We start from the raw sequence: 140756 nt of genomic DNA, 5'->3' as shown, positions 1-140756 counted from the left end.
TTTATTAATTAAAATAATATTTTTATTTTAGCAAATAATAATAGAAATATAGACACAAATTAAATTTATTGAATAGAATAAAAGGGGAAAAAACAGCATGCAATGATGCACATATTAGAAATAAATATTACTTGAAAATAATATTATATTTTTTTAATTTTCAAAAAATAAAGTTTATCTAAACAAAAAATAAAAAAATTATAAATGAATTATAAATACTTTTTAAAATTTAAATACATAACCAAAAAAAATAATTATCATTTAAAAAAATATCTTTAAACAAAATGAAAGATAGAATTAGACCAAGTTAAAAAATCGTTTCTAACTTTTATATTAAAAAAGTTGGAAAACAACTTAAAAGATCCACTATCTGTTTTTTCATGGGGAAAAAATTAAAAAAAAAGGCCTCGAGTTTTTTTCTAATTTTACATGATTTACAGAGCGTATGTGCTCGAGAGAAAGTAGTGGAGAGGAGAACAATGGAAAGGAAATCAAGTCACTTTCATTTACTTGGAAGCTAAAACTGGGAACAGAAAAGAAGGGGAAAGAGGAAAAAAATAAATCTTTGATTTTTCTTTTTGACAAGCAAAAGCTCTCTCCGACCAAACTTGACAACATTTTATTTATAATAACATGTAAAAAAGATGTTTTCCTTTATTTTTCATCAACATATCCTAGCAAGTTGCTTTTCTTTTTTCTTTTCCTCAGTTTAGATTTTTTAAATATCATCGTATTCCCTGACATCTTCTAGCTACCGTTCAAAAGGTAGAGAAAAGAATAAAGGGAGAGCATATTTTTTACTCTTTCTACTCTCGGAAGCCATGGAAACAAAACAGTGACACCAGGTTCTCTTTATTCTTTGTTTTTTTTTTAAAAAAAGTTGGACGTGACTGGACACTAGCTCAAGCAATGGAATTTCAAGAACTAAAGATATTGCCGAAAGGCATCTGGTTTAAATACCTTGCACCTTTTGGTTTCACCAGTAGCATTCAGTTCCAATTCACCAATGAGTCTGTACTTGAATAGCAGCACTCGAGACATACAGCAACGTTGAAATAGCAAGATCTATTTCTAATCTGAAACAAGAATATCCTTCTCCATGGATGGGTTTGATCACTAAAAAAGAAAAATGTACTCTCTTCATGAAAGAAATAAAAAAAATTGAAGTTAGAAATTCTCTCTGCAAGAAACTACTCAATTGGGCAGGATAAATATGAAGCAAAAGAAATTCTCTTATTTTGTTTTTACCAGAACAATGACTGATATGTTTTGAAGCCTGCTCTATCTTACATCTGGTTTAGATGCTCTGTATTGCTAGTTGCACGTTAATATCACAGGGCTCGAGAACCCAGCCCGAGGCCTCAGACGAGTCAAAAGGCTCGAAACACCTCTCCTTTATTGCGTATATCTTTTCCATGTTTCACTGTAGAGCTAGCAGGAAAACAGGTCACACCCGTGCCCGGGACTCACATGTGCTCCCTCACCTAAATAATGCAGCTCTGTGGTCCCTCGCAGCACCATCATCCCCACAAGACGTAAATTCATGCACTGTTTCATGGAGAAAAGGAATCACACATTAACACATCACTGTCTCGTATCATGAACTTGAGTATGGGGACGACACGTACGTAGGCATGAAGACATCGACACAACCAAGCAAATTATAATCACATCCAACCAGCCAAGCCACCATAATCACTAAAGCAGTCGTATAAAACGACTGAACAGTCATGGATTTTCACATTCAAATTACAATACCATTACAGACAACTGTAGACACTGAGAAAAACAATACTTAGATAGGTGAAATGGTGCCCCTACATGAAGTTGCCCTCACTCGTGCACGTTACACATCATAAAAAGATAACCCAGCAAAACATGAAACTTTGATAAAAATACAAAAAGGAAAGAAAGTGAGAGATGGGTCCCAAGACGACGCCCAAGAAGCGTGCGTACAACCTTTCTTTCTGGGGGACCCCCTCTAGAACTAGTCTTCACATTCACACAGGAGAGATGCTCTCTCTAGCCCTAGTACACAGCTTAATGATTCACCCTCTCCTTTAATGAGACATATTACGCTGCACTTCCATTCCTCTTTCTAGAGACCACAGAAAAATTCTCATGGTCCAAAGCTTGCTGATTTGCATCTCGAATGATTAAACGTTGAACAATGAACATTGAACGCAAGAGAAGTACTGCAATCTTTACTTCCTCTGCCAGTTTCCATCTCTTTAGCTGGGAGATGCTTGTCATGTTCAAATCAACGCCGACATCAATTTTTACCTGACTTATTCTGCACACACCACTAGTAATAACAAATTAATAGCAGAACTGATAGCACCTGGCAGTAATGCCCAGCATTACAGCCAACAATACTGATACTCATGGAGCATCAAGTCCTAAAGCTTTGGCTTTGAACTTCAACGACTTCAAGTACTGAATAGCTTCTTCAAGAACGATAACTGCATCCTTGCCCTTTCCACCTGGAATCAGGTTCTGTAGAATGCTCACTGTCTCACGAATTCTCTCTTTTCTCATCCTCTTGTTTACTGATTCTGAACCCATTTCCTCTGACATCAAATTCGTGCCATTGTCACACCTCGATTCTGCATCATCCTCGTACTCAAAATCTCTAGTGGGTTTTACAGACCTGGCAGTATCCATGAGTGATGGACCATCACTATAACCTCCATCAAACAATTTTCTCTTTTTATTTGAACCATCAGAACTCGCAACCTCTTCTGTGCTTCCATCAAACCAATCTCGCTTGTCGTGAGTTGTCATTGTATTAGGTGAATGACCCGTGCTAGTAACTTCTTCATCCTCGGTGTAGTCACTATCATCATCTGAGTAAAGCAAGGCATTCAGTTCTTCAATGTCCTCGTGCACATCAGTTTGCATTTCGATCCCATCATCTTCAACAAATTCATCGGTTGAGATTGGCCCTAAATGAAAACTTCGATTTTCTTTAGCCCCGGTCACTTCCTTGTTCAAATCAAAAGCAATTGTCGGTTTTGGGATCCAAGACTTCAAGCACTGGGCTGGAGTCCCAATTCCAGAACTAAAGATCAAAGTTGTTTGATCGCCTGACTGGTCAAAAACAAGGAATCTTTTCTGAGCGCGACCAGAGTCTGATTGGGGCACGATGTCCTTAATTTCACGAGGGGCAGTGGGAAGTTTCTCTTTGAGAACAGTGTCCAAAAGAGGCCTTTTCTCTTTAAGAACAGAATTAAAAGGAGGCATGAAGGCCTGTCGGAAGCGGGGCAAACCATAAAACCACCCACGCGGTTCATTTTCCTGACCAACCTGCGAGCGCAGAAGCTCAGCAAATGGATATTCGGGCAGACCATTTGTAGAAATCATGTTAACATTAGGGTCCATTAGCAAAGGAGGATTATTTTGCTGCCCAGAGGAAAATGAGGCACCCAAGTAATTCGTATTGGGTGATTGCCAATTAAATTGCTGTTGAGGAAACAAAGGTCCCCAATCTTCTCCCATTCAACCAAAACAATCACCTGTCACATTAAAAACGATTTCACACATTGTAAGAAATCTTGGGAGAGTTCACAACTGCGTTAACGCAATCAGACACAGCAAAACATACCAGAAAAAAGGATTTCTGCAGTAGTGGAAGTGACTGTTCACTTGCTTCTTCGTTCAGTAATAACGAAAAAAATAAAACAATCCAGCTTTAGCTTGAAAACGAAAGGGAAAAGTAAATCTACGTTACAGGTTTAAGCAAATGACGGAAATATTCAGCCTGAAATACAATAAAGAAAAAAATTAGTAGACTAAAAGCATAGCAAAAACCTGCATCCGTTATCAACTACAAAAGAGAAGACCAAGGAATCTAAAACATGAATAAAAAAACAGAGAGCGGAGAATAAGCCAGAGAATGGCACAAACAAGTACACAAATAAGTGGGAATCTAATTCCTCAAGGAAAAAAAAATCGAACCAAAAAAAGTTCAATTACACTGACCTGGCAATCCTGGAGAGGTTGAAAGCATGCTATAACTCTAACAATAATGGTGGCACACCCAGCAATCCCATTTTCGTGTTTCAATGCCCGAAAATTTGTTTGGCTCGCTGCTTGGCACACCATAACTACTTCCCAGCCCTTCAATTAATTGATAACAGAGATTCCGGAGAACAACAAACAAAGTACTTGGAATCCGTAGAGCAAGACAATATCAATTGAACAACAGAAAACTAGATTAATTGTCGACAAAGGGAAACCTAATACAAGAAACTGGAGGGACAAGCACGGCTAAGAAATAAATAAAAAAAAGTAATCAGGTTTTTCACCAAGGAAACAAAAAAAGAGAAAGGAAGCAGAGAGAAAAAGGAATATTTGGTACTATTCAGCTAATCTGGCGAACGTAACAGGGAACGACGACGAAGAAAGTGGATCCCATCGAGATTAGACGAGTGACAAGACGAAAAGGCTTAAGAATCGATGCTACTGAACGAAATTTACAGGATCACTTTACAATACAGGTTCAATGAGATAACTTTCCGATACACATCAATAGAAAGACTCAGAAACCACCGCATACTGTTTCTCTCCCAGAAATACCGCCACGGTTGTTCCTTCACCAATACCAATTCTACAAACCTGCAAAAGGATTTCCATGTCAGAAACCTAAATTCATAATGATTTACACAGTGGTTGTAGATCAGATATTTTATCTCTAACAACCTCGTGAAAGGTTGTGTGTAATAAATTGGAAATCCAGCATGATAGGATGAACTTCAATATTTTCTAATTTTATTTTCCTGAGATTTCTCAGCAAACCAAACCAACTGAACTGAAAAATGCATAGCTAGGAAAAACTAACTTCCTCGATCAAAGCTGCAGGCAAGAACAGTAAATCCAAGAAGGAACAGATTCGCAAATCAGAAACTAACATGAGGATCTCACTTTCTCCAGTAACTAGAACCCAACAGTTAGCATGGCACAGTCCATTTCTAGCCAGACAATTTGCAGATAAGTTAACACAGTCCCGTTTAGAAAACTGATGATTTTGTGCGAGCGATCAAATAATATCAAACCCCCAAAACAGCGAATTGGTAAAGAACTTACAGAGAAAAATAAGCACTTTAAGCTGCTCAATTCTTCAACTTGAAACTCAGATCGAAAACTGCAGGCCGCACAGCAATGAATGAAGGCTTTGTTTTTCAGAGAGAGACAGAGAGAGAGAGTAGTCAAAGTGGAAATATTGAGAACGGACGGGAGGAGTGATTATATAGAAAACAAATTGACGGAATTGTCCCTGTGAGTGGGAATAATAAAAGTAATAACACTACACAATAAACACAACAAAAAAGAAAAGCGAGTTTTCATTTTCATACGTGCGTGCGTGCGTGAGGAGTGCACGCAAGGTATTAGTGTACAATCATGATGCACCGTAAGATTACTCTTCCCCTCTCTCTCTCCTGCGGGGCGGAGTATCATGACGTTTGGTTGTGTCCGGCCACAACTACAGACCATGGTTTTTTACTCCTTACTTTGGGGTGCTTTAAGTGTTTAAATATTGTTATTTAATTATTATTTTTTATAAATATATTAAAATTATTTTTTTTATTTTTAAAAAATTATTTTTATACTAACACGTCAAAATAATTCAAAAATATAAAAAAATATTTTTAAACAAAAATTATTTTTTATTTTAAAAAAAAAATAATTGTCTAAAATACAATTTAAAACGATTTTTTCAACTTGAACAATGAATGATGTGTTTTAGAGGTCGCTTGACATCGTGGTCAAAATATTATTTATTTAAATTTTTAAAAAAGAATTGTTTAAAAATATATTTTTTTTATGTTTTTTTTTATATATTGATATTAAAAATAATTTTTTAAAAAATATTATTTTAATATATTTTGAAAAGAATTTTGAAAAAACAATTAGCTAAATAAGCCATTAAAATTACTGTATTTCCCAAAATATCCATGCTGTGAAAATGGTTTTTTTCTTTTAATGAATAAAAGTGGTTTATTTGCTTCAATTTTTATGTGAATAGGTATTTTTGGTCATTGTTTTAGGATGTTTTTGTCGTTGGGTTTGGTGAACCCTATTTCCTTCTTCTTCTTTTTTTTAACACTATCTATTTTGGTGAAGGAGGACAATTTTACTCCGAGATGTATAATCACTAAATTATATTTTAATTGACATAACGATTCTTATTTATTATTAAAAAATGTTTTTTTAAAATAAATTCGAAAGTCTCCTTCGTAGCAAAGAATGAATTTTAAAACTTGTGGGTTGTGAAGACCAATAGAGAGCCCAGCATGTGATCAGGTAATTACAAAACAGAATGCATCCATGCATCTTCGGTGCTTGACCATTCAAACCATGATCATGGCAAGATGATAAAGGGTCCCACTCATCAGCATTTGCCATTGGGTGCATCATATTTAAACTCACACTCCACCTGACAGTATAAGCTCTGGTTATTATCCATCAATTGCCTTCGCTTTATATTAGAGCGAGGGTAAAATCGCCAATGGACTATATGGGGAGCGGCCCCTCCATAAAGTACAATAATACTTTTCATTGATGTGATGTGATATATGGATGTGCCGGTGCCATCAAAATGGCCATCCATGGATGGGCCCAGCCATTGCAGTACTATAATCGATTGAATTTCTCATTTCCAGGGCCAAGTTATTATTACCATTCCCCGTTTTTTTCACTTTGTGCGTGTCGGAGGGAGCCATTCGCCATTTCTTTCACTTTGTGCGTGTCGGAGAGAGCCGCTCCTCTTGTTTCTGTCCGCCGGGCAATAAATATTATTTTTTAAGTATTTTTTTATTTAAAAATATATTAAAATAATATTTATTTATTTTTAAAATTTTAATTTTAGCATTACCAAATTAAAACATTAAAACATTAAAAAAATTAAATTTCGATGAAAAGCAGCTTTTACCACAACTTAAACATGTTTTAATGTTTTTTATTTGAAAAAAAATATCAAATTAATAGTTTTTTGGTGTTTTTTATGGTTTTGATATGTATTTATTTTTTTTATAAAAATATTTTAGACAATAACACCACAATACTAAACAGACAATTTAAATTCAAATATCTTAGGCCGTATATAACAACATTTTTTAAGGATTTGTTATGTTTTCCTTTGACTAAAACTTCTTTGACGTGCTACTCTTGATTCTATACTAGTTTGTTACCAAGTCCATTAACTATTAAAATAACTGGATGGAAAAATTAAAATCATGACATTAAATTTTAAAGTTTTCTGTTTAATTTTTAAAATTTAAAATCAAATCTATAAAAATAATCAAGCGGGGAAAAGATTATTAAAACTGAGGATATTTAATTCACGTCAGTAGTTTTATATACAAAACATGGATGAAATCTTGAAGAAAAAAAGAGAACGGATTTTAAATATGCTAAGGCATAGGGGTATCAAGACTGAAATAAAAAATATAAAAAAACTAATCTTGAAATTCCACAGAAGTTTCATCAATTTAACATTTTCGTAATAATAAAAGAGAGGTTACAACAAAAACCTTCAAACGGAGGAGGGTACCGGTGCTAGTTATAGCATATAGCTTTATAGGCACTGACAACTAATTTTGTGATATCTATCCAGTGCCACTCTTACAGCAAGGACAGATGTACAGTATAATTCCCACACGACGTACAGTCTAACCGGTTCTCTAATCCGAGAAGAGAAAATTAACATAAGAAACCACGAACATGTCCCCTTCCTTGTCTGTCTGACCATGGTAGGGAAAAAAAGGAGAAAGAGAAAAGGAGAGTCCACTCTGCCGAGCAGGGTATGGTACTACCACCCACAGAATAATATATATATATATATATATATAAAGATACCCCCATGATTTAATCACCTGAAGAAGATCTTATGAACAGGTAAGAAGATCCATCGCCGGAATAATATATAAAACTCGAGAATAAACAATGGATAATAACATGTATACCCTCATGCCCTCTTGTTTGGAGTGGAGGGAACAATAACCATGCTTAATCAAGTTCCTCTACCCCCTCCCAATCCCATCGGGTCGACCCTTTTGGAGGCACTAAGCGAGCCACCTGCTTCGTATGCAAATACAAGATGAGATGTAAAGCTGAGGATTCCTCCCCACGTCTTGTGTTTTATACCTTTATTTAATCATCGTATACGTGCTGATCCCTTTTTATCATCACTCTCGTTTAATCACCGAATTAATAATTTAAAGATTTTAAATGCTGTTGCTTTCTTGAATGCAATGTCGGATTATCCAACAAGCATCCAGCAACGGCACGGGAATGATGGATTGACCACTTGCAACCACTTAAAAAAAAAAGGTCCTTCGTACATGGGTTTGTTCTGATGCAAGCTCAAGCCTAGTAGCACCCACCGAGAAGATAAAATGGATGATTCTGTGTAAAGCACCATCACATAGCATTCTCCATCAGGGTTGCACATTCACTTCCCAGTGGATCGTTGATATTCTAGGAAGATCTGGATCAATGACGAGGATAATAACCCCCTCCTCCACCTTTTCTTTTCTTTTCGAGTTTTAACAATCCATTTACCCCCACAATTCACGACAACTGGGCGTGTCTGCACTGCTCGATCAAAGGTTGTGGAGGCATATAATTCATCATTTGCATTAACAGTGTGGTACACGACACGTAGATCCAATAAAAATTGAAGTTGCTTCGTGATCTACTTAGAACATTAGAGTAAAAACCAGTGGCTATCATCTAGGCAAATCAACAATATTTTCAGTGTTTTTCTGCGGCTAAAATTAGTTTATTGGGCACAGAGAACATCTACTGATCATAAGAAAACAGAGGGGGAGTATTGAGGGAGCCGATCGGGTGCATGAAGATGAGAGCCACCTATCAGCAGGCTAGCATTGACTGGCATTAATTTACAGTGCGGTCATTAACATATAATTTGATTTATGGTGGGGGGACTAGCGTGGGGCATGGAGCTATGGAGCCATCTGGTTGTGGATTCTCCAACAAGAACATCCACGCTTGGAAAGCTAAAAAACAATACCCTCTCCACCACTCCAGCCCGCACTAAAAAGATAAAACACGTTGTGCTTTTAACAATTCCCACCAACCAATACACAAAGGAGAACCAGTTGGAGGGAATATCCATGCCCCCATCTCTCAAAATATTATATGCCTGGCACCACCCACTATCTTAGACTTTTATCCCACTCTACTTTATACTTGTTGCCGTATTTTACCAAAAAGAAATGGCCCCTTAGAAAGCGTCAACCCTCTCTCTAACTTATTTTAAGGTGGCGTTTGGGAGTTAAGTTCGGTGGCTAGAGATTGGGTGAATTGAGGGAGCTGGTGGGGTTTGAAAATTGTTCGAAATTCCATCATCAACCACGTGAAATGGGCACGCTTTTGGTGACAATGGCAAGGTCCAAACATAACGGGCAGGTTTCAAGTGTTTTATGCTGATGTTCGTGGAGAACTTAAGGTTTTGATATATATATTAAGGTTAATGATCTAGTTTTAAGATATGCACACGTATATATCTTTGCTTTGATGGGGCACCACAATACAATGCGATGGAACATGATTTAGATGTGGTTGTTGGACATTCATATCCCTCCGGTGACAAGAACATAGAGACCTTAGCATCGCAATCTTGTAGATGTGATGTTGAAGTTAACTTGCCACCTTCTCTTCTCTTCAGAAACTGCAATATTGGCAAAAAGAAATCCTCTTTTCGTAGCGGAATGATATGGTGTTTGACATCCTTGAATTGGAGAATGGCTTTAATCATTCCATCCCAACGTAGTTGGATTGAATTACCAAACATTAGCAGGGCATTAATTAGTTAGCAAGTCAACCCCCACCCACACACTCGCTGCAACCACCGGCCCAGAACACTGGCAGCAGCACTTGCAGTCGAACCTACTTGACATGGAAGCCACTTCTGGCCATAGCGCATCACGCCAAGTGCCCGGTTCGAACAATTGAATGTCCGTGATAGCTGTTTTCTCGTCCCTTTTTCTGACATGCAGTATGGCCCAACAAATATTGAATAATATTTTTCACACGAGGATTTGGTCTTATAATTTGAGTAATTATAACAAATTCCATGTTATTTTAGTGGAGAACACATTATTCTGGGCTCTGATTACAGTTGAGTTATAATGAGGTGCACAGAGCATCCGATTCCAAGTAATTATAAGGGCATTAGTAACCCTGAAATTAGCTCTCTGCTTCGACATTACTCGTCTCAATTTATTAAGTTCAAAAGGGGAATAAGAGAAATAATTAGCAGGGCTTATAGTTCAACTTTCCTTTTCCCAATCGATTGAAGTCTTCCATTATAGACTTTGATTGCAATTTTCTTTTTGCTTAACCTGGATTTAGAAGTCAAGATTATCCACCTCTAACAGTGATGTAATTATCATGTTGACTAGAGAACTACCATGCTATGAAACTAATCCCCATTTCACGTAAGAATAATGAGTTCGTGCTTAGTGCTCTGTTTCGTCATTAATTTGTTGTTTGGGTGACAAGTTGGACTTGTGGTCAAGAAGCACTAGAGGCATCCATCAACTTGCCATATTATAATAGCTATAAATTATTGTGTTGGTTCAACAAACGGTTGTCTCTGTCATCCACGATAAAAACTTGAATACAGAACAAATCAGATGAGGTTTTCATGCCTTGCCTTCACCCAATCTGGGTTGATCACCTGGATCATGGAGCGTTTTTATGAACTGTTTAGTCTTTCCTCAAGAAAATGAAACCGCATGGACACAGTTTTGAGTTGGCATACACTGAGTTCGCATCCATATATTATGAGTATCTGCTTTCTCAGGCTTTTTTTAATGCTAGTTTTCAAGCTCTCATTAATCAACTTCAATGGCGTCTTTTAGCTTTTGTTCAAAACTCTCAACATCTGGAGAATCAAAACTAAAAGTATAGTGTGTTTTCGGTGGCTTGAAAATCATGCAAAAATTCTCTGTTTTCTGTATCGTATCATCAGAGACAACCTCAATTTATGTACTTATACAAGAGGGTGTTGGAGCCGTACTTTTTTTAAAATTGTTTTTTATATTTAATTTTTGAATTTTTATTATTACAGATTATTTTTATATATATTTAGATATTTTGTTTTTGACTGTTTTCTCAAAAATAATTTTTTTAAAAAAATGATATTATTTTAATATATTTTAAATAAATAATATTTAAAAAAAAATCTGAATTGGATAAAACGGACTCACTAGTCGCTTATGCTTACATTCGCAAACCCAGAAACAAATCAAGCATTTTCACGAGGATAGCAGTCACCTATCCTTTGATTTTCACAGTATCGCGCTGCTCATTGACTCCGTGAGGGAGAGATTAACCACGGACGGAGATACAATACCATCCAGGAGAGGGTCAAATAAGTAATTTCAACAACACAATAATTAAATCAGTTAAATGTAATTGCCCAACCCTCCAAATTAAAGAATTCCAAAATACTTGCAGGTATACGGGAATAATGGTAAAAAGCTGAAGGAGTTGAAAAAAAAAAACAGAGAAAGAAGAAGAAGAAAGAAAATCTTGCAAATCCGACCACCGAATCCCCGGATACAGTGGGAAACAGCAGTCTTTATGCTAAAAAGTGTTACACGCGACATACAACTTTTAATTAACACGCCGTCTTATCTTTGACACACCATTCACTAATGACACTCATGTACCCTGCTTCTCCTGTGCACCTCCTCCTCGCGTGGTCTAGACCACTCGATCAAGAGTCACAGAGCACGTGGCGGAATCTGGGTGGTCATGCCTGGTGATAAAAAAAAAAAAAAAACAAATGATGAGCGGGAAAAGAGGCAAGGGACTGCTAATATTACAACTACGCATCGCATCGCCGTTGGGATCTTATAGAGCGCATGCATTTGCGCACGCTTGGGCTGGCTCGTGCTTCAATATAAGAGAGAGAGACTGCTAATCTGTGGTCAAAGGATAGTTAAATGGGCTACCTGCACGCGAGGTCTTGGTGGCACCAGGGCGTATGGTGACATATCTGAGTTCTTAAGAGATTAGATGGGGAAAGCCTTGGATACATAACATGTGGCACTTGACAGTGAGTATAGTTCCAACGGGCCCACCACAGCGGTTATTGCGGACGCGTAGCCGCCAGCGGCGTGCTCTCAGTCGTCCTTTAAATGTGAGTTCTTTATTTCTATTTTCTAAACTTTTCTTCTATTATTTTTATTACTTTTTGACTGTATCCTTGGTTTTGGACTAGGTGCTCGTCTTTTCGTGTATTTGCATTTTTGGATAGCTTTTTATTCCTTCCTCCGTCCTTCAAGTTAGGTCTTATTCGATTAATTGATTTTTTTTGTCTGGGGATCACAAAGCAGGTCACCAAACTAGAGAATTAACCACAGCATATGATGAATTGCCTCCTTCTTCTTCTTCTGTTTTTTCTCTCTATGATGGTACTAGCAGTAGCACAAGCCTTGTAGGCTTTTGAGCTTGATTTGCAACCACTTTCCTCGCTCGCAATTCTAACCTCACGTGCAAATATCAAAGCACTCACATCAAAACGGAGATAATTCATCCTACCAAACTTGCAGTTGTTTTGCTGATGCCAAGGCACCAGTACCATGATCTCTCCCGTCTTTGACGTTGGATTTGTTTTCGTTTGTCGCTAGCCTCATACTTTACTATGAATTTCCCGTCTAGGTATTCTAATCCCCAGCGATGCAACCGTGTTAAGACAAAAATTACATTCACACTTGAAAAGTCGCAATCTTGGTAACAGTAATGCAGCCCCCATTACGGATAAATTGCCGAATTTGCACCAAAATATAATTAACTATTCAAATAACAAAGGGTTAAAATGTTTCGGTGAAATAGTAATAATTTGAGGATATTTTTATTAAAAAACAAGATGTTTGGTATATGTAGTGTTTCTAAACTACGACAATTAATATCGTATTTCACAACCACGATAACAATAAGATATTTTGTTTCTAAACCGCAACATTATTGAAATGTCGTGATTCGCAACTGTTTTGAGAAATAACCGAACACACACGCGAAAATAAATATAAAATAATTCAATAATATAATATTCAAGTAATCCTAAAATATATAAACATAACTCGTTTATTAGTCCATGTTTTTTACTGACTAATTCTGCTCATCAATAGCACGACCAGATCCAACTCATGCTCCTTCCTAGGTGGTCACGTCCTCTACCATGACATCATTAAGGGTTGGCCTTTCTCCAAATGTTTCAAGTCTGGTGTGATACACATTTAACCACTTAGACGCTACAGTATGAACTTTGTTTTCTTCATCATCACTGCAAAGATAAGATGAGACCTCTCGACCCTCCAGTGATAAAAAATCAATCTAATATTAATAAAACATTAATGTTAAACTAAAAGATTAATGCATAAAATTTAATGGTTAATAAATATTAATTATAAAAAGACTTTATGACTTACATGATGTTGAATTCTCTAGGCATGTTGCTCGTACTGCATATATCCAAATAGAAAAAAAAATTTAGGATTTAAAGTAATGATTTGTCATGTTATACTCATGTACTAAATCACACACTCCTTGTCAGTAATCATATAATGCGTCTCTGTAAAAGTCCCATTCCTTCATGTATCTTATTGTGATACATAAGCACCATGCCAACCTAGCTAGTTGTAATTATCATTTTTACCCTCATGAGTAATGGCATGCAAAGTATCACTCGTATTGATATTGACTATAATGTGTTGTTTATAATTCAATTGTCACATTACTCATTCCATAAAATGTAACTCGATCTTCTCAAGACATATTAATGGTACTACTGTTGTCTATATATCCATCTCGCTGGTGCAGACAAGTGGAGTAACGACTAATCTTTCTTTCAAGTAAGACATCTAAATAACTTGCAAATTACAAGTGAAATAAATATAAAAAACAAAGATTCGATGCAATTAATTATTTTATTTAATAGATAATTCAAAAAATACTTAGATAATATGTTGGCTATTAAGCTCATTCCGATAAAATACTAGCATGTGTGCTGAATTATTTTTAAAAACTCACCCAGCACACCACCGGCATTAAAAACATGTTAGTTTAATGGCATTGTTTAAAGTTTTAATAACACAAAATAAATATATGTAATTGCAAAAATAACATTGCAATACTTGCATCCTAGTTGGAGATGAAATGGAATCCATGTAGTTCAAAATGTTATATCTAGCAATTTCAATATCTACAGCTTGCTCATATGGAGATGTTTTCATGTACATAATTGTTATTAAATAAAAATATTTTATTTAATTTTATTATGCGTGGCAACATTCAAATCTAAACATCAATTAGGATTTTTCAATCCGTACCAATAGAAGTAGCAAACATCTCAAAAAATATTAAAGACCATGATAAATTCATTTTTTTGGCTGATTTAAAGGTAAAATCTAATTGTTTAATGAGTTTTTGGGAGAGATGTGAGGGCGGCGATGGTTTTTTCCATGAAAGAGAGACAACATTGTGTGTTTGACTTGTATCAATTTTAATTATTATCGCACTTGTGAATATGTGAAATATGATATTGAGACCTTGTTTGTTTGTTGAAAAGTAGTTTTTTTTTTTAAAGTGAATTCTGAAAAAGTAAATTATTTTCCGATGTTTGGTGGTGTAATGGAAAATAAGTTGAAAACTATTTTACAATGTTTTGGTTATGTCATGGAAAATGAGCTAGAAAATAACTTGTTAATGTTTTATGTTTTTTCAAGTTTTTTAATGAGGAGCAAATTTTACAAATTAAAAAGTTGAATGAAAATGAGATTGAAATAAAACAAAATTTAATAAATTATCTCAAATAAAATAAATAATAATCAAATAATAGAGATTAAATTTAAAAAATTAAAAGAAGAAGAAATTTAAAGAATAATAATTAACATTTCATAAATTATTTAAAATAAAATAACTAATAATTAAAAGAACGAAGACCTAAATTTGATAGATAAAAACTTTCAATTAAAAAAATGTCAAGGAAAAAACAAATAATAATTATAAAAATAAAGACCGAAATTATATAAAAATTAAATTATAAGGGATGAATTTGAAAAAAAAATATTAAAATAAAAAAATATAGCAATTAAAAATTTTGACAATCAAATTTGATATAATCAACAAATAATATAACTTTCCTAATTTTTTCATAACTTTCAAAAAGTATTTTTTTTATTTTCCATCCAAAATAAAAAAAATACTTTTATGAAAATTTATCCAAATTTTTCTTTGATCACAAAAATATTTTCAATTGATTGAAAATTGTTTTCTAATAATAAATAAATTTTTTTAAAAATTAAAAAATAATTTTCCAAAACAAACAAATCTTCACGGATGTTGCTGGTTTGAAACTCGACAAAATTAAAGTATGATATTTAAATTTCAAACAGTGTTATTTCTCCGGATTTTAAATATTATTTTTGTTTTCAATGTTGTCGTTTTCAGATAAAATTGCGCGTGGGGTCAATCTGTCCATATCTGGAATGTAAGTACCAAAAGTACCTCTTCAGCAGCCTACTCCGGCAGTAGCAAGTGAAGGTCTAAGCCGTGATGGATTAGATTCCCATCAAATCGTCAACCATGCGGTACATGGCTTTGGCACGGGGACCACTGATATGGTCAGTACTTCTTTTATTACAGTTTCTGACGTGTGAAACGACGACGTCAAGCAAAACTCTCTGGCATCTGAGCTCAGTACATCCCAGGCCCATCTGTGAAAGCTTGTGAACCCGTGGCTGGCAACGCTTCATTGGCATCCCTTAAGAACAGGTCATAAGCTTGGTTTGTCTGGTTTTATGAATTTGTTTTTGCCTTAAAAACGTGTTTTGTGATTTTTTGAAATTATCTTGCTTGAAATTAATTTTTTTTAGTTGTTTTGGATTTTTCTGATGTGAAAAATATTTTTTTTAAAATAAAACAACATTATTTTCATATATTCTTTTAAAAAAGTACTTGAAAAGGTAATTACTGTTGTACTCTAAGTAGTACCGAAAGGTTGCATGCGAGCCTAGATAATTACATGCGTGCCACGCAGGCACTCTCAACTGGTGGTGGTTCTAAATGGATTTGAGGTATAAATTGGGCTTTAGCTGAAGGCTCGCACGCTGTTACATCACTCTGGTCTATTAAACACAACATAGCATAGCTTTCGGTTCTAACCTTTTACCTTTAACTTTCGGATCCTGAGGGCAGAAGAACCAAAAGAAGACTATAGAATTTTTTAGCTTTTCTTCATTGATTTTGCTATTTGAATGGGAGAGCAAAATGAAAAGGTAAAAATGACTTCTCAAAGAAAAATTATTCCTACATATTTACCAAAAGAACCAAAATATTAAAATAAATTATTAAAATATTTATTTTTTCACCAATTAAACTTTTCTTAAAAAAACTAAAAGTATTAATACTAAATAAATTTAAAAACAAATGGGTTGTTAAAATATTTTTTTCATTGAAATAAACACACAAAAAATATTTATACTATTTAAGAAGCCATATTATTAATTTAACTTTTTTTAATAGCTTTTGCTTATATCCAGCATATCTAGGGTTTCATGTCCTTGATTCATTAACTGTAACAAAAAATATATATATATTTTTTCATCAATTAAAGTCCTGTATAATTTTATGTTTTTAAAAAAATATTATTATTTTATTTAAAATTAATATTTTTTTGGTGTTTTTAAATTATTTTAATGTGTTAATGTTAAAAATAATTTTAAAAATAAAAAAATATATTATTTTGATGTATTTTTAAATAAAAAATATTTTAAAAAATAATTACAATTATACTTAAAAAAAAATAAAACTCCCTCGTATACCGCAGGATCACGTTTTTCTCATTCCGAAACTAGATTGTAAAATTATAATGATCTATTACTTATTTCTTAAAAAATCTTAAAAAATCTTCAAGGCACAGAGCACCATCGAGTTTATAAGAAATTTGATGATTGACTCGTCTTATTATTATTATTATTTTGAAAAAGAGCAGAATTCTTGATTACATATACTTTTTCCATCCCACTTGGTTCAAAAGAATAAATTATGAAAGAAAAAGAAAAGTACAGAAAAGACTAGCTCGTAAAGAGGGTGATTGGACTGTAAGTTATAACCACTACTCGTGCACGGTAGCAATTGGCAGTGACCGGGGAAATAAAACGGAGATATCAATTTTTATTTTTAGTATTTTAAAATTATTTTAATATAATAATATTAAAAATTAATTTTTAAAAAATAAAATAATAATATTAATATATATTTTAATATAAAAAATTATTTAAAAAATAACAATAACCACGTTACCAAATAAGTTAATCTGTTCCAAGAATCGGATTCACTGCTTCGAAAGAAGGAAGCTAGTGGACTGGCTGTGATAATGTGGTCCAGTTCGGCCGATCTAGCCCACTCGACCACTACCATCCCTTCAACTAAAAGCAGCGAGGCACAGGCTATAATTTGACCACGCCGTCTTTGCTTTGAAATAAAGTTAGGGATACCAACGAATATCTATTAATATTGTCTATTAGTTTCCTTACCCTAGCGGGATAATTTTTAAAATTATTTTTTATTTATTTGTTATAATTAAATTAGATTTTTTTTTAGAATAAACTAATTTATATTCTAAATAAACATATTTTTTATTAGATGATTTTTTTATTGATATATATTTTTGTTATTTTTATTTTCAGAAAAAAATACGTATCTCTTCGAAACTCTACTCTATTGTTTATCTATTTTTACAAAAATATATCATTTATGAGAATTATTTTTTCTTAAACAAAACTTATTATAATATGAAAAATAAAATTAAATAAAAAATCATGCTTAGTGATTTGCACATGATAAAAGAAAAAATAAAATAATAATTAATTTAAAAAATTGATGTATAAATTTACAATAAAAAATAGATTTTTTATTCTCTAATATTCATAGCATATTGTTTTATATAAACTTTGTATATTAAGTTTGTGCATAATAATTCACAAAGTAATTAAAAATATTAATTTTGTTTGAGAATTGTAGCAAAAGTGGCTAGTATTTTAAATATTATTTTATTCGTAATAAATTGAACTAGAAAAATAATAATTCAAGGGTAGCATAAAAAGTGGTCAAGCCTCATGAAAAGTGGTCAAGCCTAGACCTGGGAGGATTGGCCTGCCCGCATGACCCTAAAAAGGAAGTCGTCCAGATTTCGTAGCCCTTAAAAAATAAAATAGATAAAATGTCATCATCTTGTTTAAATTTCAAATATTTTTGGTGATCAGAAAGTCACATTTCTTTGGTTGTAAAAATTATTGGGAAAAAAAACCTAACAACACAAGTACACATATTTTAACCACAAAACATCTTAAAATCAATCCACAAACAAAAAACATATTGGTTTGAATATGTATTCTTAAGCTTTGATTTATTTATTTTTTTTGCACGATGGAAGTTTCAGACTGCTTCCATAGAACTCGACCTTTTAAGACGAATTCATACTTTTTTTTAATCCCAAAATTGTTGCCAATCGAACCTTTTCTATTCTTTTTTTGTGTGTTAATTTTCTCTCTTCTTGCCCAACACATAAGAACTAAACACATAACCAGACAAAATTTAAGATCTAAACATAAAAATCTAAAAAAATAAAGATTGAATAATGAAAAAAATTAAAACTTTAAGGACCAAATTGTAATTTTCCATGCCCCTCAGATAGTAAGAAATAAATGCCTTTTTTTTGTCTTAATTTTGTTCGGTTGTTCTTTCAAATTTTAATGAATAAAAAATTATTTTTATATATAAAATTGATGTTTAGTTCATAGATCAAATAGCCATAGAGACATCACATATATGATAGAATGTAAATAAAAGCGAATTATAACACAAAAATCAATTCGACACATCAAGTGCAATGATGAATCAGCAAAGAAATAATGTTCAATGATGAAAAAATAGTTACATAGTGAATAAAGTAATCAGTAGTATTTTCAGACAAAATCCACCATTAAAGTAATATGTGTTTTTTAGGTAATATTTACAAAGTGTTTTTTGTTTATAAATACTTTGAAATAGTATTTTATTATTATTTTTTAAATTTTATTTTTGACATCAACATATCAAAAACAATAAAAAAAACACAAAAAATAATTAAAAAAAAACTTATTTTTTTGAAAAGCACAGCATGACCACATAGACAAACAAGATCTTAATATTTTTGCTCATTTGATATGCATGATGATCGAAACATGATAGTGAAAATTAGATACATAGCCCGTGGCATACCTAGTTTTTTCAATGTTGAAAAGATATCAAAACAATACAAATATTTTTTTAAAAAGGGGAAAAAAAATCAAGATTCTAGCCATTGATTTCAAAAAATTTAACAAACTCAATTAATTTAATAATATGACTATGAAATAAAATATTAATATAATTAGTTGCTTGTCCATATCAAAGTTTATTATATTATTGAACCGACCTCTACCCAATAAACCAGAGCTAAGGCCAGTTTAAAAAGTAACATAACGATGAAGGGCGAATGATTAGAATATTTGATGACTTCCACTGTTTAAACATCTCGAGATTCCTGTAATGGTCTTTGCCGTCTGAATTATCTCAACAGACATGGATTTCACCAGGTTTTGCATGTTGAGTTAGCTATCTAAGCTGGTATGGCAGGTTGTTTGCAGTTGTAGGATAAATATGAAATACCTAATCAATGGAGTCTGCCAAAAACAAATAAATCCAGTCCAGTCGAACTCATGAGCCAATTATTTAAATCACATAAGAAACAATCGTTAGGTATTATAATTTAATTTTATGTTTATGTTTAGTTTAACTAAGATGTGATCTGCATGATTAAAGAAGAATTTTTACTTAATTTTTAAATTTATCACCGAAAACTTACTATTAAATAAACAACTTAAGAAATATGGATGCAAGTCATGCTATGCTGAGCTAATGCACCAGCGTGTGGCTTAAGCCCAGAGTCTTAGGACCTCTTCCCTTTAAAAAAATTGATGCTTTATCTATCCAGTCAACTTTTTATTACAAGAAAGCCTTCTGATATTTCAACGTGTGATTGGAGTACAGGGTTTATAAAAATAAGCCAACGAAGGATTTTTTTTATATTATCTTTTCAATCATTCATAATTTTATTTAAATAAATTAATGTTCCATTTGAAGTGTTTTTTGAATAATAATTTGCAATAAAATTTTAATTTAAAAAATGAGTCGACGGTCGAATTTAACCATGTTTTGAAAATAAATTATAACAATAACATAGTTTCCTATATTTAAGTGCTAAATCTTTTTTTTTTAAGTAAATACATTAATGATCTCTCTGAGAGATTTTGTTCTCTCAGTTCATTGCCGGTTTGTTTTTAAAAAACTGACATGTTTTATTAATTGTGCATAGTGATAGTTAAGAATTTAAATTACTGAATTATAATATGGATCTTGAGTTTTGGGCCGTGTTAACATTTTATCCTTATAATGTATCGCAAGGCTCAATGTATGGCCTTTTTTTTTTTTTTATCTGTTACAGGCTAGAGGCGACAACTCTTGCTGGAAAACTCGGCTCAAAACGATATCAAGACTCACGCCAGCCCACTAATTAGGTTAATATGATTGTGGATTGTCATATTCAATTTATTCTTTATCTAGACCTCATCTTGATACTGGTCAAGGAGACGTTTCTCATAATAATATGTTTATTATCCCTTACATGCAATGTATTGATTGTGAGAGTATGATAATAGTTATTTTTATTTAAAAATATATTATTTTTCTTTTAAAACATAAAAAAATGAGGTTATTATCTTCATTCATAACTATTATAATTATTATGATCGAGGCACTTACTCGTGTAGAAAGTCCATTTTTATTTGATTATATATCCTTTCGTACATTAATATTTAATATGTATAAGTCAATGTGTTTATAATTACTAACAATTTACCATAAATTAAATTATTATTAAATTTATGTAGTGTTGCATTACAAGGTCTTGTAGACTTTGTTTTTAATAAAGCTATAATGTCTCTTCCGTTGGTTCCCTCTAATCTTCGTAGGTATGAGATAGCTATGAATAGGTGGAGTGTGTAAAATATATCTGGTATATGAAGACATAATATTTTATTTATTGAGAAAATTTAATAATTAGTAAAATATTAATTTATCACTTGAGTAAGTTAATCAAAAAATAAATTATAACCCTAAATAATTTATAATTAAATAAATTAAATAATTTATTTTATTATCAATTTAATAATTGATTGATCTAAAGTATACCATCTAATATCATGCCATGTTCCTTTGAATATTAGAAAAGACATGCGTGGTTTGACTAATTTTTTAGTAAGCAGTTTTTCAATGCAATTATTATTCTTTTTATAAAAAATATTTTGATTTTAAATATTATATTATATATGTGTTTGCTCTATCAATTCATATATATCATTCAACATCATAATTATTGATTATTTGAATAGGATTTGAATTTTTTTAAAATTTTATTCTATCTTCCGCAGGGGTTTTACAATTAACAATACTCTAAAAAGGTATGGAGGAGTTGCCATGCAAATCACTTTGTGGAAACCCTCACAAAATACTATGGACTTGTTTTTCATGGTATTTTTTTTTTATTATAATAGTTTTTTTTTTTGGCTCTTATAAGACCAAATTATAGGTTAATTTAAATTAAATACGTCAAGAAAGGGTGTTATTAAAAGATAGGGTCCAGGTGAAAAAAAAAAGACTAAATATATGATTTTTTGAACTTTGGGATAAATATTCACTGTAAATCTTATACTTTTAAAATTATAAATATTGTGTTCCTCTAGTTTTTACAATTCAAAAAAAGGTCAATTTCAGTTTAAAATATATTATATTTTTTTTTAAATTCTGTTTTGAAAAGAGGAGATAAAAATTTACTTATATTGAGTTTATACAAGTTGGGTTGGGCTGAGCGGGTTTAAAAAATCCCAACCCACACTTGATCTGTAATGTCCATTTATTATGTTTTTTGACTCGTTATTATCTTTAATGTTTATATTATTCAATCTTAATTTATTGTTCGAGTAAGATAATACAAATATTACATATAAATTGGTTTTTTTAAACAACCCCTAATACATGCTTCGTAACAATATAGGAAATAAGTGTAGCATAAATATGAATTAATTACCTTATCAATAAAGTTTGCAGAAGCTTTTATCTAGATGAAGTCGAACCACAAGAATCATGGGCTACAGAGAAAATAACATGTTTTTCACAACTTCAATGCCAGAGCGTTTTCTTTGAAGTAGAGAGATTAATGATCTTTCCGATAGAATTTGTTTCGTCGGTAGAGTTACAGTTCTCTGTCATTTTATCCATATCAGTTGTCAAAAATATAAATTTCTGAATAATAATATAGATTTTTGGTTCCGAGTTCGTTCTCTTATAGACGATCCAAATCTCAACCCAAGTTCAACAGCAGCACTCCTCCGTTGGACAACAAAACAGCCTTTCATGTGTTAGGTGGAGAGAGAGAGAGAGAGAGAGAGAGAGAGAGAGAGAGAGCTTTGTTCATAAGATATTTGAACTTTTACAGATTATTTCGAACAGTCCCTTATGAAAAATATTGATTTCGAGGCATCGGCATTTTACAGTTTTGAGACTCGTGTTTTCTGTTTTGACTTGTTTGTCCATCTTCTGTGCACTTTTCGAGGATCCTCCATTACTTCGATGCAAGGATTTTTAATGGGAGTGGCCATGCTTTTAGTGTCAGTTTGGAAACATCAGCTCAGAAACCCACTCAACACTGAAGTACGAATACAGGGGTAGGAATATTTCCATGTCAAATTTCAAAACTAGCGGCATTACACAATCGCTCTCCTGTCACCGTAACATTTTATCAAATGTGCATTGTTTCTGTCGAGAAAAGATGACCTTTTTGCTTAGTTGGAAACAGGAATTGTTGTTGGAAAAATTTATTTTTTAATTGAAGTATTTAAGCAATAAAAAATCTTTATTTTACATTGAAAAATATAAATTTTTTGTTGTTTACATAAAATATATGTATTAATGGGCTTTTAATCTCATATTAGAAAAATAAAATTTTTTTTCTAGTAGTTATATAATAAATTTTGACATAAAAATACTTACCTATAAAAAATAAAATTACTCATGCTTATAAGGCTGAGTTAAATAAGTAAAATCTTTGATTTTTCTCTCTGCGTGAGACAACGCTTACTGACAGGTCATTAGAGTCTTACTAAGCCAATTACAGTCCCTGAGTTTTGCCTAGTTTAAACCTGGCTAAGATCTCAGTTCATCCGGGTCAATAATTTAATGTTTTCTTATAATTGTTATTTTATATTTAAAAGTTTTCTTTATTATTTTTTATCCCGATGTATTTTAGGTTATAATCATAAAACAATAGGTATTATTTGAATCAACAACTGCATTTGTTTCAAGCTAATTTGAGCTAGTATTGTCAAATTTGATTTTGTCAATCAAATTCAAATTGAACCGGTGCAAATCGAGGTGCCAGTTACTTGATTTGCCATCTCTGCTGTTCCTCTAATTATAATTATTAATCAATGAAGCCGCTCGTCAATTTTCAACCAGGAAAAAAAAATCAAATTTCAACAAGGGGGCTGTGCAACTCGATTCCAGAACTCTCCCTCAGTGCACTCCTCATTGAAGTGATATTTTATTTGTCAATCTTATTCTTATCGCTCTTATAATAGCAGTACTGGTATGGTTGTTTCATTTTTTCTCCATTCCTCTGAAATTGGGAAAAATCCCGACAATTGACTATCATCACTGTTCTCTGGTCTTCTGTGCATGTTTTTTCTCAAGAATATGGTTGTGATTGGAAAGGGGAAAATGTCTCCTCCATCCCTGTTTGATCGGGACATTACTAAAGCATACACATTTCATAAATTTTCTTGGATATGGGCCAAACTAGTTTATGACAGGAAAGATGGTTTGAAAAGTTTGACAATTTCTCACAGTGAGAGATTTGGATTTTCCTTTCCTGAGCCTTGGTCGGAAAAAAGGGGCGATCCTTCAAGAATTCGACTGGAAAACACGAGAGCTCAGACACCGCTGTAGCTAATAACCAAAAGAGTAAAAAATAAGACAATCAGTATTTTCCCAAGTACTTTATTAAGTGTAAGAAAATTGTCGCCATCGTTTTCTCTTGTCATATATTTGGAACACACAACGTCCCATGTGATTGGTCATTGGTGGTTTGGTTTTTCAAACTGGTTAGAAATGTCCGTATGTCAGGAATAATCCCCAGAAGCCCTTTATTAGGTGATGATGTGGCGCATTTTCTGGTTTACATTTTTGTGGCCTTGGCAGCGAGTGCTCGGGGGTCAAATCGCAGGTGCCTGCCTGCCTCCACTATTTTCCTGTTCCTTCGTTCGGCTCTTTCTTCTCCTTTTTCAGTCAAAAGCGACTTACCAACCCAAACCAAAACTCATGGGTATCCATTAACCGGCCACAGAGATGACCATACGACAAAGCGTGCCCACCCACACTCGTCACTGAGGCTTTTCATCATCCCTACAATGAAACCTATAAACGGATGGATGACGCTTGCTCAGTTACTGGATCAAGATAACATTTAACACAGTTTGATCCACCCCTCCGAAACGGACGGTGGCTGTGTAATCATTGCTGTATTGCAACCCTGAAGCATCTCACCATTGATGAATGCTGTTTTTCTATTACAAAAAACCGACAATGCTCAAGGTCAAACAGAGGTATGGTGCTGGTAACAGACCCAGGGTGCTCGATTAGCTCAGAGAGCGATGAAATAAAACAACCCAGAGAAAACAGGGAAATCCATATTTTATAAGTTATCTTACATTTGAAAAAAACTCAAAACAAAAACACTATATACTTTATATCAGTTCATATTGATTGTTCTGTACCATATTTCTCTTTGTTCTTCCAATCCTCGATAAAAAGCAAAAATGATTGAACAAACTGGGAATGAATATCCATCTGAATTTTCTGCAAATACTACGATATTATCTCTTCTCTCTCTCTTTTTTTCATTTTTAAATTTTCTTTTAACCAAGGAACCAAACCCGGGGACAAACTGTATCTAAAAAATACTCTTTTTTTTTTTTTAATCTTTTCTACTCCTCGTCTATAGCCGTTAGGAAGTCTAATTTAACAGCAGTGACTGTCCTTTTCATGCCAAGTGCGTGCCGCAGCTCGATCCCACTCTGCATCCATCCTCTAATCATGACCCAACTTATTGAACTCCATTTATAAAAGCTTTTTTCAGATTTTTTTTGTTCTTTTCAACTCCATCCCTCTCTACCATCATCTCTTTCTGCCTTCCTTTCGTTGGATTTAGGGGGATTTTCTTTGGCAACACCTTCATAGCACACCAAAAACTCCTATGTAACAAAATCAAATAGAAGCTAGGTAAAAGAATCCGACTTTCATTTTGTAACTACGCCTCGCAAGGTTTGTCTAGCTTCCTCCTTTTAGCATCCGGGGTACTGTGTGAAGAATTTGCACATGGCTCAACAGTTGTGTGGTTACTGCTATAGCTCAAGCATGCAGCATCCAGCACCCCAATGGGGCTTTGGGGCACTGATAGGAGTGAAGCACTTGTGCCCTTAACAGATCCTCCAAACAACGACAAATCATTAATCAGTTGAAGACACTTCAGCACACTCTCCTGCCCAAAAAAAATAAATACAAAAGAACATATTCAATGGTTCATGTATTTAACATGTCTCAGGTGATCGCACATGTAAGTAATCAAACTCAAAATGATATAACCAAAAAGAGTCATCATTTATGTCCCTTTATTGTTTTGGACCACAAGGCACCAACTTTACCTTTTGTACAGGTTGGGTGAGTACAGAAATTGCTTGCTCAGCGTCCACTGTTTTGGTTTCCCCCACAACAGCTATTGCCACAGCTGCTGCAATCTCAGAAGGCCTAAATTCCAAGAAGTAAATCCCTGCATTGAATTCCCACCCACCAAAAACATCAGACACCCCATCTCAAATATCTCCCTCATAAAGTTTTTCCAACTGCAAGGAGAAATTATTTTAGATAGTACATTGCCAATGTGTGCATAAGAGTGAGAAAGGGACCTCTAATTGTGCTCAGTATGAGATGGATTGATTGCAAGATTAGAGACTTAGGTGGGGGGGTCTGATCATTATTGATCTTGCTAAGGAAATAGTCTATGAAGGAGAAAGGAGTAATTGCTTGCATTCTCCAACTCAATGTGCTCAATACAAGAAGCTCCATCCTTTGTATAGTTCTTGCTTCAAATACAAATCTTGATTCGCCCACCTATCAAATATCAGGATCCTTCAATTTATTAGATGAACTTCACAGGTAATGCAAACGGAAATTCTGATGGATCTATACCTGTAGATCTATAGATAGTGGAACTTCAGTCTCCTCCATTTTGGCCGCAAGAGATAAACATGCCACAGCTAGTAACTGCATCATCCAAGCTTTACCCTTCTGCGGATTACACACAGCAGGATTAAACTAAATGAAATCAAAATGGAATTAGGCGCAGCACACCAGTAAAAACATAAAGGATCGTAAGAGAGATGCCAAACAACAATGCCATGATTGCTTGATTTCAACTTACAGGTAATTCATAGGCAGAGAGAAATCTATCCAAATAGTTTATTGATAGATATGCACAAAGTGGTCCAAAACCAAAGTGGGCATGAACCTGTTGAGCAACAAGACCATTAGTATTGATCATCAACAAAAGCACAATTGAGGAATCGAGATAATAGAACAGAACACAAAAGATCCTAACAGCTCATAAACAACGATCAGCATTAGTGCGAGGCTCTAATCAAATGAAAGGAAAAGGAAAAGGAAAAGGAAAAAATAAATGCACCAAAAATCTTCCAGGAAAAATAGAGAAGACCACATAGAAATGCAATTAACAAATTAGCACCGGCCCCAAAAAAAGGTAGAAAAGAAGGGAACCCACCAGACCCACTTCAGATTAACTAGATGGAGATGAAAAAAGAACACCAAACAAAAAGAAAAAAACGCAAACTATTTCATCAAAAGCCTCGAAGTACTCACAACATCGATATCAAAGAGTTACTCAGCACAATCAACACTAGAAAAATAGCTTTTCATCGATCAAAATATACAGCAAATACAAATCTATCTCCAGACATCCAGCACAGATATCACTATAATCATCACGATATACCAATCCGAAAATGATAGGAAGTCATATACACTATACGGTGAAAAAAAATCCCCTTTTGGATAACCAAATCTCATATTTTGAAAACCAGTCAAGAAAAATATAAACAATCCCATATAATCGCCATTTTTGAACATCAAACTATGGTGAAAAAATAAAGAAAATAGAAAAGAACCCGCCTTTGCAATCCAATCAACAGCCTCTTTTCTAGCACCCATGTCCAGGTCCCCATTTCTCAGTCTCTTCAAGTAATCACCATTAGGCAAATGCTGACACTCCTTTTCAACCATCAAAACCAAACACTCATCACTCTGCAACGGCAACCACCCGCCATCTCCACCACTGTTTTGATTACAGATTTGATGATTCCCATGATGCCACGTGGCCACAAACTCCTCCACGGTAGCATCATAGTGATCGTTATCATCGAAGATGCTATTATTATCTTCCGCGCATAGAAGGTTTGAAACTGCACAATCAAAACTTGGTGCCATATTTAATAATACCTCTCCGAAAAATCACTCCTTTTCTCTTTTGTATATCTAGGCAATACAGTTCATTAAGCAGCAAGCGTGTCAAAGCAAGGATTTTTTTGTGTGTGTAGAGATTTTAGATGTGTTTTAGAACAAAGAACAGATTTTTATATCAAAGAATTGAAGAACAAAGAATAGTCTTTTACAAAAGAAGGTGAAAACAAAACCTATATAGGTGAAGTGTTTCTCTCTGTGTATCTGTTTATCAGTCTCTCACCCAGTATCTATCGAAGTTGGGGGCTGAAAAGACCGCTACTCCAAGCAGGGGTTTATGAAGGGAGAATGAGCTGCTCTTTTTAGGGTAAAAGGCAGGTAGAGAGAGGAGGGTGGGGGGCAATATAGGCATGAGAATCACAGAGAAGTGGAATAGTACGAGCAAGATATAACACAGCACAAGGGCATTTACAAGATTTTGTAGGGATTTATTGCCTGTCCAAGGACAGTTCTTTACTTCTTTAACACCTACCACCCCATTGATGGCACAGTAGAGAATAGGTTGAAACTAAGATTGGGTATATTTTTATTTATTACACCTTTTGTGCCCTTAATGGTAACTTACATATATATATATATATATATGTTAAAAAAAAACTAAATGACATAAGTGATTTATCATCCTAAACACAAGTTTCAATTTACCAGAGCAATGTAAATATGTTTTTGCCCTTTATAAAAATAAACGCATTTGGCCAGTCATCCAGGTAGATTTGTCTTTTCTAAATAATACATTATTCATTGTAAAATTAATTAGAAATAAATTAATTAAAATATCTTTTTTAAAATAGTAAAATAACTATTTCACCCTTAAACATTAAAAAAAAAATCAAGCTTTTGGTGAGGGCCTCTTTGGTCTTTTCAAAAATAAAAATACTATAAAGTTACGCTCATGCACTTTGAAGAGAAAATAATGAACATGCATATATGGACTTCTTTATCTTTTTAATTTATTAATACATTGAGATGTCGAGATTAACTTTTGAATATGAAAAAAGAAAATTTGTTTCAAGGGTGTTTTAATAATTTTTTTTCTAGTTTATTTTTTCAATTTGGTTATGGGTTGTTTGGTAATTTTCAATTATTAAATATTATTTATAAAAAAATTGCAGACATATAACATACTTGACACCATTCAAGTAGTATGTAAGGACTCGTCTAATTACCAAAATCTTGCTTCTATGGTGGTATTGAGAGCGACAAATTATTTTTTTTTTAGCAGTGTGGTGCATGTTCAGATAAGATTTGATTGAGTTGTGGTGAGTTTTTTTTTCTCATCTCTTTTCTCTATCATACTCTTGAAATTCACATCTAACTTTTCAAAAAACAATCGTGTCATCCAGTTTGTAGTTTTATTGATTTTGGCTCTCCTTATTTTGATTACAATTTATTTGGTTTTTGATACTTTTTAAAGTTTAAAGTTTAGCTTTTTATTATTATTTTGTCTGTAGGCATTTTATTCAATTTGATTTTTTTTTTTATCTAATTTGGTCCCTTTACTTTTGATTGCCCTATTCCTATGTTTTAAAATTTTCTTGTTTTTTTTTCAATTTCATTCATTACCCTTTAATTGCATTTATTATTGTAATTCATTTTTTGTCCTCATTCTTTTGATTGCTATATTTATATTCATATTTTTTTTTCTTGATTTGTTTTTAATCACTTGACATTTAATTTCATTTGATTTTTATCAATTTTAGTTCTTATTCTTTTGATTACTTTACAATTTATTTTCACTTTTCTTTATGTTGGTTATTTCGGTTTTGTATCTCGAGTTATATTTAGAAAATTTAACTATGAATTTGTTGGATTATCACCGTCTAAATATTATTTTTAACATTAAAAAATATTTGACGACGCGAGTAATCCATCTAGTTCATATAATCTCTAATTATGGTAGAGTTTTTTCTCATTTATCTTAAAATCCTCCCAAGGATCCAAATACCAAATAAGTGACACTAGTATTGTAGTTGCTCTCTCTCAATCTCCTTGCAAAATATTGTAATTTGTGCTAGTGTTTGGGAGTTTTTTTTTAAAGCTAATATATATATATATATATATATTATTTTGATATTTTAATATTAAAAATAAATTTAAAAAAATAAAAACATATTATTTCAATATATTTCCAATAAAAAAATAGTCAATTAATATTACAATATAAAACATTACCCAAGAATGATGCGTTTTAATTGTGAATGGAGTTGGAAGAGGAATCACGTGTTTTGATTTTGTTGAATTTAGTTCGGAAATAGATTAAGACAGTCCACTGACCTGTAAGATATCATCTCCTACAATTAAGCGAAAAAAAAAAAGGTTACGTGGCTCGATTCGATGGAAATTGCATGATTGGTTGTTGCTTATGGAGTATTGGACTTTTTTTTCCATATATTTACACGTTGCCATCGACCATCGAAACGTTGAGGAATTGACCGATACAGTAGAAGCCATCTCTGGCAAGGCATTTTACAAGTTACCTCGGCGACTAAATTTGGCTGCCTAAAAGGTAGAAAGCCGTATATAATTTGCCTCCATTTTGTCAAAGTTTCCATGAATACCACCGCCATGCCATGATGGATCAAAGTAATAAATCGGTAGTGGTATTTGATGAACATCGCACCGCTTACTTTCTTCAGCAGGGCCACACCGATAAATAAATCCTACTATATATATATATACCATGGTCATGATTATGCGATTCTGTAACTATCAGTTTACCAAAAAGAACCTTTGTGGTTTATTTTTTATGATCTTTCCGAGAGCATTCCTCGGTCGAGACTGATGCGAGTTTGGAGAGTCTAGAACAATAATTAGAAAGAATGTGCGAAGAGCAACAAATTTTTCATGGATTTTCGACCGTTCTTCCTCCTCTTCTCTCACTGTTTATATATATATAAAAGGGATTTCAGACCATGCTCGCAGATAAAAAGGAGAGGGATCGGCTAGTCAGAAATTATGCTTGTCCAGTCGTGATAAAAAATAGTTATAGTTATCTATTTTTTATTTTATTTTTCTTCGAGTAGATGTACTCATGTATAGGCTTGTTTTCTATTAATTTGACATGGTGTGATTTTAAAATAAGATTAGCAGAAGCAGTGTTTAATAAGTGGATCGATGTAGTTTTAAAATACAATAATAATTTTACTTAATAAAACAACAAGTTTCTTGATAAATTGATTTTTTTTATTTTTAATACACAACACCATTATACTGTAGGCAAAGTACAGCTAGCATAGTAATACTAAAAAAAACTCTTTTAGAAACTCTTGCAACTTTTGAAGTTATTTTTCTATATATATACGATTTTCACACTTCATTTTAGGACGCATATGTGATATAACTCAATGATGAGCAACGTTCAACCATGATGATATCAAAATATACCTAAAGACTTCTCTTGATCGATAGATCAGCGATCCGATGAAATTATAATGGAGACTCACTAAATCTCAGTGTTCATTCTCGTAATATACCATGTTTTATGACGATCACTCAACTAAAAAAGAGAGTATATAAAGGTTGCGAAACCCACTTTTGAAAAGGAAAAGATAATGCATGAAATCATTAGAATTATGGATAAATAACAGGTTTCATTAATATTGTTATTGTTTAAGCACTGGTCATCTTTCATCGCACGCACAGGATTCCTTGTTCTTGCAGCAGTGGTTGAAAAATCTGTACGAAATTGAATCATGATCAAAGCGTTTTATTTCATTTCAGCTCGCTTGGAGCTTCAAATGCACATCAAGCTCGGACAGGGGAATGCTCGTTGGATCATGACGTGTTCATTATCCGGGTTAATATATTACCAGTAAAGAATGCAGAGTCTTTAATTAATTATGTTGTTTTATTTTGGATGGATGGATGGATTCATTGAATTTTTTCAATAGCGGGGGAACGATGGAGTCTTGTTATTCACTGAGAGGAAATTTCCCTCGTAACTGATCACTAATTTCAGGCAACGAGGAGAATCTAAAATTTCCAATGAGAAAGAAGGGTTCAAGGCATGCGTTGCATTTTAGCGACACCTGTACCCAAATGTCCCAGCCCCTCTCATCGAAAAAGCTAGAATTCAATGATGAATTTAGAAAATTTTCTCAAAATCATCCAAAATCTATGGTGTGGGAATTAAAGGGTGGTCTTTTACTGGCCAAAGAATCACAAAAAGAGCTGTCCTTTAGCTTTTTTTTTTTCCACCTTTAGGAGCGTCTCCTTTAGTTTTTGTAAACGTAAAAATCTTAAAAAGTACAAGTTGTCTCCAACATCCAGTAATGACTGCTCGATCGATTTGGATGGCATGGTTAATCAGGAAGATAAACAAGTTTTATCAAGGGCAATTAGAGGATTTTAAATGTGATTATGAAGCTAAGTACATTCACTACAAGTCTTTAACAAAACCATCATTAACTTTACTAGGGAATGGTGCAAGAACGAGTTTGAATCACCGTTATTGCAAGTCAAGATCAACTTTAGGGTCATACAAGCAGCAAGATTTCCAAACAGTTGGTCCAATGGTTTCATTTTCTTCACTAGATGCCCCTCGACTAGGTTCTGCTGGCTGAGTCCATTGTCTACCAATTTTGTTCTGCCATAGCCCGGAGAATTTGGGGTCAATTTCGCTTTTCTCTAGGTGTACTATAAAATCTTTATCCTTCTACTAGAGAATGATGGCTTGCTGGCCACGTTTAAGAGCTAGGGTATTTGGTGAAGGTATTGTATCGAAAACCTGCAGTATATATATATATTTATTACTGATAGATCATAACCCCATTGCAACAACAGGTGCTTGATCAAGTAGTAGAAATGGGGGCTGATCCTCCCTACGGATCTAATAAAATGCGCAAGACGCGATACAGTAAAGTCCGGTAAAGATTAACAGTAGATGATAAGGGCAAGCTAGGGTGTTAGCTTAGGATCCTTGATATTGCTTTCATGGACATGTGCTTAAAAATGGGTCTCTAAAGAGGCTTTAAGGACACAAATTTCTAACCCTTTTCTCGCTTATCACTTCTTTGAAATGCTCTTTTTCTTTACTTTGAATTTTACCTTTTCTTCGTGTTTTTCCACTTTCGCAGTTTTCACTCTAAAAAATCCTGTCAACTTAAAAAAATGAGACACTTTCTCCTCATATGGCTCGTGTCAGTTCTGTGCTAATATCGAAGACTCTGTTCCATTAGAAAATGAGAGCTGAGAGGCACGAGCGAGGCCCCCCACTGCTCCCATAACAATCCACATCTCTGGTCTAAAGAGAGTCTTCTCTCGCCGTTTGAGATCCGAGCTTAACAGAGTGTCATCCACATTTTCACACCCACTACCCCAATATTTTAACCTATCCATTGATCTATTTTCTCCTTTATTTTTACTGCTACAAACCCAATGTCAGGTCATACGATCATGACCAGGATTAACCCAATATTCTGCATTTGACTGAATCTCTTTGCCACTGCACTGCCTCACACACAAGGCAGAAGGGGAGAAAAGAAAGAAAAAAAAAACCTTTTTCTTTAACAATACATCACGTAATGCAGGATTCCCATTCCTCATTTTGTTATCTGGTTACGTGAATATATATAGTGCCATCTTATTAATCTTTTTTTTCTTCTTGTGTCTGATGGGGCATTCCCTTCGATACATGCTTCTGCTTGCTCTCATGGAGATCCACACAGTTGTTAGAAAATTTCACATAGTGTTGAAAATATATAATATATAACAAGTAAAACAGGTTTCATCTTGTTCTTTGCATCATTGAGGAAATCTTCGAAAATACTTGGATAAGCTCTTTCTCTCTCTTCTTCTTTTTTTCCAATGTATGAGAACTGCCATTAATAAAAAAGAACAAGGTAGTAGAAGTTCAGTACCCTACACATACCCTGCTACACATGCAATTACATATAAAAAAAAACTCAAAAAACAATAATGATTAGCAGATTTAGTAAAGTTACAAAAATCATTGCCATTAATTTCTACCATTTCTACTTAGTGTAGCACAAATAATCCTAGCTACTCGTGATTCTATCATTTTTTTCTCTAGCCTTCAAAATGTATACATAATTTTATCACTCTATCATAGATAATTCAGTGGCGGTGGGCTAGTAGGGCCTGCCCCTGAAAAAAAAAAAAATAATAATACTCCCCTCCATAAATCCAACGAAGTTTTGAATTTTAGTGCTAAAAAACTAGTGAAATTAATTAGATTCCCCCTAAAAAAAAAAAATACTGTTACCCCTCCTGAAACTCTAGTTTAATTAAAAAATAATAAGAAATCAAATAATACATAAATAAACTCGTGTACCATCATAAATTTTTGAATAACTTTAAGAATTTTGATATAAGTTGATCTAGCATAAGAGATTAGTTCTTAATTCTTTTACTTCTATATTTTATTGAAAAATATTCAATATACATCTTAAATTAAAGCTTATGTTATGGGCTTTTATTAATTTAAGAAAAAAAAAATTATAATAAATCTATGTCAAGAAATTGTGATTCAAAGTTTTTAGTTGAGAAGCTTTTCTGATATTTTTTTTCAATTTGGTATCAATATTTTATATATTAGGTTTTCTAATCAATTAATTTAATTTTTTTACCCACACCTATATCCGACCGCTTTTAAGGAGATTAGTTTACCAAAATTGCTTCCCATAGTTGTATACGACATGTATTTATATTTATTTTAATACCGTGAAACAATTAAGATAATCATCTAGAAATTATGAAATGAGGTAGAAGAAAAGCACATATCAAACCTTTATAAAACTAATTAGTATGAAAAATAAGAAATTCAGCTTATGATACTACATACTTCTGATCCTCCTCCACAGGGAAAATCAAGAGAAAACAAAAAATTAATCCAAAAACCCAACTTCAAGTGATGCAAGATCTCATTAAGGCATTTGTAATGAAAATAGAGTGGATCCTCCTTGAAAATCAAGTCAGAAGAAAAAGATAACCACGTAACTGTTAAATAATAGGAGCAGCTAAGATAATTTGACAATGAAAACTGGTGAAGAATCGTAAATCAACTTATCTAATTGCATATATATGTTGAAAACAGTACTGAACGCACAAAGTATTTAATCTTTCTTCTCTTGTTGATTAATACGTAGTACATATAAATTATAAATACTAGCTTAATAAGGATTTTAATTAACTAGTTAAATAAAAATTCTAAACACATATAATTTTTTATTTAGGAAATTTCTCCTAACTTAATTAGAAATTCTTCTTCTACCTCAACAATCATTCTCTTAAATTGATATTCGTAAACATTCAATTTAGTATTGAGGAATTCTCATAGTTTTCTGAGCTTCTTCAACTTATGATCATCTTCTTCTATATTATAATTTACGAGGGATATACAGGTTGGCAACTTCATAAGGATATATTTTTTAATTTGATAATATATGAATTACTTACCACACTAAACTTCATTACTTCATTACTAATTACCGCACTAAATTTTATTTCTCTAACTAAGTTTTCTCCAAGCAAATGAGAATCTATTTTTACATGCGGGTAAATAATGAATTTATTTTGGCATTTATTTTACCTTGTCCGCCCCTAGTTGATCAATCTTTATTCCCTGCTTAGAAGACTCTTTATTTGCTGCCAATTTGCTTGCTCCTGCTTTTCACGTTGAATTGTTGCTGGAATTTCAGCTTTTGCATTGGGAGAAGGCTGCTCTTCTTGTTGCTATGAAAAGGTATGATTTGTTGCCATGTGTGTGTTTTTGTTGATTCGTTTGTGCTCTCCTTTTTCTTTCAAGCTTCGATGCCAATTCTTGAAAGTACTAAACACAAAGTATTTAACCTTTTTTTTTTTTATTGATTGATATTCAAAACGCAAAATTTCTAAATACATGGCTTTTTATATTTATATGAAGTTTATAAGCTTAAACTATCTTATTTTAGCAAGAATCCTAAATATAAGCTCAATAAGAATTATAATTAACTAGTTAAATAAAGATTCTAAATAAAAATCATTTTTATCTAGGAAAAGATTTCCTAACTGGATTATGAATCTTCTTTTACCTCAACAATATCATCATTATATAGTTTACCGAACAGGTCACCACACATAAATTTTAATTACAATTATATTACCAAATATTTCTCTTCAAATAGTTTGCTTCTTAATTAAAAAGGCTACAACTTCTAGATAATTTTTAAAAAATAACCAAAAAGTAGAAAGGGAAAAATCAATAAAAATCTTAAGATAATTAAAAAATTAAAAAATAAAGAGAAAATAATAAAACTAGTGTAAATAGCATCTTCTATAACTAATTTGGATGCTTTTTGAATCTTCATTGCTTACAACACATTTGAGCGTTCATTTGACGATCGAGTTGACAATTTAAAGCTTTTTTTATCAAGACTAATTATTATATCTTTCATGTTATTTTTTTAACTATATCTTATCTCATCGGGTCATAAATATCCTTGCAAAGTAATCCACGAAGCACAATTATATCAGATTTACAATCTACCGTTCAACACCACCTATATCAGTTTCACAAGATTGAAAAAGTTTATCCCCGAGCTGAAACCATTTATTCACCCATGTTGTCGTCGTCGTCGTTGTTTACCATTAAATGCAATGTTAACCTCCTTGTACTCCACTGTCCTTTAACATGTTGATCCACGTTGAATGGTGATACTGGTAGATATAAAATGGTTTTGATGTGGCCAAGTGTTCCATGTTTACGTGCGTGTGAATCAATATTTCTAAATTCCACAGAGTATACTCAAGGCGTTGCTAGACCTAAATAAAGCAGTGCTAGGCGTGACCGACCCTCTTGACAGATGGTTTCATACTGCCCTATTAAACAAACTTGAAAAAGTTCTTGAGTTGCACCAAATCAATATATTAACACCTATCTACACTTCAACACCAAGAAAGAAGAGAGTTTACTGGTAAAACAAAACTGCGTATCCAGAGATTTAAAGAAATCTCGGTATATTAAAAAGACTTAAAAGAGACTCCCTGCATTGAGTTTGTAGCAATTGGTCATCTAGGCATGTGCACCTCCTTGCAACACCGTGGTCCGCCATCAAAAGCATCCCGAACATCCGCCGTATCTCCTGTGTCTACACTATCAAACACCACCCCTCCATAAAAGAGAAAAAGAAATCCCACGTGGAGTGCTATCGGGTCCACACGCCCCCGTCTTTTGGTGCCTCCTGTGTTATTTTAATCTCGTGTTGTCTGCGATGCTGACTGGTCCCCTCGTTAGGGATTAACATTCGAATATAGTACATGCGATAAGACCATGGATCGGCTTGAGCTGGCAGAGTCACCTATCTTGGCTTGAGCTATGTCTTTATCAAAGCTCCCAGTGTCTTTAAAAAAACACATTTTGGTTATACTTTTGGGATTCTGCAAGTTAGAGCCAGGGACCAGATGCTTGGGCATGAGGAAGTAAGAGGGAAGCAGTTCTATAATCCAAGTTATAAGCCACTCTTGTCTCTATTACATTGCTAATTAATTAATTAATTAATTATCAACTTGAATTCATGATTAATTACTCAGTCAAAGGCACTCATACACATATACTGCAAAATGCCAAGTGGGAAAACGTCATGACAACCAACCTGGCATGAAGGTTTTGTCCTAAATGGACCAATTAATGGCATCGCATAACTATAGATCAAATCCCTCTGGTTCGGTAAGCATGCCTTGCGGTTGTCTGTTGCTACTGGACACCACCTCTTTTGCTTGGTACACCCTACCCTGTTCTGTTTAGCTACTTGTTCAAATTCGTTTTTATATAGAATTAATTAGATATTTGATATGTGATATAATTTTTTTAAAAAATAAATGTATATATTTTTTTCAATATATTTTTAGTCATACAAAATTTCACAATAAAAACTCAAAAAATTTATACATGCATCTAACTAAATAAATTGATAATTATTCATGTTTGTAAATGTAAAAAAAAATAATAATTAATAACAAATAAAGACTGACTGAAAAAATAAAAAAATAAATATAGATTAAGATATTTAATCTTACAATAAGAGAATGTAACCAATTGTTTAATAACTTTATTTATTTAAATAATTTTTTTTATGTAATTAAACAATAATTTGTGTCAATATAACACAAAAGAAATCGTTAACGATAACCAAAGACTAAACTCAAAAAATAAAAGAGATAGATATAAATTAAAAAAATTGATTACACAACATTAGTCATGTACCTAATTATATCTAATAATTTGGTATCTTAGAATTGATTGTTCAGGTATTGCTAACGTATTTTAAAAAAAAATGGACTTTAACCAAGAATTCAAAATTAGTTGCATGCTAGACTATATTTTTATCTACTATTGAAACGAAAATATTTTGGATTTACTTGGGATTAATTTAGGATTGACATGTGAAAGTTGCGGAGGGATAATCTTACAAAAAATAAATTAGAAAGCTCAACATTTAATTAATTTAATGTTGAAGTATGAAATCGGTAAAAAAAACAACTCTTAACTAAAAAAAATCAAATGAACTCAAGTAGAAAAACCAAACTTGCCACACGTAACATTAGATTCAATAGAATTTTTTTTTTTTTATCCCAAAGATTAAGATTATTCTTTATTTAATTATATGTCAACAAAGCGCATGAAAAAATAAATTATGAAATATTTTTTTTAAGGAAAAAGAAAACCGAGATAAGGGCACGTGATCGGGAAAGCAAAAGCAAATCATTAATAATAAATAATGAAATTGTATTTTTTTTTTAAATTTGAGAGACAAAAAATACATTAAAAAATGATAAATCTATATACCATTTAATTATAATTTAGTCCTTATGACTTTTCATATCAAATTAACCTATTCTCTTAAATATTGAAAATAAGTAATTAGTTACTTGGCTAGTGCCCACTGTATTCAAATTAGAACTATTTTGTTCTAAACAATTAAACTCATTTCGCATCTTCCCCACTTCCACAAACTTCTTTTTATTTTTCTATTTTTTTAAAAAAATGAAATGGATGAAAAATATTAAACTATAAATAAATTTAAAAATGATTAAATATATAGTTTATGAAATCACAAGGACTAATAAATTGGTTTTGCTAAACTACGGTAGCCCTAGTTGATTATTTTGAACTTCTTTCTCAAAATACTCTACCTATTGAAAGCCCATAACAGTTCTGGGAGCCCAAACTGGAGCTTGGTCTGCAATGAATCCTAGATCCACTTTCTGTTCATGTCTCCAAATGAAAGAAACTTAATGGGCCAAGCCCATCCATCTAGAGAAAAATCTGTTGCTTTCTACTGGACTCGAGCCCCTGCCTCCTTCTTCCACCTCCGCCATGCCCTCACCTCTCCAAACGGAGTTCGCGCAGCCACTCTCCCATCTCGGCCCCCCCATGACACAAACAGGCTAGTGTTTCTCTTCTCTCATTGTTTTCACGAAGATTTAGCTATTTAACTTCACGCACTTAATTTTTTTTTTCCTTTATGCGGATTCCTGTTGATGACAATTTGCTAGCTCCTTAGTTATAGCTGAATCAATCTTGAGGATAATGGTAACCTTAACTGTGTTTTTTGTCTTGTCTTCGACGTAATCATTGTTGTAATTTATGTTTAAACTCTTAGATTGCTATAATAACTTGTACTGAATGATGATTTTGTATGGAATAAGTGATTAAAATTGGCTTCAAAATGGTTTTGCTTTTCTTGTATATATTAAGAAAAGCTAACATGGGTCGTATTTTTTCAGATTATGAAGTGTTATAAAAAGGGGAAGCAATAGTTTTGATGAATTCTGTGAAAGTTGTTATTTGCCACAAGCATCGCTCTTTCTCCTCGCTTCCATGGATCTCTCCTCTTCATTTTTTAACACCTAAATTGGACCCCCCACCCAAAACCCTTCTGGAACCACGAAGGAAACCCAAATTTATTTCTCACGAGACTGCCATAAACTTGATCAAACATGAGCGGGATCCTCAACATGCCTTGGAAATATTTAACTTGGTAGTGGAGCAGAAGGGTTTTAATCACAATCATGCTACCTATTCAACTATAATTGATAAGCTTGCTCGAGCTAAGAAGTTTCAGGCTGTTGATGCTCTTCTTCGGCAAATGATGTATGAAACTTGCAAGTTTCATGAGAGTTTATTCCTTAATCTGATGAAGTATTTTGCCAAGTCATCTGAGTTTGAAAGAGTGGTCGAGATGTTTAATAAAATCCAGCCAATTGTTCGTGAAAAGCCATCGCTTAAAGCCATCAGCACATGTCTGAATCTTCTGGTTGAATCAAAGCAGGTTGATTTGTTGCGGGGTTTTTTATTGGATTTGAAGAAGGATAGCATGCTGAAGCCAAATACCTGCATTTTCAACATCTTTATTAAGTATCACTGTAAAAGTGGTGATCTTGAATCTGCTTTTGCAGTGGTGAAGGAGATGAAGAAGTCTAGCATTTCTTATCCTAATTTAATTACCTACTCAACTCTGATGAATGGTCTCTGCGAGAGTGGAAGGTTAAAAGAAGCAATTGAATTGTTCGAGGAGATGGTGTCGAAGGATCAAATCTTGCCTGATGCCCTTACTTATAATGTTCTAATCAATGGTTTTTCCTGTTGGGGAAAAGTTGACCGGGCAAAGAAGATAATGGAGTTTATGAAGAGTAATGGATGTAGCCCAAATGTATTTAATTACTCAGCCCTCATGAGTGGATTTTGCAAAGAGGGAAGGTTAGAGGAGGCCATGGATGCTTTTGAAGAGATGAAGAGCTTTGGTTTGAAACAAGATACAGTTGGATACACGACATTGATAAATTACTTTTGTAGGTTTGGTAGAATTGATGAAGCCATGGCTTTGCTCGAAGAGATGAAAGAAACAAAGTGCAAAGCTGACATTGTAACTGTTAACGTGTTACTTAGAGGATTTTGTGGAGAAGGTAGGACCGAGGAGGCTCTTGGGATGCTTAACAGACTTTCCAGCGAAGGTATTTATCTAAACAAAGCGAGTTACAGGATTGTATTGAATTCCTTGTGCCAGAAAGGTGACTTGGACAAGGCTCTTGAGCTTTTGGGTTTGACACTTAGCAGAGGCTTTGTACCCCATCATGCAACTTCAAACGAGTTGTTAGTTGGCCTTTGTAAAGCTGGAATGGCAGATGATGCAGTTGTGGCGTTGTATGGATTGGCGAAGATGGGATTCAAACCAGAGCAAGATTCCTGGGCTCTTTTAGTTGAATTTGTATGCAGAGAGAGAAAGCTGTTACTTGCATTTGAACTTCTAGATGAGTTAACAGCAAATGAATGTGAAGATTTTGTACCTTTGTGAATTTGATGAAATTATCACCATCTATTCTTCGATATCTGTATGAAATATACCAAACATATCTGCAGCTTGACCAAGATTGAAGCATCCATGGTGACAAATGGAAGCAACCCCTTCTCTTCAAATTCCCACAGAATTCTCAGCTCTTGTTTCTTCAAAAGATTGCCTTTACCCCCACAAGTTTCACTATTCCCACGACAGGCAAGTCTTTCCTCGGATGCATCTCCAGAATTTCTCCTTGTCTTAACGATTCTGAACGACATGCCACTCAAGCAAGATTGTCTTTGTTACGCATTGTCGTTCCTTCATAACTAAAACAAGACCCCATCGACCGTTAGATTATATCAAACTGTTCCTAATGCATAACGTGGCCGAATCAGATAGTTCTGGAATGAAAACTTTCCTCCTCAGACGGTGAGAGTATCAAACTAAACTCGAGATCAAGAAATGAATAATATTGTACTCTTTGACAGGAATATAAGTAGCAATGGCTTCCTCTGTCTTTTCAAGAGCTACATCAATCCTCCCTTCAACAACAATACGACGGCGTTTGCCTATAGTCGGGGCGTTTTGCATGATAAGCTTAGGCCTCTCTAATCTATGCCCAACTGCTCTCTCTTCTTCTTCTCTCAAAACGGGTAGCGCTCAATCTCTCCCCTTTATTCCTCTCTTAAGGTAAATAAAAAGCCTTAAAATCTCTTCTTCTTTTGTGCCTTGATTATATAATTACCTTGTAGTTTAATTAGTTCCATTCAAACGTTTGGATTAGATCAAAGTTTGGCAGCAGCCAAGCAGCAGCAACACAAGCTACGAACATCAGAATGGAAGGGAATTCCGACACCGTACCAAGTATTGTTGTTTATGTTACTGTCCCTAATAGAGAAGCAGGTTTGTGTCTTTTTCTTTGTTTCGTTTCTCTTATTTATTTGTTATTCTGTCTATTATTTGTTTTTTCCCCCTCTTAAAGGATTAATTAGATGCTCAATTCTGATTTTAATCAAGCATTATCCTCCTCATTACTTGAAAAATAATTAAGCAATTGTTGCCCGCAGAATTAGAGAAGCTCTGCTTATTGATAACATATATATATATATATTCTCTTCATTTCCTTATTAATGAATCAATATGATCAAACATATCAATCCCACTTGGTTTAAGTCGCATTTTTTTTTTTTTTAGTTGAGGTTTTCTTAATTTTGCACTTCTTGGTTCTTACAGCTTTTCATGTTGTTTTCCAATCTTCACACAACATAGCAGAAGTTGATTCTATCTCTTAGCTCTTGTGATTCTTGATCTCCATCTCGTTTTAAAAAACACAATGTTTTGAATGCATGATTTTGTAATCTATGATTCTCAATATGCCTGCAGGAAAGAAATTGGCTAACAGCATAGTCAAAGAGAAGCTGGCAGCGTGTGTAAACATAGTACCAGGCACGTGCCTCTTTCTTCTTGTATGCTATGTATCTTTGCTTTCCTTTTAGCCAGGCAAAATACGATAGCTTTTTCAGATTTTAATAAAGGTTCTGTATCCGCTTCAGAGCATGTTGGTTAAGTGAAAATCTGTGTTTCCAATTTGGACAATCTGAGTTTGTTTTGAGAAATTGAGTGTAACCACAATAAACTGTAATATCAGGTTACGACTAGGAATGCAGCATTGTAACAGGCTGAGTTATGAATTGATTTCCCCTCTTTTACGTCCTGCCCAACACCCTGCTACACATGTACTCTCCCCTGATGCTTTTCTGTTGCTGAGACTCATCCCTGTACCACAACACCTCTCCGCTCCCTCTCCCCCTAAATAAAAGAAGGGTAACCCTGTAGGTGCTTTGTAAATAAAGAAGAGAGCACTAGGAGATTTATCATATCATCTATAAGTAACCCTGTAGCTGCTTTGTAAATAAAGACGAGAGCACTGGGAGATTTATCATGTCATCTATAACATGTCCTATATTCAATGCACCTTCATGTTGCACAACAATTTTTTTTCTATCACTTTTTTCGTCAGATGATATATTATGGAGCAAGTTAGGTTGTGTTGGCTGCAGAGAATTTTTCAGTTTCCTTGAGATTTTTTCTAGGAAATAGAAAACTATAGAAAATGTGTTTGCTGTTTGAAAATTAAAATTATTTTCTTGGAAATACTTGTTTTATATTTCTCTAGTTTTCTAGAAAACTGGAAAACACCAAAAAAGTTGTTTTCCATCATAAAAAACAAGGACCTTGCTTTTCATTCCAGTAATTTGTAGCCAATGAACATATTTTCTTAATTTTTCATGGAAAAATCTTTTAGAATAAATAAAAAAAACTAGAGATTTAAACTGCAAAACAATTATGTGAAAGTAAATACAACCATAGGTTTTATGTGAACTTAAGAACGATTGTATGTTTTCCGAACTTTTTTCTTTTCTCTAGGAAAAACGATTGATCTATGCATAGTGGTTTGCCTATACACATATCCTTTGACAGTTGTCTATCTTTTGTTCTTTTGCTTTAATTTTAGGTGGTGACTCACCTCACCATAGATTATATGGCCTTTCGGAAAATTTCATTAATTCTGTAGTTTTCAGGAATGCTTTAGTTATTTGTTAAGTCAGACTTTCTCTTTCTCGTGGTCAAATCACCTTGAACTTTGCAGATTTGATGTTTTATAGCTTCTTCATGAAATTACTTTCTGAAATAACCAATGTTTTTCGTGAATATAGGTATTGAATCAGTGTACCAATGGCAGGGAGAGGTATAAATCTTTTTCCCCTGGTTAATTAAGATATGCTTAAACTTGAAGAAGAGATTATATGCTTAAATCTCCTGTATGATCTTTTGGTCATCGAAGCCCTTATGCAAGTTTAAAGTTGCTTTTTTCGATTTTGATTGTAGATTCAGTCAGATGCTGAGGAACTGTTGATTATCAAGACCAGGCAATCCTTGCTGGAAGCACTAACAGAGCATGTCAAAGCAAACCATGAATATGAGTAAGCATAAAGCTTATGTAACATGTACACAATAAAGTAACAAAGTTTCTTAGAAAATTTCTGTTGCAAGCTAAAGATGTTAAGAAACACATGCAGTTTTATGGGTGCACAAGAAGATTAAACTTTTTATCCACTAGGAATGTTGCTGCCATGTCTCCTAGGATTCTATACGCTTGCATTTGCTCAAGGCTCAGGAAGAACATGATGTTGGGATGGTGGAAATGAATTTAGCAAAGGAATAGCTCCTTTCAGTGAGACTTATTCTGCTTTTTATTTCTGTTCTTTTACTCAGGGTTCCAGAAGTAATCTCCTTGCCCATCACTGGTGGAAGCATTCCATACCTAAAATGGCTCAAAGACAGCACAAGGGACTGACTCGTGTCATCTGTAAAATCTGAGCATATAAAATATCAGTGCTCGGGACTGGCTTGCATCACCGGTTGGGTTTGCCCCCCCTCCCCGTCATTGGTTGGTTGCGTATTGTATTTAGCTGTAATAATTGGGACCTGTTATTATATTCCAAGGGTTCCCTTAATGTTGTGTCGGCAACTTTGCAAGTATGATTAGCACGCAGTATGTATTTTATGGGTGTTTGCTTGCTTTGTTAAACGAAGTCTTCTGCTGGTTTATTTAGGTTGTATTGTCCTCTGGGTGTCTTCTGCCGGCCTGGAGCATGTGTGGTGGTGATTGGCTGGGCCTCCTCGTGAGAAATTATTTGTATGTGCTTTTGGTCACTTACGATTTGGCAGTGACGTGATTGTGTAGAAAATCGCCAATAATTTGAACTGCTGTTAGGTCATCGGCTCCCAACGAACTTCTTGTTTGACCCGAAGCCAACCTTGTTTGGCCACTGATGCCAGGAGCCTATGCGTCGAGTGCATATGGAGATGGAAGTCAGGCTCTGTAAATCAATGAATATGGCTTCGCAACAAGTGTCAATTCATTTTATTATTTGGGGCTTCGATCTTTCGACGATAAGCTTCCATAGGTTTGAGTTTGGGAATACCATAATTTTTTGCGATAGCACGAGTAACGAACTCGAAATAAGCTTATCTTTTCCGGCAATTTTGATGGTGTTCTTAACCAGAAACCATGACTAGCCAGCGAGGCTGGTGCTTGACAGAAAAGCTGTTACGGAAACAGGAGCCCTGTTTGCGTTGGGTTGTTTCAAGATAATGAAAATAGGGGGTGGATTTCTCCAAAGAGTAAGCATTGTGAAGTTAAGTCTGCGTATTTTCCGTCACCTGAACATATAAATCTTCCGTGCATCGTCTAGAAGGGAGAAATTATGGTATAAACAAGAACCATGACATTAAAATATACCCACATCAAATGCCCACCCTTTCCGAAGCACTTGAAATTCAAAAGCAAGTTCAGTCAAAATAATAATTAAAAAAAAAACATCATGTCACAAGGGTGATGCTCAATTTTCTTAAATTAACACACTTGGTAATCAAGACACAAATGGATGACATTCAAAGCCCACCTCCTCCAGAAGAAGACTAGAACCGGTCAAGCTTTATGATGCCTTCTATGGCTCATCTAACTGGTCCTGAAGAAAACAATACCCAAGGATTAGATCTCAATCAATCAGGTTCTCTAGTAATAAAGAGAAACCGTAACTTCCAGCAGAAGAGTTATTTATCTAGAAGCTCAAAGGGAGAGGGAGAGAAGCACCAACCTGGACATCCGAAGTCCAAAGAGTGAGGTTATCCCTTAGGAGTTGCATGATCAGAGTGCTATCCTTGTACGATTCTTCTCCCAAAGTATCTAGCTCGGCAATAGCTTCCTCAAACGCCTGCACAAAAAGATGGCAAGACAAGTAAAAAAAGTTTCGAACATTTATTCATGGAGAAAAGGCCTCCATAACTTTGTAGCAATCTCCTGTTGGCATATACCAAAGGGCAATGTGGACCTCGGTCATTTCAAAAGACAATGGCTGAGAAACAATGTACGAGTAGAACCAGACACATTGAAACAAACATTGGTGGTGAAGAATGCCAGGAACACTGAAGGAACAACCTGGAACTTCTGTCAAGTTTCGTGTGTGCATATGAGCAAGTGTAAGTACATTAGCACAACACCACATCATAAAGATTGGGCAGTTGAAACTACTTGAAAAGCTCACGAGAGTCCCAAGTGATTATGTTCATCCATGCATCAATAAAGACTCTTCACTCTAGTATGAGCATTTTCCCATTCAGAAATTCCAGATCATATTCACTCACACAAGAAAACATTGATAATTTATTCAGACTACACTACCTTATATTATTAATTAGATTTTAATTAGAAAAAAAAAATAGAGGAATTCGAACTTGTGACCATTTAGCTATCAACACTATGATAACATGTCATAAAATCATATAATCTAAAAACTTAAATTATTAGATGAAATTATTTAGAAATAAAAAGAGCACACCTGTTTTGCCATGCTGCAGGCTTTGTCAGACTGATTGAGAATCTCATAGTAGAACACAGAGAAATTCAGTGCCAAACCCAGCCTTATTGGATGTGTTGGTGCAAGATCCGAAGACGCAATATCCTTCAAAATTACAGTACATCAACATTAGTCAATCGAAAAGCAGGAAAAAAAAATGAGAAACGACTTTCCATGGAATCAAACTTTTAATTCACAACTCTTCACTCAATTCTAAACACCCCCCCCCCAAAAAAAAAAAAAAGGGAAATTGGAAAATCACCAATACTGCTTGAAATCATAGATTCTTACTGTAAAGCCGCCGCCACCCCACCCCACCCCAATTATTTATCCAAACCCTAGAAACAAAATGTTACATTAAGCAAAAACTATAAAAGAATAAACCAAACAGAACAAGATAAACTTCAAAAACAGAACGAAAATTATGATATTAATAATACCTGAGCAGCCTTGTAAGACAGCATAGTATCTCCAGCAGCAGCGTTTCTCTCATCACCAGCCTTGAACTCAGCCAGATACCTATGATAATCCCCTTTCATCTTCAAATAAAAAACCTTGGATTCACTCGCAGTAGCGGACGGTATCAGATTCGAGTCCAACAGCCTCAGAATACTAGCACAAATATCAGATAACTCACTCTCAACTTTAGATCTATATTCCTTAACAAGCACAACATGTTCCTCGTTCTTTCTCCCTTCCTCTTTCTGCTCAATTGAAGACACAATCCTCCAGGCAGCACGAAGTGAGCCGATCACGTTTTTGTAAGCGACAGAGAGGAGGTTGCGTTCCTCAACGTTGAGTTCACCGACAGGTGTGTTGCCGAGGACCAGCTTTTCCATGAACTGGACCATCTCCTCGTAGCGTTCGGCTTGCTCGGCGAGCTTGGCAAGGTACACATATTGGTCTCTGGTGAGGTTGTCTGGGACAGTGGTGGTGGTTGCCATTTTGTTTTGAAAGAGGAAAGAGGGATTTGTGTTTTAGGAGGAATAGCTGAGTAGGAGAGCCGAGTGGTTTTTCTTTGTTTCGTTGGTTGGTGGTTTTTTTTGGATACGGGGAATTGTGCGAGAGACGGTTGTTTCCTTTTCCAGAGGGTAAGAGGGTAATTTTCATGGCCGAAAACGCAGTTACCTTTTTTTTTTTCCGCGCCACGTCGCAATTGGAATCATTTTTAAAAAACCTAAAAAATAATATAAAGACATTAGAAAGATAAAAAATTAATTTAAATAGACAGAAAAACATTTAAAATTATCTTAAATGGCGACACCTGTTTTTTAAAAAAAATTATTGGAACAATCATAAATTGAATTAACTTTAATCTTAACTATGGTTATTTTTTGAAACCTGCGATGTGGTGTATGAAATTATGATAAGAGTACATTAGAAAGTCTAATTATAATTAATTAAATATTAAATATCAAGAGCAGAAAAAAATCTCATTTTAAAAAAAATGACTCAAACAAATTTATGTCAGTGCTGGGATAATGTCATGTGCTCAAAAAAAGTTTTCTAGATATTAAAAGAAAAAAGTTATAAGAACGTTAGGATTTTTAAGGAAATCAAAGAAATCAAGACTCAGATTATTAAGTCGAATGATTTTAATAAATTTGATTCGATTTAAAAACATTTATAAAAAAACAACCATAATCTAATAACATGAAAAATTAACCAAGCTTGTTAATCTTCTAAAATTTATAATCTGTAAAATTCAAGACTCTGGTTTAAGCAAAAAACTTAATTATCAGTCAAGTTAATATTGAGGGATATAATAATAAAAAAAATCAAAAAAAAAAACTTGCCATGGAAAAAATAGTAATAAAATGAATGGGATAAAACTTGATAAAAAAATAATAGGGATTAAATCGTTAAAAAAATAAATTTTATCAATTATTCCAAAAAACAAATCACAATAAAAAAATAAAAAACTAGGTCGGAAAGTTGAAAAAATGAAGAATGGTTAAATTTTAAAAAAAAAACTTTTCAATTTAAAATTATATTTTTAAATAAAAAATTTGCAATTAAAATAATATGGACTAGACATAAAAAGAAAAGAAATTGAAGGGTTGCTATGATGTTTTTAGATTTTAAAGCGCAAATTAAGGTGGATGAAAGAGAAATGAAAAAAAAAAGGTTAAACTAATGTCAAACCCAACAAAATCACAATGCACATGATGTCTAAAAAGGAAAAAAGATGTCAAGAGAAATATAATAACATGATAGAATAGTGGGTTTAACTATCAAAGATTACACGTTGCTCAAAAATAAATGTGTTAGTAGCTTTTTATTTTTTATTATTTTATTTATCAAATGACTGCATTGCTCATTGAATCAAATAATTATCACGAAATAAAATAATTACATTGTGCTTTATTAAATGGGAAATAAAAATAATGTTCATAGATCATGGTCAAGGAAATTTTTTTTTTGCTTTCAAGAATGTTTAAATAATTGAATGGTTCAAAAAATGAGAAAAAACTAAGATGCCCCTTGATGATTTTAAAATGACAAATGTAACCCGTGTAAAAATATTTTTACCCTTCAAAGCCAACTAATTCATTTTTTTTTTATCAAGAACAACAAATATGTCATTTCGTTGTGTCAATATACAGCAGATGAAGTCTTTGCTACAATCCCTTAGCCATGCCCTTTATGTTCTGTTAATTTTACCTAGTTTGGGAGGACAATAATTGTGTTTTTCTAGGTCAAATTATAGTTTAAGGAATTTCTTTTGAATTTTGACTTGTGCTTTTGTTAGGTATGGAGGCCTGTGCTGCAACAGGGCTGTCAAAAACTTGTTTTTGGTACCATTTCAAAGCCTATTTCTCCCATTGGAGGTCTCAAGAGTCCCTCCTCCAGGGTTTTTCTCTTCCCGGCGCGCCGCTGGATTTTCCGATCACCGTACATTTCGAGATGTATCTATTGGTTGAAAAAAATATTATATTCTAAATAGGAAATTATTAATTTCAAGAGGTTAATGGCTCGCTGCCTGCTTGTTTAAGAAATATTCTTTTTTTCCAAAAATCATTTTTCAGTGAAATCTCTCACTCATTTGATGGGTAAAGTCACCATCCTGATGAGATTTCACAAATTAAAGGAATATTATCTTAATAACTTGGATTTACGAAGATATCGCTTGTTTGTTGAAGCGGTTAATTTAAATAACCCAGCATTGATATCTCCAATAAAAAAAATGTTATATTAAAAAACTAAATTGATAAAATAATTTTTTTAATAGTATAAGTATAGTTTTTTTGTTTAGTATATTTTTAATAGTAAAAAGTTATTTAAAAGAGCCAATTATATTTTAATATATTTTATTTTAAATTAATTTTAATATAATTATGCAACATTGGCCAGTGAATATAAAACAAATGAAAAAAACTTTGTCCAACAGAGAAAGTGTATTTTCATTTATTTTTGCCTTTTCTATGGAGAAATATTGAAATGACACTTCTTATCTTGAATAACTATTTTAGCTATTCATTTGGCTGATCGATTGGAATACTTAAAAGCAAATATAAAAGCTAAAAATATAATTTTTTTTTTCATTTTGTCCATTCTTTTAGTTGTCCCGTTGGAGATGCTTTGAGGACGCTTCTGAGGATTGAATTTGCAATCCACGATTCCACACTCGGAAGCTAAAACTCGTGAAATCATCCTGATAAGCAAAAACATAAACGTTAATCATCGGTCAGGCCCATGCAATTGTATGGATTGAATTCAAGTTCAGGAACAGGTTGAAATTCATATTTAAAAAAAAAATAGCAATTTCTTAAAAAAGTATTAATTAAATAACACAATTTAAGAAAAAATTATGAAAATAACACGGCATATACTTGTCACGAAAGTGTAGCAAAATTTTGATTATAATATTATTGGTGTCATAAAAAATATATCAATCAGATAAATTTAATCACACCATAAAAGATCATCAACAATGACTCGAGTGTGTCACATTTGTCATCCAAAGATGACAAATGACTTATTTGCTGTTAGTGACAAATGTTGTATCCTTGGGACATCATACATGGTGAATAGTACTAATGGTATTGTAATTCCCGAAGTTTCAATATGTCTTAAATATTTTTTATTTATTTCTTATCTCTCCTCTTTCCTTACACGTGTATTCCATTTCATAATTGTTTTTAAAAAATGTTGACTCTAAGCAACGACAAGCTTTAATTTGCATTTTTCAATTGCAACATGTATAAATTATGTTAATTCATCATTTTCTTAAAATTATGTTACTTAGCCAATATTTTTTTTTAAAAAAAAAAACATGCTAATAAAAAACTGCCCAAAAATTCTCATCCATTCATAAAAATAATATTTTTTATTTTTAAAATTTTATTTTTTACATTAACTCGTCAAAACAATATAAAAACACTAACAATAATTAATTTGAAGTAAAAAATTTAATTTTTAATGAAAAACAAGTTTAACCTTAAAGTATCAAACACCCTTAAGTGAAGCATCACTAAAAATATTAAATTATCATGATATTCCAAACTAATTTAGTAAAAAACTAAATTATTTCTTACACTAAAACTTATTCCAAAAGCTTTGATATTGTCACTAAATCTAACTAAATGGGTCAAACTTAAGCCTTTCAGCCAATTTCATGTCCGACTCGAGTTTTATTCTAATATTCCGAACTAATTTAGTAAAAAAACTAAATTATTTCCTACACTGCGAAGTAAGTCAAACTAAGTTTTTTTAAAAGCAAAAAAAAAAGTCACGTAGAACTTTCTGATATTGTCATTAAATCTAACCAAGTGGGTCAAACTTGAGCCTTTCAACCAATTTCATGTCCAACTCGAGTTTCAAAGTGTCGGGGTGCATGTTTCTCTCTACAGTTGACGACAAATAATAGTATTTTTGAAATGTACAAGTCAGGTAGTTAAACATAAACACAACAATATGTTTTCAAGGTGCAAGTATAATTTCAATCTTTTCGTGGTCAGCTGGCCTATACTTAAAGCCAATTGAGCCATTTTGTTTTTTTCTTTTCTTATATAGTCATTTCTCTCAAATTGATGCAAGTCGGGATAAGATTATAGATCAAATTAAAGAGTTATAAGAAAATCATTAACCAATTTAAACCAAGAGGGAAAACATCTAAGAGTTATTAGAGAATCAAGGTCTAGAATGAAGACACTAAAGAATTAAGAATTAAATTAAATGAACGAGGAAAAAAAAAATATGGCACGTGTATTTGGCGAGTGTAACACACACGCCAACACACGAGGAATGTCATCTTGTTATGGCAGCGTGCTCTAAGCTTCAATGGCGATCATCCTTGATGTTGTGAAAATCATTTTGGCGAGGTCTTTCCTCCCTGGTATTACGCGGTGGAAAGAGTAACTCTAACAATTATTTTTTTCATATATTTTTTTTATTTTCTTCTTTTTTTTCACCTTGATTTTCACACTTGATCTATTAAAAATATCAAAGAAAGCTTTTATTTTTCATAATGTAAACTTAAATCGCCTCTTTTTTAATTGTTATTTTTAACGATTATAGTTCAATTTCATAAAATCAATGCCTAATAAACAACGTAACAATGTCCAAAACTATAAACATGACAAGAAATGCAAAACAAATGAAAGTCATGAAATAAAAAAAAATTAAAAATTTAATATAAAAAAATAAAATTGAAAATTCAAACTTTAAGAAAGAAAATAAGCAAATGAGAAAATAATAAAAATATTACATAAAAATAGATAAACTGCAAACATGATAAGAAATGCAAAACAAAAGAAAGTTCATGAAATAAAAACTTGAAAATGTAACATAAAAAAATGAAATTGAAAAATCAAACGAAAGAAAATAAGCAAATGAAAAAATAATAAAAATATCAAGTAAAAATAGACAGGATTTTTAAAAAATGTACAAAACCTACCACTTTTCTACAGTGATTTATTTTTTCAAAAACACTAATTATTTTATTTTATTTTTAATTTTGAAAAGACTCAATTACCCAAAATAAAAAATATTAAAAAAAAAACAGGAAAAGAAATGAAATGCACAGGTGCCAAAAGAATTTAAAATATCTCAGAAAATTCAGTCCAAAATGTAAATTAAAAAAATATAATGTAGAGAATCAAAATTTTAATTCAGTTCAGGAAATTAAAAAAACAACCAATTCACAAATTTTCCCAACCAAATAACCCCAAATGCTCAATGCTCAATCGAATCGCTCATGAAATACATAGAATTATTTATTTTTATATTTTAAAAATATTTTTAATTTTTTATTAATTTCAAATTAATATCTTTTTAATGTTTTCAAATTATTTTGACGTATTGATATCAAAAATAATTTTTAAAAAATAAATAAAACATCATTGATATATATTTTAACATAAAAAATTATTTAAAAAACAACCATAACCACACTACCGAACACATAATAATAATACTACAAGCGATCACGATCCAATTCGGTAAAGACCAAGAACGGTAGAGATTTGTAACGGGAAGAGTTTCAACCTCCTGCACAGCTCAGGGCCCATTAGATGTCTTCAAGACACAGAAAAACGTATTTCGTCATGGCAAATCAAAGCATTCCATCAATTAAGCATCAATATCAGAATAATAAACAGCCACGAGATAGTAAGATCGCAGCCCTCCCAAGATAGAAAAAAATTGTCACATAACGTAACACTTATGCAGGGATACTGCTCTACCTATATATACACTGACGCACGGATTAGATTCCATAATACATCCAAATTGTGCTGCTCCCAATTCCTAGCTGTTCTACTCGTTTGAATCACCAGGTAAGAAGATTGGTGGCAAATGTACACGCACTCTGTTTCGGCTTATAAAATTGAATGCCTGATCCCAAGACCATTACATGTTAATATAAGGCCCTTGTACCGGTTGAGGTACTCCTGCAACCAACACAAGAATAATCGAGGGGCATTATCAGGCTGGAGCATGCACAAACATAAGAAAAACAAAGTTCAACAGCAAATAAGACTTACGCTTATGTTGTAATCATAGATGTGCATCATCCCCTTCGTGTCATATTCTATCCTTCTGACAGGATCACTTAAAACTGTCAAAGAAAATTACAAGATTCCATCGTCAATTATGCACGATAACTGGCCACAAATTGTATGTGTTGTTCTTCGTTAAGGATTTTGCCAGTAAGCTATACATTCAGTGCCCTCAACTGGGGCAAAGATCTTAACATCATCATGCTCATGGCACTTCAGGTCAAGGAATCCATCTTCTCACATAATGAAAACAAACACACACAGAGACAAGGACCGGCACAAAGGTGTATTGCAGAAGTGTTTCTTTGAGGATTTGAATAGGCATTGATTCTCATCATATGTTAAATAATGGATGATAAAGAACAATTATTTAGGTATGACAGACTTCTCTGTACCCCCAAAAAGATTTCAACCATCTACAGAAACTCAGTTTAAATATTGCTATATTTGTGTGTCGTTCACTGTTTAAAATATTTGCGCAAAATTCTCATGGCCACTAAAAGCCATGAATCTCCCCAGAAATACTATCGGAAATGACCTCTCTATTTCAGGAGAAATACCAACCTAACCACGCATAATCTAATTATGTGGGACCTACAGAACATGAGCAGAAACTCTGCTAGGTATTGAGCTCATTATTGTATAAATTTGTCCTAATTCTCATTGATAAACTGCCAATCAAAAGCGGAGGCAACTGCTCCTGCCTACACTAAAAAGGAGAAACAGATTGATTGCTTATAAATGATCCTCTTAAAAAGGCTTAAAAAAAGAAGTCAGCTTAAAATGTTTTTCTTTCCCTCATTCTTATTAAGATTTCAAACTCATCGTTCATGGTTGTCTGGTTAAGACCTCACATATAATGTGATAATATGCTGTTCCTCCTTTTGACTAGCTCAGCTCATGCAATGGAATCATGAATGACAGAATGATTTGTACCACATTGTTGAATACAATAGAGTGGCATGTTCATAGAGAGTCCAATCACTGCATAAAGTATTAGCTACAGACACTTCTAGCACTTGTTAGTTTATGTAATCCCAGCGTTAAAGATGATTGATGGGAATCAATATTAGCTAGCTGGTAAGAATTTATTAGAATCATTCATGGAAAGACACCAAAATCAATTGTGCACAAACAGAAGCAGAAACATGAAACCAGAAGTTTCAAAAACATCATAACTACGAGATTCACTTCCAAAAGGCTTATGTCCTAGAAAACCCACTCGCCGAGTCGGTGGTGCAGCAGAGTGCTTTATGATAAGAAAGCACCTTTTAAACTCGCAAGAGTATGCTATTTCCCATGACTTTTCAAAATTATTATTTGGCTAAAACGGTGATCTATAACATTTACTAAGACCCCCAAGCACAAAAAACTTTAACAGATAGTGCTGCACTTGTAGAGTTCATGCTGAAAGAGCAAAACAACATGGGATTCAACACATTTGGAATCACTATCTTAGGAGAAGAATAGCCATGAATAAAGGCCAGGCACACAGCTAGCTTGTAATCTATAAACTTATACATGTAGAATACAAGGAAATAGGAGGTAATTGGCACGCACAAACACAATCTTGGAACGCTCAGAGAGATTACTTAGAAACAGTGTTATAGGCACTTTCAGGCAACATAAATTCTCACTTAACTAATGGAGGGGGAAAAAGAAATTTAAGAATATAAAAGGGAAAGAGTAAAATCCAGACCCTGGTAAGCCTCGTTTATCTCTTGAAATCTCGAAGTGGCACTATCCTCGTCTTTTTGCTTGTCGGGATGCCATTTCTGCACAAGTTACAAACCTTCCGATTACAAACCGAAAAAAAATTTCATCCAAGACACAAAGCGGTAACCCAAGAAAAAGAAAAGAAAAGAGAGAAGTCTAGGATAAGAACCAGTGCTAGGCGTATATAGTTCGATCGAATAGCATCATCCGTCGCATCATAATCAACTTCAAGTATTTTATAATAATCCTGCATACATTGCCAGTTACGAACCCTAATATGACAAAAAAAATAAAAATCAGAGGGAAATGCAACCACCTTGGGTCTAGAGAGAAGGGAAAGGAGATCGAAATTAAAGCAAGAATCCTGGTCTGGCCGTTGTTGTTGTTGTTGTTGTTGTGGTTGGGTTTGAGAATCGTCCCACTCGTCCCACATCATCATGTTACTGTTGGAGCTTGAGACACAGGACACCGGTGTGAGAGGCCCTTTCTTGATTCAAACTTTAGATTTGCTTCTCTTGAGGATAAACCCCTGCACCGGCCATGTGGGCCGGTCCTGTGATACGTATCAGTATATGTATCATCAATCATGTATGTATCGGCGTGCCCCATTATTATTATTTCTGTCCTGTACTGATGAGGCTTCATTCGTGTGGTTTCCTAACGAAGTTTCTGGACGAAGGGCACTGTACCTGGGTTTTTATTTATTTATTTTTATTTACAGTTTTCTTTTCATGGGGTGCTTGGAATGGGAGTTAAGGAGGTGAAAGTAATTCCACACCCCTTTTATTTGCAGTTTTATCTAGTGGTGAAGCAGCAAGTGTTCAAGGCAGAGCCATGATTGGTCTCCAACCTTTTTTTTTTTAGTTGTTCTTTTATTTATTATTGATTTTTTTAATTATATTGTTAAATTAATTGAGTTTATTGAATTTATTGGGTGAATAACCTGAAAATTTTTCTCCTTTTTCTAAAAAAGACTTGCATTCTCTGAATATTTTCTTTTTATATTATAAAAAAATTGATCTTGTCTCCACACAACACAGGTATCGGACCTAGTTATTTTAATAGGCCCTCTTGGTTTTTGTTCAATGGCCAGACAACTCTTTTAAAAATCTCACACTCCCTGGTATATCTTCCGGTCATAGTGCGAGGAGAAGAGTTCTAAAGCAAAGCTTATGAGATTTTTTTATAACATTTACAATATGCACCTAGTTTACAAGAATAGTACTTGAATTATGAAAACATGGCATTATACTATCACTTAATAAAACAAACATGTGTTTGGTAATATGATATAGAGTGTTTTTTAATTTAAAATATATTAAAATAATATTTTTTTATTATTTTTTCTATGCTAATACATTAAAACAATAAAAAAAAACTTAAAAAACACAGATACTATTAATATTAACATCAATATGAAAAAACAAATTCAACCACAAAAACAAAAAGTCTTTTTCAATGAAAAATAATTTAAAAAAACAAATTAAACCACAAAATCAAACACTCCCTGAATATTATTTAGACAACATACAAAAAAATTATTAATATTCAATATCAATATTAACAAATAAACTAAAATCAATTCGGAGTTAATTATTCATAGAGTATAGCACCTCTCCTATTTCATTATTTATATCACTATTCATGACTAATTTTTTAAATCCCGGTCCTTGAAATTTTGATTAATGTACACTTCGATCACTGAATTTTTGTCTTTTCAATTCAGTTATTTAAAGCTACATTTTTTATCGTATTATGTGTCAATAACAATTTCAATTTGTTTCCCGTCACTTACCTTGCAGGTCATTCCAACATCAAATTAATGGTAAATTTCATTAGATTTGGTTTTAGCTCGTTGTTTAAAAAACATAGAGAGACGAAGGACGAAAAATCACATAAAGAAAGAAACAGCGCCCTTTTCTTAAAAAGGCATGCAAGACTATAATTTGATTTTTTAAGTTATTTTTTTCACAATTGATCCCTGTTATTTTAGTTTATCATGTTTTGATCATAATATTTTTTTTATCGTCTTCAAATGATGAGAAAATAAAGAGTCATTATAAAACTTAAGAAGAAGAAAAGTTTTTGAGTTGAATTTCAACTATCAATAATTTTGATTTTTATATTTATGGGTTTGTTTTTTTTTTAAATCAAACTTTTATAAATATTTATTTTAATCATTATATAATTGAACAAAAATTAGTTTTGAAAATTGCCCCTGATATCGCACGGACATAAATCCTGATCATATTATTGAAGAACCTGGCAATCAACATCGTTTCAGTGATTTCGATTTAATTTTATAAGCTACAGGTTGGTTTTCAACGATGATTGCATGTTACATGCCAATATTCAGTTGACAATTGCTGCGTTATTTTTTATTAATTTGTTTGAACTTATTAGTTCGTGCTATATTATTATATTTTATTATTTATTTTTAAAAAGTATTTATTTTTAAATTTTATTTTTAATTAATATTTTTTAATATTTTTATATCATTTAATATACTAATATCAAAAATATTTTTTTAAAAAATAAAAAAATATATATTATTTAAATATTTTTTTCAAATCACAAGATATTTTAAAAAATAATTACAATCTTAGTCTCAGGCACCACTTTATAACCCGTGTTTTGACAACGGTTGGCAAATTGGCACTGTCACGAGAAAAAAAGAAGAGAAGAACTGAAAAGGTTGATAAGATAAACTAAAAATATTATATTTTTGGGTCAATGGCCCAACAATTTTAAACAAATTCAATCCCTGTTTCAACAAGGATATCAATTAGTAAACCACTGCATTTATGCGTGATCATGGCACATGGGTAAGCTGGATTAAATTCATGGTAGTGTTTTGACATTGAGTTTTAAAAATATTAAAAAAAAATAATTATTTATTTATTTTAAATTTTTATTTTTTAATATTTTTATATCATTTTGATATGTTAATGTCAAATATATATATTTTAATACATTTTGAAATGAAAAGCATTTTAAAAAGCAACTATTATCATATTTCTAAACACCCTTCAAAACTAGCTATTTGACCGCTGGGTTAGATATTTCTTTCCAAAAAACCTAGACATGCATGTTTTCTTAATATATTTTTTACATGAAAAATATTAAATGTATATTAAAAAATTTATACATACATCTAATTTGATAAATTGAGGAATAAATAAAAAAATTTATTAATGATAATTAAATACATATATGAAAAAGTGAAGAGACAGATGTAAATCAATATATTTTATATTACGACACAATTTATTTACCCAATCGTGTTCTATAACTCTATTTGTTAAAATTAATTTTTTATTTAATCAAACAATAATAGAAATAAAAACACGCATATAAAATTGATTGGGTAAAATCAAAGGGAAAGAAGTATCTCGCAATATTGCTCTTATTATAAATACTATAAAAATAAATATTTTTTAAATAAATTTTGATTATATAGAACACAATAAAAAAAAATCACAGATAGATTGAAACAATCTCTTCTAAAAATTAAATACATGTAAAATAATTAAAAAATCATGTGTATAGAAAATAAAAAATAAAAAAAAGGGTATTAACTTAAATATAAATTAAAACTTATTTAAAAAACACATAAAAAAGCTTGATTTTTTTTTAAAAAAAAATGCAATATTATATGAATTTTTTTAAAAGGCAATATTATATGATTTTTTTTAAAGGCAATATTATATAAAAACAAAGAAAAAGGCCAGGGGAAGGGCACCCTACTTTTTCAAAAATAAAATTGAGATGGAAATATCGCTATTTGTTTTTTTTTAAAAAAAAAAAAAAACAGAAAGTCATCTATTGGTTTTCCCTGTATTTCATCCAACACGGTTGCCAAAAAAACCCAGAATCTATATTATTCAAAAACTCATTTTTAAAATTCATTTTAACTCAAACATATTTTGAAAAAACCTTAAAAAACGCATAAATAGCTTTTTAAAAACACACAAAAGCCTAAAATCAGTCTGAAACCACGAGTTTAAGATTTATTTTTTTTATGCAATTTCAAGGTAAAAACACATTCAAGTGGGACTCTTTTCACTGAATGGGAATAGTGGACATTAAAATTGATCATTTTGATGGAAAAAATTAGTATAAATGATGATTTTTTTATTTACCACTAAAATTATGATGATCTTTCTCTTTCTCGTTAAAATTAAAAATTAAAAAATAATAAAAAAATTATTTACTGGAATTGAATTGTAAAAATATTAAGATACCTAACAAGTTTAATATGCGAAATTTGAGGACTAAAATGAGTGTTTTTTGTGAAAACTTTGAAATCATAACACATTTTGATGGCCAAAATTAGTATAAATGCTGATTTTTCTTATATCCCACTGGAATTTTGATGATATTTCTCTTTAATCGCTAAAATTAAAGATTAAAAAATAACAAAAAAAAAAAATTATTTACTGAAATTGAATTGTAAAAATATCAAAATACCTGACAAGTATAATATGTGAAATTTAAGGACTAAAATGAGTGTTTTTGTGAGAATTTTGAAACCAGAACTCATTTTTTAAAGCCTTTTCTACCTCAGTCCTTCCCAACATAAACTAACACCAAGTTCAATGAACTTTATTTTCTTGATATTAAGGATTCAAACCTCCAAGATAATTTGAATTAAACTCCAGTTGGTATATGCTTGTAACAGTTTTTTAAAAAATCATAAACAAAGAAATCGATTAAAACTATATAGTCAAATGAACTATGAATTGGTTTTACAAATAATTTGGTTTGGGTTTGTCTTGGAAGATTCAAGATTTCAAGACCCTGTCTATCTAGAACAAACTGATTGCTAGCCATAAGAGGTGATAAAAAAATCAAAATACTAATTAAATCGAGAAAAATAAAAAACAATAATAAAAAACAATGCCAAGAAAAAAATCGATTAAAATAAAAAAAGATTGATTCGGTTCAGTTTTATAAATCTAAAATCAAAAAAACCGAACAGAACCCAAACCAAAAAAACCGACCAATCTGGGAAGAACCAAATCAACCGATTCGAACCGGTTTTTTTTCCTAACAAAAATTCGAATCGAACCGAAACCGGCCGGTTTAAACCAGTTTCAGGTTTTTTTTTTAAAAAATAATTTTAATTTGATTTTTCTTTTTTTAAATCAAACCAAACTAAAAATGATTATTCCTACTAGCTACTGGAACATGCATTCTTATCGTCCCTGTAAATAAAAAAAATTGATTTCAATAAGCACAAGCTCTTGTGGTCTGCGGCACACACATTTGGAAACAACTTGCTTGAAACGGTCAAGAAATATTTTTTCAGGTAGAAAACAAGAATAAAATCTGTGCGGGGTTTAGGAACGTTTGGTCAAGTATTTATATGGTGGCGTGGTCCAAAATCCCCAGATGAGTTGGAGTGGACAGTAATGTCACTGTTTCTCACCGCAGATGGACTGAGAACTATGGACATAGATCATATCAAATATCATTTTCACATAGATCAAGCGACAGCTATCAATAATTGTAGTTGAAAAAAATAAAAATGACAGACTGGAAATTCCAACGAGTCACGAATTGCAAACAATATCTGCCTGGTGTTCACAGAATTAACGAGAACAAAATTATTTGTTTTTAGAAATAAAACTCTCTGAACACCAAGGGAAAGTTCTCTAGCCACATTATTCCCAAGACTCTGATTCTTCCCATTTTCGGCACCCCGTTATTAAATATAAGAATCCAATTAATTAACTACACACAAAAACAAAGCTTACAAAAACCAAATTAAATCCCCCCCCAAAAAAAAAAAAAAAAGAAAAAAATTACCATTTACATTAAACCTTGTTTTTTTGGCAACCAAAAAATCCCACACCTTATATTTATCAAAACAAACAAATAAACAAACCAAAAAAAAATAAAAACAAAATGGGAGATAAAAAATACCGAGAACCCAAAAGAACATCGGGAACTAGGTCGAGGGGTGTGTTCAATATCGATCTTAATTTCATTTCGACGTGGGTTTATGCAATGAACTTACTCTAAATTAAAAAAAAAACTATAACTACTGATTACAGTCCGTATTAAGATAAATTAAACGAGAAAATTGAAGATTATCTTAGATTTCAAGATCTAGAATTGATAGATTGGATTTTCGATCAAAAGGGGAGAAAGAGAGAGGGAGACACGGGGAAGATGAGAAGGTGCGATTACTGTCAAAAAAGAAAAAAATAAAGGTTTTCAATCAATCTTTCAAGTGTCACCAAGGAGGGAGAGAGACATGCCATGCGGCTGCTGTCAAAGAAAAGAAAAAAACGTTTCAGGGTCAGGGAGAGTGATTTTTCTAGTTTTTAGATTAATTTCTTTGATTTTTTCTCTTAGAGCGTATTTGGCAGTGTGATAATAGTTGTTTTTTAAATAGCTTTTTGTGCTGAAAAGCATGCAAATGATGTTTTTTCATTTTTTAAAAATTATTTTTGACATTAGCATATTCCAGAAAGTATAACCGTCACTCAATTTTAACAAAAAAAAAAAAAAAATTTTGAATATTTACAAAACGCCGGTTTGACAGCAATGCCAAACGGGCTATTAGTTTAGTGTTTTTAGTTATTTTTTTTTGGTTGGCTGACTTTTGTTGAACACCTCCACGCAACACTACCTGCCTTTTCATTGGTGGAAAGTTGCAGCCTTTGTTTATTATACTGCCTCCAGAGACAAAAAAAAAAAAAAAAAAAAACTGAGGAATAGACGAGGACACCATTGTAAGAGCAGGCCCCTCCTCCCATCGTCCATTTGCCATCGATGAGACAACAAAAAGAAACCAACCAATCAAACGTGTGAATCCTGCTGTACACCCACCCACACACACCCATCTCAGAACCCTCTTACCTCCAAAACACCAAACTTCCTTTACCTCATTCCGCTAAAAAAATATCGTCAGTCATGGCCTAAAATCAAACCAAAACCTCTCTCTTTCTTTCTCCATCCCTTAATAATCTCTCGCTGTCATCGCAAAAAATCCCAAAAATGGCCTCTCTCTCTGGCCTCTGCTCCTCTTCTCCCTCTCTCAAACCCAAGCACTCTCTTTGGAAAAGCACCCTTAATCCTCCCCTACTCAAAACCTCGCTCACATATCGAACTCGGACTCTACTCACTCCTACTCGCTCAATCGCTAGCGATATCCCCGCCGATTTATCAAAAGCAAACGACAAACTTCCGAACAAGCCTAGACAACCCGGACTAGAAAAAGATCCTAATTCTCTATGGAGGAGATACGTTGACTGGCTCTACCAGCACAAGGAATTAGGGTTGTATTTGGATGTGAGTCGGATAGGTTTCACGGAGGAGTTTGTTTCGGAAATGGAGCCCCGATTCCTTAAGGCGTTTAAGGACATGGAGGAATTAGAAAAGGGCGCGATTGCCAATCCTGATGAAGGGAGAATGGTTGGGCATTATTGGTTGAGGAATTCAACCTTAGCGCCTAATTCGTTCTTGAAAACTCAGATTGATAAGGCTCTTGATGCTGTTTGTGATTTTGCTGATCAAGTCGTCAGTGGTAAGGTTAGTTACGGGCAAATATATGTTTTTTTCATCACTGGAGACTGATTATTAAGGTTAATTCAAGTACTTTTTAATACTTTTTTTTTTTTGCTGATTATAAAATGTAGATTAAGACTCCGGACGGGGGACGTTTTACTCAAATACTTTCTGTTGGGATTGGTGGTTCAGCTCTTGGTCCGCAGTTTGTTGCGGAGGCATTGGCGCCCGATAATCCTCCTCTCAAGGTATTTCCAATAAGCCATTATTCTATGCTATTGTCGTTGTCACCATCATCATCATCATCATTATCATTGCTGCTGTTCACATGGGGAGTTGCTTAGTGTTTGCTGAAATGCCATTACTTGTAATGCTGTGGGGGTTTTGTGTTACTTTCTAGAACCAAGAAAGCATGCACGCTGATGACATGACCTGATTGTCGTTTCTTTGCTTGAAAATATTTTTTTTTCTTGTAAATGTCATGCTTTGTATGCGGAAAATAAATATTTTCTTTGTCTCCTTTCAGATAAGGTTCATTGATAATACAGACCCTGCTGGAATTGATCATCAGATTGCTCAGCTTGGACCCGAGCTGGCTTCTACTCTTGTCATTGTGATTTCAAAGGTCCATATGGACATACTGCTTCTTTCCTAGGAAGATGCAATTCTCTATTGTTGTTATCATTTTCTCTCGTCAGAAGTGTTTGTTACATTTTGCTACAAAGTAAGTTTGTTGCCAATGTAATGTTTTTGCCGTTTCTTCTCAGAGTGGGGGAACCCCTGAAACTAGAAATGGTTTGTTGGAAGTGCAGCAGGCCTTTCGTGAAGCTGGACTGGATTTTGCAAAACAGGTTTTGATCTCAGGTTCTTGTTTCTGCTTTTGTGATTTTCCCTTGCTTCTTATCAAGGGATTTTAAAATTTTTCTTTCACCACTAAATTGGAACTAAGCTGGAATAAAATGCTACAGCATGTGGTAAACAATCTAGGTAATGCTCATTTTGTTATATTTCTTGATTTTTTATTCTAGTCTTTGGCATTTCCTTGCATCTAACCCTTTGACATGATCAAACCTCCTTTAGATGAGTAAATTGCATTGACAGTGTCCCAGTATTAGTTATAAGGATGATCAGTGCATGCAAGTGCCCGCTACGGTGCACTGTTTTAGTAGAGTCTTGTCCTAAGAACTGAAGTTTGTTGTCACTTATTATGGATTGTCTCACATATTAATAACATAGCTTTCACATTTGCTATCGCATACATCAATTATGTTAGAAGAACTGAGTCAGTGTTAGTGTTGAGCTGCTAACTTTGTTATTAGATCATTGATTGTGCTGTCCATTGTGAGATGGCAGTGTGAGATGCTAACTTGTCTGATTCTATTTATGTGACAGATGACTTTATTGATTTTGAATGATGAATATTTGACCTGTCTCTTAAAATTTTAGGCTGCATTGTTTTTTAATACTGAAGTTGTTACTTCTGAATAAAGATTTCCTTGTACTCTTCATGCAGTTTCCCTCCCCACTCTTTTATTTATGAAATTGTTGCATGTATTTGATGCAGGGTGTCGCTATAACACAAGAAAATTCATTACTAGACAACACTGCAAGAATTGAGGGCTGGTTGGCTAGATTCCCTATGTTTGATTGGGTGGGTGGTAGGACATCTGAAATGTCTGCAGTTGGCCTGCTTCCAGCAGCGCTTCAGGTAAATTACCGTTATTTTCAGAGTCTTAAGTGTTCATTTATCTTGATTTATTATACATGATTCCTTATGGGTGATCTTTCCTTCAGGGGATTGACATCAGAGAAATGCTAGCTGGTGCGGCATTGATGGATGAGGCAAATAGGACCACAGTGGTAAGTATTGATTCTTATATTTCTATACCATAAATTTGTCATATTTGATTTTTGAATTGCTAGTTGCTTGAACTTTTGAGCAGTTTCTTGATTCCATTTAGTTACTGTTTTGCTCAGAGGTTCCAAATTATAGGTGACCTGTTGGAACCTTGGAGAAAAACCATATTAATTTGCTCAGAGGTTCCAGTTTATTTGAAAATTCCGTGTCATCAAAACAGGATCCTTGCACTTCAGCTCATGCAATTCAAATATAAACAAGCGTGATTTATGGTGGTGGTTTTTAGGTATGCCTGGTGAACATTTTGGACAGGACTTTACAAATCTAGATGCTTGTCAGTTCATCCCCAACATTTTAAGTTTTGGAGGTTTCTTAAATAAGTTATAGACTCTTGTGAAGTTGATCTTTTTCAAATGAACCATGTAAGTTATATGTCACTCTAAAATACTATGTGGTCTAAGTATAATTGTAACTTTGCAGGGAATTTTCTGCTTCCACCCCTTCTTCTGTTGAGCAGGCTATGTAGGAGATAGATGAGTCATCTAAGGATATCATAAATGTAAATTTGGTGTAAAGTGGATCTTGCATTAACCATCACTAACCTGTTCCAACCAAGCAGGCAAAAGACCAATTCATGCTTGCTGTTTCATCTTCTTCCTTTTATTGCTGCATAGATGGGATTGATCCAGTGGCATAGTCGAGGGGCTTTCTAGATGATTGCAATTAGGTTGCTTTGGAGTCATGGCCTGAAAATTCAACCACGATACCATGTTGCCCCTTCTGAAGTACTGCTGTAGTATTTAGTTCTGTGGGAGAGCTAATTATTTTATTTTGTGATTTCTATGAACATGCTCAGTTCTTTGTTTACAGGTCAATGATTTATCTACTCTGCAGGTTTTACCTTGCTTGCCACTAGAAAGTTGCATGGTTAACTGTGGCTTGATGTCTGGTTTATTGTCTTAGTTTTATTTTCTGTTTTATATTTGTGCATTGCATTGGGATCATCCTTCTGATCAATACATTTCTCCTCCAGCTTAGGAATAACCCTGCAGCTTTGCTAGCTTTATGTTGGTATTGGGCTTCTGAGGGGGTGGGATCTAAGGTACGAGTTCCTTTTAAATGTCGGCACTATACAAGTTATCATAAATTCAAAACCAGTTATGAGAATTGATTTTTTTTTTCTTGTCCTTGCTTGTTTGCTTTCTTCAGGACATGGTTGTGCTTCCATACAAGGACAGCCTATTGCTATTCAGTAGGTATTTGCAACAGCTGGTCATGGAATCACTTGGAAAGGAATTTGATCTTGATGGTCATCGGGTATGTGCGAGTAGAAAATTATCAATTTTAATTGCCTTGTTGCTTTTTTTTCACCAGGTTTTTCATCTTGAAGGTTGCTGTTAGTTCAGTTTGCTTTATGATTAAAGCTTGTAAAAACATTTGATAGAGATATTTAATATTGAGAGAGTCGTTGCCTCTAATGTGAGGACTTGGGGTGGCATCCCATCTGTGAACAGGGATGTCACTCGAGCTCTATAAACTGTTTCTCGCACCCTTTACCTATTGAATCCTCCCAGAATTTCCTAGGTGATGAGACTTTCTCTGATTTCTCAGGTAAATCAAGGACTTACCGTCTATGGAAATAAAGGGAGCACGGATCAGCATGCGTAAGTTTTGCTGATCATGTATAATTTTCTATGATTTATTTGTTGGTGCTGTCTTGCTGCGTCCTGATGCACACAGTTATATTTTTTTAGTTACATTCAACAACTGAGAGATGGAGTGCACAATTTCTTTGTAACGTTCATTGAAGTGCTACGAGATAGACCCCCTGGCCATGATTGGGAGCTTGAACCAGGTGTCACATGTGGTGACTACCTATTTGGAATGTTACAGGTAGATGTGCAAACAAGAGACGGTATCTAAACACTAATAGTGGTTTTAGTTCTAGACGGCGGAGATGAGATTTCAGCTCCACTGATTTCCTTTAATAAATGCTCAAGATGCTCCCATCTAAAATTGATATGGTTTCGTGTAGGGAACTAGGTCAGCTCTGTATGCCAATGACAGGGAATCTATAACAGTCACAGTGCAAGAAGTGACCCCCAGATCTGTTGGGGCTCTTATTGGGCTTTATGAGCGGGCAGTTGGGATATATGCCTCACTTGTCAACATCAATGCTTATCATCAACCTGGTAAATACTGCTGTATCCTGTTGCCTATAAATCACATCTGATTCTAGAAATGAAGGTTATTATTGTGGCTGCTCTTGCTTGTCCCTCTAGTCTAAGTGATCTTACTATACATGCATGCATATTTGATGAGTGATCTGTGTCTTACTAGTGTTAGTATCTTCATTTAATTGCCATCCCAGGTGTGGAAGCAGGGAAGAAAGCAGCAGGAGAAGTTTTAGCTCTTCAGAAGCGGGTTTTGGCAGTGCTCAATGAGGCAAGGTAAGATATGACAATCTCACATTTGTACTCCCATTTGTAATTTATCTGATGTGCTAGTGCTATTGCAAAATATACTTGCATGATGTTGTCGTTATGTGGAGGACTGTCCACCTGCCCCCACTCACAAATAGCATGTGCTCAAACCAACCTGGCTATACAATTACTACCTTTTCCATCAGCCCGAAATTGTATATAGTAACAGTTCAGCTCCACGAGATTATGAAGTCCAGAAGAATGATTCAACTTTGTTGTACTGTTGGCTCCAAGGAACTCTCTTTTGGATGAAAAGTAGTTCCCTAACCGTTTTTCAGCCAGACCTGAATTCTGACCTTTTGAACCATCTAACTCTTGCAACTTCATATAACTTCTAATCTCTGTGCTTTCTTTTTTCACTTTATTGGAAGTAGTTTTCCTTTTGCTGATTACAATCACGTTCCTCTGGCTTTTCAGCTGCAAACAGCCTGTGGAACCATTGACAATCGAGGAAGTAGCCGATCGTTGCCATGCTATCGAAGATGTATGTACAATAACCTCCTTTCGGCTTGCTTGAGCGATGAATGTTCAGCTAACACTTTTTTCTTTCTCTCTTTCCTTTTTTATCAAAAACTTTCCTTTCATTGGTTGCAGATTGAAATGATATACAAGATAATTGCACACATGGCTGCTAATGACAGAGCACTTATAGCTGAAGGCAGCTGTGGTTCACCGCGCAGTCTCAAAGTTTTCCTTGGAGAGTGTAATGTGGATGAGCTATTTGCCTAAATTAAAAAAAAGTGAAGATCATAACAAAACATGTCTTCAAGTTCGGAAAAAGAACTCCAATAAGCTGATTTTGAACTGCATGTATTACATGAGCTGAGATTTTTTTAAACCTTGAGCGCTCATCAAAATAAAAAAGTTTCCATTGTCCTTGTGTGTGATTAGAACCACTGTCAAGAAAGTTGCCCCTCTCTGTAAGAGGTATTTGTTTGGGATCAAGTGTCATTTGAAAGCGTCTTGTATTATACCGGTGGTTTGCCCTCAAGTTTCAAGTGACCTAAATTCTCTGCTTTTATGCAAGATGTCCGACAATATATTGAATGAATCTTATGATCCTTGGGATAAATTGGAGAAGATATGAAAGAAACCACTAGATAGGAGGGCAAGAAATTTGAAGGCAAAAAAGAAAGAAAGAAAGAAAGAAATTTGAAGGCAATGCCTATATGACCCGTATCAAGCAGTCACCTCTCTGGTGCTTTCAATCTGTGCAGGCTGAATTTAAGGTTTATGCGTAGTTTTCGGTTGTTTACGGCAATGAGACTATGAATCAACTTGTACACGGAGACGGTTAGGCTTGCAATCGATGCGTTTGAACGGTTGGAGCATTTTATGGACAGGGAGAACTGATCTATCAACAAGACTAACTGTTCCACCCTTTTAAAATGGTAGGTGGTTAGGTACGTCATCAGGGAGGCAGCGGGGCCTGGCGTCATGTCCTTGATACCGAACCTGATTAAGGTAATTGGATTGGTGAAGCACTCTAGCTTTGGCAAGCCAGTAGTGGCCCAGCCTTATGCCATAAGTACCCAATGTCAACAAGATTGGTAAATTGAAAATGAAACGAGGCCAGTTTCCAGCTGTTCAAAAAATTTCAAATTAAAGTTTATTCTCCTCTGATTTCCACCGTCAACGTTAATGGAATGATTGGCTTATCACTATAAAAATTCAAAAAAACACGGATGTTGCAGTACGATCCAAATTCACGTATAGCCAAAAACAATAAAATCCGAAGTTCACATGCGTCGACGACCATAGACCATCTTCGTCGTCGTCAAGCACGTGGTTTTTTTTTATTTGAATACATCCCAGCCGGAGCCCTATCGACTTTCCTCTTTCTCCTCCAACGTCAAAAATTAGATATCTGATGCTGTACCATGTGAAGCTGCTTATGTCTTTGCGTTTGTTAAACAAGGTTTTATTTGTTCATCAAACGATTGATGATGGGCATTGTGGTCATTACAATTGAATTTGGTTACGACAAAGCAAAAAGAAAGAGCCGAACACTTCAAAGGAGAAAAGTGGTGTTGCGGGTCTCGTGGGGACCCCACCAAACCACGTGAGTGATTCCTTAGCGTAGTGAATGTGGGCTTAGCGGGAAATTAGAGTAAAGGAGTGCCTGTCCCCACTTTACAACGTTCGACTATTTATTGGTAATTAGTTAAATGTAAAATAACAAGAAAACGGAGCTCTTTTGCCACGTCAACTCACCCGTTACTTTTTTCACGAATCACGATTTCCTCATCTCTCTTGCGTGCGCTTTTTATTATCGGCCTGATGTATAGAATATTTGTTGATTAATCTATGTTATTACCGCCTCTGTTTATTGATACCATCTGCTGTCCTTCCACGGCGTCGTATTTCCTCACTATTAACGTAGACGACGGCGTTTTGTACAGATCACGTTGATGTAATTAATACTCTTCCTTTTCTGGGTGATATGGAAGAGAGAGAATCTAAAATAGAAAGAAAAAGAAAACCCTCGCTGTCTCTCTCATTCTCATATTTAATTACCTGCAGGAGAGAGAGAGAGAGAGAGAGAAGCAGAGAGAAGCTTAAGCGTCTTGCAGTGGCTTGGAAAAAAAAAAACAGTACTATCAAAAAAAGCTTTTAAGAGAAGCAAACTTTTCTCAAATCACACTGTCTTCCACTTCTTCCACTTCTCCATGTTGATTTCGTTTCAATCATCTCTCTCTCGCACTCGCACTCACTGACAGTCCTTCTCTCTCAATCGTGATCTCTCACTGAAGTCCCGTTGCTTTCATAATCTTAGAGGTTTGATTCGGTTGGTTTCTTCCAATGCTTTTATTTCACATTATATTTATTTGTTTCTCTTTCTGTTTGTTTGTTTGTTTTGTAAACTGAGATTCATGTTTTTGTGTCTGTGTTTAGGTTTTTTTTTTTTTTTAAAAAAAAAATGTTCCGTGAAGGTCCTGACAGCCGTTGGGCTCGAGAGGTAAAGATAATAATATTAATAATTTCAACAAAATTAATTTTATTTTTTATTATTAAACAATCGTAGTTCACTGAGATCTAATAATGTTTCTTGATTGAGAAGCAGAAAGAACCAACTACATTCGCACATTCAAGTTTAAGACCCAGAATTGATCCAATTAGAAACGGCCGAGGGCTTGGCTTACCTCCAGCTTCTAAATTCAGAAGTGGACACTTGCCATCCTCGGCAATTCCGTTACCTAGAACCCTACCTCCTGATGCCGATGATAGCCGGTCTGTCTCAGACAATGACATGGTCACGGAGTCAGATGAGGACGATGTTTATGGTGGACGGTATTCCTTCGATTCATCTCCACAGGACGAAAGAGTCCCCAATTCCACCACTAATCAACGAAGATATGGAAATGCTGCCCGAAGGACCTCGCGATATGCCAGTGATTATGGGTACTCTGATGTTAGTTCTTCTATGGAGACTGTGGCAGGTAGAGGGGGGAATTTCTCTGAGAGATTGGTTGGAGGGAATGCGCGGTATGCTTCTGTTGGAAGGAATGGTTATACGGAGGATGAGGAGGAAGGATCAGATTCGGCAGGTAGTTCAGAGTTTTCTGCCAGTCAAGTTGGGAGTGTGAGTAGTGCTTTGCCGAGGAGTAAATTACATGTTTCAGAGGGGTATGCTTCAAGTGTACCTTCTCAAGCTACTGTGGAAACTGTTGCTGCCAAGGTTTGTTTACTTCAGTTTAATTGTAATTCGGAGTTTGGGCTGCATTTGCGTATGTTGTGTGTGTTGGGTTGTGCATGTGTGCTTAGATGCCTGATGTTGAATGTCTGTAGTCATATTGCTGTTATTTGGTTGCTGTACACTGAGGTTGCTCAGGCTACATGAAGAGTCTGCATAGAAATATCAGGATTTATTAACACTTTTTAGGCATCCATGTGTGCTGTTTCAATTCGATAAATACATGGTATAGAACATCCTTAGCAGATGTGAGGCATCATTTGAGGTTTGCATACCATATTGTAGATATACAATTTACGAGAATCAGAACTAAAGCAAGTGTCTAGAGAGCCAAAATGAAGGATGATTGTTTTGTGTCCATGTTGTATAATCTGAATTTCAACTTTCTGTTGGATGAACTAGTATCATTTTCACTAATTCTGTAACTTGTTAGCAATTTTATCTGAACCGTGGCGTGATGAATTGTTGTTTGGGCCATCCTTCATCTATTATCTGCTCATTTTTACAGGATAAGCTTTCTGCATGGTTTTTGCACTTTCATGTTTTTACAGACTTTAGTTGCTGAGCTTGTTGATTTGCAGGATTTGCATTCCAGAAACCTGAAGAATAATAAATTTTCTCATGATGATGACATTCCCAGTGCGCCTCCATTTTGTGGAGGTCAGGAAATTAAAGAAGGTGCCCAAAAAGCATTTGGAATGCATAAAGCAGCTGGCCCTGAAAATTCACATGGTCTCCATACCAATAATGATCCAAATAAAATAAAAAACGCAACTGGAGTTGAACTGAAGGACAATAGTGGAGACCAGAATCCAGATAAGTTTGTAAGGTTTGTGAAGCTTTTCTAATAGTGGCTCTGTATTAGCTGAACTGATGCAACTGCTCTTTATTTTAGAAGTCCCTTTATTGGTATTTCACTGAAATGGGCTATTTAATTGTTTATTTTAAATAAATCATATGAATATCTTTATATTTTTTCTTCATTCACAGAGCAACTGCTGGTGCAGAGGCTGGCACATCTGGCTCAAACCCAGCTCGAGTCCCAACATTTCATGCAAGGTATTGTGTAACTAATGCAATAATTGTAGATGTTGAAGAAGATAAAACTGATATTTCATCTTTTGCCTTTTTTTCTGTTCATTAAATTTTTAATAGTTTTTATAAATTTAACACAGTGCATTGGGGCCATGGCATGCTGTAATTGCATATGATGGGTGTGTGCGGCTTTGCCTTCATGCTTGGGCTAGGGGTTGCATGGAAGCACCAATGTTCTTGGAAAATGAATGTGCTTTACTACGGGAGGCATTTGGGTGAGTTTGCCTTTTCCTTTCCTTTTTCTCCTATAAAAAGAAGAATATCTGATTGACTAGGCAAATGCAACAAGGTGAATGGGATGTCCTCTGACTTAAAATATTTGAGAATTCTTGAATTCCACCATACTGTTGCAAGAGTGCAGAAAATTTTATATTCTTTTTCCTTAAAGTTACTACCAGTTTTATATTTTGATATGCATTTATAATGTTTTGGCTCAGAACTAGGGCTGTTGGAGCATTAACAAAGTGGACTGACATACTAGTTTTTTTGACCTGGACACTTCTGCCTGCCCCTTTTTGTATTATAATTGCTTTGTGTGATATTCTATGATGAGATGCTTTAGCCGCCATTAGTTCAAGGGCCATCCAGGTTGTTTTCATCAGGTTTGATGTGTAAGAATTTGTATATAATTAGGAGAAAACAGTGCAATGGCCATTTTGTTTTTAGACAACAATATGAATTTTGAAGCAAATTTATTTTCCAGATGAAACCGTATCAATTCCCAAAGTATTAATTAGAGGTTTATGAGTTAATGGAAGTCCTCCAAAGTCTGTGAAGAGGTTTACTATAGCATATCAATGTGTTGTTTAGTGTCTGAGATTTAAGAACAAATTTCATTTTTGCTCTTACTTAGAGAATCTTTATGTGATATCATTTTATTCTGTAGGTAACCATGCATGTTATGGCATCACTGTGAAGATCCCTTAAATTCCTAATTTGTAACTTCCCACAATCTCACTGTAGCTCCCATTTTTTGTATATGACAGTGTACATCACGTGCTGCTACAATCAGAAGAGGAATTATTGGCAAAGCGCTCTTCTGAGCTTGTTAGTGAGGGAGCTGCCCCAAAGCCTAAGAAAATAATTGGGAAGATGAAGGTGCAAGGTAATACTTATCCCAGAATCAACATCTTCACCATCAAAATACTTGTTCTCAGCTGTCCTTTTATCTCATTTGTTGTGCAGTCCGTAAAGTTAAAACAAGTCTCGACCCACCCAGTGGCTGTAGTATTTCATCTCTTTCAGCACCAAAGCTAAAATTGGATGTGGTCCAGTATCGCTTATCCAAGTTTCAGTCATCGCTTTCTTCTGCTTGGAAAACTTTTCGAAAAATCCGTGTCGCCCCTCGTGTGCCTGCTAATGGTTCTTTCTCACGCCAAAGCTTGGCATATGTGCATGCCAGCTCTCAGTACATCAAACAGGTTTCAGGACTTCTGAAGATTGGTGTTACTAGTCTACGCAACAGCTCATCATCATATGAAGTTGTGCAAGGTATGCATAGTTCAAAACCCCAAACTTATCGGTGGGGAATGTGAATTTTACATGGGGATCATACTATTTTGTTGCTCCGAGTTGTTCAGCTGTAGCTTTTCTTTGGATCAGTAAGTCATCCAATCAGAGAGTTACTATTTTGACCTTGATGGGCTATTTATAGGAAGCCCAGATATAATGATTTGGAAAGCTATTTAGCATGGTCAGATAGAGGTGCTTGGCTTGTCAACTTATCGGATGTCATCCCAAACCATCTAGATAATTGTACTGTTCAAATGTTAACCGGTGGCTTCATTCATTTCTGTGCATAAACATCTGAGCCTGCTGAATCCTGTTCATATTCTTAACAGCATTTCTTTCTATAAATGTAAACAGAAACTTACTCCTGCTCATTGAGACTGAAAAGTTCAGCAGAAGAGGATGCCATCAAGTTGCAGCCTGGATCTGGTGAAACTCATGTATTGTATGTATGATTATCCAATACTCACCTTTTTAAATTTAATTTTTATGATTTTCCAATTCTAATTGTGAAAGGTATTGGTGACTCTACAGCTTGCCAGATAGTCTAGGGGATGATCTAATTGTTGAAGTACTAGATTCCAAAGGGAAATATTATGGCCGTGTCCTTGCTCAAGTCGCTAGTATTGCTGAAGACTCGGTAATCTTCTCTGAGTATTTATCCACAGAAATCTTTAAGCTTGGATAAAATCAGTTAGCAATGTATGTTGTTTTGTTTTAAGACTCGTATTGAAATTGGATGCAGGTTGACAAGCTCCGCTGGTGGTCTATATACCGAGAACCAGAACATGAGCTTGTGGGCAAACTGCAGCTCTACATAAATTACTCAACAAGTTCAGATGACAGTAATCTCAAGGTAAAGCTATGCTATAAGTAGTACCTTTTAAACAAGTAGATTATGTCTAGCACTTTCCTAAACTGTTTTCTCATAATTGATTGGAGTTGTATGCAAAAGTCTTTCCTCACCCCACCTGAAAAGGTAGAGGGTATTTTACTGTGTGAATTCAGTGTAGTATTGATTTTACATTTTGTGTGCTCTGTTTCTCAGAAATTAATTCTCATAGGTTATGTAATAGTGTTATGATATTGATTTCTGTTTCTTTTATTCTAGTGTGGCTCTGTAGCCGAAACTGTTGCGTATGACCTTGTTCTAGAAGTTGCCATGAAGGTTCAACATTTTCAACAAAGGAATCTATTGCTTTATGGTTCATGGAAATGGCTCCTAGCTGAATTCGCCACGTATTATGGAGTATCCGATGTCTATACCAAGCTGAGGTAGGATATAAGATCTCGACTAACTCTACATAGATTTTGATTCCCAACATTATGTAATTCCTTGAGGGGCTCATGTGGATGTTGGGCCCAAGAAAGGGAAAGATAAAAACGGTGACCTGATTTTGAACTTTTGACTGCCATTTGGAGCAACATTGCTTTTGAATTCTAGTTTCTGTCGTGATTGGTATTTGAATAGAATAGTGCTATTAATACATGATGTTGACAGGTACCTTTCATATATAATGGATGTAGCTACACCAACAGCTGACTGCCTGACTTTGGTGTATGATTTGTTAAAGCCTGTTATTATGAAGGGCCACAGCAAGAGCATGCTGAGTCATCAAGAGGTACATATAAAAAAATTCAGTTTTATGTATGTTCCTATCATTATTCTTGTTGCTTTGTGTTATTCAAGTCCTTGTTTTGCTGTTATGTTTCCATGATTTCTGTTGTTGTCTGCTTTACCAGAACCGAATCCTGGGAGAAATCAAGGATCAGATTGAACAGGTTCTTTCTGTTGGTTTTGAGAACTACAAGTCTCTTGATGAATCATCACTGTCTGGTATTATGGATGTGTTCAAGCCTGCAACTGGGCTTGCAGCACCTGCCTTGGAGCCTGCTGTCAAGCTTTATACTCTTCTTCATGACATACTGTCTCCGGAGGCACAAACAAATTTAACTCATTATTTCCAGGTACAGACAATTGAGAATTTTCATGTAATGACCTCTTTGTAGGTTTTTTATTTCTTTGTATAATTGAAGGATTGTTTCTTCAGGCCGCTGCCAAGAAAAGATCAAGAAGGCACTTGACTGAGACAGATGAATTTGTTAACAACAATAATGAAGCAACATTGATGGATTCTGTTGCTATGTCTACTGCTTATCAGAAGATGAGTTCTCTTTGTATGAACATTAAAAATGAAATTCAGACTGACATCGAAATACACAATCAACATATACTTCCCAGGTATTTCTTTTCTTTTTGAAATGACAGCAGAATTAGCTTCTTCTTTTTTTAATTTCTGATGATGTATTTGTGGAGAACAACTGGATCATTTATACTAGCTAATATAATGAAGTTACTGATACATATTAGATGATGTTTTCTTGGTGGGAATAGTTGTGTTTTCCTTGCTGGTAGAATGTATTAGATTCTAATTAGATCTTGATATCAAATGTATTTTCTGCCAAGGATATGCTACAGTTCATGTCATATAGAAATTTATCCCAAGTATGAACTGCTAGAAGAATATGGCATTGAAGTTATAGTGTCTGATATTTTGGAGTGCAAGTTCTTAATGGTAGCCTTTGCAAGTGAACAGTTGCTCATCAATTTCTCAGGTGTTTGTACCTCCAGTGGATATTTCTATAGATTTTTTACTAGTGTCTGTGTCAGTTTATCTTCTTGCATCAGAATTTTGGCACCTAAATCGAATGAAGTTTTGTGAACTGTGTTATTCGTGTATATGTTTGGATGGTTTCTTGCTTGGCACTTTGGTGATTCAATGTCAGACATGCAAGAATCTGATATTTGAGTTTCTTTTCCTGCAGTTTCATAGACCTTCCAATTTTATCTTCGTCCATATACAGCACAGAGCTTTGTAGTAGATTGCGTGCTTTCTTGCTTGCATGCCCCCCATCTGGTCCTTCACCCCCTGTAGCAGAACTTGTTATTGCAACAGCTGACTTTCAGAGGGACCTTGCAAGCTGGAACATTAGGTAATGCTATCATTGAGGCAACTTTGTTGTTTCTTTACCTTGTTTTCAGGTCATTTTATGTCATTTTTTTTTTCTAGTCCTGTGAAAGGAGGAGTGGATGCGAAAGAACTGTTTCATCTGTATATCATGATATGGATACAAGACAAACGCCTTTCTTTGCTGGAATCGTGCAAATTAGACAAGGTATGTAGTTAACTATATACTCCCTCAATCCTGGATTAAGTATCCTCAAGAATGCACAATTTTTAAGGAAACCATTAAAAAATATTATTTTGTTCATCTCAATAATTTATCTTTCCATTTCCACCCTTAATTATGTTTCTCCATTTCCATCTCTATTTTTGTTTTTAGTAAATTTAAAATATGATAAATGGTGAAAAAGTAAAATGGGCTATTTATTATACTTTGACTTTTGAATTGGATATTTAAATCGGGACTGCCAAAAAAGGAAAGGAGGAAACTTATTTAGGGACTGAGAAAGTAATTTTATATGGGTACTGTTTTCATCCAACTATAGCTGTCTTAAACCTTGAAGTGATCGTGCATGACTTGAAGCTTGCATCAAGGCATGTGTAATGGTTCACTTACCAGGCTTGATCACCATATTGCATTTGAATGTTTAATTTGTAAAGAAGTTTTGTGTGAGTTGCCTTCAATTTCTGTGGGATTTGAAGGTGATCTGCAAATCTTTTTTATTTTCTTTAAAATTTATATATCTGCAAAGAATATTGTATGGGACTTCATTGCATGTTTGTTTCAAGAAGATTGTGCTTGGAATTATCTCAACAGCTTATTTAATTGCAGGTAAAATGGTCAGGTGTCAGGACGCAACATTCTACAACCCCCTTTGTGGATGACATGTATGACCGCCTCAGAGATACACTGGAACGGTATGAAGTAATTATATGCAGATGGCCAGAGTATATCTTTGTTCTAGAGAATGTAAGTTTCAGATCAGTTCTTTTCCCATGATTTTGTGATCTTGTTTCTTCAACCCTTCTTGTTGCTCATGCTGCATGTGTAGATATACCATTTGCTTACTGAAGTGGCATAATGAGGTGCATTAAACATCTATAAGTCATGCAGATCCAACATACTCCTTTATATTAGCCAATCAAATTATTTTCCATTATTTTTTCAATCTCAAGGGTTTCATAATGAAGAATTCTTGTTCAATTCTTTCAACATTTAAATACATAAATCAATAGTTGTACACGAGATGCACCCAAATTGAAAACAATCAAAAGCATGTTTCGGGCCTTTATGGACTGAATATTCCTTCACAATATATATGTGTGCTGGTTGTGTTTTCAGTGAGCTCATTAGAATAGAGTTTGCTGTTTATTAATCAACAAAATCTTTAAACCCTTTTCCTCAAGGTGCCTAGTCTTGTCCAATCAGCACTGGGCTATCAAATTTTTCTTGCTTTCTGTGCAAGCTTGGGCTAAGGGATCAAATAGGTAGTTGTTTCCATGTCCAATGGAGATGGTAAACAATCCCTTAGTATGATGATATTGCCTCTGTGTAAGTAAAGCAAAAGTAAGGTAGAAGAAAGTCAATTGGTAACACTGTGCGTAGCTGCTTAAGGTAGTTCTATATGGAGCTTCATTTGCTTTTTTGACTCTTTCATGTTTTTCCCACCCACAGTTGATCCTCTTTATCTTATCATAGATAGGAGACCTCTCTTTTTTTAATGAAAATGAAATAATGATAATGATAATGATATTTACTGAACGTGTTTGATGCATGTGGGCTATGCTTAAAAAAAAAGGCTATTGCTGATGTCGAAAAGGCTATAGTGGAAGCTTTGGACAAGCAATATACAGACGTTCTAGCACCATTGAAGGAGAACTTGGAACCTTCGAAATTCGGCCTCAAGTATGTGAAGAAGCTTACAAAACGATCTGTTTGCTCATATATTGTCCCTGATGAGGTGAGCCACTTCTTTCAATGTTTAGCATGCTTTTAGCTATGCGATATTCTTATGGTGTGCATTTTTTATTCTATTCAGCTTGGAATTCTGCTTAATTCCATGAAGAGGATGCTTGATGTCCTGCGTCCCAAGATAGAAACTCAATTTAAGGCATGGGGTTCTTGCATGCCTAATGGTGGACACACTGCTCCTGGAGAGCGTCTTAGTGAAGTGACTGTCATGCTAAGAGCCAAATTTAGAAGTTATCTGCAGGCTGTTGTAGAAAAGCTAGCAGAGAATGTGAGTATCTTTTAAATTTAGACTTAAATTAGTCTTTTCGTATCAATGCAATGCAAACAAGAGTGTTCTTTTATGCAGATTATTGTTTTATTTTCTTGAGTCTGATTAGATACTGATGCAATGAGTCCGAGTTTTACTTATTTTATTTGGTTACAGACCAAATTACAGAATCCTACAAAATTGAAAAAGATTCTCCAAGAATCAAAGGAATCTATGGTTGAATCTGATATTCAAAGTAGGATGCAGCCGCTGAAAGACCAGCTGACAAACACAATTACCCACCTGCAATCTGTTTTTGAGACTCATGTCTTTGTTGCGATCTGCCGAGGTTACTGGGACCGAATGGGGCAGGTAATTTTGTGAGAGTGGATCTATCACTAATTTTGTTTTAGATTCTGGGTCAGCCATTTTGCTGATGTCATGATTTTTGTTTTTATTTTATTTGCATCATAGGATGTTCTGAGCTTCTTGGAAAACAGGAAAGAAAATCGATCGTGGTACAAAGGTTCACGAATTGCAGTGTCTGTAAGTATTGCTTTAGCAAATATCCTATTTCAGTTAAATGAAGAGCTCCATATCTGCGTTCCATTCGATCCTAACCTCACCTTTTATCAATTTTTGCAGGTCTTGGATGATACCTTTGCCTCGCACATGCAGCAGCTGCTTGGAAATGCACTACAGGAGAAAGACCTCGAGCCTCCTAGATCGATCATGGAAGTTCGCTCAATGCTCTGCAAGGATGCTCCAAATCACAAAGACAGCACCTATTACTATTAAACATCTGTTTAATTTGTAGGTAATGGTGCTGTGGTCGTAGAGTATGAACTCGGAAAACCTTGTTAATTGTGCAAAGCACCCATGGGATGAGACGATGTCATCGGCCTGATGCAATATGGTCGTCAGGTATACTTCTTGGCTACAACCAATTTTGTCTGGAGAGCACGCAACTTGGCTGCTCAAGATATTCACAAGCTTCTTCTGCCCACCATAGTAGGGTTTCTGTCATTATAGTATTATGATAAAAATTGTATAGAGCAGCCGAAAGACGATATCACACTCTTTTCTTTTCTTTTTTGTAATTTCCAAATATATTATTATCTTATAGCTTTCCATTACCCCCTTCGTTTCATTGAGCTTGTGGGGTTTTGAATGGTTTGACCAGAACTGCTCCCACGATGCCAAAACTTTTGTACGGAGGATAGAGGGAGGGAGGGAGATTACGGCGCTGACAATATCTGTACCTAAAGTGTCACACGTTAGCTTATTTAGAATAAAACACAACTTATGCCATGGAATGGCAAGTCATTTATTAACAATATACTATTTGTAAGCAAATTGCTGGTCTTTAGAGGAGTCTGCCTTTCAATCAAACCACTAGAGAGAGAATCCCATCTTCACATTGCAGGCAAGGGTTTTGCGTGGGTTAGCTTCCCACAGGCGTCGCACGTTTCTACGTGATCACGTAACTGGACCATGTAGAAAGATGAGGAGTGTGCGATTCTCCGTGGGAAAAAAATCGTCTGAACAATTCAAAGATCATTTGGGAGGTCAATAAATTCATTCTGTGTTTGGAAAATTCACTTGATAGTCGTTCAGGTATTGGTCCAGTAGTTGAAGATGCCTGGCTTTAAAATATACATGGCCAACGCAACTCAGAAAAATAATAACAAGAAGAAAAATGCAAAAATGCTGCGAGAGTTAAATGGGCAGGAAATAATTTGGCTTCGACTGCCGACCCTAAATATAATGGGATATTTGAAAATATAATAATTATTATTTTTTATTTGAAAATATTTTAAAAAAATATATTGTTAACATCACCACACCAATTTAAAATAATCTTAAAATATTAAAAAAATAATTCGAAATGAAAAAATAAAAAACAAATCTCAAAAATTCTTTTAAAATATAAAAATAGATCCAAAGCTAGAATCGGGTTATCTGCAATCTGCAATCAATTCTTACCTAAACGCAAAACTATAGGAACTTTACCAGAAAAGGAAAAGTGAGGAATGATTGGCTGGCAAAAGGCAATCTTGTAGAGGTTTTTCCAATTGCCTGGCGGGCTTCCTACTTAACTCTGAAATAAAAAGCTCCATTACCTTCCACGTGCAATGTACTAGGAGACTATTTGAAATAAGTATGATAGCAGTTATACCTTCCGTTTACAATACTTTTTATTTAGAAAAATATTAAAATAATATTTTTTTTATTTTAAATTTTTTTTAAAAAAAACCAACACGTTAATAATATAAAAATATAAAAAAATTTAAATTTAAAAAAACACCAAACAGACTCCAATGCAAACATTGCTCTCGGAGCGCATCCAAACCATTTTTTACAGCCGAAACGTTGTTTTTTTATCACCAAGCAAACAATGAAACATCGTAGATACATGTGAATCACATTTCTGCCATTAGAGCCAATAGTCGAGGACTCCAGGATAGATGACAGGACGGAACTAACAAGATCTCCATCTTGACAATGAATTTGAATTGGCACTCGGAATTATTTCGTGGAAGAATATTTACAAGATTAAATCATGTCAGAGAAATCAATTGATCTGTAGCTTGAAAAGAATGGCATACAACTGAAACACCAAGCGGCAATCACAGCACACGCATAAATACAAGGGTGGATCCCAACATGTAACAAGGACTTCAGAGAAGCTTGGACATAACATGACAGGAAGTCCAGAAGGCTTTAGAGGCAGCCCTGAAGAGCATAGGGTTTTGATATAACCTGTCAAGTAGAGTAACCAAAAAAGTTAATTAAAAAGTCAGAAAATATTACTTTGCAATTATAGTTGAATGATTATATGCATGTCAAAAAATCATTTAAAGAAAAAGCAATTCCGACAGTAAATGCTACAGAAAGTTTTACTGGGCAAAACAATAATGGATATTGTATACAAGAAATCCACAAAAAAAAGAGATTAATTGTATGATCGATGCAAGAAAGAAACAACCACTAAAATTTTTAAATGAGATAGCCTACCCAATGGCAGTTGCTCCCCAAGAGGCTGCATTATAAATGACTTTGCTTCCATCCCAGGCCTTCCGAAGCTTTCCTTTTTTCTTTTTGACTGAGAATGTCTTGCTAAGGGCTAAAGGAAATATGAGAGGAGATGTCAGAATTCTTTTGCACAGAGTGCTGAAAAAGAAACTTATTTCAACTGAAGAATAAAATGTGCTCGGAGAAGATGGGCTGAGAATTAATTAGAAAAGCTTTGGACTGACCTTCCTGGAGTTGTGCAGGGGCCAAGTCCTGCAAGAAGAAAGTACCCAAGTAAGAATAACAGACAAAATATCCATTTTGGTTAGCACTAATACACCTAGATAAATCCTTACAGCCTGCAGCAGATTAAAGGCCAACTCATTGTGGTGAGACAACAAGCACAGTTCACTGCTCAAAAATCTTGCATCAAGAAATCAAACAGCTGTGAACATTGGTCAAACAAGATATTTCATTCTAATGATTAACATTGATTGTCTTCCACCATGCAAATGTTATAAGGTTATTTCTCAGAGGATAGACTGTTGATTCCAACTGCTTCCTTCTTCACTAATATGATTGCCCCTTGATATTCTGTGTTTCTGTGTATACGTGTGTATGTTCAAGCCTGTGTGCATATGAAAATACATCCATGTTTTTTAATGTGTGGCTATATGAGGAATAGACGACGCTAAAGTTTTATTAATTCTTGGGAATTAACCAGCCTGGAGAATTCGTTTAACAGTTGTGTTACAGATACAACAGGTGGGGCAAAAGGTTGGGTCTAAGACACCAAAGCAGATCATCATGATTAGCATAGTTTATTACTAAAACAATGGTGAAAAAGTTACCATGAAGTAATAACATTACATACCTTTGTCTGTTTAAGGGACAACAAATAGGCAGCCATGAAGCAAGCGATACCCTCTACTATATCTTCTTGCTGGACAAGAACATAATCTTCCTGATCTGATCCATCATTTTCACCTTCCCAGAGATCATCCCCACTGACCATGTCCCAAGAACTACCATCTTCTGCCACCACACGAGAACTCATTAGCATCTAGGCTATATACGGAAAACAACTATCCTAGATATCCAAGCACTGACGTTTCCAAAGCTAAACTTCAACATAGAAATAAAAAATGCATGCAGTTGATAGCAAACTATCAGCTATGTTGCAGAAGTAACAGTCTTTCAGCACTTACCAATGTTTTGTGAACCTGGCAGTTGAGCACACTCTAACTCTAGCTTCTCAAGAAATTCGGGGCATTCAACTCTTGATTTGAGGAGGTCGCATAACTGCATCAGGAAAAAAAAAAATACCCCCACAATCATACCTAGATCAAAATCTGGAAAAATAAAACTTTGACAAGGAACTAATTGCGGTCTTATTGAGACAAGATAACTAAATAACACCCCATATTGCAATTTAAAACAGCCAAACAAATTCCATCAAAGACCAAAATGTCAACCAAGGAATATTGATGGAATCTTTTTACAATTATGTAGGCATTATCCAAGTAAAATTAGTTGTCTAAGTAATACTAATTGTCTCTTTCACTTGCGCAATTCTCACGAAAAAAATTAACATTAAGAAAAAAAAAAACCAGCTAAATAGTTAACATCTCTGAAGCAAATTTGAGTACTTTCTCTTCTGTTTATTTATTTAATTACTCCAATAACTCACAGCAACCAATCTTTTATTATGAATAAACCATCATAATCATCGATTATCTCCGAGGATAAGTATTAGCTAAACGAAGAAGTTTTCTTGTAATCGAACACCTATAATTTGAAGTAAGAAAACTAAGCCAGAAATAAGCAAGACTCTACCTCATCGGCTTCTCGATCGCCGAAAGAAGTTGATGAGCAGTCTCGGCTCGGAGACGACTCCACATCCCTGGATTCTGCGCCACTGGTATCTCCTTCTTCGTCATCTTCAACGCTGTCAGTGTTGTTTAGCAATTCAAGAGCTCTCTGGCACTGCTCCAGTACCACCACCAAGGTTTTTCTCCTCACGCGAACTTGATCCTTGTCTGTTTGCTTGTTTCTCTCCTCCAAATCCACAGCCGACGAAGATATCGGGCTGGAAACCTCGAGTTCCATGCTGTAGAATACCAAATTGCGCAGAGAATCAGCAGCTTTCTTTTCTTTTTTAAGAAACAAGTTTACTGATCTGTTGTCTCTCAGAACCCTATAAAATTTTAAAAAGATAGTTCGTGTTCTATAGGGATCCGAGAAACTGTTCTTGTTTGGCTTTCAGAGGAAGAATTTGTAGTGTTTAGATTCGACATCCTATGATTATATTTTTTAATTCTATCTCGCCTCTGCTTTTCGGTTGTCTATGGATCGATTGATGTCTGCAGAGGGGAGGGGAGGGGAGCCGCCGCATAGGGTAGCTTTTCCTTTAATTTAATTTAGTTTTATTTTATTTTGGTTTTTACAGTATTGTGTTTAATATAAAGTTGATTTTATTTTACACATTTGGATTTTGATGAGGTAACGTTAGGTTTTTGGTTCCGTGGATCAGAGGAGTTTTTTACCCCAATTGGACGGCTCACGTGATGTTCTCATTTTACACGACACATATTTATAATGCTAGAGTAAGGACGCCAGCATTTTGGACACGTTCTTGGTATTGTAATTTTTTTTTAGAGAAATCAACACATTGGTCATTCTTCATTTTATCTCTGTTGTTTGATGGATTACATTTTATATATTCAGTAAACTTAAAATTTCAAACCTTGTGAAATGATGTTATTACCCTTGTATAAAATTTCAACCCTTGTAAAATTATTTTCAAGCTCCAGTACATCTTGTGAGGCATTATTAAATATAGAAACCATTTTTATTGAGTTTTTTTCTTAAAAATTAATTCAAAAACACCAAAATTATGATAACTAGAGGCTAGAGTTTGTCCATCCGAGAGCTTCTCTCTTCTTTATCAATGAATTTTTTTTTTCTTAATACCCCTTCAATGTGGTGGGTGGTAAGGATGATCATTTTTAATTTAGATTATTTTTATTAAAAAAAATAAACCAAATTGAAATTAAAAAAAATACCGAACCGAAATTAGTTCAAACCGATCGGTTTTGGTTTGGTTTAGTTTTTTAAAACAAAAAAATTCAAACCGGTTTAGCTCGGTTTGCTCAGTTTTTTTTTTTTAGATTTAGTTTTTTTTTTTTTTCAAACTTGTAAAATAAAACCAAGTTAATTTTTTTTCACATTTTATTTTTTTTGCTATCTTTTTAATATTTTTTAATTTAATTAATTTTATTTTAATTTTTTGCTCGTCCTTTAATAAATGATAAAATAACTCAACCTCTAACACCAAGATTTGTTCACCGTATAAAGAAAAAAGAAGATTGTAAGAGTAAAGAAAAGGCATTTTTTGAAATAAAATACTATTAAATTAAGCATAGTCAATAATGGTCAAGAGACTATTTAAATATCTTTGACGCTGTGCAAATTAATTGATTTATTTTGATAAAACACAAGCAATAAATTATGATTAACTATTAGTACAATATATGCAACAAGTTTAATAATTGATGAATGAATGTTTTGTGACGTAAAAGAATATTCCTTTTCATTGATTTTAAGTTTTAATGCTGGTAAAGTGTGTTCAGAAAATTCATGTCGAGATTATGTGTTTTTTAGAATATGATATGCCATGTTATTTAAATCTAAGTATTTTTTTTATAAAAAAAAAACCCTCTGGTCAAGTTACTTTCTATTACACTTATTTTCAATACATGCACCCTGACAATTCTTTCCTTCCTCTGTATTCCTCTTGCGTTGCTGAAAAATAAGACGATTGCCACATCTTAGCCACAGAAAATATAAAATCAGTATCAATAGGTTAATCTTGAAGAGTGAGGTTCAATGAATGTTATTTTTATCCCTTTAAACATCTCTTACATGTTAGTTCATGGCTCGTTAATTTTGTTTTGATTCCACTGGATTTTGGATTTTTGTACAAATTAAAGAGTGTTCAGGGTTTAAATGTTATTTTCGAGATTTCTAATATGTTTTTTTGGGATTTTTTTTTGTGAAAAAGGTTAATAAATATATTTTTTTATCCAAAAACTCAATTTCTAGTTTTTCAATCGCTCAAGGTGATTGAAAATGCTCGAGTTAATATAATGTTGCCTGCTATGATAAACGACAGGTCATCCATTAAGAAAAAAACATTAGAATTCTTTACACACTCGCATGCGTACATACTTGTATAAAAAAAAGAACTTGAACTTGGCATGTGAACTTGACATTCCAAGCCATACATGGGTTATCTTGTTTTTAGCAAAGCGCTTGCTTGGTTTGCTAGGCCTGGTCAGTAATTAATTTTAGTTAAAATTTTAATTAACACTCTATTTTATTTTCTAGATTATGTAGTTTAATTTTTTAAAATAAGTAGATAATCTTCAAAATTATTTATGTAATTTCATAACATTTCAAAGTGGTTATTGTAATTTATTTTAAAGTTTTTTCTTATGAGTTTTTTTATAAATAAATTGTATTTGTGTGATGTATTTATAAAAATAAAAATCATTTGCACATGACAATTAAAACTAACCTCTAAGATAGATAAAAGTATAAAATAAAATAGATAATCCTGTGTGAAATATTTACATGGAAATCTATCTTTTACTTCTTACAATAATATCAATTTCCCATTTTAGTTTTTATATAGCGTTAATGACTATTTTCCAACTTATCAGTTCATATACCTTTCAGTTCATTTTATTAAGCTTGGCTAGTATATAATCAAATGAACAGCAAGTGTAAAATATTTACACGCGCGTATATTTTTTATTGATTACGAGGAACATCTACTTTACCATTTTAATATTCAAGTAGCCTTGATTCATACTTTTCAATTCGTTTTATTAAGTTTAGACATTACTAGCCTCGGAGCAGGTGATTCGTTGCAGGGCTAAATTATTATTTTTTAAAAAAAGTGTTTAGGTGATGCAATATGGCCTAATTAGTATGATTGTTATAACCGGTGTTTTATGTCATTTTTTACTCTATTTAAATAATTTAGTAATAGAATGATAGATATCAAAAAGAATAAGTATAAAATTAATATAAAAGATAAAAAAAATATTATAATTAAAAAAAAATTTTAAAAAGAACAATAACTTTTACAGAAGGATCGAGAAAGAAATTACAAATCAAAACAATAAAAAACAAATTATAAAACCTAACACCCTCAATCTAAAATTGAATGATAAAATTAAAAATTATTAAAAAATTTACAAAATAGCCAATGAAAATAATTAAAAATTAAAAGAATAAGAACCACAATATAGAATATACTATTTAATAAATTAAAATTCAATGACAAAATTGAAAACAAATAAAACTTTTATAAAAGAATTAAGACCAAATATTTAAAATTAAAAGAACTGGGGTTGAAGTTGAAATACCAATAACCAACATGATCAAACTGTAATTTCAAATGAGAAAATAGAAAATAAGGAAAAACAAAAGAAAAAAAAGCCCACAGATATAAAATCATATCATTTATGGTGACACGCATCATGCAATAAAAAAAAAGCACAACAACAATTCCAACTAGACAATATAAAAACATTTTTTTATGCTAGAAAACACTAAATGCGCTAACATAAAGGCGTGAGAGCCTTCTATTCACCTCATTCCTCTCTTTTTTTATTCAAATACAAAAATACCCCTGGACTAACTATATAATAACCAAAAACCACAATCAAGAACTGAAAATGACCTTTCACCCCATGCTTATTGTTTTTTTACTTTAAGGGTATTTTCATTGTTTTGTTGTATATTTTAACTGTTTATTATTTTTTATACTTGTGCAAATATCAAATTGATCATCAACTTAAAATATAATAATAAAAAAATCATTGTGAAAAGACAAAAATACCCTTCACTCTTGGTTTGAATTTTTTTATTTCAAATATAATTTTAATTATCTCATTGTGCACTCGAGATAGGGAAAGAATTAGCTGTTTCCGATCAATTTGAAAATGATAAATATACCATGTAAAAAAGCTTTAATATCCTTAGAAATTAGTGATTTTTTTTTAGATTAAGAGGTGGATGAGCTATTAAACTGTTACAGTTAATAATATAAATTTCTCTACCGCTGTGATATATTTCTTATATTAATTAAATATTTTTATTTTTCAATTTAAAATATATCATGATAGCAAAAAGCATGTTTATAATACCGACACTTTCTAGGTTACAAGTTAATTTGAAATCTTGATCTGCAGTAGAATGAGGATGCACTTACTATTAAATATTAAAAAATAAAAGAACATAATAAAATATCTCGCTAGTGGGTGCTCTAGCTAGTAAAGTATTAAAAAAATAATAATGTCATGAAATCAACTAGAAAACAAAACTTGATCGAAACTCGTAATGCACTGAGCTAGTTGGCAAGAAAGGACAGAGGTTACGTAATCAGGGAGGTTCAATCTTGGCATTCGCGTATCGTAACCGGCTGGTCCATGCTGGCCCGCATCGCCCTGGTCTGGGCTTTATTTCGATCCTGGCAGCCTAAGCTTTTGATGTTGGGCTGGCCATGCTAGCAGCGAAGCAAGCAGTGACTCTGAAATCTCAGTAAATGGGCTCCCTTTCCTAATTAGAAAACGACTACACCCGGTGTCCACACTTCGCTGCGTGGCACATAAAAAGTCAATCATTACATTAAAAAAAAATATGCAAATACCATTTTTCTTTTGCATATGATAAGATATTTAAAATGAGGATAATAAATTTGATACTGGTCATCACATGTGTTATTAAATGAAAAAAAAAACCTTCTTCAGATAATAATTTGATTTAAAAAAAAAAATCACGCCACCTTTATTCTAACTGATATCTGACTCCATGTTGAATGTAAAATAATAGATTTTCCAAGAAATTAAATTGTAAAAAGCTTCTAGAGTATGTAATGAAAGGATGATATTGACCTGGGTCAACACATAAAATTTATAACTTAAGTAATGGACATGGACACAATAAGCTGACTAAGTTGGCCAGTTCATGTCCTTCTTTTTCCTCCTTTTATTTTTTCCTAGTTGGGTCTTAGTCGAGTCTTAATTGATTTGAGTAAGATTAATTAAAAAGTTATAAAATAATTAGAGATGAATTTTAATAAATAAATAAACTCTGAATGAAGAAACTAAAAAAAACAAGAAAAAAAAACTAGGGGGTATCTTAAATCGATGTTAAATTTTCAAACCCACGGCATATAAAGAAATTTCAGTATTGAGTTCAACCAAGAAGTTCAATCTTCAATCAATTTAACTTTGAATGATGAAAAATAAAAAAATATCAATATAAAAAAATTATCAAAATAAAGAAAAACCAATAATAAAAAGAACAAGGAGTGAGTTTGACATTAAAATGGAATGAAATCAAACGTCGACTAATGAAATTAAAAAAAAAAAAATTAGGAAAATGATTGAAAATAAAACAAATAACAATAAAAGGAATTGATATAAAACATGATAGGTAAAAAAAATTAAAAAATGGTGAAATTAAAAAAATAATAATTCAATTTTATAAATCATTTCAAATAAAATAAATAACAATTAAAAGTACATAATCCAAATCTAAAAAAAATAAAAATCAAAGAGTTACTTTTAAAATTTTGATGTTTTGACGTGAACATCGAGGAAGAAAGAGAAAATATAGAGAAATAAAGTTGTTGATGCCAAACCAAGGATTCGTACACCACTCACATTGCTTGAATAGTGCAAAGGAGTTCCACACACGTCAATTGATTTTTCTATTTATATAATATTTTATATTTATTAGAAGATTAAATTCATGTCATTCAACTTGATGATAACAAAAAAAAGAAGATGAAAATGAAGAAAAAAACCAACGTGTATTAGTTTAATTTTTTTATTACAAAAATAATGAAAGTCATTTCATTACAATTAAAAAAGTAAATAAAATATAAAAAACCCTAGATTCTCATTTAAAAATACTTGTTTTCAAAAGTAAAAAAGTAATTTTATCATGCTTTAAAAGGTAAAGAAAATTAATCTCCAATCAATTTAATAAACGAGAAAATACAAAACCGTCTCAACAGCAAGATTATTGATTTTTTTTTTAAGCCAAAATGGTAATTACACTACAGTGCATGGCTATGCGTGTCCGTGGGCATAGTAAATCTACCTTACGTTTTAGGCGCTTTTTTTTTTTTTAATGTTATTGTTACCGCCGGTCCCCTTTGAGCTAGTCCAGCCTCAATCCCTCATCTTTGCCTAGAAGCGCAATTAGCGTGAGAAAACTGAGAAAGTAAAAAAAAAACACCGATGGCCCGTGTGTTTATGGTCCTCTCAAGGGTCGTCAAGAGTAAAAGGCGACAACATCCCTTAATCAAGGGCGACGCGTGAATGATGTGGTCTAGATGGAGCTGGGATCTCAGGACATTACACCAGCGGCGTGATTGTTGTGCATCATGGCCCTTTTCAGCTCCGCTAGAAATTCGGGAGGCTACTAGTCTATCAAGATCAACGCCCCCAATTACGACACCTCATCTTCCCATGTTAACCAGGGATTTTTTTTCCTTCCTGGTTAGAACAGGACAGTATTTGCCTGTCGTGTTTAAAGATTCACACAACGACAGGGGCGGACAAGGTTTTTCCAATCCTCTCGTTTCATTTATTTCCCTTCTTTTTCTCAGATCGAAAAAAATCACTGTCCGCACAAGTGCATTTATAAAGGGGTGTCTATGGATGGAGTAAATATTTTTTAAATATTTTTATATTAAAACGATAAAAAAAAGTATTAAAAAATATTAATTTGAAATAAATAAATGAAATAAAAATTTTCAAAAAAACACTTTTAAAACGAACTAGGTTTTAAGTCAAACCTTTCTATGAATCCCGTGTTCCATTCAATCAATGGCAAGCGCTAATTAAAAGAAAATAATCATTCGCAAAATGATAAAAAAACCGAGTGATCTTTACCTCCAGTCCTTGACCCCACAAAGAAGTCTCTGCCCTTGATACGGGACGATGATCAATCGATCACCAAACAACTGTATACACGCAAAATAATCCTAGAAAAAAAAAAGTGAAGATGCATAGTGGACGACATACAATATACGAGAGACAGAGAAATTGCTTTATAGATACGATTTGTGCGGTGCAAAGCATGCCCATGGCACCGACCACTTCAACATGCTGCGAGAATCATTAGGTAAACCTGGAAGAAGAAGAAGAAAATTCACACTCACATCACATCTTTATGAGGGATGGAAAATTGTGAAATTTGTGTTAAAAAAGGGATTGAATGTGTAGTTGGGCGCAAACTTAGTGTAAAATTAATCTATGATGTTATGAACTAATATGGATGTGTGTAGGACGAATAGGTAAGTGGATATGGTGCTGGGAATTTCGAAATTATATGTCGCAAAGATTGATTGAATGCGTAGTCGTGTGTAAACTTAGTGTAGAAATAATCTATGATGTTTGTACCTAAATGGACGTGTCTCGGAAGAATTAGCAAGTAAAAATAGTTTAATCACTAAATATTAATTTCAATTGTTTTTTCTTATTGTTTTTTGGGTTTTGTTTTTTTTTTTTTACAATTTGATTCCATTGGGTAATTCCTTCTTAATCTCATGTTTCTCATTTTATCTTTATGATTTTTTAATTTTTTAAATTTGATATTTATTGTTTTAATTGATATTTATTTTGTTTGGGTTTTTTTTTTTAAATTTCATCCTCCTTATATTTTTTTCTAAAATTTTATCATTATTTTTTTTTTGTTTTTGTTAGTTTTTTATTAATATTTTTTCAACGATTTCATAATTTTAAATTAAATTGATTTAGATTTACGTTTTTTATTTGAATCCAAAATACATGATTTAACGAGTTAGGTTTTTGAGATAAGATCTGATTTAAAAAATTCATATGAATTTATTTAGTTTTTTTTTTTAAAAAAAATTGATGTTTTTTTTTAGTTTTGCTTTGTTATTTTTTATAGTTGCATTTTATTATGTTAATATTGAATTGTTTGATCTGATTTTTTTTGTTATTTATTTATTATTATTTTATATTATTTAAATTATTATTTGAATCAATAACCCGGGATTTGAATTTTTTTACCCTAGTATTTTTTTTTACATCAAAAAAGAATTTGCCCGCCCAGCATTGAAGCACTGACAATAAATCTACTGTGTGTGGGTCTATATATATATATATATATATATATGTATGTATGTATGTATATCTCTCGTATTGGTATCCTTTCCGATTTTCCATAATAATATCCCTCCACCACGTCCCGATGAAAGAGAAAGAGGAAGAAGAATAGGGGTGACGTGTACAGGCGCAGCACATTAGGAGGGTGACTCCTGCTTGCTCTCTTTTGGACCTCCTCCTTTTTTGCTTGACCAGCGGGTTTCCGCTGGAATTTCATTTCTCTCCCCCCTCCCTAAACATTCCAGAAAAGTAAAAAAATAAATAAAAAATCGTGAGAAAGAGAGAGAAGAAAATAGAAGGAAAAAAAAAAACAAAAAAAGAAATCCCCTTCACCCACCCCACAGGAGGCAACAAAACAAAGGACAAGAAAAAACTAAAGTCTCCCTCCGTTCCCTTCTTCACGCTTCTCTCTCCCTCGCTCCTCATTGTCTTCCCGTCACCTTTTCAAACATCTAAACAAGGCACATTATGTTATTTTGTGATTCCTGGACGATCAAGTGATGACTAACAACAAAAACACGGAATCTTCCAAGGTTTATTTGCAAAATGATTTCTTACTCTTGTTTTCCTTTTCTTTTAATTCACAACGTGATTCATAATGACGTAAATGTAGGGATACGGCGGCCCCCCTCCTCCACCTCCACCTCCACCTCCAGCACCAGGACAACTTGAAAATATGCGTTTTCACGGTGGCAATGCGGTAATCCCCCCCCCTTTCCCACGCTTTTATTTTTCTCAAGACCAAGATCATAATTATTGCTGATCAGGTAGCTTATCTAGATGATATCGATTTTTAGTTTTGGCTTCATGGATCGGAGTCTGTTGCTTCTTTTGTTCTCAAGTATAATAATCTATGTTGCAGATTTTCAAGAGCGGGCCGCTTTTTATTTCATCCAAAGGTGTGTGTTATATTTTTGGTTTTACGAATTTTCTCACGCTTAATTACAAATAGCAAGATATGCATGGAACGGAGACAAAAAATGTTGTTGGCTTGTGTTCAATCGACTATAGTTTATGATGATATTCTTTTTTCTGATTTTAGTTTCATCCCAGTTGGAGCTGGCTTGTTTTTGGTTTTTATTTCGATTTTGTAGTTTTATCCTGCTATGCTATTGTACTATCATAGAAAGAGATAATACACAGAGAGAGAAGATGGGGGTGCGAGTTCTTTAATCTAAAGAGGCATTTCTTAACATACTTGATTAGACACTGCAGATATTATGTATACAGATAGTAACATTGTCACTTTTTTGAGGATCCAATCAAGAAAACCAAGCCTTTTCTTTTTGAGAACAACTGTACCGTGAGCATTTGAATGTGCATTTCTGAATATCTTTGTTCACTCCGGGGTTATATTTTTAACTCTGTGTTTTACAGGAATTGGATGGACATCCTGGAAGAAAAGGTGGTTTATTCTAACAAGAACATCACTGGTTTTCTTCAGAAGCAATCCGGTTAGTAGTTTGCATATGGTAGTTATTGCATCTTTTTAATTTGCCTTCTCATATGTTTTACTGGCAATGGTGGTATTCTCATAATTGTGGAAGTTTAGCCCCCACCCTTCCAGCATTGGTGCACTGTTTTCTTACCATGTAACCTTCACCCACTGCATTTTTATTTTATCAGAGTGCTATTCCTCAGAAGGGGAGTGAAGTGAACCTGACCCTCGGTGGTATTGACCTCAACAATTCAGGCAGGTTGGCTTGCATTTTCAAGTTAGACATTGTTAATCACGCACTCTTCTCATTGTTTTTCACAACTGGAAGTAGTTTGCTAACTTCGTGTTTCTTTTGGAACTTCACAGTGTGGTTGTCAAAGCAGATAAAAAGCTCTTGACTGTTCTCTTTCCTGATGGCCGTGATGGACGAGCATTCACTCTCAAGGTGATATATTTTTTGCTTCTTTGTGATCCCTTTTGACATTGCTTTAGATAGCATTTATGATATGTATTCACATATAATCTCCTGAGGCTGCAAAAGAGTTAAGCCTAAGGGTATTCACTTGGCTTGAGCTTGCTCCAGGTTGTAACTTGGCAAAGAACAAAGATCAAGCTTTCCAGCTTAGTTTGCATTTAATCATTCAGTTTTTTTCCACTATTTGATATGAGAACGCATCAAACTATTTCACCATACTTGATCTCAAGAACACAAGCAGTTCAATCAGTCATTTATGCAGGTCATAATTGTAACTTTATCAGATGACTCTAGCTGACAAGGTTGCAATTTTAATGCCTTTCATAAGCTCTATCCATCCCACTAGTTCTTTATCCTATGCATCCTTATTTTTCAACAATGGATTTAACCTACATAGCTATTCTCAACTTAGAAATCCTACGGGGTTCAGTGAGAATTGGGTGCGCATTTTTGTGCTTTGTTTCGGTCTCTTTTTGCAATCTTGATTACATTTTTGTGGTTGCTTTGTGTTGCTGCCACAGGCTGAAACATCTGAAGATTTATATGAATGGAAGACTGCTCTTGAGAATGCTCTGGCACAGTCACCAAGCACCTCTCTTGTGATGGGGCAAAATGGTATCTTCCAAGATAATCAGGCTGATGGAGCTGATGGTTCTTTGGAACAGTGTCAGTATTCATCCTTTCTGGTTGACATCAGTGTACTTTGTGCTTATGTGGTGTGGTTTTTGCATCTAAATTTTTGTATTGCACAGAAAACATAATCACTAGCCATTGCCTAGATGCATTTAGAAATTACAGTTTTCCTCAGCAACAGTATGATGGACCACTGAAGATTAGATGGAAAAGGGTTGATGATGATTTCATGGCCCCTAGTTTTCAACCCTTTTTTTTTTCTTATAAGAAGGAGAGGTACTGGCCTGCATGCCATTCTCTTTAGGTTTTTTGTTATTCCGTGACTTCTTGTTTGTTCTTATTTTCTTTTTTTGCATCATGATTTGTGATGACCAAAAATATGTGAGATTTATAATATTTGGGGCTGGACTTTTTTTTTTTTATGAAATTCTGAACTTAAAAACTTTGTTTTTATTTTTCAGATCTGTAAGATATTGACATTTTTTTTCCTGCAGTGAAGGATAAGCATCCTGTCAAATCTTTGGTCATTGGCAGACCGATTTTACTTGCTATAGAAGATGTTGATGGATCTCCATCTTTTCTGGAGAAGGCTTTAAGGTTTATAGAAGACCATGGTGGGTTCCTTTTCCATTATGTTTGTTATTGCCTTTCCTTGTCCACATCTCTGGATTACTTCCTTTTCCTATTTCATCAATGGATTCCTTTATCTCGTGGTTGAGAGTTGAGAGATAAAACTGGCAATACCTGGGACTGTATAGTTCCTGTTTTTTTCCTTCTCTGGTACACAAGGATATGATCGTTTATGTTATCAGTAGTGAATTAATTTGCATATGCATATGAATATGATCTAAAGATGTTTGTTTTATCAATAGTGAATTAACCATATGGATGTGATCTCAATGTGATATGGTACTATACCATGGTTCATAGTCTGCACCTTTTCCGTTGCAATTGTAAATAATGAGTCTGAATACCATCTTTACTTAATCCGATGCTTGCTTGTGGAGTGCTGTAATAGGGCTTTCAATAAGCTACGAGTACTATAATGAATGAGGGAAGTTCTGTGCTGTCTGGCTGGTTGAAACTTGCCCCTTTCAACTCTCATGCTCTGATTTTTGTTAGTGTCCTCTTATTAATAGTGTTTTCCCATCACATTTGATGGTGGTGGTACCAAATATGGAAAAAAATATTTAACCTGCTTTGTAAGTTGCAAGTACTTTTCTTCTGGGTTATCTGCTTTTAAACTGTCTCAAAAAATATTCATGAATTGTTAGTTGTGGAGTGAGGAGTGACTAAAGACTACTTTCTTCAAGTGTTACAGGCTATTATGACTTTGAAATGTTTTTTTACCTCAGACCAATAAAATATCCCCCCCCCTGTAACAAGGATCGATGCATTCATCCGTTTCACTTTTCATCTCGACCTGTTTACCTTCATGAATTTCACAAATAATTTTCTTCTTTATAGGAACTTTGTTAATCTTAACATTAGTTTTAGAGTTTGGAAGACTTCTTTCTTTATTGGTTACTTATGTAATGATATATTTTTGTTTTTCCTCCCTTGATTGACTGAATGATTAACAGGAATAAAGGTGGAAGGCATCTTGCGGCAAGCTGCAGATGTTGATGATGTTGAGCATCGAATAAAGGAATATGAGCAGGGTAAGTTTATTCTGATATTCTTTGTCCTCAGTAAACCTGTACTTTTTGTTTATTACTTTAAAATGCAGGTCCCATGGGTTGTGTCTTTTCTCATGTTTCACAATTTAGCTCAATCACACTTTAAAGCTCGGATATACATTTCATTGATTTAAGATTTAACAGTAGCTCACTAAAATTCAAATTATCGAGAAAATATAAGAATCAAAACCCTCTTTACTAATGAAATAGTATAGGCTAGGAAACCAGTTGCGTGGAAATTTCATGGAAATAATATGTTTTTATTTTTTTAGTTTCAAACTAATGCTTTTGGTGTGCCATAGGAACAACCGAGTTCTCTCCAAAGGAGGATGCACATGTCATTGCTGATTGTGTCAAGGTATTTCACTTTCCAGATGCAATATTAGTATTGATTCCTACAAATAACAAATTTTGCAAGCTGTCTTCATGTTTCTTTGTAAATATCATCTCCCAACATTACAGTATTTCCTCCGAGAGTTGCCATCATCTCCAGTCCCCACATCATGCTGCAATGCACTGCTTGAAGCATGGCGTAAGTCTGTTCCTGGAGTATGTATTTCATTATCTTCATCTATTCCTGTTCTGCCTTATGTGTTACTTACAATATTTATGCTGAAAACTTGTCAAGTGCATCGTGTATTTTTAAATGCCCAACCATTTTTTCATATAAAATTTATCAGTCACAATCTTTACACCCAGTGATACAGTTTGGTTCACAAAAATTGTTTCTTTCATTACCAAATTTAGAGAGTTTTGGAAGACTAAAAAGGTACCGTGACATTACTTGTTGGTTGAATTAAACAGAATACAGTACACGTGTAATGCATGTGCATATATATTCCAGCTGTGTTCTTTCTAGTTATCAGCGCTATCTTCTCTATGTACATATTTCAGGTATGCGCATTGCATGTGTTGATTATTTAGTGTCCTTTATGTTTACACTTTATTAATCTGGTCATGCTTTTCTCACGATTGGAATCCTTATGCTACCTCTGAAGGAGTTATATGCCTGGATGTTAAACATTGAGAATAATGGTGATTGGTTAGATGTAGTTTAAAATCTATTAGAAGCTTTATTTACTGCTTGTCATCAACCAACTGGTCTGCAGTAAGTTTTAGAAACAATTTTGTGGATTTATGGCTATGTTACTGACTTGGGTCAAAGATTAAGTCTCTTCCCAATCCCATGGTGTTTGTTGAGACATCCTGAGGATTTGTAGATATGTTGTGTCTGATGAAATTTGTAATTTTAGTGGGCATTATTCCGTGGAATTTTGCTCAACAATTTTCTTCTGTACCATAGTATTGAATTTTCAGTAGTCTCTGCTATTCAATTTATTAGTTATCTGATTTTCCATTATTGATGATTTTATAATGTTTAGGAACTGATCGTGGCAGTAGGGTAAATGCCATGCGGGTGGCAGTATGTGAAACGTTCCCAGAGCCAAACCGTCGATTATTGCAGAGGTAGATAAATTCTCTCATACTTTTGACATGTATGTTGGAATTTGACACTTCGGAAAAGAATTATTAGGATTCCAGGATGTAACAAAATATAAATGATATTTGTAGACTGAACTTCATTTTTTAGTCTTGTAGATTTGGAGCATCAAACTATCTCGTTTGTGTTTTCTTTACCCATTTTGTTTCTGGACTGAGGCCTATATGTTGCTCCTCCGCTCTGCATTTCTTGCATTGATTTTGAATCAGTTTGCTTCATTTTCTTTTTTATGTTCAGAATTCTTCTAATGATGCAAACTGTAGCTTCTCACAAAGCTGTAAACCGAATGAGCACTTCTGCTGTGGCTGCTTGTATGGCACCCTTACTTCTTCGTCCTCTTCTAGCCGGTGACTGTGAAATTGAATCCAATTTTAATGTGGGGGGCGATGGTTCCATTCAGCTTCTGAAAGCAGCAGCTGCAGCTAATCATGCACAAGCCATTGTTATAACATTATTGGAAGAGTATGAAAAAATATTCAGTGTAAGCTGCATGTCTATGTTGTTGTTTTAACTTGAGTATGACATTGCTTCATGTATTACTTAGAAAGTTTTTCTTCCTAATCAGGTGTAAATTGGTTCTGACTAACTAAATATTAACTAGGTTTGAAACACTTTCTGTTTACTTTGGAGCCTAAAATGAATATGAAGTGAACACCTATCATTTGATGGATAACAAAAGTTAAGCTCAACAGTTTTTCCTTTTACCAGTGTTTTAAATTAGAAGAGTTTTTTCTTCCTAATCAGGTGTAGACTGGTTCTGACCTAAATATTAACTAGGTTTGAAACACTCTGTTTACTTTGGAGCCTAAAATGAACGTGAAGTGAACAGCTATCATTTGATGGATAACAAAAGTTAAGCTCAACAGTATTTTCATTTACTATTAATATTCCATAAGGCATAAAGGCCACTATTAATATTAACAAATGATAGGTCATAGAGGCTGTTGTTAAACGTTATTTGATGGTTCTGTACATTTGAAGTTGAATGTCTTGGCCATTCTTTCCCCATGCTGTATTTTTTACTTCATTTGCTGCTAGTTTTTATTTTATGCTTGAATTTGCTTTGCGTCTGCAGGAAGGTTCCATGTCCCCAGGACTGTACTCTGATTCAGATGAATGTGGAAGCGAGGATGAGGAGGTAACTGATGATGATGAGTCTTATGTAGATGCAACGGAAGAATCTGATGTATATACAGATGATGATCATGACAATGCATCAAGTGGAACCTGCACTCAGAGCGGTGACTCTTGCGAAGATGATCCGTCTGACCATGAGGTGCATCCATTGGACTTTCTGACCTGTTTTTTTATACTAATTGATGATCTTGTTCAAACCTAGCAATCACCAAACCTTATGCAAGACTATGGATATAAACCTCCTGCATTGCAACTCTGGGCATCTTTTGAATGCTCTTAATGCATATTTGCTGCATCAAATCCTTATAATTTGAATATCTTGTTGTATTGTCATCTATGACTCCAACTCATTATTGACTTAGTTTCCTTTTGTATTGTTTTTGGTTTGTGAATTGAAATTTAAGAACAAGAACTATTCTTATTCTGTGCGCATTAAAGATGCAGGGCAGTGATGATCCTAGTTCTGGTTTCAAGTACCCTGAAGCTGAGGTAGACAATGATTTGAAAGTTGAACAAAAGTTGTCATCACATCCAGTTCAAGCTTCATTGCCTGATACTCCAGATCAAAGCAACAACAGTTTGGCAATGCTGCCAGATAAGTCAGATGACCTGTCTGTAGATGTTTCTACTGAAACAAGTTTGGAGAATAAGATTGCTGATTATAATGCATCCCCAAATGCTAAAAAACCTACCACTACATCAAATGGACTTGTGCGCGGCAAGCGTCCAACTGTTTGGGGACGTACTGCTGTGAGTGCATGTTATCTAGATTTATGTTTTGGCTTGCCATTTCCTTCAGTCATGCTCCCCAACATTTAATGTTTTGTGGCTAGATGATTTCTCTTGCAAAAGGGCATTTGACTTTCCACCGTGAATTGTTGTCTCATCACAAAGAATGCTTTTTTGCGCAGTATAAGCATTTCTAATCAAATTCTTTTTTCCTTTTGACATGAATTCAGGCAAAGAAGAACCTTTCTATGGAATCCATTGATTACCCTATTGAGGACGAGTAAGTTTACATTTCCTCTAAATGGATCATGCTTCTGCTTTCACAAGCATTTTTCTCATGTACTTTTGGTAGCCTTCATGCATCTCACTCTACTCAAACGTGTGGTCAGCATCCTTAGCACTACCACTGCAGTTGGACATTTTTTCCATTTGTTCTACTCTTTGTAGAAGGGATGAATGTGGAATGTGTTAGACACAACTTTTTGTTAGATTAGATGATTTAGTACGGGCTAGATGCCCATGTATGTGGGTGTGTTTTAAATCCATGGTAGAAAAATATCCATCACGAGCAAGGCTTTCCACAGCCAGCTGTCGCTCTCTGCAAGTCTGAGCTAAAAGAGTACAGTTACCATTGTATCTCAACTGGATCAAAAATATATCACCAAATTCTGAGGAAATAATTCTAATTAATGTAAAGTTCAGTTCTAGAAAAATATCTCTTATAAAAGTAAGGCTTTTTATAGCCAGTGGCCCCTTTGATATATCTGAACAAAATCAGAAAGTTAGCTGGATCAAATTGATGATGTCAACGAATTATGAGGAACTAACCTCTAATTGATATACTGGCTTACTATTCATCTGTGTTAGTAATTAGGAGAACTTTGGATTTGAAGTAGAAGTTCCATCTAGCACTAGAAAAACTGAATCCCAGTTTATTACCCTCATTCATCTCGAAGATTGATTAGAGTTCGGAATTCTTAGTGTTAGTGGCCTCGTCACCATCTGGTGAGGATTTTGTCTATTCTGTTCAATCAGTTCTCATGCTGACTCTAATTTTGGTATATGGTGAAGATTTGAATGCCCTGCTATGATACTCTCTAGCTTAAATGCAGCTCTTCCTTCTCTTTTTTCTGTACTTAAATGGTAAAAGATATTATAGCACAAATATTTTTTAAATAAATACACACAAGAAACAATGGTGAAACAGTTGTATCTAATCAGAACCTGTGCCATTGTTCTTAGTTGTGTGATTGTAAAAATAATCCATGTGGTACAGTGCCGCCTTACTTTTATTCTTTGAATTTTTTCTTTAGCCAGTTCAACTAGGTAATGCTTGGCAAAAGTGCACTTTTATGCATTGACAATATTAAGGCACGTCACATCTTTGTAATGTCTAGCTCCCATGATTTTTATTATGGCTGTAATAAAGCACCATTAATAGAACAATTCATGCATCTTATTTAAATTAAATGATACTGAAACTTTCATAATATGGCATGTTATGTTACATTTTGCTTTTGGAAGTGACATAAAATCTTAGTTTTAGTTTCATGGACTGTTCTTTCTTATCTTCAGCCATGCTGATCATCTGACTTTTTGACTGTTTAGTGTTGAAATCCAGAAGCTGGAGGCAACTAAAATTGAGATGCAAAATATAATTTCTGAAGAGGTAGGGACTTAAATAATGCCTCTTGATGTCAGTATATGGAGATTTCTTTCTTTTTTCACTTTAATAATCTGCTGTATTTTCCTTCATAGGTCAAAGGTAATGCCATTTTGCAAGCCAACTTGGAAAAACAAACGAAGGCGTTTCACGAGTATCGTCTAGCTCTCCAGCAAGATGTATGTTCTATGGAGAAAATTTATTATCCTTTCTATTGTTATTTTGATTCTTCCCTTTTCCTCTGTTCCTCCCCTTTCAAGATGATTCTGTTGGGGGGGGGGGTTACTCAAGTCCTTTTCAAGATGGTTTTAGCATATGAAGGCATTAGGAAGTTTTGCAGGAGGAAGCTGTTTCTGAAACCTTTTCATTGGTGATATCAAGATCGCCATAAAATGATCGGTGTTGCATGGTTTTTATTTTTTTTCTATTACAACATTGTGATATGGACCATGCCCATGCCTTTTCTTTAATGTTGCAAAAGGTTATAGCTCGGAGAAACTCTCTGAACCCCCAGGAAAGAACCTCCAGGAAACTTCGTTCACGTTTCACCATGGACGTGAATTCAGAGTCTTTATACTCTAGAAAATAAATGTAAGATCCTTTTAGACCACAAGATGATCCGGAAATTGAAGCTGCTGCTTTGACTGTTCTATTATGTCTCTATTTTTTAAGAACCATGCAGCATACCACGAACGGTAATGACACAAATGGGTCACTAACAGACAGGAGGAGTAAAAAGTCATAAAGTTGCGGTTAATTACAACTATGACTTCGTGTCTGTTCATGATACATTCATGCCATAATTTTTGTCACCTATTTCTTTATTCATTTTTCAGTGCATGTAGATTACAATTCATAGCTGTTTCTGACTCAGTAAACTACAAATACTAGATTGATTGAAAGATTTCTGGGGTTCTTGAACTGAGGACTTTCATTGTATTTACAGGTAGCAAGACTACAGGAACAGCTGCAAAAGGAGAGAGAGAAGAGAAAATTTCTGGAAGCAGGACTTAACACTTCCAAGGGACCCTTGCAAGTTCCAGTCACAATTGATGAGAAAGTCGGCTCACCTCTTCTGTAACTAGTATAATTGGTCTTGGTTGTTGCATTGAATTCTTAACTTTATTATCGTGCTACAGATGAAGGCAGAGCTTGAGGAAATAACTCAAGCAGAGGCAGATGTTGCCAATTTGAAGCAGAAGGTTGATGATCTACACGCGCAGCTTAATCAACAGTGTGATGAACGCTCTGGTTCTATGCATGGTTTGGGCAATCAGCCTATGAATGCTTCATTACATAAGGCGAAAGGGTAATTTTTTTTCCATGCCTCAGATAAGTATTTAGACATTTTAGCCGCCAACATTTGTATGCAAAGCCTCATTGGTGCTTCAAATTGATAGATGAAGTATAGAAGAAGCCATCATTTAAAAGAAAAGCCTTTTCCATTTCCTCTTTTTTTAAAATTTTTTTTGAAGAGGACTGGCCAGACAGCAAATGATTTGTGCATGTGATAAAAAGAAACTAAAGAAAGGCATGCTTGTACGCGGGTGTGGGTGTGGTGCTGTTGTTAATATTGCCTTCTTGCAGGAATGGTGAGGAGAAGGATGCTGAAGCTATTGCTTCTTCACAATTTGGACGTTCTGCAAGCAAGGTATGCACTTGCAGCAGATGGCTAGACCTATCTTATGAGCTTCACTTTGGCCCGTTAAATCTTTCCATCCCAGCCCCTTGAATTTCAATAAAATTTTGCTTGCCTGAACATCTCTTATACTTCTTTCTTTCTAGTCTCATGTATAAATGTAGAGGTCAATTTGTCTCTCCAAGCTAGGAATAGATAGACAAATTATAAAATTACCGAGTTTACCTTCAAAGCTGCTAGGAACCGATAAGTGCCATTACATTAATGCCTCTCTTTTTTTCCGAGTTTGCCTCTGTTTCTTGGCTTAATTTTCTGAAACTATAATGGCAAATTTCTTCAGCTGTTAGAGAATCCTGATTAAAGTTATGCATGGCTGCCGAAACCTTTTTTTTTTTAAGATTGGGATGAGATTTAATAGATTGTGAGAAAATCTATAGTGGGAGCTTCTCAGGATGCCTAATCAACATGTTGACCTTCAGCTCTTCTAATTTATTCTCTTCGATAACATGGATTAAGTCAACTATGGATGGTTCCTTATGGCAGGATACGTGTATGGATGGAGCTGAAACCCAGCAGCTGGATTCAAAACATTGTGGCAAGTCCAGACCCATTTCTTCAACCAATTCCAAGAGGTCCGGTGCAAGGAGTGAGGTAGGCCGTTAAGCTTTCTAATTGTGCATGGGTACTCCCCGTCAATGGCATCTTCTCCAAATCAAATTATTGTCTGTGTTGGGTCTGGGTCGGATGGGTAAATATGCCTAGGAAGTAAAAACATTCTTTGATATCTGTGGGAACACATGAAAGTAATTGCTTATTTCAAGTCCTAAAGCATTTTATTTCATAAAAGTAAACAGTATCAGATATATTCATGCCACTTGCCACAACTGTGCCCAATAGGGAGTGAATTCCACCGCTTCTGCATTGACAAGGTTGACAACCCGGCTCAACTTTCTGAAGGAGCGGCGTAGCCAGATTGCGAATGAACTCCAGAATATGGACAAGGGCCGAGGTTCAGAAATATATTCGGTTCAAAATCTAGAAAAAGGTAAAGGATTGGAATGTCTGGGAGAAGAAGAGGGGAAACCACTTCAGAATTCTGAAAAATCCACAACATCAGATTGTCAATCACTACAGGACCTGGATGGTGGACAATATTCGGAAGATCAGCATCTGCGAAGTTTGGAAAGAGGAAAATCTGATGGCCATGTATCCTATAATGCAGGCTGAGGTAAACCTCTGGTGGCCCCAAGGATTAATTCGAGATGATACATGGACAATAATTTTGTGTCGAGGGGACATAGCTTATGTCCTCAGCAATTTGTCTGAGACAGGTATTAGTGACGAGTAATTAGAGAATCTTACGGGATGACAGAGCTGCAAGGTTTATATATGCCCTTATCGAGACGCTCAAAGTTCTGACTTCGCCATAAGTCCATGATGTATACATATAATAACAATCTCCTTCATGTAAGAACTGTCTGTAATTTAGTTATTGAGTTTTGCTGGTTCAGAGATGATTCAGTAGGGGCAGTTTGGTGTTTTTATAAATTTTGAAAAAAAAAAAAGTTTAAAATTAATTTTTTTATATATGTTTTGATATTATACCGGTAGTTGACAGTCTTAATCGTTGTATTGTCAAATGTAATTTTTTATATGGTTGGAATCGCTAGGCCTTTTGCTGTTGACCTGGGAAAGCCAAAATATGTTTCTTTGATTTTACAGCTCTAATGGAAGAGTCAAATAAATCCTACATATTTATTAAAAGGGATAAAATATTAAAATATATTATTTGAATATTATTTCTTTAATTGATTAAACTTTTCTCAATCTTTAAAAAAAAAAGTTAAAAATATTAATATTAAATATATTAAAATATAAATTGGTTGTTTAAAATGATTTTTTTTATTGGAGTGTATATTAAAAAAATCATATTTATACTATTTAAAAAGTTATATCAACTATTTGGCTCTTCAAGGTTGTGATGTTTTTTTAAAATATATTTTTTAAAAAATATATATATTAAAATAATTTTTTTTATTTTTTATATCAACATATTAAAATTATAATATAAGTAATAAAAAAATATTAATTTAAAATTTTATTAAGCAAAAAAAAAACTTCATTTTGTAAAGCTTCTACAAGCAGAAGCAAAATAGCTGTGTTAAACATCTTGGAAGTAGCTTTTGCCATAGAAGATGGTCTGAAACGTGGATGCTAATTTTTGTAAATAGAGTATAATTGTAAGAAACTGATGAGACACTACCATCTCGTGAAATAGGGAAGAACATAATCAAACCCCATAAACTGGAAATTTCTTGCAACTTCAAAATTCCATGAGGCACAGTACAAAGGAACAAGTCATATCCAGAAAATGGGGCGACCTTCCTGCAAAGACAACTTGAGTTTTGACAGCTAAAGGTGGGTGATACTCATTAAAATAAACAACACGCCACGTTCTGCGGTGATGGTTAAACGATTTGTCTGAAAGTCCGCGTGATCTATAGGTTCCACGTGTTCACCACAAATCCCACTAACAAATAACAATAGGCACAAATGACGACAACCACTTTTTATTGGCAAAGAGGCGACTGAAGCATTTTAAAGGCAAATCCCTCTGAAGATCTCTCAGACCGACGTCAGATAGTTTTTGGTATTTCCGGTTCAATGTTCAAAGAAAGACGACAGCACAGCTCAAGCAAATCCTTAACCAAAGTCAATAACATCAAAAATCCTAAATTAGCTTTTCATAGCCGCGTTAATTTTGTCTCTGAACAAGAATTAATTTGCTTCCCAATTTGAATAATTCAACAAATAATTCGGAAAGATATCCCATCATTAAACTTTTCAACGAGCGTCAAATCATACTAGAAATCATGAAAAACATTTTTCCATAAACTCCTCAGATCAATAAAGATTAACGGTACATTAATTTTTTTTAATTATTATCAACTTAATAGCAATAATACTAATAATTATACCAATAGCCCAAACTTGGTATCTTCTTCGTCGTCGTCATCGTCATCAACTAACTAGAATTCTTTGAGCAACTTTCTAACCTGCTCAAGAGTCACAAACAAAACCACAGTAAAAGGACCCTGCCTTGAAATTGTAGGTATAAAGCCCTTATAAAGGGACATAACCCCTTCAGCTTTCACGGTCTTCATTGCGCAATCAATAGCTCCTTTGTAAGGCGCAGCTTGCCCTGGCTCCACTTTCATATTCATTACCCTGGTCTTAATCACATCCACCGGATTCGATGCCACCGCCGCCACAAAACCGGCCGCAAAACTCGCCGTCACATGAGTTCCCAACCCATCCCCCATCACTCCATTCCCCAAGATCATTTCCTTTATCTGATCATACGATGCCAATTGCGATGCTGTGACGATCATCGCGCGGTTCACCGTAAGAGATGACCCGCGCCACAGGCTAGTAACACCTTCCTGCTTCGACATTCTCGTGATGGCGTCAATCACGCTTTTATAGTTCCGCCTTTGGGACACGGGTAAGCGTCCGTCAGCTTGCATTCTAACCATTGCCACGTCAGCTGGATTGCCGACAGCCGCTCCGATCCCTCCGGCGATCAAACCAGCGGTTATTTTGCTCAACAACGGCATGTTTCCTGTCTCCGGATTGGTCCATTTCTGCTTCAAAACATCGTAGAGTCCCATACGGGTTGTGGAGTAGAGAGTCTGGCGGAGGACGGTAGCGGAGACGCCGGAGTAGAGAGCGGCGACGCCTTCTGACTGGATGATGCGGACGCCGACAGAAATTGGCCCCACACGCGTTGGTGGGGGAGGGACATGGATGGAATTATGAGGGATCGCGGCGGAGTTAACGGCATAGGCAGGGCGGAGATTGTGAGCCTGTGGGTTGGGTAAGTTTTCGCCTTGGAGCTGCATACGGACCTTGATTAGATCCATAGGGTGAGTGGAGCACCCAGCAACAATCGATGCAATACCTCCTTCAACAAAACCCTTCACGCCCATTATATGATTGATTATTTTGATAGGTTTAAAGGTTTTCCCGTTACCAGTTGGGTTTCAGGTTGCTGGAGATGTGGAAATGGGAATGGAGGCTAAAAGCAAAAGAAGAAGAATGGGGCACGTTTCGTCTTTGAGACATATGCTAGATAAAAATAGGGCAAACAAAATAGGAAAGAAAAAAAAAAAGGATGGCTTTAAGGGGAGCAGAGTAAAGGAGTATTTATAGGGTGGTGTAGGAGGAGAGAATAGGAAAGTTGTAAAGAAATTCGATGCTTTGGCCTTGGAATGGTGCGTGTGGAAAGTGGGAACTATAAGAATAGAATACGCGGTTTGGTGGGGCTGGAAAGTTTAATTTTAATTGTTTTTTATTCAATAACAAAACATTAATTTTTATTTTTTTAACCACAAGAGGGGGAGGCGGAACTGAGCTCAGCTTCACTGCCCGGGCCTGACTTTTCATTCTTTAAAAAAAAACAATTATTGGCATTTGACTGATATTTTCCTTTTCATCCTACCTTCTAGAGTTCATATTTCTTTATTCGTTTCTTTACTTTTTTAATGTTATTTATGGCATTTACACCATAAGAACGGTTTATAGTTTTTTCAAGAAGAATCTTGGATGTTTGGTGATGATAATTTATTTTTTTATTTTTTTATTTTGAAATATATTAAAAATATATTTTATTTTTAAAAAATATTTTTACATAAACAAATTAAAAAAACAAAAATATAAAAAAATTAATTTTAAATACAAAATAAATATTTAAAAGACTTAGATTTAAAACGCAACCACTGTCCTTTACAGCAAAAACCTAGAAAAGGATTCATGATTGGGCCTATACAGCCCATTACCACTTGCTAAATTCAGCTATGAATTACACTGGCAGCGATCAATGTGGTATCGGTGACATTTTGTCTTTCTTCTTTTTACCATGAGATGGCAAAGGTATTATGGATGGAAAATATTGTTTTTCATTATTTTGACAGATTAATAATAATATTGACTGTCATAAAATGTTGATGGCGACGAGGAGGTGATAAATAGGTGGTGCCAGCGGTGAAAGCAGCGGCGGACTAATGATGCAGTGGAGAAGATACGTACAAAATGAGTCTTTGAACACGCAACGAGTAGAAACCCTTTCTAAGGTTTGGATTCGAGATATTTTGATGAAAATCTCCGGTGTTAACCGTTGGATTGTACTTGCTTAGAAATATGGTAATGATTTGATTATTTTTTAAGTAGTTTTTATTTAAAATTTTATTAAAATAATATTTTTTATTTTAAAAAATTTATTTTTTGATACTAACATATTAAAATAATTTAAAATCTTTTTAAAAAACTAATTTTATCAAAACCCCGTTTAAAATGTAATACCAATCAGTGGCGTAATGAATGGTATTTTTCAAGGTGGTCAGGGTTAATAAACCACCATTGAGCCCTTTAAAAACCCCGATAATGACACATGTCGAAATCATATGAGCTTTTTCTTAATGGACCCCATTAAAACTGTTCTAATTATTTTTTTTAAGTGGATGGCAAAGATTATTTTTTTAATACATGTATTTTGTTAATATGTTGTTTTATATGAATATCGTGTGGACAATAGAGATATTATGCTGAGCTCAGCACTCTGTGACGTGATCGAGTTTCAATAGAAAAATTTTCCAAGTTATTATCTTTAGAGTTTGCTAACTTTTTTTTATGCTGCATATAACATCTAATTGAAAGAAAGACACATAGACAATTATTTAACCCGTCATAAACTTGATTCAAATTTGTAATTGGAGACAGAATTGTCTGGTGGATCCGATAGGAATTAAATGCACAGGATCTCAAATATTATATCCGATAACTTGTGGATGACACGAGGTGTTTCAATTACTGTATACTCACAATTGGTTCCAAACACTTAAACTCCAAAGTTCAAGGCGATTCTAGACCAACGAATTCAAGCTCAGATGACCCATCTTATTGTCGATACTGAATGACTCGGTGTTGAGATGACCAGATTTCATTGATTGGTGATGGAAATGAAATGTAATAGCCCGATCAAACATATCGTATATTGTTTGTTTTGAGCTTTACTGCCCTCGCGATTTTTTTTTTGGTAACGTGGTCCCACTCCCGAGTTTGACGCCTCAAAATACGTACAACATGTTAGCAACCAGTACTACTGATAAGGCCAACCACCAAACCCTTACTTGCCGATATGAGATTATTACATGAAATCACAGATAAGTGGTACGTATGCTTTTTCTTATTAGCCCCACTATCGTGACAAAGACTTACTTTTTCCTTCTCCTCCTCCAACCCCTGTATTTCAGATTAATTGTAGTTGAACTTATAAATTTTTAAAATTACAATAAACATTTGATTTTAATTTAATTTAATTATTCTCTATTTATATTTAATAGATTTTTTAAAATACATGTTTTTAAAGATATTACTGATGGATTAAGTCCCCATGTATTTTAGAGAATTAAAAAAAATATATTATAAATATTATTATACCACTACTTAATTACCAATAATTTTATTTCATCGATGATATTAAAAAGCACTCATTGTTGGCATTGTTACCTATAATATTTTTTGTCGGTAATATGTGAAGGTCATTGATAAAAAATGCTAAAATATTAAAATGAATAATTTTTTTTTGTTTGATATCCTTTCTCCATTCCTAAATCTACCAATAAGTTTATTACCAAAAAAACTTACCGACGTTACATGAATCATCATAAATTATGGTAATGAATCCCGTGCAAGAGAACAATGAAATTCTTTTTTTTTTTTTTTTGGTAACCCGGGGTGTCCGGGCCAGCTTACGCGCACCACGACTATTCCCCGGGCCCACTGAACATCCTGCAAGCTCAGTAAGCAGGTAAGGCACCGCGGGAGTGACAGGCTGGTACTCTTGAGGATCGAACCCAGAACCTTCGCAAAAACAAGCTTTGCTGTTGAGCAATGGGCTAGACCCTCAAGGGTGAACAATGAAATTCTTGTCCCGCCACACAACAGAGCATCTTCCATGGAAACTTCATACTGACATGACGGGTCCAGAGTCGTTGAATTCGCTGATACGTCACATGGATGGTGGATGGATGTCCTCCTACATACACAGGGGATCCAATGAATTCTAATACACGGGAGAAAATTTTCCAATCTTCTGCGTACGTGCCAAAGCTTTAGTGGCAGACACAGCTTTATGATTAACTTGTTTCTGGTGCACATGAATTTAAATGTCTGTGGAGCATCTAACACAACTGCATGACGTTGTTTTTATATTTTAAAAATATTTTTTAGAAAATATTTTTTCTATTGCAAATCATTATTTTTATATTTTCTATTTAAAATAAAGTTTTTTTAAAAATAAAAAAAATATTATTTAATAATTTTTAAATAAAAAATAATTTTAAAAATAATCATCACAACAATATCATACATACTCAAACATGCTTAAATCACCCTACCCGATGGACAAGGAATCACATCATTATCCTATGAACCAAAAGAATTGGAGACAAGTGATAATGGACGCCAACTCAGGTGTAACGTGCATTGCATTGTTAATTTAGATAATGCTCTCTTTTTTTCATCATCAAATATATATATTATTTGATGCTTGTCATTTTAGCATTTTATATTTTAATAACAGGCCTTATTTTTTTCATGTTCTAGTCCCTAAATATTAAAAAAAAGAGTTATCATAAAATATTAAAGAGAAAAAAAGTGTTTGAATGGTCGCATTCCAAGCACAAGAAAAAGCCAATATTAAAGTTAACATGTTTCTTTTTTTATGAGCTGGGTTCAATAAATGATTGTTTTCTCTCTCTCTTGTTTATCGAGGTATCCTCTAACCCCTTCCTGGCCATGGAAATTAAATATTATTTTTATTTATTAAAATTTGAATTGATACTATCTCTTTTATTTTTAAAATTATTTACTTTAATCTTTCTTTAAATAACATTTAATCTTTTTAATTTCACGACACTTTAAAGAAATTATTTTCAATTTGTCTTTAATCTTGTTTGTGTTGTATTTTATGAAAATAAGTTGTATTTTCATGATACATTTACAAGAATAAAGGTTGTTCTTTCCTAGAAACCAGATTTAAACTCTAAAGTGAAAAAAAAAAACATATAAAAAAACCTAAGTAAAAAAATATTTACATATAGATCTATTTTCTTTACTTTTACTAGGAAGATCAACTTCATGTTTTAATATTTAAGAATTAATAAATATTTTTTTTAGTTTATATTATTTTAATTTACTTTATCAATCATAAACACAATCTTTTTTTTTTAATTAAAAAGTCTTAGGATACTTGGAAGCATATTAACAAAATCAGTCCCCAAGAGATGTAGCGTGATGGTAAAGGGTTTGAGATCTACACAGCAGGTTTTGAGTTCAAGTCAGGGCGTGCACTTCTTGTAAGAGCTTGGGACAGCCGGGGTTTTACTTACTTATCTGGACCTACAAAGTGCGCTTTTCAGAGGGTGAGGTTTCCTCGAATCAAAAAAAAAAAAAAAGTATTAACAAAATCAATATTGTTTTATCTTAAAAAATAATTTAAAATTTTATTCAGGGTCACAGCACTAGTTGAATTAAAATAAAGATTTAAAAACACGTCATCGGTTTCTCAACTTGTATAAGTATCCTTTTACTCGGTCAGCGGATTCGAAGCTTTATAGACGGGGAGATAATTAGCAGGGGAGGTCGGAACTGTTGCGACCCGGGGGTTGCGGTTTCGGAAATTCTGGACCTGTAATCTTGGAGAAGCAGATAATTGAGGGAATTGCCATTTGTACGAGAAGCAGTCTAGTTTCACCGAAAGAGAAAGAGAGGGAGCGAGAGAGAGAGAGAGAAGGGGTTGAGGTTGACCGAAAGAAAAGAAATGGTTGACTGACTCTTTCGCCGGGTAAATAAAAGTTGCGCTTGACCAGGAGGACTTGAGAAAGAGTTTGAAAAGTCAAAACAATTTATTTATATATTTATTGTCGAAACCAAATTCAAAGAATTAAAATTCAACACCACCCTGACGGCCTGACCCAATGGTTAATTTCAGATTTATTGCTGAAAATGAGGACCGAAATTTCTCGTTTTGTTAAAAGCTACGAGGATCGTTTTCGGCTGGCCCATTTTTTACTTGCACGAAACATGGGTTGGCTGGTAAACTCACGTTCGGGGGACCCATGACCTGAACACTTACAGGGTCCAACCCACTATTAATTCATCCGGGGTCCGAAAATGTAGTGCGAATTCGTTTATATTTCGGCTTGTCTAGAGGCTGCTGTTCTTTGCGGTCACGTGTTGTATTTTTTAAAAATATTTTTTATTTTAAAATATTTTTATTTTTTATTTTCTAAAATCAGCAAGCAAAAAAAATCCAAACTAAAAAAAAATATTTTAAAAAACAACCGTTACTGTAATATTTAAAAACTATCTTCGCCGTTTATGGCAACCAGAGGACGGAAAATTATTATATCAATTAGACTTACGTGGAGCTGGGAACAAAGTCACTCTCTGCTGCTGCGACGTTAACATTGTTATTGATGGATGATTTTTGTTTTGAATCAACAATTATTTATTATTCTCGAAAGTATACCTTTTGCATTGACTTAATAGATTTTTTTTTTTTTAATAAAAGTTGATTCAAGAAAGTATCTCCTTAAGCAGCAATTAAAACGTTAAGTTAATATTAATTGATGATTGACTTAATAGAATGTGTTCTATTAAGTCAATCATCAATTAATATATATATATATATATATATATATATATATATATATATATATATATATTTTTTTCCTTGGAATCGTGAGATATTTGATGCATGACTACAAATGACCTTTAGGATCACGAGAACACAACCCTTGGGAGTGATCAAGGATCGCTGGCCTACCTGGGGTCTAACATGATATTGAAAAGAACGTCTCTTCTATAATTATCGAATGTTTTTCACGTTAACCATGCCAAGCAGCAGCAAGCTCTAATATTATTGTTTTTTAAAATATTTTTTATTTAAAAATATATTAAAATAATATTTTTTAAAATATATTAAACTAATTTTAAAATAAAAATATTAATTTAAAATAAAAAACAAAAAAATTAATTTTTTTAAAAAATATTTTTATAACACAAAAATAAATAGAACATAAGAGTCGATATGTGTGTGCGGTAAATGTGTATGCAGAGTATGGTAACTAATTAACAACTGGCGCCCTACTGTGAGTAACTTAGTTCTTCTTAAATATTATTAAACCTGGCTACATCTGGCGGGCGCGCTCCTGCGAAGAACTATTCAAAAATATTATTAAAGCTGGTTACTTTGGCAAGTTAATATAGTGACGTGCAATCCAGCCTGAATTTAGTTTTAAAAATCAGGAGTGAATGTTAATTTGATGTTTATTATATATCTAATTAAAAACTAATTTGATTTTTTTAAAAAAGAATTCAACAATATCATTAACTTAATGTTTTTATAAAAAAAAAACATGAAAATAAATATATTTTAAATTGACTTATATCAAATTAGGTTAATTTTTTCAACTCGTGATGTAGATTAAAAGATAATAAAAATAGATATTCATATAAAAAACAATGAATAAAACTATGAAGAAGAATATATATATATATATATATTTATCAAAATTATCTTTTTTGATCAATGTATTTTTTTTTATTCATGTATTTTTCTTACAAAAAAAAAATTTATTAGTAGTATTGTTCATTGAATAAAAAACAACAATAATCAAATAAAAAGATTTTAAAAAAACTATAATGATTTGAGCTAAATAAGGAAAAAGCTTATATTTATAATAAAAAAAAAGCCTAATTTTCTTATTCATATATATTTTTTGTATTCATGAAAACATGTTTTTTTTCTTTTTTTTCATAAGAAGCATTGTTTTTAAAGCAAAAACTTATCGTTAAAACAGATATCAATTCAAAAATCGAAGGGTAAAATTTAAAAATTCTGTTATCCCGCTTCATATCTATAAAAAACTATGGATGTGTATGTATATATCGTGACTCAATTATTACTAAAGACATGGTCATTGAATCAAATTGTTAAATAACTAGCAGCTTGAAATGCACACGTGTTGTGATCAGAGTTCTTAAACAGACGTTGATGAGAGATTGGTCACCTCCAACTTGAATTCAATGACAAAAACGATCTTCTAGACTTCCAGCCATGCAACCAGAGCTCCATCGTATAAAATTATAGTAAAAAAAAAAAAAGAAAAAAAAAAGGAAGAACAGGGAGTGGTTACACAAGTTAATCCAACGTTGACAGCCGAAGCTCACAGCGCTTCCAAAGGAGATCAAAAGGAAATTATAGCAACAGAAACAAACTAAGACAGCAGCAATGGCTAAACTCATTTCTCGTGACACCAACCATTTTTACCATTACAACGTTGTTGGCATACCCCTTTTCACACGCCTATTGTTTTCTTCCTTATATTCTCTTCTCTCTCCATTCACAAATCCCGAGCACTCCAACTCTAAGAATTCCCTGTAGGAGAAAACAAAAAGAAAAAAAAAAAAAAGAAACTGTCTCCGTCCCTCCATTAAACTCTTGATCGATGGTTAAGGGTGTTTGCAGATAATGTGTCGCTGATGTGTTAACACGAGAAGGTTAATCAGTGGCAGAAGGAATAAATCATCGATCTGAAAATGAAAAATTAAGAAATGGAGGTGCAGCGGTTAAGGCAGTTGATGTTACTCTGGTCTAGAATACAAAGCACCCGTGTGGCCCTCGTGGGTGGGAATCACACCGCCGCCAGGTTTTGTACTCGCTAAGTTCTTGTCTTGCTGCTCTCCCTCCCGTTATTTACCTTAGAGATTTAATTGATTAGACATCTTGCTTTAAGGTGATTTAGATTTCTTCCTTCCTGCATTGTAGCTTGATTTTCTCGTAGAAACCTTTCACGTTCAATATTTAGCAAACTTCATCAGCCTTTTTTTTTTTTGAAATATTGTTTCTGCCATAATCAATTTTTGCAATTATGGCAATTCAATTTATACAACGATTTCAATCCAAAAACCTCAAGAAACACAGGCAGTTACCCTTGCATACCAAAAGCATTGATTTTTATGGCGACAAATACGTGATCATCAAGCTCCCTCACATGAGGGTCTTGAGGCTTCTCGCACAATCTTTGCTTTTGGCGTTGATCTTCGCCACATTCCCCTTGTTGAGAACAGTACTTTCCGATGCTTCTATATCCCCTGGGTCACCTATTCTTGAGCCTGAATCTGATCCCGATTTATTCGATGCTAAGGTATTGCCTTTACTTATCCATGATTTAGCAAACGAGGGGCTACTTAAAACGGGGGACAATGCAGTTTTTGTTAGCAGTGGCAATGGCAATGGCATTGGTAATGCCATTCACATCTCTGAGATCCTCAATGTCAATGATACAAAAATCGTCTCTGCTGCTAATTTGGATCGACAACGCTCAATTCCTGGTGAAGCACTCGACTTTGCCTTCACCTATGATGACTTCCAGACGACCTCAGAATTCATTGACCGGACTCTCAAAGTTGGTGGCATTTCGGTTGTTCAACTAAGCAATGATCCTTCCTCTGCATTCGACAAGCCTTTCAATTACAAAATAGTTTATCTCAGGAGATTTCAGGCCGCAAATATTTTGGCCATGAGGAAAACAGGATATGGGGATGCTAATTTGATCACTCAAAGGCGGCTTCTAGGATATCATGCCAACGAGGCAAAGAAAGCAGCACTAGAGAACCTGGAAGATGTTCTCCTGGAACCTCCGCGTGCAGCATCGGGTAAATCGAGCAGATACCTGAAAAAGACAAGATATCTGCCAGACTTAATGGGTGATTCACTTGAAAGTTATCCTCGTCGTGTGTTCATTGATGTTGGGTTGCCAGAGAAAGAAGGTGGAAGTGGTAATGGATGGTTCGCTAAGAATTATCCTACAAGAAATCTTGATTTCGAAATGTACAAGATTGAGACAGTGACTGAGCAATCGTCAGGGAAGGAGGTGCCTCAGGTAGAAGAAGTTGGGATGTCAGATTGGTTGAAACATAACGTGAAGGGGGGGGAGTATGTAGTGATGAAGGCAGAGGCGGAAGTGGTGGAGGAGATGGTGAAGAGCAAGGCAATAAGGTTAGTGGATGAGCTTTTCTTGGAGTGCAAGCCACGAAGGAATGGGAATGGCAGCAAAAAGACCTACTGGGAATGCTTAGCATTGTATGGAAAGCTAAGGGATGAGGGTGTTGCAGTGCACCAGTGGTGGGGTTGATCGACGAACAAGATCGAAAAAAGAAAAGGGAGACCAATTTAAATTAACATGTTGCCATTTGTCTACTATTGTTTTTGTTTTTTTTTATTTCATGTCGTTTGTACGTTTGATATTAAATATTTTTAACTCGCGGGGGTGTTACGAGCTTATTGTAAATTATTTGAAGATTCGAGATCAACAATGAGATTGAGATGGGGTGTTCCAAAACAGTTTGAAGGGCTTTTCCATTTTCATTTGAAAGCAGAGTTCTCCAACCCCCCCCCCCCACACACACACACATGTAAAAGGATAAATCCTAATTCATATCAATACAATTACCACTCTCATTTTGTTTTCGTAATTAAACAAAACCTTAATCTATGATACAACACAGGTTCTATGACAACAGGACGTGTCCTGTTTAATTATTCAGCACGCCCTATTTTGCAAAGAAACATAACTCAGCAAACGCTAATTAGGAAAAAGGAACAGAACTCTAGTTACATAGCTCACGGGCAATTCCCAAACGAGAATTGATCGTGTCAAACATGATCCTAAGGTTCTGCTGCTGCAAATTGGCTATAACATTCAACACTGAATTCACATTGTTTGGTGCTGCAGCCATAGACAAGCATGCTAGTGAGCCAGAACTGCTATGGATCAAGCTGTTCTCCATGGGCAAGACCAAGTTCAAGCCCTCAAAGTGTAGTGTTATTGCAGGTGCTTCTGCTTCATTTGTTGCAGCAAAGCATGTGTCGAAGGCACCTAAACTTGAGATTGGGCCATTCACTTGCTTTCTAAACTCATCGCGGATGGCAAAGTAAACGGGCTGGACAAATCGGGTTATGACTGTACCGGAGTCGATTATGGTCCCTGCTCCGGTATTGGGGTCAAAAACAAGTTGTTCAGAGGGAATTGGTACTTTGATCCGGCCCACGCTAACTCCGGTTAGGTTAACGTAGTATAGGGATGGGCGGTGAGGGTTTCGTAGAAGTGGGGTGGTCCTAATGGACTTGGGTTGACCAACAGGGCCGAACTTGAGAGAACCTGAGAAGTAGTAGCTCTTGAAACTGGGTAGACAATAAGAGAAGACACCCGAGTACATTGCCCCTGCTTGAGAAATTAACGAGATGGGTCCACGGCCCAGACCCAATAACCCCTGGGGTGGTATTGACCCACCGGAGACTGCGTTAATGCATCCAAAAGTAAAACCTGGAATTACATCGTTGGCTAATGTTATTGCATCATGCACAAGAGTAGCTGCTAAGGAGGAGTCTCCACCGTAAGATTGGTTAAAAAGGCAAGCAGAGGACCCGGTAGCTGGGCAGGAAAATCCACGGACTTGGGAGCATTGGGCTTCAGAACAGTCTAGTGACCCAAGAGTTGTAGAGGCATTGGGTAAGAATGTGGTGCTCGAGCACCCGGTGCACCCTGAGCATGGTACCCATGCAGCATCGTTGCTGGTGTCAAGGACCATGAACATTTGTTGACCCGGGGTGCCCAACTTGACCCGCACCACATAGTTAGCAATCTTTAGGACCTGCTGACCCGGGGCAATTGGGACTGCTGTGGTCTTTTGGTCTGCTAACGTTGATAAATACTTGAGCCTTTCTGGGTCTTTTGAGGCCATGGTGATGACCGTGTTGACCCACGAATCTTGCTTGGGCGAAACAAAAGGTGAGCACTTGCTATAGATGGGAATGACAGAGAGATCAGAGTTGTCTGACTGAGTAGCACAAGGATCTACAGCTTTAGTAGTCGAGAATAGAAGGGCAAACAAAAAGAACGTAGCAGCACAGTGAGGGAAGTCCATGACTATGGACCCTGAGAGAACAGAGGACAGGGTAAGATTGTTGTTGTGTGTGCATGGGTGGAAGTGATATACATGTACATATATATATGCAGTGAGGCTCTGGGAGGGTTTAAATTACTGAAACACCCTCTTAATTATTGCAATGTGATATCAGGTTAGTCCAGGTAGGACAGATCTTTGGCTCATATATATCATCAAGCAGCATGATCTGGGTCCAGATGGGGCATCCGAACGTGTTAATTATAGCTCACAAAATAATCACAATGAGTCAAGATGTAGATAATTAAGAACTCCAACTTGGAGGCAAACTACAAAGCTAGCCTTCTTATAGATAAAATTTAAGAGTTGTATTCTTTTTTTTTTATCTTTTTTTTCTATTTGGTCACTCTGGGGCTCTTTTAGAAGGCTACAAATAAACTAACGGGTCTTGAGCACTGGTGGACAGCTAAGCTTTAATGCTCCGGTGAATTAATCTTGGGTAAGAGGAGGTTTTTTTTTTTTTTTTTTAATATTAGTGTCTCAACCAGTTTACACATAACTCATTTGACTAATCCCTTAAGATCTTGAAATTAATAATTATATAAATTTTTAATAATTCCTAAGATTTATAACACTCAAATTAATAATTTTTAAAAAATAAATTCAATACTGTGAAAGGTACACTATACCCCCATTAAAGGAGATCCTTCTTAATTGCATATCAATTAGTGTAATTATTAGTCGAGTGCTCAAGTGAAAATTAAGGCAGGAAGCCTGGTAATGCAAGGTGGCTCTAAGAGCATCTCGTGAATCGACCTCTTTTGGGAGGGTCAGGATCAATCCGATGATGACAAAGATTCTTGTCCGCAATGGGCCATTTGCACGGGACGCTGTCGGTCACGGGCTTGCAAAGACTTTCCCGTAAAAACTGGTCCCCCAAACTATAAAGCAATTCCCCATCGGCACCTTAAAAGTTATATGCCTAATATCTAACCTATCTCTCCTCCCCAGCGACCTTGATTTATGGATGATGGGACTAATAAAACAATATCTCCATATTAACCTCGTATTCTCACGCGTCTTCGAACTAACCTTATATTTTATTTTTAGGACTGATCACATATTTCTCTAAACTTACTTTATATTTTCTCGGCAAACTGATCACACATCTCTCTCAGTAGATTGATAACGTATCCCTAAAACTTGTATTGCATGTGTTCATGAAAACCATGCCCATCGGTCTCAATTTCCCCTAGGTCTTAAAAAGACTTTCGTTGTGGGGTTTTATGGGGACCTGCCAATATATTTATTTAAAAGTTAAACAGAGTAAAATGCATGATTTATGAGAGATTCCTGTTCATGACAGTGTGACAGAGCCCTGCATGTTAGTTATGTACACTGATCTCAGGAAGTCTAACCAGTAGAATAGTGTATTAAGATTTATTAACACGGTCTTTTGCCTCTTATTTGGTATTTTTGTGTCAAAACTCGTTTTATATTTCCAGAAACCTTTCCTTCTGTGTTATTTTAACAGCATTTGATGATAATTTGAGTCTCGATCTGTTATCCTGATTAGAGATCAATTTTGGAAGCTTTCTGCTAACATGTGAATTAATATAGCTTTTTGGAATAGTTAATAAAACGTTCTCAAATGGTTGTTAGTTAATTTGTGGTCAGGTACGGCCTAATACGACTTCCTGAAAGAGAAATACGCCACCTAATGAGTGCCAAAATTCATCAATTGGTTAAAATGTCTGACGACTGCGTTAGCTGTAGCCAGAACCTTTAGGAGTCCTTGTACAAAGATCTTTTTGTCTATTAACCAAGCTAATCTATCTGTTTTCTGAGACGGAACAAGGATCTTCTGGTCAATCAACCAAACCCTGCATGCAAACGGTCCGTCAGCTTGGAAACATGGCACCCCCCCCCCCTCGTTTTCTCTACGACTAGTGAGACGGAACAAGCTTCTTTCAGTTCGAAATCCTATGTCTACTTGGCCTTCACTTTCTGTTTTCCCGTTCCAAGACAGCATGAAGGAAGACACTTGCAAATGTTTTTTTATGAAGGCACCTCCGATCTTCCCTGGAAAACAATCTGTCTATCCAGTCCAAGAGAACCTGAGGTAGTTTTATGAGTTCAAGAAAAACGGATGGAAGCCCCAAATATACAAGGAAAATGCTTTCTGCACAGTGCAAAAGACAACCTTGAATACAGCAGGAGGACATGGACGAAGACAACTCCCTGTCAAGTCCTGGATGATTTGTGTGGTTCCCCGCCAAATTCACGAGGCTTCCCTGTTTAAATGCGTTGAATCGAATGAAAAACTGTCGGCTTGTAGACAGAGCAGAATGCTGCCAAACTCGTCAATTCTTCTTTTTTTTCTAGCAGCTAAAAAGGGAATAATCTTTAGAATTATTAGAGGGATGCAATCACTAACGGCCAAAGCTAATCAAGCGACTTTTGCATGTCTTCCGGCGTAGCTAGCTCATCCTTATCATTACACAAAGATCACCAGCGACCATTTTGTCGCTGTGCTAACCCATTTAAAGGATTTCTCCTTTCTAAAACAAATAAGCCAATTGATCAGATGTTTAGGTATGGATCATAGTCATCACTAATACACACCCCCAGGCTAAATAGAATCACGCTGTCCTTTTGCATCCTGCTTTAAGCTGAGAAAGATTGTTGAACTCAAATTATTTGATAGAAAGGAGGGAGGGGTTTGGAAATCTTATTATGCAACGTAAAAGCCGCAGTTCACGTATAACAGCGTATGAAACTTGAAATCAAAGCACCACTGGAAAGTAGAAACACAGAGAAGTTGGCACTCAAGCATCCACACACGGTTGTGGAAATTAATCAATTTCCCAGACTATAATGAATACAACAATGCCTGTCAAAGAATAAAAAAGGCGGCATTTTATAAAAATGATTACACACAGAACACTAACATGCACCCAGCAACAGTGCAAACACGAATGGCTCCGTGCCCCACCACCAAGATTTTCCTCCAAAATCACTCGCAAAATATATGGAACAGAGTGAAGGACAACACCACTAGTTGAAACTCTTTCCAATCACATCCACAATAATCTGCAGCCAACAATAGGACAACAGTGGTCAAGGATAACAATGGCACTCTATGACAATTTTGATTGACAATAGACATAACCACTTGTATAATCATAAACGGTGAAAGTTAATCCAAACCAATGAGAAATTGAACTATAACTTTGTGTTTTTATTTTAATTTATTTCAACTTTTAGTTGAGGTTTTTTTATTAGACTTTATTTGTTGAGTTTAATTTAATTATTGTTGGATATTTTATTTATTGAGCTATAAACTCAATTGTTTGTTCTTACAAAAGTTTTAATATTTATATTTTATTTTTCTAAATGTCAGACAATTTTTTTTTAATTGAATAAAATTTGCAAAGTTGGTGACTTTTCCAACCCCTATTCTTCCTCTTCTTCAGCCTTTTCTTTTCTTTCTTTAACTTCTTCTTTTCTATCTTCTTTAACTTCAAATTTCTTCTTGTCCCACGTCAGCTTTGATTCCAGAACATGACCTTTTAATTGTTCTTACAATAAAACAATCTATGAGCCTGTTCAAATTCCTGACATCCAATCTTGTTCATAAACTCTAGATTTTGTGGGAAGCTTTCATCAACCGGGAAAAAAATTGTAGCAGTATGAAAAAAAGAGTTTCTTTTTTTGCTTTTTCCCGTTTACTATCAAAAAAAAAAAAAAAAACCTTTAAATCAATTTTGCCCTGAAATTGTAGCCCCTATTCATCTTCCCCACACAGCTAACAACAAGATGATACCAAATCAGCCACCCACACTACCACAAAACCAATTTCAGCCACCACCAAATCAGTCTAACACCAGCAGCCAAACCGACCTCATTTAAAGACCCGATTCACGCTACCTAACACTGCAAAACCACATCACATTGTCAAACCCAACAGCTCTTGATCACCAGAACACCCAGTTCAACAAATCCCACCACTACCCAACAATTTATCCCTGAGTCTTCACCACCCACACGCTGGAGGATTTCACAGGATGAAAAAAAAACAGGCTATCTTCCTGGAATAGCAGAACAAACCAATAGCACTTTTGCAGACTTCAAGCCAAACAACAACGCCTTCAACCTTGGCCACCAGACATCCATGCCAACACACCATTTCCCTCAACCAGCTGTGGCAATTTTGATTTCTTTAACAACAGCAACAAACCAGCGAACAGACAGCCAGCACAACAAATCAGATTTTGAAAGAGGGGTGAAGAAGGAGTTGTTTTAGAAGTCTTCCTTGTTATTTTACTTTTCTATAAAGTCCTGGTTGGTTTTTTAGTTGCACTCTTCTTTCTTTTAATTTGATTTAAAAAGAAAAAAAAAAAGGTGTAAAAAAGTCATGAAAAAATGAAGTGACAATGAAAACAAAAGATGGGAGGAAAAAACAACAAGGAGGAAAATTGAAGGCAGCAAAAGGAAGTCCCGAAAGGCAGTAAAAGGAAGTCATTTGGGACATCACTGACAATAGCTCCACGACATCAAGGATAGCTCGCATGTTCCAAGTAGTTTATCGTCAAGCAATTTGATCAATAAATTACCCTATTTTTTGATTTCTTAAATTTTACTTTTCTAGTTTTCCGCTCATGCATAAGTTGTCATTAATATTACTTTTGTACCTAAAAATAAATAAATAAATAAGTCCCATTTGGCATTCTTATTTATTAATATTTTTGCCTATCAACCTCTTTTATAATTGATATCTAGCATTAGTCCTCTTTGTTAATTGTGAGTTCTTATTTGTGACATTATGTTTAATTAATCATTTACATTTATGGATCTAACAATACATACTTAAAATTTTCTTGGTGCATTTTGTTCTTGATTAATCTCCATGTAAAAAAAATAATTGAATTAGCTTTATTTTGGTATTGTGATTTTACTTGCAAGAACCATTTTTAATCTCAATTCCATTTTTAAGTTAGTGTTACATGCATTTGTGAATAATCATCTAGTATATAACTTTAAGTTTCCAATTACCATGGATTCAACCTTAAGTGATATCTTTAGAACCAATCATGAACTAAACACCGTAGCATTTGAGATAACCAGGTTGGGTGTAGTTAGATATGCCTTGACACAACCCGAGGGAACTGAAGATTGGAGAAGGATTGCTATCTTTCACACCTATATCAAGTGCAAGGATAAGTGTTGCAAATTATCATTAATAATGAAAGTTGTATCAATGTAGTATCTCGCTTAGGCCTAAAACTTGTTCCCCATCCTAAGTCATATAATGTGTCATGAGTTAATAATAACTCCTTAGCAATCAATGAGAGATGTTTGTAATTCCCTATCAAATTCCTAGACTATCATGATAAAACTTGGTGTGATGCAATTCCATTGGATGTAGGGCATGTCATTTTAGGAAGGCCATGGATATATGATTTAAATGTCACTATTTCTTGTTGATCAAATTCATGTTCTTTCACTTTTAAAGTTAGAAAGATTAAACTCATTGGATTAACACAGAGACCTAGCAATAACAACAAGAAAATGATGAATGTGAACGGACAAGGACTTAATACAATGAGTCCAAATGAGTTTGAGAATGAGGTTGAGGAACAACCTATTATGTTTGGTTTAGTTGTAAAAGAAATTTCAAGAAACTCTCTGGTAGAAATTTCAAGAACATATGCCATTGAAACCTTCCATCGGAAGAAGAAAAATACACTGACCTATTCAGTTTAATTTATTAATGAAATTGAGGAACCACTCATTATCAGGTTTAAAAATAACTGCTCAATGGCACATGCAAGTATCAATCGAAATAATATTCTAAAACAGTTAGTTGTCAGTGAGAACAGCATCAAATCCAATTCAACTAATCCTAGTCCCAAACTAGTTGGAAATGGGCAAGTATTTAATAAAACAAAATTTTCTGCTTAAGACAATATCAACTTAAAGTAGCACAGCAATGCAAACTATGCACCTTATGCGTGTTGCCAGTGGTTATAAATTGTGAATCAATGAATGACTAGAACAAATATACAGAAATAAACTGTTACAAGATCGAAAAGTGTACAGAAAATTCATGTATCATAGAATTGAAGGATTAAAGACACGGAGTGCTGCCATTACTCCACTGTGGTATTAAGAAGCATACCTAGTTTAGTTCACGATGAGGGGTCCTTTCCCTTGACTATTATGACAGGGCATTGTGCCTGGTTGGTGCAGTAATTGCTTACACTTCCCAGAAACATCCTGCTCACAAACAAAACACTTCAGCAATTTTAGCATTCTGAAGGAGCATATTGACATGCCAGTCATGCCTTTATGTCTAAGCTAATGAGATCATGTTCTTACAAAAGAAACGAAAATAAAAACTGACCAAGCTTTGTTGCTTGACGGTCTATCAAATTTTCAAATACATGGTTAAATGAGAAAAAAGCAAATGAATGTATTTAAAATTCCAACAATTAATCGAAATGAAAAGTTCAGTAGCTAGCATCTAAAAAGTAACTCAAACAGCAACTAACAAGAAACCTTGTGCATATATCTATTTATTGGGAAAACAAAATCATTTGAGGGTTGATTAAATGGATGCATGAATGGCTATTATTAAAGAGCCCACATTTGTAATCTTTAGCTTTTTTGTCCAAAATAACCATTAAAGAAAATGCTACTCCTGCTAGAAATAACGGGTTGCACTGAGTGCAATCATATCAGTAAAGTTGCCCATGCGTAACTCTTACTCTCAATCGTCAAAATTACCACCAGGATTAATAGATGCTCAATTAATGAATTACAAGAACCAATACCATATGACACCTTTATTTGATTTTCAACATCAATAAAACGAAAAAAGTTACTGTAGCTCCAAATTACTAGTTGTCAAATAAATTAATCTCGAGCTGCACTAGCTACCTTTTAATAGGGCCAAAAGAACGACATCCCATCACAAGCAAATCGGCGGGCAGATTCTCAGTAACTTCACATATCTTCTCCTTTGGATCCCCAATCACCACTTGTGTTTTCACATTCACCTGAGCATTAAAGTAATTCTCAGCAGAATAGCAAAACGAATCAATAAAGATAGCAACTCATGAAGCTGACATGACATGACCAAAAAAGAAAAAGTTACTTTCTTTTCACGGCAAATCTCCGAGGCATGTTCTAGAATCGCCTCCGTAATCCTCCTCTGATGCGCTTCAATCGCCGCCGTGAACGCAGGCACCTCCAAACCACCTTAATTGATCATTTCAAGAAAACCATTGAGTAATTAAATTAAAACGGAAAATAGAATTCAAGCATTAACGAAAGCAGAATACAGACGGTTTCAGTACTTAACTGGGTCCGCCAAAAGGGATGGCACCGGGATTAAGGCCAGCAGCGATAGACGGTGGTGACTGGACATGGAGGATGACGAAGGAGCCAGGGGTTTCAGTGGAGTCGGGAGCAGGAGATCGGAGCTTGAGGTTATCGAGGGCATATCTCAAGGCGTTCATGCTCTCCTCGCTTCCATCGACGGCTACGACCACGCATCCAAGGTTTGCACTCATGGTTTGATGGATGGATTGATTGATTTTTTACTCACTCGGATCAGCTGCTGATTACCCTTTCGAGGATCGAGTTGACAACCGAGTCCTAGATATTTCTGTTTCCGTGGATTTGTTTATTTTTTGTATTTGTGTACGTGAAAATTAGATAGTGACAAACAGAGAGGGATTGAGAGACGTGATGATGACGGCTCTTTGATGCCCGCCAATACTTAGACAGGTTATGGGCCCAATAAGGCCTTTTATGAAATGGGCTCATAGTATTTTTCTAGATAAACTATCACTTGTTCAAAACCTGTAGTTTTAAACAATTTCTCCCGGATTTCCAGGCTGGGTCCAGTCATCATCGTCTGAGCTTCGAAGAATTTTCTCATGCTTTTGGGTCAGTTCGTGCAACTTGCAAAATTCGATAAAATCTTATTCTAGCCTCGTCCAAGAAGGTTGTTGGAATTTTCGAATTTTCAAAGCAAAATCCTCACAAAATTCTCACACTTTCCTCTTTCAAAGTATATTTTCTTTAAATTCTGCTGACCAAATAATTCTAATAAAACTTTAATTGGTTATTTTTGGTGAGTTACAATAATAGCTTTATTGACATGTCTTGGCATTACTTTCACCTCAATTTTTGATGGTTTGAGTATAACCCTCTCCGGATCTTTAAAAAAATAAATATATAAAAACATTATTTATTTCTATTTCTAAGATGGGCTATTTTATGAAAAATAGAAAAAGAAACGCCCTTCTAAGTTCAAATTTGGTGTTTCTTCATTATATTCATTTTTAATCCCGTGTTGTTGTTATATCAATGTTGGTTAACAATTTTTTTTAACAATAAATTTTAAAAACTTGTTCAAGAGCATAATGAAAGGGAGAAGCCATCTTCGTTAAGTTCTTCTCTTGGAATTGAGTCCATAAAGACCAAAATTGAATTTATTGATCTGTATAATTCGCTCATCTTATTTATCCTCTTTTAATCTTTAGGGGCTAAAACATGATAAAAAAATAATCTGGACCAAGAGATAATAACTCAAAAGAACAGAGAAAATATGAAGAAAATGAGATTTAAGGGATTAAATTGAACTTTTACATGGTTTTTATTCTTTTTTGTTTTGCAAATTGCTTTGTTTCTTACCTTGTGTCAATTTTGGCAATTTTATAACTTAAATGTAAACTTTGATAAAAACAAGGATCAAAGTGTTGAAAAAAGGTGCCCTTGCACAGTACAAGTGAAAAAAAAAAAAAACAAGAAAGAAACAAAGTTCTTTGTTCCAAGTGCAAAAAACACAAAACTTCAAGGATCGTTTTTAAATTGTAAACAATAATGCAAACAGTGAAAAGCCTAATTTAGACTGCAGTATTAATATTCTTGTACGTACTTACACACGTGGAAGTATTAATATACCGTACTCTTAAATATGAAGGTATAGGGATCTAAATATAAGTGTCCCATGTGGACCATCATAAAATTACTTAATCACCCTAGTAGAATGATTTATTGGTTTTTCTATAGGGGCAAAATAGGTATTCCACGTTGATATTCGAAAATATCACCCATTCCCTTAAGTTTTTCACCGTGGTCCTGTCATTTGATCTCACTTCTCCTGGGAATACCTAATCTCCCAGTCCATTGTTAAAAAACCATGCTTTTAGAACATAAATCACATCTTTATAACTAAAAAAGCATACTTTTATCTAAAAAAACACAAGCTATCTTTCCTCCAAACACATACTAATATTTCGCGGCAACTTATTATAAATCCAAAGACGAGTTGGCTAACCCTAAAAACAGAGAAAAGATCTTTTTATACTTTTAGATGCTCAACTAAGATCCTACCCACCTGCTTGCTTTTTTTCTTTTTTTTTTCCCTGCTAATAATCTCTAGAAATGAAGAAAGCTTCCAGGGAGGCATTTATGCATGGATTAACCTCTATCAACTAGCAACTCAACTAGGCATTAATGGTGGTTGCAATTCTTTTACTTTCTTCTGTAGTGTTTTATGATAGATGTTGTTTTTTAAAATTATTTTTTACTTTAAAATATATAAAAGTAATATTTTTATATTTTAAAATTAATTTTTATATCAATACATCAAAAAAATTAATTTTAAATTTTTTTTTGAAACCCGCACAAACAACAAACGGTGCCGTGCAGCTTTCTCAACACGTGTTTTTTTTTACTATTATTTCCCCGTGGCGCAGTTAAAATTTAATTCCGGGCATCGCAGTTAAAACTGCACCAATCACTATTTTTTATCCCCCCGTATAACCAATCATTTTACAAGTGTGACACCACACGTGTTTCAACTTCCAACTCGTGCTGTTCATTGAATGAGAAAAACGCTGTCGTTGTCACGGAAAGGAAAGGGAACAGTTCATGATAGTGGCGGGGGAAGGATCACCACTCAAACATTATCCGTTGCCCGTGTAATAAGTTGGAACCAAATGACGAGGAAAGAGTGGAATTTTGGAAGTTATGCATCCAACTCTGACTATCCATTGACTAATGAATCCAACTACCGCATCACCAGATTTATAATTTTCGGTCCAAAAAAAAAAAATACCGAACATAAGAATTGTCAAAACCCTGTACCATTACTGCTATTTTACTGTTAATTGTCGTTTTCGCTATGTATTCTCCTGTTTCACTGCGGTTTGTACTGTTTTTTTAAATAAAATAATATTAAGAATATGAATTTTTTCTTTTTATAATATTATTAAATTCAATCATGATTTTGAAATTTATTAACTCAATTTTTTAAACGTTTGAAATTTTAAATAAAATTATATAAAAGTTGATTAAGAACAAATCATTCAATTTAATGGATTCAATTATAACTTAAATAATTAATAAAAATATAACATAACTTTTAAAAAATCTTTAAAATAATTTTTTTTAATATATTTATTTGAGATCATAATAACCCTGTAAAAAATTAAAAAAAAAAACTATGAATTTCATTTCTCAATCAACACAATATTAAAACAAATTAAAAAAACAAAACAATTAGAAAAATCAAATGATTGAAAACTAAAAAAACAAACATACCAGGTTTGATAAGTAAATTTGATAACCCAAATCAGCACGTCAAATCTGAAATCCGGTAATGGACTCCATTGTGATAAATAATTTTTTTTAAAAAAGTTTTTTTTTTTATTTAACCGAATGATAACAAAAATAAATGGTTGCAAAATTAAGTGTCAGACCAGTACCGAGATTTTTTTAAGGTTGTAATAACCTCGTAGAAAACAAAATGAAATAAATTATAAAACTTAATTCTCAATTAACCCGGTATCAAATGATCAGATAAAAAAAATGAATTAAAAAAAGAAAAGTTAAACTCGTCGCCATGTATGAACTTTCTAAAATTTAATAATATATATTTTTTTCTAGATTGAGTTTAAATAATAAAAAGAAAAACCATTGCTAAACTCATGAACTGGGGTAGCTAAGGTTATTTTGTCAAACTTCGTAAATCATGTCCCTGACTCTATAAAGTTTAATAGCTTGATTTTTTTAGAATAATTTTTTATCCAACTATTTATTTTTAAAATAAAGCTATAATGTGGAGATATTGTTTTGAAACCAATCTAATACTATGATATTTTTTTTAAGCTACAATAATTATATAAAAAAACAAATTAAAATAAAATATTAACCTTAAAACTAAATTAAAAAAATAATTCAATAAGAGGTCAAAATACAGAAAAGAAAACAATAACAGTGAATTACTATTATGATTTACAAAACTAATAGGCGCAAAGAAATAACGTTTTTCACATACCTTCCAGCTTTATACACTTAAAACTTAATAAAATGAAATGAAATTACAAAATTTACATTACAATTTTCACTATCGACAACCAAACAATATTGTTTCGAGTGATTAATATGCTCATTTTCATTTAAAATCTTTGAAATTTTGTTTTTGAAGGAAGAGAAAGTTACCATATTATAATGTTGTTTATCATTCTGGTCCAGTTATATTTTAAAAAACCTTAGAGTTTTTTTTTTATTTTTAAATTATTAATTTTTATATCTTTATATTGTTTTAATATATTGATATTATAAAAAATAAAAATTACTTTGAAAACAACTTTTATTATAATCGCGATAAAAAAATATAAATCACGAAAAAAAAAAAGGGAGACCGGTGGTGGGGTCACATGTCCGAATATTTGACGAGCAAAGAATTCACGCATCTGAATGTCTCTTAAAACAAAATTCCTTTCCCTCAACCATTAAATTTCTTCTTTTTTAAAAAAAAAAAACAATATTAACAAAATTATAAATCCAATTGATTCCCACTCTTTAAAAAAAATCCATCACATCTCACAACAACAATAACAAGAAGCCCTAAAATCTCGATCAGATTGTCCGAAAACCACAGCAACAATCAAAGACCCATAATCTTTCACACTAGCTCGACATCGAAAAACCCAGTCAAGTTATTTTTTGCTCAACAAACCCTCTTTTAACTCTCAACGTCGGTTTTTTTTATCAGTGGCTTCGATCTAGCAATCAACCGATGCAAAATCTTCAACGAGGACAGCACCTCCATCCATGTACAAGATAAGGAGGTTAAAGATCGTGAAATTTGGTGGATGCTGCTCATTTTCATAAATGCATGTCGAGGGGGATCTAGGGTTTTCGAGCCTAGTGATCCTTGTTTTCTGTGTAGTGGCTATTCCGGTGGGTTGGTTTGTAATTAGGTGTAAATGGCGGGGAGTGGTTGCGAGAAAGGAGGAGATCAAGAGGTTGATGGTTTTAGCGGCAGAGGAAGCCGCTAGGGCCGAGCTTGAGGCCACGGTTTCGTACGGCACCGTTCCGGTTTTAAAAAATAATTACCAGTGTGTTGTTTGTTTTTGCCCGAGAACGACACGGTGTGCCCGCTGTAAAGCTGTTAGATATTGGTATGTTAATTCTGTGTCAATGCTTGATTTTAATCTGGGGTTTTAGTCCTTAATGCGTTGAATTTGGGTTCGTTTCCGGTGAAATTTAATGTCTTTTGCAGCTGTTTTTTTTTTTAATGAAGTGAACTGGAGTTGATTGTTGATAATAATTGGGTAATGTTACGGAAGCGAAGCTGTTTTAACAGTATACTTTTAGAAGATTCTGACTCTTTGCTTCACATTGTTCCAGTTAAACAGGGAAGGGGGAAAAACTGTGGAATTAGGTGCTAATTGTTGAAGGGAATTCCGAAATAGAAGTTTAATCTGTGTGGAGGGATTTCTGATTAGCTAAACTAAATCATAGATCTTCTTCGTTCGTTAGATGCTAGATGTGAGCTAGCTAGCTTCTTGTTTTGCGTGGGTTATATGAATCTTTTATTCATATGTTAGCGTTGTTAAGTGCATAGGAAACTAAGGAGAAAACTTGCATTACTAACTGAAAACATTTTAGCTTGTTAAGAAGACAGTGTGGTGAGTGTTAATCCTTGAAAGATTTTTTAGAGATCTGTATCTTATAGATCAGGATCTGTACAACTGGTTTTATACACATATACAAGTCACTACTGGAAAACTGCAATCTAATGTTTATCATCATATGAAATTAAATTCAATATATAACTTTTGATTTTTAAATTGAATGTCTGCAGTTCACGACATCCGTGTGCTCTCAATTGTGTGAAGGCATTAGTGGGAAATGTTAATGTAAATTACATGTACAATCTTCAAATATTGCAAGTTGGTATACATGGATTAGGATGAAATACCTGTTTGAAGTAAATAGTGTTTAGTTCCGCTATTATTCTTTTATGTAATTTTTCAAAGGTTGTTTTACATAATCAGGGGTGTCCTAAATCCACTATTATTCTGTTATGTAGTTGTAAAAAAGTTGCTCTGCATAATCGGGAGTATCGTGCAATTTAGTATGATTTAGTTCGCGAACTTTTGTCGAAACATGTTTTATGAGGACCTAACAAGGTTTAGCCAACTTGTGATGTGTTCTCCTCTACAATCTATAAGATTGCCTTTTTAATTGGTGATAATAGTTTTTGTTGTTTTCCTTTTCCGCCTTCCTTAAGTACGCTTCTGATCTTTCTATTTGTATATTTATGCCACAAATTGGTTTGTTTCAGTTCTGGTAAGTGTCAAATTATCCACTGGCGACAAGGTCACAAAGAAGAATGTCGTCCTCCTCCCACCACATACCACATTAATGACGATGGAGGCAATCCTGGCCAGAGGGCGGCAAAGCAAGACCAAGATGATATTTATGATGGCAGATATGAGAAAAGACCAATTGAAACATTTTCTGTGGAACCTGTGGTGTCTGATTCCAGTTACTCTCCTGGAGTTTCACTCTTAAAGGATGATGATATTATAGTTGATTCTGTTTTAGACACAGAGGGAGCAGATTCTATTTCCGAATCACCGGGCACCTCATTTTCTGGATTTTCCACTCCTACAGGCTCTTCATTTTCTGGATTCTCTGCTCATTCAAATGGGGAATCATCTGACAGTGTTTCTGTAAGTGAGAGCATTAGTTCAAATGAAACAGAGGGATCAGACAGACAAACACCGGCTGATATTGCCCCTGATACGCTTGAGTCCAGTCTGAACGAGGTGGATACGACCAAACCATCATCTCCAAAGTTTTCTACTTTGGTTGATTCTATAGATAGTTTTAATAAATTGAGTAAATCAAATCAGAGTAAACCTCATGGAAATGACAGGGAGAGTCAATGCTCATCTAGTTCTTCAAGCCATAGCGTCAGTGCCAGGAATGATGAAACAATCACAAAACCAGCAAAGGTTTCTTCTGGTTTCTGGGGGAGAACTCTGGATTCTGTTGGGCCCAGCAGTGATGCTGGGAATGGATCTGCTCTGTCAAATTTCAATGGCCCTGGTAACAGCAAGTCATCTAATGACAAACCATCTCTACTTGTCAAGTCCAGTCTATCTGGACGTGATGCTCCCATGTCTCATGCAAAAAGCTCAAAGGTGAACAGCATCATATCAGATGATGCACCCCCTTCTGTTCCTGGGGTCAGTAGGCCTGCTGATGGAGCAGTTTCACCAGAAAAGAATGGCTTTGATGCTCTAAAAGTCAAGAGATCCCCAACCATAAGTTTTGAAAGGTCCAATCTTGTTGATAATAACTCTGGTGGAGGTTCAAATGTTTCCATTGAGAGTAAATCTGTATCATCATCCTCTCCTTTTGCACATGTTTCTTTCAGTTCCGGAGGAGTTAAATTAGATCCAAGTGCTTCAAAAGTATGCAGATCTCAAGCTTTGAGATCTGAAAGGTCAAATGTTGATGTTGATGAGATTGTTAATACTTCACATCTATCTAAGTCCAGATCATCATCTAGTGCTTCTCAAACCCATTTGAATTCTAGTGTTGGTGGGCATTCGGTTTCAAGCGTGAAACTTGGAGGAAAAGTTGAAAATGTTGAACCAGGTGCTGCTGCTACTTCTCAAATTTCTAGCTATTCTCCAAATTCTATTAATGGATTGAAGTCATCAGTGTGGAAAGTTGTTGACCAATTCAGAGGACCTAAATGTGGGAGATATAGTAATAAGGTCTGGGTTATAAATTGATTTTGTTTACATCTATAACATTTTCTTTTTCTCGAGATGCAATAAATTTCCATGAGTTTATTTTTGGCTTTTCAGGGCCTTTTCCCATATGATTTATTTGTGAAGTTATACACTTCGAATAAGGTGGAAATGCGACCGTGTGGCCTTATCAATTGTGGAAACAGGTACATGACATGTTTCTTTTGTAGGGAAAGCAGATTGAAGTAACAAAATGTGGTATTTTTACAATCAGTTGTAATTAAAATGGTTTCTTTATCCATTATTTTGCAATATTAATACCACTTGCAGTTGTCATAATGTTAATTATGCTAGTGACTATCTGATTGCATCTTCTCTACTTTTTATGTCAGCATTACATAAACTACCCCAAGTTGTTGATAACATATCCCATGTTCCATTTCTGCAGCTGCTATGCTAATGCTGTTCTACAATGCTTGGCATTTACTCCTCCTTTGACTTCTTATTTTGTGCAAGGGCTCCACTCTAAAGCCTGTATGTTTCTCATCATGGTCAACTTATTAGATTCAGCATGCATTTTTGAATAACATGTTTTGCAACTTTTTCAATATTAGCTAAGGCCATTCTTTTCCATATCAGGTGTAAATAAAGAACGGTGCTTCTCTTGTGAGTTTGAAAATGTAATTTTAAAGGCAAAGGAAGGGAAATCTCCGCTTTCTCCCATTGGCATACTATCCCAATTACAAAATATTGGGAGTCAGCTTGGTAATGGGAGAGAAGAAGACGCACATGAATTCCTGAGGTGAGCTGGTTTCTCTGCTCTGTGACCAATGAAATAGCAACTTGCATGTTTTTATGATTTCAGCTTTTGGTGAATTTCTTGATAGATAATACATGAACAACAAACAGGTATGCAATTGATGCAATGCAATCTGTTTGCCTTAAGGAAGCTAGGGTGAATGCAGTAGATTCCTTTGAAGAAGAAGCCACTCTCATAGGCCTTACATTTGGAGGCTACCTTCGCTCAAAGGTAATATCTTTTGGAGTTAAAATGACACTCAAAGATTTAATGCAAATCGATTCTCTTTTTATTTCCTTTTCTTTTCCCCTAACTCTCATTAGCATCTAGGTGCTCTCTTGAGAAAGGTTCAATAATTTAGATTATGCATACAAATTTGCTACTGTTTGCAGATTAAATGCATGAAGTGCCATTACAAGTCAGAGTGGCAGGAAAGAATGATGGATCTTACTGTTGAAATAGAGGGGGATATAGGGAAGCTTGAAGATGCACTTAGACGATTCACGGGTACCGAGATTCTGGATGGGGACAACAAGTACCATTGTGGCAGGTTCGTCAATTTCCTTTTCTGATAAAGCTCTTGAGAGTATTGTTTCAAATGTGTTTATTCTTTTGGTGATTTATTTTTACCAATTTCTATACTGCAGTGAGACATTGCAAACTGATTTAAACCTTAAATAGTTTAATATTGATTTTATATTTGAGTTGTTTGACTTTTGGACCAAACAGTTTGTAACTGAAAACATACTGAGTTGTGTTGCTTTGTGTTATGCTGCCTGTACAGCATTTTGATGATTGCTCTGCCAGTTTTTACTTCCAAGGAAATATCAAGATCTGACTTTTCTATTAATTCTAGTTTATATCGAATCTTCTCTTTTGTTGGAGTTGTTGGCTTTGAGCATTCAGAGTTTACCATCATCATTCTGTTCAGATGCAGATCTTATGAGAAGGCTAAGAAAAAGTTGACAATATTGGAGGCTCCTAATGTCCTTACAATTGCATTGAAGCGCTTTCAGGTAGATCTGGAGATCAAAGATGGTATTTTTTTATCCAGTGTTATAGGCAAATTCTTATTTCTTTCCTTACTGTGCTTGATTTTACAGTCAGGTAAATTTGGAAAGCTCAATAAATCTATTCGGTTCCCAGAGATCCTGGACTTAGCACCGTATATGAGTGGAACTAGTGATAAGTCACCCGTATATAGGCTTTATGGAGTGATCGTTCACTTGGATGTCATGAATGCTGCATTTTCTGGTCACTATGTCTGCTATGTCAAAAACATCCAGAACAAGTGGTTCAAAGTTGATGACAGCACAGTATGTTCTCTATCTTAATTTGCGAAGCAAGTTTATTTGGTCATTTGATGTGTTTTTCTCCTAGTTGTTTGTACTTGATTAACTTCTAGTTGTGGCAACCTCCTCACTTTGGTCCTGGGTATATTGACATCGCCCTGACATCTCCATCTCTTATATAAACTAAAAGAATTTACTTTTAATTATCAGCCATTGGTTACAAGAAAAGTTTGGGTTCTGTTGCATTGTGCTTTAGTCAAGGAACCTTTGACATTTTCTGTTGTATTTGAGATTATTATCTGATTAAGTCTTTTATTTAGATGGCCAAGCCTGTGTGTTGTTTATATTGTTTATCTCTATAAAGAAGTCAAACCTTGATTATCGGAGACAAACCTATATTTAGCCTATGTCTGTGAGGTAGCAAACTATAAAGAATCAAAATTTGTTTTCATTATAGCAGTACAAAGCAGTATCTTTGTAGGCTATGGTTTGTTTTGGGTCTGGAAGTCTTTTCATTGTTAGCTATTGGTATCTGGGTCCCAATTTCTTCTTAGGGTCTCCCAGTGCACTGTTTCAGTGTTAATGCCTTTCTGCGATACATGAAGTGTTTTTTTTTTATGGATAGAACATATGCTTGTGTGTTTGTGCACGAGCTCTGAGTTTTTGTCAATTATTGGCTAGGTTACAGCTGTGGAACTTGAAAGGGTTTTATCAAAAGGCGCTTACATGCTTCTTTATGCAAGGTGATGGATCTCTGGAGATTAGTTCTATGAAGATTGAAATTTCTTCAATGTTCTTTTGTTGTGGTGTCTGACTCAATTTAAATTTTTGCAGGTGCTCACCGAGGGCCCCAAGACTGATAAGGAGCAGGATAATATCTTCTGATCCAAAAAATAAATGCAGTCCCTCCAAAATCAAGGCAACAAACACTGCATTGAATTCAAGATCCATGTCTATGCAATCCAATGTCGTCCAATTGCATCCGGATTCAATTCCTTTGGACAATTTGGCCAGTGTTGAATCTTCCTATTTGAAGCTCCACCGGCTTCTGAGGATTTCAGAAGAGGACTTGTCAAGTGACAATTTCTCGTTTACCAGTGGCAATTCCGATGAAGGTTCCTGCAGTACTGACAGCACCCATGATTCTACAAGTACTGATGACCTTTCTGATTACATTTTTGGAAGTTGGAACTCTTGGAGGAACGCATCTGATTCAGACACCTCTTCATCTTCCTCCCCTTTGTACTCAAGGTATTCACCCCATGCTGATAAGAACCAGAATGATTCGCATACATATTCAAGGATTGGGGGTCGTGATCTCTCGGACAGGATACCAAGCGGGGGGAGGAAGCTGGTGGATCTGGAAGGTAAGGGGGGTAATTCTTTTTTGCATCCTGACACGACTGAACAATGTAGAAAGTTAGCAAGTAGTAATAGTTGTAGGGATAAGGTGTCGACAAAATTAGGATCACTTAACCCTTTAAATGATGTAAAATCCGGGGTATCCTTTAGAAGATCAGTAAGCGAAAGAACAGACTAAGCATTTCATGACGAGGTATTAAGTTAAAAGGGGTAAATAAGAGATGGGAAGGGGCTGTATGTAATCTTGTACTCTTGTAGCTGGCTTTGTTTTAAAAGAGTTCGGCCGTCACCATTTTTTCAATTTCCTTTCCGGGAAGTCCTCAAAGTGTATAGTGCAGAGGGGGTCTTCTCCAAACCTTGTGCCAAAAGGGTTTTTGAACCCCATACAGTTGTTTACTTGAAAACAAATATAAAAATGATCTGGTAGATATCGCATTATAAATGCTTCTGTGTCAATATCATCCTGTTTCCTACTATCAAGTTTCTCTCAGAATGTTTTTCACAAGCCAGCTGATGAAAAAACTGTCTGGGCTTGAGTCCTCTCTGATGTGGAACTTACTGGATTGTTTGTGAGCCCATTCCTCATGCTATGGTAATGTATCAAGATCTGCTTTTACCGCAGCACTGCCATCTGAAAATCCGTAAGTCAGAAAAAAAAAAAAAAAAACGGCCCATATTTTTCCTGAGTTACTGATATTCCGTGTATAAGCGGAAGCAATGACGTGTGCTGTATGTAACTTTATTTGCAGTTCCAGGAAAAGCCATCCCTCTCTCTCTCCCTCTCCTCACCCTCTCTTCTCCAACCAAATAAGTAAATGAAGTCTACAAAACCAATAATGGCCATATCATCATCATCCCATGCCCCATTCCCATCAGCACCAAACACGACGTATAGAGGACGTCTAAAGACCGGAAAAGTATCAAACTTGCATGACAAGTGGCAGAAGGAAAGGACAACCACGTGGGGTAAGAGCACTGGTTCAACCACCGCTCACCAATGACCAAACTCCTGCACCAGACGAACCCGCAGAACTGGAGTAGAGGACCCATACACCTCTTCGGTCTCCAGTTTTCTCCTCCATGTATATTTTTATGGTCCATCATACCGATAATGACTGGTTTCAAAACGAAAGAAATGTTGATATGCTTCGCCCACTTGCCAAGATCTTACCAAAATAGCACGGTCGATAAAAAAAAAATATATCTATTAGCATAGCTTGAGAACTTATTTTTTCAAAATAGCATGAGACATGCAAGTCTCACCTCCGCGATCCATCTAGACACGCAAGTGCAACCTGCATGACCCGTCCAATTCATTTTTCTTTTCCGGAGATCGATGCATGATTCCCATGCAAAATGATTCCCACATCCCAAAATCAACCTCCATGTTTTATGAATATCTAATGGCTATGAAAGAAACACAAAACAATTAAATGGCAGGACAAAAAAGTCAAGGGTAGATAGAGAAGAGAGAACATGAAAAAATATATATATAAAAAAAATAGATGTAAATACATACCAAAACTCAGATAATAATATCTCTAAAACTATTAAAAATATCATGAATTCATAAATACCAAATAAAACTAAATTTAGAGTTGGTGGTATGAATCACATGTACCATCAAAAAACAATAATATGATTATTTATTGACATATACAATACGCAATAAACACATAAAATTTAAACTTGTTGGTTTGGATGTATAGCATGTGTCAACAAAAATAAATAAATTAGGTTAATCTTTTGAAATTTGCAAGTTTACACGTGCTACCTATGCATGCTAACGAAATTCTATTTTAAAAAATAAATTTTAAGCTGTGTTATATTTCTTAGTCATCGTGCTATTTTTGAAAAAAAAAAAACAAACTTGTAGTTTGGTACGTCACCGAAGTTTCAACTTAAAGATCGAAGGGCTGTATATCATGGGCGGACACGTAAACCTTCTCTCAAGTGGAGTCTGCGTTGTCAATTTGCATCCAACCCTGCATGTAGACCCATGCTGTCTGAATTTTTATTTTTTTCCCATTGCATAAAGAGAATGTGGAGTGACATTTTTTTGTTTTCTTCTTCGTTTTTTTTTTTTTTTCAACTTCAAAAAGATGCATCGCTAGTGGACAGAAGAAATGCTCAAGTCATGGGCTATAGAAGAGCTTTAAAAATTGAATTTCTTTTAACATAATCTCGACAACCACTTGTTGGACTATATTTTATTTTTTTCTCTCAAAGTCCTTGGATATAGATGGGATCATTTGACGTTTCAAAATCATTTTATTAGTCCAATTCATATGTAGGGAAACTGTTCATACCATTGACGTTTCAAAATTATAAGAGCTTCATTGTTCATACCATTTTTTTTTTCTCAATTCCCCTTTTAATTGAATCTTTCTATTGCATAATTAGATGAAATTAAGCTTGAAATTATGATAAACATACCAAAATAATTAAAAGATAGAGAATTGAAATAAAACATGAAGAGAAAACTCATACCCAATCCCAAAATAACTACAGTTTTTATTTTAGTTTTAAAATTTTATTTTGTTTATTTTTCAGTTTTCTAACTTTGAAAAAGAAAAAAGAAAATCATCTGAAATGACGAGGAGAGAAAACAATTATTGATTTGCTTGCTTTTCAATGACAAGACTGGTTATTTTTGGTGTTAAAAGGATTATATTTGATTAGAAGAGTTTGATGTTAACTATTTTTTTCACGGATTATCCCTTAAAAAGTTTGATTTTTTTAGATATTTTTAGGATACTCTGAGATTTATAAGTGGTTTAAGAAGATTTTTATAGTGTTTTAATTTAGAGGTGCTTATAAGGTGAAAATAAGTTACGTAACACCCTGCATTTTTAATAATGCAATTTTAATCTTTTCATTTGCCATTTACATAAAATTTAGAGGTATTCATCCCTTCTCAACTCTAAGAGATCTTAAGGTATTTTACTTAATTACATGTAATAGTATTATTTACATGACTTTGATAATCTTACAATCTCTTTTCGATAATTAATAAAGTTAAAGTTACCATGAGAGTTTGAACTACGATATCAATGTTATAGAGAGGGATGAAATACACATGTATATATCACATGTAAACATAGAAAATAGGGCAAGTATTTTTATATCCAATAGGACCAATACAATTAATACTTTCTACTGCAACTCTAGGAATACAAGTAGCATAATTAATTAGTCGTTTTTCAGGCATATTAAATTTTCAATTCATTGAATTCTCTCCAACAACTCATAAACTACCATTTTTTTTCATTATACACATTAATTAAACTATCCCCACCTTAGGTTTCTCATGATCTCATCCCCATGTGTCCAACAACTCCCTCTCAAATAGTTATAACATGTGCTTAAATTCAATCACATTCCTTCATTTTTATATATAAAAAAGACATATAAGAGAAAACGTGAATATAAAGATGAAGAAGTTTAGAAGATTAATGTTTTTTTAATTTTATTTCATTGGATATTTGAATTGCTAGCTAAGTTTAATTTTGCTTTTCCTTAAAGAAAAAAATAGTTGTACCAAACATACCTAATAAATATTTGCAGCCAAATTAATAATTGAAGATGCATTCAAAATTTTTAAATATAATTATTTTTTCCAAAAATAATATTAAAATACAATAACCAATATATTCATCACGTGAAATGCATTAGCCAAAGAATATTAAGACATCATTTAATTAATTTTTACACTATCTTGACTAATTAAATAGTTTCAAGTAATTACAAAATTTAAATTATAATATAATTCTTAATTCCAAATAATTAATTTAGTTTTTTTCCATGCATGCTTGACCTGGATTTTTTTTTTGTTTTTTATCTCAATCTTAGTTTTCAATATTAGATTTTTTTTATTTTTTTAAAATTATATTCTTCAATATTTGTTTGATTTTAAGTTGATCTTTATAAAAAAAATTTCTTTTATTATATAACTATTTTTTTAAAAAAAAAAACATTGTTTAATATCTGAGTTAGGTTATTTCACTGTATTAGTGTCTTAATATTTCTTTTAAAAAATCATACTATTTTTTTTCCCAAAAGTTTTTCATACAATTTGTGGCGTAGCACGGCTAGTCATCTAGAAAGACACTTGTAAATGAGCAACAAACGTAAAATCCCAACATTTTTCGCACATGGGATGTCCAGGTCCCTGCAATTGACTTCTGGCAGCGGTTTTACTTGAGTGAAAAGCAAAGGAAACGCAAAAGGAAAACGGTGCATGGATAGCGTATCTCCTTTGCCGACAATATGCAGTCAGCTGTGACTGTATTCTGTCCACGAGAAAGGTAGGTTTTGCAGATGCAATGCATTTGCCTGCCTTTTGTGACGTTTCTAACCTGCTTGGTAAGACTCCCGGAAGAATTTGATGATGTTCATCTCTAGGATTTTTGTCTTCTTTTACAACTATTCCGCAAGAGGACAAAATTAATTGGCTTCCCTTATTTTTTAATTTCTTTTATGCTAACTGCTTTTTAAATTGTGTTTTATTTAGAAATATATTAAAAAAATACTTTTTATTTTTAAAAAA

At 34.3% G+C, this 140756-nt stretch overlaps 16 protein-coding genes across 24 annotated transcripts in view; 7 read left to right on the top strand and 9 right to left on the bottom strand.

Annotated features, from left to right (window-relative positions):
* The window catches only part of LOC118031575 (protein ALTERED SEED GERMINATION 2), a 5906-nt gene extending 3828 nt beyond the window's left edge, over nt 1–2078 (bottom strand). For both annotated transcript variants that reach the window (XM_073412548.1, XM_073412549.1), the window contains exon 1: nt 961–2078. In XM_073412548.1, coding sequence (XP_073268649.1) covers nt 961–1041 — 81 coding nt within the window. In that variant the 5' untranslated portion in view covers nt 1042–2078. The remainder of the gene's footprint in view (nt 1–960) is intronic.
* Nucleotides 2079–2231: 153 nt separating this feature from the next.
* LOC118031574 (transcription factor bHLH145) lies at nt 2232–5238 on the bottom strand. Of its 2 annotated transcripts, none has more exons than XM_035036033.2 (4): nt 5086–5238; nt 3982–4617; nt 3605–3760; nt 2232–3515 (listed from the first exon to the last, which is right to left on the bottom strand). In XM_035036033.2, exon 4 carries the CDS (start codon nt 3496–3498, stop codon nt 2383–2385), a length of 1116 nt encoding a protein of 371 aa, XP_034891924.1. In that variant the 5' UTR covers nt 3499–3515; nt 3605–3760; nt 3982–4617; nt 5086–5238; the 3' UTR covers nt 2232–2382. The 2 variants fall into 2 exon arrangements, with proteins under 2 accessions (XP_034891924.1, XP_073268648.1); XM_073412547.1 differs by having other exon boundaries at nt 2232–3517; nt 3608–3760.
* A 19659-nt stretch (nt 5239–24897) lies between these two features.
* Nucleotides 24898–28201, bottom strand: LOC118031573 (cyclin-D2-1). The gene is made up of 6 exons (XM_035036031.2): nt 27415–28201; nt 26651–26737; nt 26419–26517; nt 26136–26340; nt 25875–25999; nt 24898–25711 (listed from the first exon to the last, which is right to left on the bottom strand). The coding sequence occupies exons 1-6, from the start codon at nt 27727–27729 to the stop codon at nt 25481–25483; spliced, it is 1062 nt and encodes a 353-aa protein (XP_034891922.1). The 5' UTR covers nt 27730–28201; the 3' UTR covers nt 24898–25480.
* A 10817-nt stretch (nt 28202–39018) lies between these two features.
* LOC118031569 (uncharacterized) lies at nt 39019–41086 on the top strand. Its single transcript, XM_035036028.2, has 2 exons — nt 39019–39146; nt 39487–41086. The coding sequence occupies exon 2, from the start codon at nt 39525–39527 to the stop codon at nt 41052–41054; it is 1530 nt and encodes a 509-aa protein (XP_034891919.1). The 5' UTR covers nt 39019–39146; nt 39487–39524; the 3' UTR covers nt 41055–41086.
* Nucleotides 41087–41507: 421 nt separating this feature from the next.
* LOC118031572 (protein CutA, chloroplastic) lies at nt 41508–44661 on the top strand. Its single transcript, XM_035036030.2, has 6 exons — nt 41508–41726; nt 41821–41939; nt 42420–42482; nt 43754–43785; nt 43926–44020; nt 44313–44661. The coding sequence occupies exons 1-6, from the start codon at nt 41539–41541 to the stop codon at nt 44392–44394; spliced, it is 579 nt and encodes a 192-aa protein (XP_034891921.1). The 5' UTR covers nt 41508–41538; the 3' UTR covers nt 44395–44661.
* Nucleotides 44662–45305: 644 nt separating this feature from the next.
* Nucleotides 45306–47509, bottom strand: LOC118031571 (14-3-3-like protein G-BOX factor 14 kappa). The gene is made up of 4 exons (XM_035036029.2): nt 46900–47509; nt 46442–46564; nt 45701–45817; nt 45306–45571 (listed from the first exon to the last, which is right to left on the bottom strand). The coding sequence occupies exons 1-4, from the start codon at nt 47401–47403 to the stop codon at nt 45551–45553; spliced, it is 765 nt and encodes a 254-aa protein (XP_034891920.1). The 5' UTR covers nt 47404–47509; the 3' UTR covers nt 45306–45550.
* A 5491-nt stretch (nt 47510–53000) lies between these two features.
* On the bottom strand, nt 53001–55862 carry LOC118031568 (uncharacterized). Its single transcript, XM_035036027.2, has 5 exons — nt 55493–55862; nt 55346–55423; nt 55160–55235; nt 53446–53519; nt 53001–53352 (listed from the first exon to the last, which is right to left on the bottom strand). Exons 1-5 carry the CDS (start codon nt 55613–55615, stop codon nt 53281–53283), a joined length of 423 nt encoding a protein of 140 aa, XP_034891918.1. The 5' UTR covers nt 55616–55862; the 3' UTR covers nt 53001–53280.
* A 6049-nt stretch (nt 55863–61911) lies between these two features.
* Nucleotides 61912–68026, top strand: LOC118031567 (glucose-6-phosphate isomerase 1, chloroplastic). Its single transcript, XM_035036026.2, has 14 exons — nt 61912–62718; nt 62826–62942; nt 63221–63319; nt 63462–63545; nt 64259–64402; nt 64489–64554; nt 65586–65654; nt 65762–65869; nt 66164–66216; nt 66307–66445; nt 66588–66744; nt 66924–67002; nt 67453–67519; nt 67630–68026. The coding sequence occupies exons 1-14, from the start codon at nt 62185–62187 to the stop codon at nt 67762–67764; spliced, it is 1851 nt and encodes a 616-aa protein (XP_034891917.1). The 5' UTR covers nt 61912–62184; the 3' UTR covers nt 67765–68026.
* Nucleotides 68027–69544: 1518 nt separating this feature from the next.
* Nucleotides 69545–79703, top strand: LOC118031566 (uncharacterized). The gene is made up of 23 exons (XM_035036023.2): nt 69545–69823; nt 69931–69994; nt 70097–70714; nt 71311–71558; nt 71720–71788; nt 71905–72039; nt 72811–72929; nt 73010–73315; nt 73691–73778; nt 73868–73973; nt 74079–74189; nt 74445–74608; nt 74835–74955; nt 75077–75301; nt 75385–75575; nt 76160–76327; nt 76405–76510; nt 77132–77269; nt 78099–78260; nt 78339–78539; nt 78696–78890; nt 78993–79064; nt 79164–79703. Exons 2-23 carry the CDS (start codon nt 69956–69958, stop codon nt 79314–79316), a joined length of 3735 nt encoding a protein of 1244 aa, XP_034891914.1. The 5' UTR covers nt 69545–69823; nt 69931–69955; the 3' UTR covers nt 79317–79703.
* Nucleotides 79704–80997: 1294 nt separating this feature from the next.
* On the bottom strand, nt 80998–83978 carry LOC118031565 (uncharacterized). 2 transcript variants are annotated; one of them, XM_035036022.2, is made up of 6 exons: nt 83370–83978; nt 82742–82835; nt 82408–82565; nt 81779–81806; nt 81537–81645; nt 80998–81281 (listed from the first exon to the last, which is right to left on the bottom strand). In XM_035036022.2, the coding sequence occupies exons 1-6, from the start codon at nt 83640–83642 to the stop codon at nt 81200–81202; spliced, it is 744 nt and encodes a 247-aa protein (XP_034891913.1). In that variant the 5' UTR covers nt 83643–83978; the 3' UTR covers nt 80998–81199. The 2 variants fall into 2 exon arrangements, with proteins under 2 accessions (XP_034891913.1, XP_034891912.1); XM_035036021.2 differs by having other exon boundaries at nt 82408–82568; nt 83370–83976.
* Nucleotides 83979–91843: 7865 nt separating this feature from the next.
* Nucleotides 91844–104229, top strand: LOC118031564 (rho GTPase-activating protein REN1). 2 transcript variants are annotated; one of them, XM_073412567.1, is made up of 23 exons: nt 91844–92283; nt 92364–92450; nt 92613–92649; nt 93128–93204; nt 93377–93447; nt 93555–93633; nt 94185–94329; nt 94791–94910; nt 95880–95957; nt 96278–96333; nt 96438–96507; nt 97358–97442; nt 97714–97957; nt 98552–98752; nt 99058–99363; nt 99573–99622; nt 100951–101011; nt 101101–101184; nt 101952–102065; nt 102145–102314; nt 102593–102656; nt 103188–103295; nt 103542–104229. In XM_073412567.1, exons 1-23 carry the CDS (start codon nt 92251–92253, stop codon nt 103869–103871), a joined length of 2670 nt encoding a protein of 889 aa, XP_073268668.1. In that variant the 5' UTR covers nt 91844–92250; the 3' UTR covers nt 103872–104229. The 2 variants fall into 2 exon arrangements, with proteins under 2 accessions (XP_073268668.1, XP_073268667.1); XM_073412566.1 differs by having other exon boundaries at nt 99052–99363.
* Nucleotides 104230–105506: 1277 nt separating this feature from the next.
* Nucleotides 105507–106829, bottom strand: LOC118031563 (mitochondrial uncoupling protein 5). Its single transcript, XM_035036017.2, has one exon. The coding sequence runs from the start codon at nt 106631–106633 to the stop codon at nt 105674–105676; it is 960 nt and encodes a 319-aa protein (XP_034891908.1). The 5' UTR covers nt 106634–106829; the 3' UTR covers nt 105507–105673.
* A 7811-nt stretch (nt 106830–114640) lies between these two features.
* LOC118031490 (uncharacterized) lies at nt 114641–115906 on the top strand. The gene has a single exon (XM_035035922.1). The coding sequence runs from the start codon at nt 114641–114643 to the stop codon at nt 115904–115906; it is 1266 nt and encodes a 421-aa protein (XP_034891813.1).
* A 299-nt stretch (nt 115907–116205) lies between these two features.
* Nucleotides 116206–117766, bottom strand: LOC118031562 (aspartyl protease AED3). Its single transcript, XM_035036016.2, has one exon. It carries the CDS (start codon nt 117696–117698, stop codon nt 116382–116384), a length of 1317 nt encoding a protein of 438 aa, XP_034891907.1. The 5' UTR covers nt 117699–117766; the 3' UTR covers nt 116206–116381.
* Nucleotides 117767–120373: 2607 nt separating this feature from the next.
* LOC118031560 (universal stress protein PHOS34) lies at nt 120374–125393 on the bottom strand. 4 transcript variants are annotated; one of them, XM_035036012.2, is made up of 5 exons: nt 125044–125392; nt 124837–124940; nt 124620–124738; nt 123859–123974; nt 120374–120770 (listed from the first exon to the last, which is right to left on the bottom strand). In XM_035036012.2, exons 1-4 carry the CDS (start codon nt 125252–125254, stop codon nt 123869–123871), a joined length of 540 nt encoding a protein of 179 aa, XP_034891903.1. In that variant the 5' UTR covers nt 125255–125392; the 3' UTR covers nt 120374–120770; nt 123859–123868. The 4 variants fall into 4 exon arrangements, with proteins under 4 accessions (XP_034891903.1, XP_034891905.1, XP_034891904.1 ...); XM_035036014.2 differs by having other exon boundaries at nt 123859–123956; nt 125044–125388; XM_035036013.2 differs by lacking the exon at nt 120374–120770 and adding an exon at nt 121206–121897 and having other exon boundaries at nt 125044–125393.
* A 4120-nt stretch (nt 125394–129513) lies between these two features.
* Nucleotides 129514–136663, top strand: LOC118031559 (ubiquitin carboxyl-terminal hydrolase 16). Of its 2 annotated transcripts, none has more exons than XM_035036011.2 (11): nt 129514–130162; nt 131332–132778; nt 132872–132960; nt 133203–133288; nt 133394–133556; nt 133664–133784; nt 133946–134103; nt 134491–134569; nt 134657–134869; nt 135527–135588; nt 135680–136663. In XM_035036011.2, exons 1-11 carry the CDS (start codon nt 129873–129875, stop codon nt 136383–136385), a joined length of 3414 nt encoding a protein of 1137 aa, XP_034891902.1. In that variant the 5' UTR covers nt 129514–129872; the 3' UTR covers nt 136386–136663. The 2 variants fall into 2 exon arrangements, with proteins under 2 accessions (XP_034891902.1, XP_034891901.1); XM_035036010.2 differs by having other exon boundaries at nt 134485–134569.
* The last annotated feature ends 4093 nt before the right edge of the window (nt 136664–140756 follow it).

The sequence above is a fragment of the Populus alba genome, chromosome 11 (genome assembly GCF_005239225.2).
Source record: "Populus alba chromosome 11, ASM523922v2, whole genome shotgun sequence".
Lineage (NCBI taxonomy): Eukaryota > Viridiplantae > Streptophyta > Magnoliopsida > Malpighiales > Salicaceae > Populus > Populus alba.
Note: the sequence above shows the minus strand (reverse complement) of the source record. Positions and strands in the feature narration are given on the sequence as shown.

What these genes read in the sequence shown, in the direction of transcription:
- LOC118031566 (XM_035036023.2), top strand. Translation starts at nt 69,956, where the DNA reads ATGTTCCGTGAAGGTCCTGACAGCCGTTGGGCTCGAGAG. An exon ending in TGGAAACTGTTGCTGCCAAG is followed by an intron (nt 70,715 to 71,310) that starts GTTTGTTTACTT and finishes GTTGATTTGCAG; the next exon opens with GATTTGCATTCCAGAAACCT. An exon ending in GATGTCTATACCAAGCTGAG is followed by an intron (nt 74,609 to 74,834) that starts GTAGGATATAAG and finishes TGATGTTGACAG; the next exon opens with GTACCTTTCATATATAATGG.
- LOC118031490 (XM_035035922.1), top strand. Translation starts at nt 114,641, where the DNA reads ATGGCAATTCAATTTATACAACGATTTCAATCCAAAAACCTCAAGAAA.
- LOC118031562 (XM_035036016.2), bottom strand. Translation starts at nt 117,698, where the DNA reads ATGGACTTCCCTCACTGTGCTGCTACGTTCTTTTTGTTTGCCCTTCTA.
- LOC118031574 (XM_035036033.2), bottom strand. Translation starts at nt 3,498, where the DNA reads ATGGGAGAAGATTGGGGACCTTTGTTTCCTCAACAGCAATTTAATTGG.
- LOC118031559 (XM_035036010.2), top strand. Translation starts at nt 129,873, where the DNA reads ATGCATGTCGAGGGGGATCTAGGGTTTTCGAGCCTAGTGATCCTTGTT. An exon ending in AGGGCTCCACTCTAAAGCCT is followed by an intron (nt 133,289 to 133,393) that starts GTATGTTTCTCA and finishes TTTCCATATCAG; the next exon opens with GTGTAAATAAAGAACGGTGC. An exon ending in TCAAAGTTGATGACAGCACA is followed by an intron (nt 134,870 to 135,526) that starts GTATGTTCTCTA and finishes ATTATTGGCTAG; the next exon opens with GTTACAGCTGTGGAACTTGA.
- LOC118031568 (XM_035036027.2), bottom strand. Translation starts at nt 55,615, where the DNA reads ATGATGATGTGGGACGAGTGGGACGATTCTCAAACCCAACCACAACAA. An exon ending in ACTATATACGCCTAGCACTG is followed by an intron (nt 55,236 to 55,345) that starts GTTCTTATCCTA and finishes TAACTTGTGCAG; the next exon opens with AAATGGCATCCCGACAAGCA. An exon ending in TCTATGATTACAACATAAGC is followed by an intron (nt 53,353 to 53,445) that starts GTAAGTCTTATT and finishes TGTTGGTTGCAG; the next exon opens with GAGTACCTCAACCGGTACAA.
- LOC118031569 (XM_035036028.2), top strand. Translation starts at nt 39,525, where the DNA reads ATGAATTCTGTGAAAGTTGTTATTTGCCACAAGCATCGCTCTTTCTCC.
- LOC118031564 (XM_073412566.1), top strand. Translation starts at nt 92,251, where the DNA reads ATGACTAACAACAAAAACACGGAATCTTCCAAG. An exon ending in TGATGGTTCTTTGGAACAGT is followed by an intron (nt 94,330 to 94,790) that starts GTCAGTATTCAT and finishes TTTTTCCTGCAG; the next exon opens with TGAAGGATAAGCATCCTGTC. An exon ending in GTCTAGCTCTCCAGCAAGAT is followed by an intron (nt 101,185 to 101,951) that starts GTATGTTCTATG and finishes TTGTATTTACAG; the next exon opens with GTAGCAAGACTACAGGAACA.
- LOC118031565 (XM_035036021.2), bottom strand. Translation starts at nt 83,642, where the DNA reads ATGGAACTCGAGGTTTCCAGCCCGATATCTTCGTCGGCTGTGGATTTG. An exon ending in GCCAGGTTCACAAAACATTG is followed by an intron (nt 82,569 to 82,741) that starts GTAAGTGCTGAA and finishes GTGTGGTGGCAG; the next exon opens with AAGATGGTAGTTCTTGGGAC. An exon ending in TGGGGAGCAACTGCCATTGG is followed by an intron (nt 81,282 to 81,536) that starts GTAGGCTATCTC and finishes TCTACTTGACAG; the next exon opens with GTTATATCAAAACCCTATGC.
- LOC118031572 (XM_035036030.2), top strand. Translation starts at nt 41,539, where the DNA reads ATGGCTTCCTCTGTCTTTTCAAGAGCTACATCAATCCTCCCTTCAACA. An exon ending in CCCTTTATTCCTCTCTTAAG is followed by an intron (nt 41,727 to 41,820) that starts GTAAATAAAAAG and finishes CGTTTGGATTAG; the next exon opens with ATCAAAGTTTGGCAGCAGCC. An exon ending in TGTACCAATGGCAGGGAGAG is followed by an intron (nt 43,786 to 43,925) that starts GTATAAATCTTT and finishes TTTTGATTGTAG; the next exon opens with ATTCAGTCAGATGCTGAGGA.
- LOC118031571 (XM_035036029.2), bottom strand. Translation starts at nt 47,403, where the DNA reads ATGGCAACCACCACCACTGTCCCAGACAACCTCACCAGAGACCAATAT. An exon ending in CCTGCAGCATGGCAAAACAG is followed by an intron (nt 45,818 to 46,441) that starts GTGTGCTCTTTT and finishes CTTTTTGTGCAG; the next exon opens with GCGTTTGAGGAAGCTATTGC. An exon ending in TTTGGACTTCGGATGTCCAG is followed by an intron (nt 45,572 to 45,700) that starts GTTGGTGCTTCT and finishes TGTTTTCTTCAG; the next exon opens with GACCAGTTAGATGAGCCATA.
- LOC118031573 (XM_035036031.2), bottom strand. Translation starts at nt 27,729, where the DNA reads ATGGCACCAAGTTTTGATTGTGCAGTTTCAAACCTTCTATGCGCGGAA. An exon ending in CTGTTGATTGGATTGCAAAG is followed by an intron (nt 26,738 to 27,414) that starts GCGGGTTCTTTT and finishes GTTGCTCAACAG; the next exon opens with GTTCATGCCCACTTTGGTTT. An exon ending in TCTCTGCCTATGAATTACCT is followed by an intron (nt 26,518 to 26,650) that starts GTAAGTTGAAAT and finishes TGTAATCCGCAG; the next exon opens with AAGGGTAAAGCTTGGATGAT.
- LOC118031563 (XM_035036017.2), bottom strand. Translation starts at nt 106,633, where the DNA reads ATGGGCGTGAAGGGTTTTGTTGAAGGAGGTATTGCATCGATTGTTGCT.
- LOC118031567 (XM_035036026.2), top strand. Translation starts at nt 62,185, where the DNA reads ATGGCCTCTCTCTCTGGCCTCTGCTCCTCTTCTCCCTCTCTCAAACCC. An exon ending in TTGATCTTGATGGTCATCGG is followed by an intron (nt 65,870 to 66,163) that starts GTATGTGCGAGT and finishes CTGATTTCTCAG; the next exon opens with GTAAATCAAGGACTTACCGT. An exon ending in GCAGTGCTCAATGAGGCAAG is followed by an intron (nt 67,003 to 67,452) that starts GTAAGATATGAC and finishes CTGGCTTTTCAG; the next exon opens with CTGCAAACAGCCTGTGGAAC.
- LOC118031560 (XM_035036013.2), bottom strand. Translation starts at nt 125,254, where the DNA reads ATGAGTGCAAACCTTGGATGCGTGGTCGTAGCCGTCGATGGAAGCGAG. An exon ending in CATCCCTTTTGGCGGACCCA is followed by an intron (nt 124,941 to 125,043) that starts GTTAAGTACTGA and finishes TGATCAATTAAG; the next exon opens with GTGGTTTGGAGGTGCCTGCG. An exon ending in AGATTTGCCGTGAAAAGAAA is followed by an intron (nt 124,739 to 124,836) that starts GTAACTTTTTCT and finishes TTTAATGCTCAG; the next exon opens with GTGAATGTGAAAACACAAGT.